This window comes from Xyrauchen texanus, chromosome 49 (genome assembly GCF_025860055.1).
Source record: "Xyrauchen texanus isolate HMW12.3.18 chromosome 49, RBS_HiC_50CHRs, whole genome shotgun sequence".
Taxonomy (NCBI): domain Eukaryota; kingdom Metazoa; phylum Chordata; class Actinopteri; order Cypriniformes; family Catostomidae; genus Xyrauchen; species Xyrauchen texanus.
The window spans coordinates 19322529-19466707 of NC_068324.1; the positions used below are offsets into that span (position 1 = coordinate 19322529).

At 39.5% G+C, this 144179-nt stretch overlaps 6 protein-coding genes and 1 pseudogene across 7 annotated transcripts; 3 read left to right on the forward strand and 4 right to left on the reverse strand.

Annotated features, from left to right (window-relative positions):
* Positions 1–13681: 13681 nt before the first annotated feature.
* Positions 13682–16325, forward strand: LOC127640295 (ferritin light chain-like; annotated as a pseudogene).
* A 2163-nt stretch (positions 16326–18488) lies between these two features.
* Positions 18489–21324, forward strand: myod1 (myogenic differentiation 1). The gene is made up of 3 exons (XM_052122600.1): positions 18489–19201; positions 20018–20096; positions 20213–21324. Exons 1-3 carry the CDS (start codon positions 18692–18694, stop codon positions 20449–20451), a joined length of 828 nt encoding a protein of 275 aa, XP_051978560.1. The 5' UTR covers positions 18489–18691; the 3' UTR covers positions 20452–21324.
* Positions 21325–22227: 903 nt separating this feature from the next.
* tnnt3a (troponin T type 3a (skeletal, fast)) lies at positions 22228–26407 on the reverse strand (the record flags this gene model as incomplete). The annotated part of the gene is made up of 9 exons (XM_052122742.1): positions 22228–22521; positions 23978–24018; positions 24249–24339; positions 24433–24545; positions 24629–24742; positions 25233–25310; positions 25488–25604; positions 26127–26172; positions 26307–26407. Coding segments are annotated over 9 exons (738 nt in total), but the record flags the coding sequence as incomplete, so codon positions are not given.
* Positions 26408–26740: 333 nt separating this feature from the next.
* Positions 26741–94165, reverse strand: lsp1a (lymphocyte specific protein 1 a). 2 transcript variants are annotated; one of them, XM_052122590.1, is made up of 14 exons: positions 93955–94165; positions 83641–83787; positions 77623–78004; positions 77399–77538; positions 68269–68527; positions 61463–61603; positions 58267–58310; positions 57418–57499; positions 56862–56993; positions 55435–55533; positions 53866–53958; positions 53663–53759; positions 27326–27365; positions 26741–27178 (listed from the first exon to the last, which is right to left on the reverse strand). In XM_052122590.1, the coding sequence occupies exons 1-14, from the start codon at positions 94011–94013 to the stop codon at positions 27085–27087; spliced, it is 1809 nt and encodes a 602-aa protein (XP_051978550.1). In that variant the 5' UTR covers positions 94014–94165; the 3' UTR covers positions 26741–27084. The 2 variants fall into 2 exon arrangements, with proteins under 2 accessions (XP_051978550.1, XP_051978551.1); XM_052122591.1 differs by lacking the exons at positions 26741–27178; positions 27326–27365 and adding an exon at positions 42614–43748.
* Positions 41367–47218, forward strand: prr33 (proline rich 33). The gene is made up of 3 exons (XM_052122588.1): positions 41367–41477; positions 41816–41866; positions 43911–47218. The coding sequence occupies exon 3, from the start codon at positions 43926–43928 to the stop codon at positions 46950–46952; it is 3027 nt and encodes a 1008-aa protein (XP_051978548.1). The 5' UTR covers positions 41367–41477; positions 41816–41866; positions 43911–43925; the 3' UTR covers positions 46953–47218.
* Positions 94166–123962: 29797 nt separating the features above from the next.
* Positions 123963–128220, reverse strand: tnni2a.4 (troponin I type 2a (skeletal, fast), tandem duplicate 4). Its single transcript, XM_052122612.1, has 7 exons — positions 127631–128220; positions 126918–126950; positions 126621–126657; positions 126345–126473; positions 126014–126103; positions 125074–125250; positions 123963–124907 (listed from the first exon to the last, which is right to left on the reverse strand). Exons 2-7 carry the CDS (start codon positions 126923–126925, stop codon positions 124818–124820), a joined length of 531 nt encoding a protein of 176 aa, XP_051978572.1. The 5' UTR covers positions 126926–126950; positions 127631–128220; the 3' UTR covers positions 123963–124817.
* Positions 128221–128372: 152 nt separating this feature from the next.
* LOC127640182 (troponin I, fast skeletal muscle-like) lies at positions 128373–136285 on the reverse strand. The gene is made up of 7 exons (XM_052122613.1): positions 136189–136285; positions 133006–133038; positions 132854–132890; positions 130667–130795; positions 129871–129960; positions 129579–129755; positions 128373–128618 (listed from the first exon to the last, which is right to left on the reverse strand). Exons 2-7 carry the CDS (start codon positions 133011–133013, stop codon positions 128535–128537), a joined length of 525 nt encoding a protein of 174 aa, XP_051978573.1. The 5' UTR covers positions 133014–133038; positions 136189–136285; the 3' UTR covers positions 128373–128534.
* Positions 136286–144179: the final 7894 nt, after the last annotated feature.

Below are 144179 nucleotides of genomic sequence, written 5' to 3' on the forward strand. Positions count from 1 at the left end.
ATCTGATAACCTCAACTCTCTAAGTGATTCCACATCATCGTCACCATTTATCATGCCCCATTTCATGACACATAACACAGAGGATTTCATTACACACACTGAAATGTGCTACTCTATATTTGTCTCTTTAATGAGGGTCCAGCATTCCAGGGAGCTTTCTGTCTAATCATTGTGTCTAGAACAACTATGCCCGGACACCCCCTCACGTACACACATTTCATATTCCTTTAATGTACGATGGTCGTCAACAAGACGGCACACATCTGACTCACAACTCTTTTAACTACACCTTTAATAGCACTACAAAGACAGCCAAGTTTGAGACGCACTCCGAAACCCCCTTACACAACAGTAAAAGCTCCCATAACAGAGTCTTTCCACCAGGATGACTGCAGGGACGGTGTCAAATGCCAGCTATGAAAAAGGGAGCCGATCGAAGGATAAGCTTTCAAGTGTTATGATCCACCATTGTATTTGTCTTTGCCCTTCTTTCCACCCTGTTAAGATGGCAATTAGTGAGCTGCCAGGTTGGGCTAAGTTGTGCAAGTGACATTACAGAGTATTGTTTATGGACAGCTGCTGGCCCTGATAAAACCTAAGGCACATTGATGTATTTACCAGCTGTGCATGTAACCTACAGGCTACCTCTAGCCATCGGACCTGAGGAGTGACTCCTCGTATAGCTTGTCATACATAGAGTTCACTGATCGTACATTCCCTTTGAATAATATCATTTATTTACAGAGTATGTGCCATTCAGTGTCAAGATCCACAGTTAATCTTATTTACCCTGAAATCTTTTAAAATTTGTCTATTTCAACAAGATTTTTACATTTTGGTGCCTACCAATGCAAAGCTTGTAATAAGTGTATTTACGTTAACACTTATAACTACAGAACCGTATTGGCTTTTTTCATCTGATTCCTTGTGACAATCCAAACAAAATGTATATCTCTAATTTCATTTTTGTCTATAAAATTTCAACCATTTTGTATATTCTTAAAATCCTACTTCTTCGAACTTCTCCTCCAAAATAATTCTTCATTAACTTCATTAACATAAGCCAATACATTTTTGGGTGTGGCCCATGATGACTAATTGGTCTGTATCTTGTCATCACAATGTCAGAACTTCACAAAACTTGGTGCAAATGGACCCAAAGACATTCTTAGGATGCATGCCAAGTTTAATCAATTTACAATTCTAGGGGGCGCTTTAATTTAATGTAATCTTCTTAGTGCAACTGTGATCAAGCATATTGAAATTTGTCACTAAATAAAAAATCTTTTCAAATTAGTTTATTGTGGTCATGTTCGCCAAGCATATGCATGAACTTTGATAATCGCAGATTGTGGCTATATTTAATTTTGATTTAGTTACTTTGTCTTTTAGTGTTTGTGAGAAAAACATACATATTTCCTCCTCTCTCCAAAAATGTTTTTTATAGCTGTGGCAGGGCGGAGGGCGAGGCCGGGTCATGATCCTACACACCTGGTCCCGTATTAGGCTAATCAAGCCTCCGAGAGGGATAAAGGTCGAATGCAGAGGATCGTGCGGGAGAGAGAGATCGTTTACGGACATGTCGGTCATATGTGTGTGTTTGTCTTTTGTTTAAGTTTTATATTAAACCATTATTTATATTGAAAAGCCGGTTCTCGCCTCCTCCTTTCCATTGATCCCTTTACACTGGTGCCGAAACCCGGGACCAGGTGTGTAGGATCACGACCGCCCTCCGCCCTGCCACAATAGCTTTATGTGAAATATGTTTCATATGTGAAAAATGTGCCATGTATTAAAATAGTGTACTTACCGAGTATGTGTCATTCAGTTTTAAGATCCACTTAAGTTCATCTTATTTACTTTGAAATCTCTTAAAATGAGTCTATTTCAACAAGATTTTTAAATATTCTAATTTCCAATCAAGGTGTAATTTTGCCAAATTATGAAAAATGTATTTAACTGTTTATAACATAAAATGCTATGTATAAATTAGTATTAGCAAGACAGAGAAGTTGGCCATTTTATTTAAAAAAAAATTTAAAATGCAATTTCCAGCACAGAATTCAAATAAACACAATACAGAATTTCAGGGGAAAAAAGACAAAATATTAATAAATCTCCTGTGATGCATGTGAATACAATGTAGGACTTTATTGTGGACAAATTAAATAAACTAGTGAGAGTGTGAAAATGTTTTAACAAAACTTTACTTTCTTGAAGTTCACAGTACCGGAAGTACCTGAAATCGAAGAAGCACACAGTGGAGTATTTTTTGTCTGTTGAATCTAACTATCCATCCATCCATCCATCCATCTTCTATAGCCGCTTGTCCTATGCAGGGTCACAGGTAATGCTGGAGCCAATCCCAGCTGTCTCAGGTTGAAGGTAGAGAATCACCTGGGACTGGTGGCCAGTCCATCTCAGGGCAACACACCCAGAGGAAACCCACACGAACACAGGGAGAACATGCAACATAATTGAACCAATTGAACTGGGATTTGAAGCCAGGACATTCTTGCTGAGAGGTGACAGTGCTACCCACTGAGCCACCAATGTCACTGGGTGCAGTTCCAGAACACTTCTCTCCATTTTGGGTGAAAAATAATACACCAATAAAGTCACATCAAGAGCGTTAATGTGTCTCCTCTTTTAAAAACAAGTGCCAAGGAACTGCGAGAGATTCTTGAGTCTCAGTTGAGCAGCAGTCACATCTTATATTTTGAGTCGTGTGATGAGAGACAGGCATTAAAAGCAAAAGGCCACATTCCAATGCTAATGCGGTGTTAATTTACACACACAAACCCCCTGATACTTGGGATCAACAATGGCAAAAATAGTACCACAAATGTGATGGTGCATAGACCTCTGAATAATCTAAAAAAAAAAAAGAATAGTCTTAGGTGTTTTTTTAAGAATGTATTAGAAATATGAGACAATGTCCTTTAACAAGAGTGTAATTGATAAATGGGGTCGGATTTACATAGCTGGAATAATGATCCAACTGGGGCATCCTCCCTCCAGACTTCGAAAGTGGGATACTTATGAAAGGACATCCCATAATTGCTGTGACTGGCAGGATTTGCGATACTACAAGAAAAATAGCTGTGTTAGCTGTGTTTAATAGTTTTACAGTTCAGCATTTGTTATATAGCATCTAGTCTCAGATGGCTAGCCCATGTCTAGACAAATACGTATTAAATAAACACTTGCAAGATCTAGCCAATTAAAATCTAAGGCTGCTACGCAACTTTTGGGCGTCAGGCTAATACTTTTTAGCAATCTGTCAAGATCCCTGGATTCGCAAACGTTTGCTAGGTTTATGGTATCAAATCTTTGAAAAATAAAAGGTTTTGATAAAGAAATTTAGTAGTGAACAGTGCTGGGCAGATTACTTCTGAATTGTAATGCAGTACTGATTATATGCCTACAATTGTAGTCAGTAATGTAATCTCTTGGATTAAATTTTTTAAATAATCTAATTTGAATGCTTTTGGAATACTTTTGGATTACTTCTGACCTAATTCTTTTTCTATGTTATATGAATTGGAGTTGGATAAACATATACAATTTTGACATAATGTTACTTGAATGTAAAGTTAAAAAGTGGAAAAATTGGATCGATATTTAGAATTTGTTTTACTTAAGTGTCTGTTTCTGAGTGAAATAAAAAAGACACTTAAAATGTCTTAAATCAGAAATGTTGGCATCACAATCACCATCAATGTGTGGTAACCGACCAGTTATATCTGTGGTATTCGAAGTGTTATAATTTTAGGTGAAATCAACCTAAAAATGGTTTATAGTTGACTCCGCATATTACGCTAGGATATGAGATATCATTTTAACATCAAATAATTACAGATTTTATTTTTTTTATTTCATTTTTTATATAAGAGACTGCAACACCATTATTATTATTATTATAATGAGCTACCACTTTCTGACAGGTCAATCTATTATCAATTTTATCCATTCCTAAACCTCACATTTAAAAACAAACTGTGGTTGGTCACTTTATCTGTCGTTCAAACGTGAGTGGTTCTTGGCCAGAGTAAGTTGCAAAGTGGACCAGACATGCCAAAATGTATCTGGGTCTTCAAGACTGCATCAATTTTATCTCCATGGTTAAAATTAAAAACATAATGATCACAAATGGAAGATAAATAGCATCACAAAATGATTTAGTTTACGCTAACCATATCTTCATAAGTGTTCATTAAGGACAAATCTATCACCCTCTGCTTAGACAGAAAATGATATCCCTTTTGGCTTAAACAGTAAAGCCATGCTGGCTAACGCTGCAGTGTTTGGGTAATATGAAGTGGGAGATGTCTAGCCACTATGAGCCACCCTGGACTATCAATAAGTAAAGACAATCCTGCTAGTCTTGAACAGGGTGAGACACTGCAGCTAGAGGACCATCTCTTTAAGATGACAGAGTAGAACGTAGGCAAGACAAACAGCAACCATGACTGGCTCCTGGATGACATATTCATAAATTTGTTTAGGGGCCATAATCCCTGTAATGCTGTAACACTGTCGAGCCACCATGTCCAACAAAACCCTCTGCCTCTCAATGTCCACTCGCTTTCCAATGTTTAATCCATTGGAAATGTAATCTAGAGCTAGGCCCGTCCAAGCACAGAGTTGGGGTTGTTGTAAAAGTGTCTCGTCAAGGCAGTTTACCATCTTTACAGCTAAAAGCAGGTGTGGGAAGAGTGGTTTGCCCCTTTAACAACAAGCAGTGTTTAAGGGTTTTGAATGTGAATTTATATTTAATATGTGGACATGTACATTATGTCGATATGTGGTTGTTGAAAGTAAATCGTGTTTGAAGTGACTGATACAGTTTCCTGGGTAATTCTGTTTGACCTCATAAAATAAATTAGTATAATTTATAATCTTAAAATTATAGAAATCTTAAAAACTACAATACCCTGTCTACACCATTGACCCGACTCGACACAGTGGCTTGTGGCTGTTGACACTAACATTCTAAACCATTTATTTGTGTTGTTGTGTGCAGCGCAAAATGGAATGGGACACACATTTACGGTCTTCAAGCAGCCTTGATTGTAATGGGTTTATCGCTTTTTGATGCAAAGCACAGCACTTGTTCGGCGTAGACAGGGTGTACGTCTCTATCATATTCTGGTTCCTTGATATGGCCTTCAAGTCTGTGGGATAACTTTGCCTATTTTATTGTCCATTGTATTGGTTGGATATGCAATAACACACCTCTCCTCAAAAAGCCGCATGAGTTGGCTTATCACCAACCGATGGCTAAATCATAAGAAATCATACGAGATGTACAACTTTTACTCCCATAATAGAGATATAAACAAACCAACATATGATGTTATTACGATTGGACAAATTATTACTACAAGTTGATTATGTTGGGTATCATTCATGTTCGTAGAAAAACTGGTACAAACAACACTAAAAAATATAAAATCTAAAAATGGTGTATATATTCAATAATATATATTGAATATAGCTGCAAGCAGTTATGACGGGCCCAAGCATAACAGGTCAATTTTCCCTTGGTGGCTTTCGGAAAAGGTGACATTATTACACACTTCCTGCTACCAGGTGGTGGTGCTATGACCGTGACCAAAAATAGTCAAATCTATGTGTTTTGCCCCAAGACAAAAAATGCATCTCAATTTTGATCTAAATCACACATAGCACATAGAAGATATAAGACACTTCCTGTTTCCCATTTTTCACCACTAATTTAATACCTCGCCATGGCAACACTGTTCGACATATCAAAATCTGTTTACAATTTAGCATCTTCAATGTCTTGGCATAATTTTGTCTAAATATAAATAAAGTTGTCTCGTGAATGACCTACAAGGTGTATTTAAAAGTTCAGAGACTGCAATATTAAAAAAAATGCCCATCTTTCTGTTGGGCGGACCTAATGACTATAATTATGAAAGTTGTCCGGCTTAGTGAGAACTATATGTACCAATTATGGTGACTGTAGGTGAAAATGGGGTGCTACAGAGGCCGTCTTACATAATATAGGAAGAAAGGAATAACAATCAATGCGTTTCCATGGAAACAGTATTTATGATATCAAATATCACTTTACAAATTTACATCAGCAGTGTCTTGACATTATTCTAAATAATTTTGAAACAAGTCATGTAAACATAAGAGGGCTAATTCAAAGTCTGTTAAAAGTGCCATACTTCCTGCTGCCAGTTGGTGGCACTATGACCATGACCCATAATAGCCCCATAGATTTGATCAGCCCCCATTACCAAACATACAGCTGAAAAGATACACAAAAGATATAAGGAACTTCCTGTTTTACATTTTTAGCCATAAATGTATTGCTTCGCCATGGCGACACCATTCAAAATATCAAAAATCAGTTTGGAATTTAGCATCTATAATGTCTTGCCATGATGTTGCACACATTTGGTGCAAGTCACATGAATCCCTTAGGAGGAGTATTTAAAAGTTCAGAGCTTGCGATTTTCAGAAAATCCAAAATGACTGACTTTCTCTTGGGCAGAGCTAATGATTATAATTATGAAAGTTGTTGGTGAGAACTATACATGTACCAAGTTTGGTGACTGTAGGTGAAAATGGGGGTGTTACAGAGGCTGTCTTACATGCCCATTTTAAAGGGAGCGCTACAGAGGCTACACAATTCATACTTTAAAAGTATTCTTCGTAAATATTATTATATTATGTTCCTCAATCTAGAGTTGGGGCGTAATATGTTTTGTGCATGTGGATTCCCATCCCAAACATCAGACCAAAAAGAGAACAATAACAATTGAAATATAAAAATTCAGAATGACCAAAGGCCAAATAATAAACAGAACTGCTTAAAACAAAACTTCAAAGAAAGTTACCTAACATACGACAGGCAGGTGACCCCTACTCTCCAAACTCAATAAACATATGAGTCATAAAAATCAACAGCTAAGTCAAAGAAAACAGTTTGGTCTGGCGACAAAGAAGACAACCCAAGAGCTCTCACACGCTGTTCTAGAGTTCTCGAAGATCCACTCTAGAACTCTTTTTTTGGCAGAAATAGCAATTTTGATTATCAGTTAACCAGAGTTTTAACAAATTAATGCTCTAGTATCCATATGGTTTTCATATAGTAATATTGTGGTAGCTACTGTAACTATGACTTTTGTAACAATGTTTAATTTTGTGTTACTAAGGTTTTAATACTAGGCTATGGTTAAACTATGGTTACTGCAATAAAACAAAAATGCTTAAATTCCGTAAGGGTTCATGTATTTACAGATTATAAATCAGTTATCCTGGCGGGATACAGACATTTGAGTGGCAGGAGAATTAGTGTGTGGGACAAATTTCTGGGAAAAAAATATTGAAAAGGGGGTCCAAATATTCCAAACCGATCTCGAGTCACACAAATTGGTGTCAGACTCAACCTGAATATGCAACATGCTCTCACGGAGAAATCGTACGGATTCACACAAGGTGGCTAATTCATATGAAATCGTACAAGCTTGTACTCATGAATTCATATGATTTGTTTTGCAAATCCCTGGATGTTTAATACAGAAGTAAGTGAAAGTTCAGAGTGTCAGACATTGTGTACATGGATTCTTAATGTTTAACCCAAACCCCATATCTAAACCTAAGCATAGAGTAGAGTCCCAAAGCATGATTTGAAGCAGGCTGGCTAACTGACGTGTTTTAGAAGGCGACAAGGGAGAGTCACCTGATTGTCTGTTGTAAACTCCTACAATTTCATATGATTTAGCCAACTGGTAGGAATCCATCCGATTTCTCTGTGAGTCTGACACCAATTCCCATCTTTATCTAAAAGTAATGGCAGCGTGGCATGAAAGCAGCTGATGTAAATGTTCTTATTTACATTTTATTTTCATGGGAGATGCAAACTGTAACATTGTAACCAAAAAATGCCATATTTTGAAGAAAAACATGGAATCTGAGGTATTTCATGTTCTTTCCCTTTAATGAGGGTGAATGTAATGAATAGTAAAATGATTATAAAAGTAGATTTTCCATAAATCCAAATAATTTAGTGTCAATATTCAACATTTCAGCCAAAATAATAACAGTTTTTACAGTAAACTAGTAAAACAGTGTTTTTATGCTCATAGGGCTGGTTGTACACATTCATCCACTCATATGTACAGTGTCGGAATAACTTGGCAGATTGTACGGGAAACGATTGCATGTTTTCCCCTCCCCTCATCTAAATTTATCCAGCAGCCATCAAAGTCAAAATGTGTTTTTGTCGCAATACCTTTATCTCTTGACAATGTAGCACAAAAATGTGTCTGAAGTGATTGAGCGAAAACCGCAGTAAAGACAGTTTGCTATTTGAAATTCAGACTTTGATTGGCTATAAACCCGCTATGCGCTGTCGAAGATACGTAAATTATGTTGCATGTTATTCTTCATGATTTGTCAATTCAGCTGACATCATCCTCTGCTCTGCTTTAACAGATCAGTTTTTTCCTCTTTACCATTTTTTGAGTTCTGGAGTAAACAGTTTACTTAAAAAAATCTGTTATTGGCTTTGAGAGGTTACATTCTGGAAACACCATGATAGAAAAACACCAGTTTCACACAAAACTGGATATGTAAAAACTTAAACAGATTGATTTACTCAGTTTGATGGTTTCATGCATATTGGCATTGTGAAAAAATAATTTTCTATGCCATAAAACCAATAAACATCTTATAATTCTACAAATAAGCACCTAGATGTGTCACACAAGGGTTAAATGGACCATCCTGATTTTTTTATATTTTTTACAGATCAGTTTTTGTCATTTAACCAACTTTTTGAGTTCTTGGGTCAACAGTTTACCCGAAAAATCTGTGTTGCAGGCTTTGAGGCTTTGAGGCTGTGTGCGTGCATGCGTCTCTCTCTCTCTCTCGTCCCCGGCTCCTCCTTTTATCTCTCTCCCGCTGACTGGGCAACTCAGCTCTGGGTGTGCATCCCCCATCATGAAGGTCAATTTGAGTCTAGAGTGACCCGTCTATGTGCTCAATATTTAGAGTTATAGGCCTTGTATTAAATTTATGGCTTACATCTTCATTTTTCACAATTCCAATATGCATGAAGTCATTAAAAGGACTAAAATCATTCTGAAAGTTTTCACAAATCCAGTTTTGTGTGAAACTAGTGTTTTTCCATCATAATTATCATGTGTTTCCAGAATGTAACCGCTCAAATCCTATAACACAGATTTTTCAGATAAACTGTTGACTCAAGCACTCAAACATCACAAAGAAAACATCTGATCTCTGCAAAAAAATTGAAATAAGATGGCTTATTTAAGCCTAGTGTGACCTAGTGTTTTCACGTTACTTCCTGTTGTTCTTTGTTCATAGTGTATACGTGTATGTATATCTAACTACAAATCCAGCCTACAGGTTGGTTTACGGTCATGCACAGGACAACGTTTCACCTGAGACTTTTGAGGAAGAGATTGTGAGCTGGACAGTTCCACAATTTTAGGTACATTAACATCAGTGGCTGTTGGTGGAGCCTCTGGTGTTATGAGAGCATACTCATCCGAGCATTGTGAGGTTTCTAAACTCTCTGTAATGATTGGAGAAGAATTAACCTTTGTTGCTGTTGCATCCAGAAGCTGATCAATGTGTCTGTGCCAAACCATGTTGGTACCAACTTGTACAGTGTAGGTGAGGGGTCCAGTCTTAGACAGTATTATGCCAGGTTGACACTTTTGGTGTGATTGTCTATAGTCTCTAGCAAGCACAATTTGTCCAATTATCAAGGTTCTGAGTCCTGATTGTTTTGGATTTTGGGTACATTTCTTGGTTTGCACATACTGCAAAATGAAGACTTCTTTCCATTAAAAGTGTGGCTGCAGACTGAACTGTGGTTGAGTGAGCCATGTTCCTATAGGCCAAGAGGAAGTTTGCCATCTTTTCTTGCACAGGCACTTGCTCTATCCTCCCATGGCTTTCAGGGACTGTTTCAGAGACTCAATAAAGCATTCAGCCAGGCCATTCGTTGCAGGATGGTAAGGAGCAGATGTGGTGTGGTTAATGCCATTTCCTTTAACGAATGACTGTAATTCGTCTGAGATAAACTGCATACCATTATCACTGACCAACTGTTCTGGTAAGCCTGTGCGGGAGAACAATGTGTGGAGCAGGTCAACACTCTTTGTAGATGTGGCCTTTTTGCCTGGCCATTTTTTTATATTCATCCACTACTACAAGGAACATTTTATCAAGGAAGGGTCCTGCATAGTCGATGTGGACTTGCTGACCATTCCCACACATATAGAGGTGCTGCTTGAGGCTGTCATTGAATTTGTTGACACCCAAAGCATGTTTTGGCTAGATCTTCAATTTGTCAGTCTAGTCCAGGCCACCAAATATAGCTTCTGGCAAAGCTTTTCATTTTATCCACTCCCAGATGTCCTTCATGGATTACAGAAAGGACCTTGGCTCGTAGCTTAGGTGGAACAACAACTCGGGTACCCCACATGATGCATCCCTGTGTTAAAGAGAGCTATTCACGGCAACTTGAGTAGTCAGGCAGTTGGGGATCTCTTTTAACTGGCCATCCTTTCATGATCAGGTCAAATACTTTACAAATACTGGCCATTATAGGATCTCGACTTGTCTCTCTTTGAATTTGAGCAATTGTGACTGGTAAGGGTTCCATTTGAGTGATGTGAAGCATATGCTTCCCATTCAAATACTGATTAAACATCTTAACTCCCCACACCAAGCTTAAGCCTTCCCGATCAATCTAGGCATATTTGAATTCTGCAGCAGTCAAGGACCTAGATGCAAATGCAATTGGCCTCTCAGATCCATCTGTCATTTTGTGAGATGATAAGACACCTATTTCGTATGGCGAAGCATCGCAAGCTAGACGCAAAGGGAGACCGGGGTCAAAATGTGTTAACACAGTCTCTGACATGTTTAATTGTTTGACTGTTTTGAAAGCATTGTTGCACTCTTTGGACCCCATACATTTGCTTTCAGTTGTGGTAATAAATTCAATGGATGTATCACTGTGGAAAGATTTGGCAAAAATGTATGATAATTCACAAGTACAAGAAATAGATGAAGCTAGTTTACATTTTCTGGCCTTGGTGCCTTCAAAACTGCATTGATATTGTCTGGTGATTTGTGAAGGCTGCCCTTGTCAATTTTGTTTTCACAGTATTCAATTGAATCTTTAAATAATTCACACTTACTTTTGTTTGCTCTCAGTCCATACTCAGCAAGCTTTGCAAGAACAGCATTCAAGTTTGCCAGGTGAGTGTCGTCATAATAGCCAGTGACAGTAATATCATCTAAATAGCACTGTGTGCCTGGAATACATTGCAAAGCTTGAACCATGCTCTTTGCCACACAGCTGGAGCTGATGAAACCCCGAAGACAAGTGCGTTATAGCGAAAGAGACCCTTGTGCATGTTTATCGTCAGGTACTTCTTTGAAGATTCTTCTATCTCCATTTGTAAGTATGTCTGGGCAAGATTTTTTAAAAACACTGCCCACCTGACAGTGACACAAAAATGTCCTCTATGCGAGGCAATGGATACTGATTAAGTTAACTAGGTTAATTGTGACCTTATAGTCACCACAGATTCGTACATAACCACTTTTCTTGACAATTGGTACAATAGGTGTAGCCTAGTCAGTCCAGTTTGCTTTAGACAGTATTCCTTGTTCTTCTAGTTGTTTTAGCTCAGCCTCCACTTTTGAGCGTACTGAATAGGGTACAGGGTGTGCCTTGTGAAATTTTGGCTGCACATCACTCTCAATAGAAAGCTTTGCTTTGATGTGTTGCAGTGTTCCAATGCCATCTTGGAAAACTTGTGCGGATTGCGTGAACACACGCTCTAAATTGTCCTGCACAGACGGCAAGGTTGCCTTGGGGGTAACTTGCACGGAATACTCCTAAGCCATTCACATCAGGGGTGGCTGTGGCTCAGTTGGTAGAGTGGATCGGCTGCCAATCACAGGGTTGGCGGTTCGATTCCTGGCCCACACGATTCCACATGACGAAGTGTCCTTGGGCAAGACACTGAATAAAAAGTTTTTCCCAATGGCAGGCTTGTGCCTTGCATGACAGCTTTGCAGCCATTGGTGTGTGTGTGAATGGGTGATTGGGGCACAGTGTAAAGCGCTTTGGTAACCTCTCAGGTTAAAAAAGCGTTATATAAGTGCAGACCATTCACATCCAAATAAGGGTACTCCAACCTTTTCCAGCACATAAAGGTCCTATATGCGCCTTTTATTTTCACATCTTACTCGGACCTTGAGTTTTCCCATTGGCACAATTTTCTCACCCATGTATGTCTTGAGCATTAATGAAGTATGTTTCAGTTTGAGTTTGTTGAAGTGGTCCTTGTAATCCTTGTGTGATATTATTGACAGCACTGATCCTGTGTCAATTTCCATCTATAATTTTTCCCCTTCAATGATAGGAGTCACCAAGATAATTTTGCAGCCAGTCTCTTTAAGAGAATGCAGCTCTGTATTTGACAAGCCTGCTGTATCAGAGTTTGCTGAGTCTGATTCGTTCAGTTAATTTACTCTTATATTTCTTTTTGCAAATGTCCTTCTCTTTTTCGCAGCTCTTTACATTGAAACAGCGATTTCTAATGTTCGCGTCAGAGTGAGCTCTCTCTCAGTCAGGAGCCTCTTTTGCGTGCCCTCACTGTACAGACCGCAGACAAACCTATCTCTAAGCAAGTCAGACAAACTATCTCTGAACTGGCAGTGCTCTGCGAGCCTCCGGAGCTCAGCTATGTACTCAGATACTGATTCTGTCTTTTGTTGGTTACACTTATGGAAGCGAAAGCACTCCATGATTATCAAGGGCTTTGGATTAAAATGCGTTTGCAGCACCTCCACAATTTCTTTCAATTGTTACTCCGCTGGCTTTAGTGTGCAGTTAAGCTGTGCAAGAGGTTGTATGTTTTCGCACCCATTACACTCAAGAGAATGGACACTTTTCTCTTGTCCACGATGTCTTCCACCGTACTGTCAAGAGCATCCATTTGTCCGACACACCCAGACATTTCAGTTTCCTGATTCTTCTTTTGTTTCAGGGCTGACTCTTTAGTGGTTTTGCTGCACTACAGGTTCTTTTCTCAGATCAGAGATATGCTCTAACACATCTTTGCTGCTCAATCGCCATTATTGCATTCAACACCTCAGTGCGCAAGCACAGAATACTGTTTTGCTATTGGCTCAAAATACAACAAAGGTGCAATCATATGCGACCAAATATTATTAAAGCAGGCTCTATCTAAAACAAGTAAATCTGCATGAACCCAGACTGCGTGAAAGTGAAGAGTGAAAAGTGAAGGCCGCTTATTTGTCACCTTCCCGACTCATGGACTTAAAAAGGGTTGACAGGAAGACAAATTGCTGTGAAGAAATTTGCAAATCAGACTGGTCAAGATGAGAGTGGTTTCAGTCATCTAGGTGTTAGAAAATTGCAGTTGCAGTGTGGAAATCATAAAGAATAACACGCAACATTATTTGCATGTCTACGACAGCGCATAGCGGGTTTATAACCAAAGTCTGAATTTCAAACAGCAAACTATCTTTAACGCGGTGTGTAGAATAATATTAAGGCCGATTCGACACAATTGTCTAGGAGAGTATTGACTAAGATTTCATGCACCGTTACCTCGTAAACATGTCGGAACCAAAAATCAAGAAAATAAAAAACAATCTCCCTCTCTGTGAAACACATGTTTCTGTTGTGGGGAGTCAGGCGAAGCAAAACCTTCCATCTGTTGTGGAGGAAAGTCCAACACACTCTCACGGTGAAATCATCAGAATTCGTACAACTTTTCTAAATTTGGCTAATTTGTATGATATCATGCAACTGGACTCGTTTGAACTCTTACGACTTTCACCACAGCCAATGACGCTACTGGACATCGTTGCTTCTGTCACACACAACAGCTTCCTATCATGTTTACTCTACTGATTGGTTAAGTTTAGATAAGGGGTTTGGGTAAGGGCATAATATTTATAAGTATGTCCTTAACCCCTTGTGCGCAGAACTCACGCTTACTTCGAGTTTATGTGATCAACATCATGCAAGAACATACAAAATAGCCAACCTGTAAATTATGTATGACCTTTCATTAGATTGGCTTGGAAAGTCTATTGAGTGTTTCCACCTTACTTCTGGAGGTCTCTTACAGACTGGAGGCGCTGGTAAACGAAAACTTTGCAGTAAAGATGCATGCAATGTAACGTACAGCCCCAAATCATTTATATATTTGGTAACACTTTGCAATAAAGTTGTATTCCTTGACATTAGTTTATTGCATAAGTTCATATAAAATAACAATGAACAATATTTTTCAGCAATTATTTATCTTTGTTAATGTTAATTTAAAAGCATATATATTTAAATAAGAAGTTGTATGTGTTAACATCAGTTTATGCATTATTAAACTAACATGAATGAATAATAAACAATCGTGTTTTTTATAAATAAACATTAACCAAGATGAATAATGCAGTAAAAATATATTATTCATTGTTAGTTCATATGATACCAAACACACCTTATTTTAAAGTATTAGATTGTATTACAGAGTTGCATTGCTTTTCAATGTTGCAAACATTTTGTCTGTACATATGATATATTTGTCTGTAAATATTACGTAATTATATTGATTTGTTGCTTTGATAAAAATAAAACTGATTTTCTATTTTAATTCTAACATTATAAAACTTGAAATAAATTCACAAAATGTGCAAATCATTCATACTCAATACAACTCAACCTTTTTGCTACAGGAACCATCTGAGGAAACTGTTGTTTGCAAAACCATAACTCTGTTTTCCTGTTATTAAGCTTTAAATCAGAGCTTCTTGTTGTCTTGATAGGCCAAATTGAGCATAATGATTTGGCTTTACTGAGAATGGCAGCATTTTTCCATTTGGAATCTGTGAACAAGAATGGGCAGAGGCAATGCTGCATTTCCTGTCCCAGCGTGGAGGACTGTTCTGCTGAAAGAACCTCCAGGTACAGTTACTCTGAAACCAACTTGTAAAAATAAAAATAAAGGCCACTACATATAAGACAAAGCTATATGATCAAAGTTGTTGATTATGATGTTTCTTAATGGCAACAGCCCCTACTTATGCTGCAGGGTTCAGTTACTTCTTTCAACGTTCACATGCAGACTTTCAAAACACAAAATGATTGTTATAATAAGCAGAATAATAAGACTAAAAAAATTATTTTCCTCCAGAGATTAAAGATATCACTTTTGATAAGGGCTCCTGGCTGGCTGGGGCAGCAGCTTTTGGAAATGGGGATAGAGGACAGAAAACGGAGAGATGGGGTAAACCCAAAGGGGGGGCTTTGCAGAGATCTCCACTTTAATGCCTGTCATGGTATACGTTTCCCTCGAGTTCCGGAAAATTGGGGAGATTAATGTGAAGGCAGAAGGACAGTGCATTAATTGTAGTTCCAGATGGATCGGCACTAGCATTGCTGTCACTTTACACTGCGTCCTCTCGTCTCTCTTCTATTTTTTTTACCATCCACCCATCCCTGCTTTTTATGACTTGAGTAAAACTGATCCGGTCTAGGACTGGTGAGGGTCCATCAGCAGCGATTTTGAACACCTTGTTATCCGTCCAACCGTGCTGGGTGATGGTTGTGCACACTGTGAAACAACTGCATGCTCTTTTGGTTAATTTACACAGTTTGGGCCAGCCTGATGACATGAATATTACATATATCACAAATATTTTAGCAAAACGACATTACATTAGTTATGACACATTTCGCCAAAAGTGAGTGAAATGGTGTTGTAATCAGTCAAGGTTTTAAGGTGAATGTTAGATGGAGGTTTTAATGAGTAAAACCTAACCTAAATTGTTAACTTAAACCTAACCAATAGTGATCTAAAATCAAATGAGAGGTTGACACAAAACATACATCCTTACCCTTAACCAATATCTAAACCTAACCCATAGCATCCAAAAACAAAATGCAAAATTGTGTGTGTGTGTAGTGGTCAGGCACTGAACAAGTGAGTGCTGTTCTTCCTGTCTGGAGTTCATGCATGTTATTTAAGCTGAACCAATGGAAGGACGAGCTGTCCATCATGGTGGAGCTGAGTCAATTGGCTCTTGAGTGGGGAGATCCTCATACTGCCAGTATAATCAAAGGTCAGTTCCTTCAGCCCCTCGTCCCAAAGGTCAAGCTCGTAGGTGACATCTTGACCAACGCTCTCAGAGTAGGTTGCACCAATGACAGTGCAGGTGGCTTCTGCGAGTACCTTATCGACCAGCTACAAAAAACCTGACGATCGCCTAGACTTCCTCTTTATAATCTACCTGCATTACATCCAGAGATAAGCAATCATGGCCTGAACGTGCCTTCCTAGATGGTGTACTATTGTATTTACATGATGCCATTTTTGTATAAACAAGAGGTGACTCCATTTGTTGAAAATATTATCATATTGCCACTAAAATCAAGGTATTCACAAAGAAGTCTCAAAGAGCTCAAAAGAGTTTTGAGATTACATTTCTACTTAAAATGTAATTTACAATCCATGTTTGGTGTTCAATATGAAATCTTTGACCATTGAGTATTATCCAGAACTGCCAATATTTTCTAAGTCTTTGTTGAGGCGGGGCACATTCGAGCGTTTGCCTGAGGGAGAGAGGAATTGGTAAGGTTTCCACCTGGGGTAAATTGTGGCTAAATATTTTTTACCAAATTGTAGAAGTGGCACAATCAAACCGTTCTTGCACACTTGAAGAAATCAGAATGTATTGATTTTATAACTATTTTATAAATGTATATTGACCTAGGTCTAGTTTAGGTGAGGCCAGGCTCACCGCGGCCCACCCCTGCCTACGCCACTGGTTTGACTGTTGTTGAAAAGCAGTCTTTTTGGTTGGTGTAAGCTGAAAAGCAATTTCTGTTTTATTGATAATAAAGAGTGACTCACGTGGACTGTGGAAACTCCTTTATGTCCCACAAAGTACCTTTATACAGTCTTGTTTTATTTACTGTACAAAAGTAACTCACTAAATAAAAGTAATCTTAATAATTATTATTTTGACGCCTAATTATCAGGCTAATTGTGTAATTATTGTTGTTCCTCTAAAAATAAAATATGTCTGTGTTTAAAAACTTAAAAATAAAAAGTGGGTGATCCTGGCAAAAAAGAAGGCAAACTGTGGGGACTTTTTCAGAAAATGGAGAGCTTTGAACTCTCATTTGGCTCAATAACGCCCCCTTTTGGTGAGGTGTGTGTGTGTGTGTGTGTGTGTGTGTGTGTGTGTGTGTGTGTGTGTGTGTGTGTGTGTGTGTGTGTGTGTGTGTGTGTGTGTGTGTGTGTGTGAGCGTGTATTTATCACTTTGTGGGGACCAAATGTCCCCATAAGGATAGTAAAACCCGAAATTTTTGACCTTGTGGGGACATTTTGTTGGTCCCCATGAGGAAAACAGCTTATAAATCATACTAAATGATGTTTTTTGAAAATGTAAAAATGCAGAAAGTTTTCTGTGAGGGTTAGGTTTAGGGGTAGGGTTAGGTTTAAGGGATAGAATATAAAGTTTGTACAGTATAAAAACCATTATGTCTATGGAAAGTCCCCATAAAACATGGAAACACTACATGTGTGTGTGTGTGTGTGTGTGTGTGTGTGTGTGTGTGTGTGTGTGTGTGTGTGTGTGTGTGTGTGTGTGTGTGTGTGTGTGTGTGTGTGTGTGTGTGTGTGTCCACTCAATAAAATGGGCCTCATCATAAATAGATCATGAACCAAATTAACTTTCACTGGTAGAATTTGCATTATATATATATATATATATATATATATATATATATATATATATATATATATATATATATTAGGCTATTTGTAGACTATTTGTGTGCTTTCAGTGCTGTTCTCATATGTGTGTGAGTGTTTAAAGTATTACAGACTTTATGATGGAACACTAGGAACATATAAATCTATAACATTTTGTTTTAGAGCAAAGATTAATTTTTGATTATGGACAATACCATATAGTGTATTGTCTTATCAAATAGGCCTGCAACATATCAAAACCATTGGATATTATTAATCAGAAAGAAAGTATTGGAAAGGTTCCCTGTCATATTTCTAAATTCCCCTGCATGGGAAAATTTAGGTAATTGGATTTTAACTTATGATAAGCTGACAACTGGGATTTGCTGTCAGTTCCATCTCATTGAAACTTGTATTTTAGTTGTTTACAACAGAACCAATGTGGTGAGAACAACTGTAACGATTATTTATAAACGCATTTATCATTTTAAAATTTTTATGGCACTGTGTTAGCTGTAGTCCTAGGCCTTGAATACCCCGCCCTCTTTCTCGGTGCACACGTTCATTGGTCAAACAGTCACATCCAGAACACGCCCCCGGACCGGCTAAGCTGCTATATAAACGGACCATGCTCCCTTACCAGCAACAAGTACCTGAAGGGTACAAGATAAGTAACTATTAAAGGACCTGCGAATTCTAACCGTTGTCTTGAGCATTAACTTGTTTCAAGATTGAAAGGAACTTGTCTTAATATTCCTATATCCTTAAAAACCTTTCTAGGTCTATAATACAGCTTGGGAATCGTTCAAGATTACTCCAAGTAGTCCTATTTGAGTGCATCCAATTTTCCCCCTACAAAATTTTGATGGAGTTGTCGGATATTCCGTTCCCCATCCCTTCAGCTGATGATTTCTACGATGACCCTTGCTTCAACACCAACGACATGCATTTCTTCGAAGACCTGGACCCCAGGCTCGTCCATGTGAGCCTGCTCAAGCCCGACGAGCATCACCATATCGAGGACGAGCACGTGCGAGTGCCCAGCGGGCATCACCAGGCCGGCAGGTGTCTGCTGTGGGCATGCAAAGCCTGCAAGAGAAAAACCACCAATGCTGACCGTCGCAAAGCCGCGACCATGCGGGAGAGGAGGCGACTGAGTAAAGTGAACGACGCTTTCGAGACCCTCAAGAGATGCACGTCCACCAACCCAAACCAGAGGCTGCCAAAGGTGGAGATTCTGAGAAACGCGATCAGTTACATTGAGTCTCTGCAGGCGCTGCTCAGGGGTCAAGAAGAAAACTATTACCCAGTTCTGGAACATTACAGTGGAGACTCAGACGCCTCCAGCCCGAGATCCAACTGCTCTGATGGCATGGTAAGACGTTTTATTACATGTTAATATAACAATATAGACCTATTTTATATGAAATATTAGTGATAATTTAAAAAATAATAAAAAAAAGCCTATTAGTAAGATTTCCATTTCACAACGAATTTCCATCAAATTGAATTAAAAATCCTTAGATATTTAAAGTTGTATTAATTTAATTTGGTTAAAGATTGAATACAGTAACCGAAACTAAAATAAAATAAACTATATGGCATATTATAGCCTATTTATAGGCTGCTTATTGTAGCCAATTTTTCTTTATTGCATTAAATTGTTCGCTACATTTATTTATTCATTATAATAAATAATTTATTCGTTTAATATCAGAAAAGGTATGATTGGGAATATATATATATATATATATATATATATATATATATATATATATATATATATATATATATATATACGAGTATATATATATATATATATATATATATATATATATATATATATATATATATATATATATATATATATATATATATATATATTTTTTTTTTTTTTTTTTCCCCGATATATATAAAGATTTACGCATTCAATTTCATAACAAATTACCAACACATTTGATTGAGTAATTTTCTAACGAACTGAAATTAATTAAACTGGTATATTTTAAGAATTTAAGACAAATGTTTAAAAAGGAAAATGCACTAAATAATTATCATAATATTACCATGGCATCGCGTCATGTTCAGCATTCAGGGAAATACAGCATTATAATCACGTTCATTTTTCATATTCTTTATCGGGTTTTATTTATTTAATTTTTGCTAAATATTTTTGTTTTGTGTTTTCTAGATGGATTGCATGGGTCCCGCATGTCAGTCGAGAAGAAGGAACAGTTATGACAGCTCTTACTTCAATGAGACGCCAAATGGTACGTCATATACCCGCACAAAATTCAATGTCATAATCCCAAAAATAAAAGTGTAAAGAGTAACTCAAAAGTTCAAATCCATTATTCTTTTTTATTTTTTTATTTTATTTTTACAGCTGATGCACGGAATAATAAAAACACAGTGGTGTCGAGTTTGGATTGCCTATCCAGCATCGTGGAGAGAATTTCCAAGGAGACCCCCGCGTGTCCCGTGTTGTCTTTGCCGGAGGGGCCCGACAGAAGCCCGTGTTCTCCCCAGGAAGGGTCTATCCTGAGTGAGCCCGGGGCCCCTGCACCCTCCCCGACCAACTGCCCCCAACAGCAAGCTCAGGATCCCATCTACCAAGTGCTATAAAGATTCACAACATTTCAGCAATTATAAAAAGACAATCTGAAAGAAACTTTCAGCAGAATAAAAATGGCAATTCCGATCTTAACAACTAAAGACCTTTTCGATCCACTGCTGGAAAACTAGGAACGAATGATCGATCGATCGATCGATCGATCGATCGATCGATCGATCGATCGATCTATCTATCTATCTATCTATCTATCTATCTATCTATCTATCTATCTATCTATCTATCTATCTATCTATCTATCTATCTATCTATCTATCTATCTATCTATCTTTCTTTCTTTCTTTCTTTCTTTCTTTCTTTCGCTCACACTTTTGTATTCTTTATTTTATTTATATGCTGTGGAAAACATCAAATTCCATTATGAAAATTCGTCAGTTTCGTAACTATGCTTATTTATATAATTGTATCCACGTGACCATGTGTTTCCCTTTGTGAGTATATTTTCTGTCACCATCATCTTGCATTTCCTAATTATTTACGAGAGAATCGTATTTCAGTAACGAAAAGTAGGACCATTTTTGTACATGTGTAAATAAGATCTGTTTTTTTAAAGCAACGAAAATGAACAAACAAGTTATGTATTTAATAATGCCTGCTTGAAACATTAGCTTGTTGTGTCTTGTGTTAAACTTTATATTTATACTTCTTAAACGAGTGAATGTCGGATTAATAAAAATAGAACTATTTATACTGAACAATTTATGAAGCAGTTTTGTGATTTATTCCATAATGTGATTTATTTAATGATTTTTTTTTTTAGTTAATTTAGTGGGACGATATTAAACGAATTATCCCAATTCCCAATTCCCAATTGTTAATAATAACAATATGCTAAGTTTATATTTCGTCCAGTTAGTGCTGCTAAATTCAAGGCTATTTCTCGAAATTATATATATATATATATATATAATGATACAAACACAGCTAACAATTGCCATAAACATGCCATTTAACAGTTTTTGGACACGTCGAATAAAATAGAAGTTACATGAATATTTGTATGTTATAGGCCTATATAATGTAGGCTAAATATGTTTTTTTAATGAACTTGTAGTAATGACAGCATTTCCAAAGTTTTTATAAGTTTGAATAAAAGATGTCATTTGCTTCACATTTACAGCAGATTAGTTTGCATGATTTATTGTGGGTTCTCCAATATTTCTGGAATAATTAAGGAATAATAATCCCCTCTCATGCAGTTTTGTGTGTGTATGAATTAAATGAAAATCGTGAAAAAGGGAAAACCTCGGGGCTGATGGAAACATAACAACAGCACCATCTTATGTTGCCTGAACCCTATTATTTTATTAGTTATTATTTTTTCAGTCTTGAACTGGGTTTGACCAGTGGCTTAATGCACTGTTTTCAGCAACAAATATACCCATGTACACATTTCTTATGTTTTTGTAATAATCATATTTGAATGTAGTGTTGTAACCCACACAACTTGTAACTTATGCTCAATGTGGAGTTTACACAGGAAAATTTTTTTCTTCACTGGTTTCGACAACAAAACTAATGTCAAGAGTTAGTAAGGTAGTAATCAGGTGTGAAAAAATGCTCATTTTTGAGGGACTGCACAAGGCGGGTAGATTTCTGGTTATGTTTGAATGTGAGATTGAGGTGCTCATCATGACGGGAATGCACAGACAAGGTTAGTGAGTGAATGAATGACACTAGTTTCATAGATGTAACTTGTAATAATTATTTTATATACTGTATATTTAAACATTATATGCAATGGTGAAGTTTTGAACAAAATGGTCTTGGATAACATGTCTAAAAACAAGGATTTTATTGATGTTTGTATAAGAACAGATCTACTGATCTAGGCTTTATAGTCACACTTTATTTACACGACATAAACTGGAAGCAACTAAGAGTTCAAGGCGAGAAAGAGTTCTTTGATATTTGACCTACAGCAACTACTGACTTTGGAGTGTAAGCAGCACAGATCAAAAGGGAAGGATGAATTTAACTCTTGTCCATCATCTTTGTGGTGGTCTTGGCCTGCAAGTAGATGTGTTTACTTCCTGCGACGAGAGGCGGCGCCCTTCTTGCTGCTGTAATACGAAAATGACAGTGAAAAGAAACCAGGTGAGCAAACTTACTTTCACTGTCACTGCTAAATCAATCAATCCATCCATCCATCAAACAATCTATCCATTCATCCATCCATCCATTCATCCATTTCTCCTTCTATCAATCCATGTGTCTGTCTGTCCATCCATCCATCCATCCATCATCTGTCCATTTCTCCATCCATCTATCTGTCCATCCGTCCATCCATCCATCCATCCATCCATCCATCCATCCATCCATCCATCCATCCATCCATCCATCTGTCCATTTCTCCATCCATCAATCCATGTATCTGTCCGTCCATCCATCCATCCATCTGTCCATTTCTCCATCCATCAATCCATGTGTCTGTCCATCCATCCATCTGTCCATTTCTCCATCCATCATTCCATGTGTCTGTCCGTCCGTCCATCCATCCATCCATCCATCCATCCATCCATCCAGCTGTCCATTTCTCCATCCATCCATCTGTCCATTTCTCCATCCATCAATCCATGTGTCTGTCCATCCATCCATCCATCCATCCATCCATCCATCCATCCATCCATCCATCCATCTGTCCATTTCTCCATCCATCCATCTGTCCATTTCTCCATCCATCAATCCATGTGTCTGTCCATCCATCCATCCATCCATCCATCCATCCATCCATCCATCCATTTGTCCATTTCTCCATCCATCAATCCATGTGACTTTCCATCCATCCATCCATCCACCCATCTATCCATCTGTCCATTTTTCCATCCATCAATCCATGTATCTGCCCATCCATCTGTCCATTTCTCCATCCATCAATCCATGTGTCCATCCATCCATCCATCCATCCATCTGTCCATTTCTCCATCCATCAATCCATGTGTCTGTCCATCCATCCATCCATCCATCCATCCATCCATCTGTCCATTTCTCCATCCATCCATCGAAAATGAAGGACTTAAAGTGAATTAATTCATATTTATAACACAATAATGTACATAATAGTACAAACTAGGATTTACTTAACATAATTTGATACTTTTTGAGTTTAATTGAGAATTCAACTTATAAATCTATTGTTTTTCTGTGTACAGACATCAGCCTTAATACTGGAAATTAAAAAATACCACAGTTGGGATACATGGATTCTTACATTAGTTTCTGTCCGATCAACATAAAGGTGCCATGTTCCAACAGTCACAAATGCAAATTACTTTGTTATTTTACTTTATATTTCTTTCATATAGACTAGTTATAAAAATTTTATTGAAACTGATTTTCACTCAAAATCATCCCTAAAAAATGGCCATAAATGTATCCTCATATTTACAAATCTCTTGTTAAAGTGAGAGCTGCACCACTTTTTCTCCACCTCAGGAAATCTGTAAATTAACTGAAGCAGCCACATACTAGGCATGCACAGCAGAGGGCGCCATGCATTAAAACAACAACTTGACTTACAATTTGCTCAACTCCTCCACTCTCTTGCGCAATGTGGTAACCTGAAGAAGATCAGAGTTGTGTTCAGATCTCAGCAAATCAAAGCTGTGCAATAGACAGTATTGACCAAAAAACACTTTGTAGCTCCTAACTGCAGAGACTTACCCTCGTAAAATGACTTAAAAATGGACATTACCTCAAAGGATAAAATACTGGTGAAAAAAAACTGGGATGTGCTTGTTCTGATGACTATTTTTGGTCCTCTTGTCCATTTCAGTAATTGTTTTCTCACCTCGTATTTCTGTTTCTTCAGCCTCTCCGTGTGGTCAAACTTCTCTGACTCAAGGGTCTTCATCCATTCAAACAACTCATTTGCCTTTTCTCTGAAGTCCAGGACACAAGACACAAGTAAGCGAGATCTGACTGCATGTGCACATCTGCTTTAATTTATTATGATAGAATGAGATATAACCAACCTGAGTTTGTCCTCACTGAGATGGTCAATGTTGAGTTGCTTGCGTCTCTCAGCCAGGATCTTCTTCTTCTTCTCTCTTTCTGTCTGTTTTTTGCCACCTCTCTTGGAGTCAGCCTGAAGAGCAACAGAGCCAAAACATTTCAGCCACATTCATATCAATCATTCATTCTCCCTTTCAGCCACTAAGACCTAATGACCTTCTGAAGATAGCTGCTGTAGTTGGAGCCCATTCCTGACAGAGCTGACTTTTTCTTGGCATCATCATCTGCCTTCTTCTTAGCATCTGCCTCCTCTTTCCTCAGCCTCTCCTCCTGTTGCCGTACACATGGATAATAGAAGATGTGAGTGTTTTACTAGAGGATGGACACAATACAGGTAGGATGTCTTTGAGAAGGTCAGTGATACACACTAGAGGTCGACTCATAGTGGATGTTGCGATAGCGATAACTAAGGTGGTGTTAAAGGCCAAAAACTGATTAATTGGCCAATAGTTTTTCTAATTGATTTCTAGAATGTCAAAAAATTTCTTATTCTTTCCTTACTGCGACAGGCACAAAAATTCCAAAATGAACAGAATCCCAGATGCAGTTTATTGTTCAACCAAAATGCCAAAAATAACCAGAACGATTTGGTGCATAACACAGGACTTGTAAGTATAACCAAGGCCTAAACACACCAGGGACTCTTATTATGAAATGATGAAAAACAATTGGCAACTATCGCAATAGATGTTTGCCGATTACAATAGTTCCAATAAGCAACTTTAGACTATAGATATATCGGTCTACCTCTAATACACACCTCACGTCTCGCCTGGCGCTCCTTATCTTTTTCAGTCCGGATCCTCTGCTGCTCTGCCCTCTCAGATCTGCGCTTCTCCTGTTGGAGGACCACCAAAAACACATCCACATTTTACTTTCACAAGTCCTTATTCCCACATTCTTTCACCATTTGGAAACATTTGCTACCAGGGCTTGTGTGGCCAAGGCAAAATACTACAGAAATACTTCTCAAAAAGTTCATAACAATTTTACTTCTAGGGTGACAATCACTCACAATTCTGTCTTTGAGGGCGATGAGCTCCTCCTCTTCCTTCTTCCTGTCCTCGAAGTGAGCATCGATGAGGGACTGCAGCTCAACCAGATCCTTGTTCTGACGTTTCTTCTGGATGTCCTGTGTTCAGACAACATGGTGAGATTCCGTAAGTACATAATATAAAATACGGTCATTGTCCATGTACCGTCATTTTGGTTAATCCATGAGTGAAGGTCCAATAACATGTTGGTAACTGAGATTAAGCAAGTAGTATTCAGCTGGTCATGTGATTTCGGCATGGCAGCCTCCATGAGGAGACCCTCTCAATGTAGAATAAAACAGCTATTAGTCTCATCTCATGTGATTGCTCATAATTCTAGACATATATTTCAATATCACAATTAATTTCTTTAGGAGTAACATTTTTTTAATAAGGTAAAAATCACTGAGTGCACCTTAAACAGCTGTTGATTTATCATTGCAATAATCGCTTGAATAGTCAATAAATTGTTCTCAACCTTGTTAGATGAATTGATTATCAATATTTTATTGCAGCCTTAGTTGCGAATTCAAAGACGTGAATAGCTCTGAGTTAAATCTCCAAGTCATCTCGTAATTCGTACAGAAATTCAGACAGAATGTTAATGCAACAATACTTACATCAAAGTCCACTTTCTCACCATCTGGGATCTTGGGTCCTGATGGCCTTTATAAAAGAATTAAAATGAGCTATCACTATAAAATCATTCCATATTATAAAATTAACAATTTCCATCAATTTGCAGTCATGTGTATATGCATAGTTCCCAATGATGTCTCTGTGAGAAAATGACTACTTACTTGAACTTTGGCTTCTCGTCTGTTTTAAGAATGAAGAAGGGACAAGTACATGTTATTGGGTTATTGGGAAATCCACACCAGGCAGTACAAATGGCAACATATTACATGACAATATTCAAACTTAAAATGTGTAATGTTGTGTCTAAAAGATTAGAAGGAAAATAAATATAATTGATTCATAGATTTATAATGAATTCAATTAAATTACATCAGTAGTCAACATACCTTCCTCTTAAAAGACATGTGCATGCAGCAAGCATTGAACAAAATCAGAAAGCAAGAGCAGAATAGAACATTTTCAATAAGATATATGGTTACTCTGGTTATATCAGGTAAAAAGTGGAGGTTGAGTGTGACCCTTGGCTACAGTGTAACATATGAGTACAATTTCTCAGTGCTAACCGACCAATAAGAAGGTGGAGTGCACTGTTAAATGGTTGGGGCCTAAGGATGAGAGAATTGTTTACGCCATGTACCTACTACAGGCTCATGTTCTGGCTCAGGATCAGTCTCTGATTCTGGGGCAGCCTCAGGTGCCACCTCAACCTCCACCTCTATAGCTATTGCATGCAGGGGGTGAGGGAATTTGCATGGGGTTCATTTAGGAGGGGTTAACCGATAGAGGATGACTTATAGGGGAGTTAATAACTTTCAGAGCCCTTTTGTAAAGCAAGTCAGTTCACTCAGATGCCATCTTGCTTTTACTACAATATGAATGTTGCACCCAAGCAATAGTAATTTTAGGAATGATACAAATGCATTCCAGAATACTCCTGCACTATTTTTCTCTTGTGAAAAGAGATGAACAATAACAACAGAAATAAAATACTTGAAGAAAACATCTAAAAATATACTCACCCTCGACTTGATCACTGTGAAAGCCAAAAACAATGATAAACAAAATCCTGATTATGGCCTGTTAATACAGTTCATTCAAATTCAGTGGATTGTGGGTAGATTGGTTTGCAATTCTCTCAGAACTGTTTTTAAAATGAAATGCTGAAGTTTCTTATACTTACACATCCTCTGTGTCAGATATGATGACAATGGACTCTGAGACTGAGAGGAAATGAAAAAATAATGGACAAATTAGAACCTCTAGACCAGACAAGAGTCTAGTGAACACTTGCAAATTCAAGCACTAAATTTATGGAGAGACCTCCTTGGAATGGTGATTCATAAAACTGTCATGAAATTGCCTCCTCCCCTTCCAAGTTGACCCATTTACCCTACCCCAATGCTGTTGGATGTCTTGCTAAATGAAAAACAGTAATCAAGACTGTCAACCATAGTATGCAAATACTCCAGAATTATCCAATTTAATCCTTAAACGAGTTTTTTAGGATATGTAAGAATTCTGACTAACTTTAAGGTTCACAAAATGTCTGAGAGTGTAAGAGGTTTCAAAATGAATTACGTTTAAGGCAACAACACTATTTGGTATAATAGTCTGGTACTTTTTTATGACAGTTCCAAAGTTTTGATATGAGCTAAGCATCTTTTAGCTAAGCATTGACCGAAATGTTTTATTATAAGCTTTAAATCAGCTGAAATATAAGCTGACTGAAGAACTGGCTGACACAGGATAAGTGAGATGTCCCCTTACCCATACATAGATTTATGTGAATGTTTGCTTTCACTCTGTGTGAAAGATTCATGAGCTTGTCAAGACTGTAAATGTCAATGAAATTATCAAAAGGCACTTTCCTTCAGATCACTTTCTTGAATGGATGAAAACATTTTAAAAATTCTTAGAAAATACTGAGAATCTTGGTTTCTTAATCATTTTAATGGAAAAATTAAAGGGTTTGATGACCTACGGTATAAATTAAGACAATGAACTGTTACTCTCAGGGGTTTTATAAACATTTTTGATCAATCAAACATTTTGATGTGTGCCATCTCAGGCCTAAGAATTTGACTTGGACAGCTGCTTATAACAGGCACAAACATTGTTCCGGATCCAGTTTCCAAGTTCCAGCTCAAGTTCTTTCTCTTGAAATAGTATCTATAATGTACATTTACCTTCCATATCTGGGCATAGATCCTAAAGACTTTGTATAGATTTAGATTGGATAGATTATTTCTTATCATTCAGATTTCTAAGATATTACTGCTTTGATGAACATTGGGGATTTTGACCATTAAACTGCCCTGAAAAAGCACAGTAACTGCACTTTCTTTTGATATACGAATTTGGGTCTTTTAGCCATAGCATATAGCAGTCATATAACAGATGGGGTTGGCTCAGCTAAACTCAGATTCAGAGAAATCAGAGTGAGATAATCCACATTTGATTGGACACCCTGTTGGAGCCATTTTTAACTAGGTTTCAGTGTTGATGTATTTACTGTAGGCCTATTTTGGCTTTGTAGTGCAGAATGCTTAAAATGAATATTCTGAGTTAAATGCAAATTAAGCTGCTTAGACAGCATCTGTAAAATGTTGTTGATTAGAGCAAAAAATAATTTTACTAGTACTTAAAAATATTGTGTTGACAGTTGTGCACTTTCAATATAGTGTGGGGCTATCATTACCTAATAGACCACCATTTAAAGTGTAAATTAAAATGTTTTTGAATTTCTATGTTCTGTGATAATCAACTGCATGCTTCTGTCATTGTCTAAGCTTTTTATGTTTGTGGCATCAGAGCACACAATATTCTGAGTATCTGTTTAGAGATCTCAATGGGCAGTGGCAGTCAGATCTGGTGACATTGTGAACAGATCAGTCTACCTCAAACCACAGGTTTATCTGTGTTTTTCCCTCTTACATCATGCATTCACTGTCTTACAAATGTTGCGCTTTCACTCCACTCTATCTTATTCTCAAGGTGACTTCAAAAGTCTATAACTGTCCTTTCCACAGCAACACGACGCAGCACCAAAGAATATAGGAAGTAAAAAAAATAGGAAGTACAAATTACAGGCACATTTACTATTGGCCAACTGATACCTACAAGCAGCCTTGTGCATTGGATAAAACATGAAGAATAGTGCAGCCTTCAAAGTCTAGACTTCTACATCTATGTGTTTTATTTTCCACTCAAAAGTAATTCCATATATTCAGGACCTCAGTTAAAACATGGACCTCATTCCATTTTACAACTTACATTTTCTTAAAGTTTTTTGCGATGCTTTTTTTGCACATGTCTAATCTACTGGTCCTCAGATGAGGTGGGGGGTCTCTAACTTCACCCTCTCAACTCTTTCCTGCCCTCGCTATTCCCTCACCCGCTTGCTCTCATGCCCTCTCACCCTTACCTCAGAAAAGCTGAAAGAAGTGAGCTCCCTGCTGGCGGAGACCGGCTGTAAAGTCCTGCAAATATCTAGGCCTGAATAAGTCGTTCTGTTATAGTGACACCTGATACATGGATATCTCCTATTGGTGCAGATGGCATAGTGGGAAGAGTTAAGGAGGGAAGGTCCAGAACTTGGTTCCGTGCACTGAATAAGGAGATGAATATGGGTTTAAGGGAGTGTGACAGAGGCATATGTTTCTTAAGAACCAGTCAAGACACTGTTGCTATATTTGCTGTTGAACTACGCAAGCAAAATTAACCCTTTTTTATGAATGGGTTGAATTTGAGAGTGACAAGTTTGGCATTTGGAGTTAATGGATGGATGTTTTGGCTGTTGAGGTGTCCCTCAAGTACTCATGTGATGTGTAAGTGTAACAAACTCCATGGTGACATGAACTGTTTGACAGTTGATATGAGTTTAACTAAAATAACTAATAAATAAGTATTTCACACAGATTTGGTTGTTTTCGTTTCATTGTGAATGTTTAGAAGTCCCTAATGCATTAATAAATGGCTATAAATTAATTGCATTCTGTAGTTGGCACAAAAATATTGTGTAATTCAGTAGTTCTCAGTAGGCCTAGGTGATATGGCCAAAAACATTTTCACGATATTCTTTTTTATATCGTTCGATATCTATATTTAACAAGATATACATTAACATTTGCACATTGAAATTTTTTTTTTATCCTAAACAGTCAAAATAGTTTCCCGGTCGAGTCTATCGATCGAGTGCAGTTGGATATAAATGTTAAAAGATCATCTGTTCGTTTTGAAGCATAATGATGGCATTACCGTATTTGTTTGAATATTTTTACATTCGGATTATATATTTTTATATTTCTTTACATTCAGACGCACAAGTATGGGGGCCTATTGGAAGCCCTTGTGACTGAATGATATTGTATGTGGGTTCAGGGGTATCCCCTGAGAGAAAATGTAACATGTGGCGGAGGACACGCAATCCACCACAGCATCTACGCACAATTCACCACGCACCCCACCGAGAGTGAACCACATTATAGCAATCACGAGGAGGTTACCCCATGTGACTCTACCCTCCCTAGCAACCAGGCCAATTTGGTGGCTGGAGTCATTCAGCATGCGTTGGGATTCAAACTCACGAACGTCAGTGGTGGTAGCCAGGGTCTTTACCACTGAGCTACCCAGGCCCCTGTTTGTTTATTATTAAAGGGTCATAATATGCCGACTAATAAAGCTAACCACATTGACTTATGTAGCACCTCATGTCTACTCACATGTGGGAAAAAGAGGCAACGTATATGGCCTGGTTAGGGCATAAATGAAGCGTGTTCGTGATAAAGAAAAATATTCATACAGTGCAAAAGGATCAGAGCTGGTGTACACAGCACAATTGTTTTGTCACACCGCTCACTAGAGACGATGAGAGGGAATGGAATCAATCCAGGATACGGACATGGAACACAGTGACTGGCATAGCCTAATCTAGCATGGCAGCTAACTTCAGCAACTTCACACATTCTGAAAAGCCGAACTGCTTTTGTTTTTAGTGACACAGACTTGATCTATATAGACAGATATAGAACATAGCCTAAATGTCGAAAATTACTCAAAAGCTTGGATTTTTTTATTGCAATAAATATTTATAAATTTTTAAATGGAAAGTCGTGTTGAAAATAAGTGCATTTCAGTTCCTCTTCTGTCACTCACTCGACGGTGTGTCGATGTAGTGACACTAGGGGTCTCTCTTGAGAGCCTCGGTTACCTCTTATCTTTGAGAAAAGGCCAATGAGAATTAGCAAACAGAATGTGCATGCCCCTCCCCCGGACATATGGGTATAAAAGGAGGGAAGCTTGCTTCTGTTCAGCGCCGAGCGGTTGTGTTTCAGCAAGCTGAGTAAACCCACTGCTGTTCCATTTACCTCCATAGAGCATACGCTGTTGGAGATACGGTGCATTTTCAGCAGCTTTTCTCTTCTTATGCATGCCAGTGCAGACTACGCCCCTGGGCGTTTCGACAGCCCTTCTAAAAGAGTATATCAATCTGAAAGAGTACACACATTGATGTTAAACATCTTTTTAAAGATGCTTCTTACTCAAGATGCCCCCTCTGTCTTTGTGTCATTCCACATGTGCCCCCGTCCTGTTCTGAGATGAGACTGGCTCGCCTAGTGGCCAGTCTGATGTCTCTTTCGAAGCCCCCAAGCTGGATGAGAGTTTGCCGCTGCATCGGAGAGCATCTTGGTGGACTCCGATGCTGAATACTCAACTGGTCTAGCGCATTCAGGTGTGCCGGCCCAGTCTGAGGCCGACACTGAGCTGTCCGCTATGCTTGCCTCCCAGTCGGGCACACCGCTACTGGCTCCTGGACAAGATTCCTGCCACTGATCTGTAGCAAGCACATATTGATCCACTCAGACAACACAGCAACTGTAGCATATATAAATCGCCAAAGCGGCGTTCACTCTCGTCGCATGTCGCAACTCACCCACCATCTCCTCCTTTGGAGTCAGCAGCGGCTGAGGTCACTGCACGCCACTCATGACTTGGGCAACCTCAATGCCACAGCGGACGCGCTGTCACAGAAGGTAATGCTCAGCGGATAGTGGAGCTCCACCCTCAGGTAGTCCAACTGATTTGGGGTGGATTCGGCAGAGCACAGGTAGATCTGTTTGCCTCCCAAGAATCCACCCACAACCCACTCTGGTACTCTCTGACAGATGCCCCCCTCGGGCATCAGACACAATCTCATGCTCTTTGCAACAGCACCTCCCTGGCGGATTCCCCTGAGGAAGGCCTACTTTATCAGGGACGGTTCACCCTCTGGAATTTCCACGTCTGGCCATTGGATGGGATGTGGAAGATCTAACCACCAGCTGTCGTAGACACAATCACTCAAGCCAGAGCTCCCACTACCAGGCAGCTTTATGCCCTAAAGTGGCGCTTATTTGCAAATTGGTGTTCTTCCCGATCTAAAGACCCACTGAGGTGCACAGTAAGGTCAGTGCTCCTCCACAGTAAAGGTTTATGTAGCCGCCATAGCGGCTCACCATGACAAATTGGACGGTAAGTTGTTAGGGAAGCACAACCTAATCATCAGATTCCTTGGAGGTGCCCAGAAGCTAAACCCTCCTAGGCTATGCCTGTTCCCCTCATGGGATCTCTCCATGGTCCTCTCGGGCCTTTGGAGAGCCCCATTTGAACTGCTAGATTCGGTCCAACTAAAGACCCTCTCCTTGAAGCTGGCCCTCCTGATTGCGCTCGCTTCCAATAAGTGGGTTGGGGACCTGCAAGCATTCTCTGTAAGCGACACTTGCCTGGACTTTGGTCCGGCAAATTCTCACATCATCCTGAGACCCCGACCGGGCTACATGCCCAAGGATCCTACGACCCCTTTCAGGGATCAGGTAGTGAACCTGCAAACGCTGCCCCGGGAGGAGGCAGACCCAGCCTTAGCATTGCTGTGTCCAGTGCGTGCTTTGTGCACCTATTTGGATTGCACGCAGAGTTTTAGATGCTCTGAGCAGCTCTTTGTCTGCTTTGGTGGACAGCGGAAAGGGAACACTGTCTCCAAATAGAGGCTTGCTCACTGGATCGTGGACGCCACTGTGTTTGCCTACCAGACCTATGCCGTGCCTGCACCCTTGCAGGTTTGAGCACACTCTACGATGAGTGTGGCATCCTGGTGGGCACTGGCCAATGGCACCTCTCTAGCAGACATCTGCAGAGTGGCAGTCTGGGCAACACCCAATACCTTCGCAAGATTTTACGATCTCTGGGTTGAGCCGATCTCATCCTGTGTTTGGTCGGGTCCGAACACGTAGAATTCTGTAATGCGGAACAGCTGGCCAGGTGTATCCCTTGCGCATAGCGCCTTTCCCCTCTCCTGAGGCGAAGACGTGCGCTCTACTCCCCCAGTCAAGTTTATAAGTCATAGACCCTGGATGTCCTTCCTCCCTAGCCATTTGGGTCCGAATTCAGCGGAGGAGTTTGCAGCCAGACCCACTGCAGGCACCGGGTCGCCTGCATTGGAAAAATTGCTCTACAGGTACTGATTACACTGGTAAGCCCCTGTGATGTATTTTCTGCAATACAGTCCCCCTGTCGGCAGACCCGCGTCTCCCTTGGGTAGAGTTCCCTCTGTCCCCCGGCCGCTGTGTTTGTAGAGCTCCTCCCCGTAGAGGCAGCCTACCACCGCGCCACTTCCATATGTGGCTGGTAAGCCTATGTAACGTATTTACCACAAGTTAATCTCCCCTGTTTGGCAAGATGTGGTCTCCGCGGGGTCTTTTCCTCCCGAAAGAATAGGATAGGAAAAGAACACCTTCTCCGATGCGTGTTATAGCGTTAGATGGCCCCAGTCGCATTTAAGACTCATTGGAGAGAAAACATAGAGATAGAAAAGGCAGCGGCTGGCGCAGCCTGCTCCCGTGCTATTTTCCCTTCCTCAGGGATGTGGGGAACTACACATGAAAGTTGCGTGCAGTCTGATGGACCTGCTATTTTTGCACGCAGCAGCTTGCTTGCACCTGCATCAACAGTCCCCATAACACGGTTCAGTGTTGTGCCATTTTTAGATAGGGATCCCTAGTGTCACTACATCGATAAAACATCAAGAGTGACAGAATGAACGTCTTGGTTACTGTCATAACCTCTGTTCCCTGATGGAGGGAACGAGACGTTGTGTCCCTCTTGTAACATCACTGTATCGCTGAAATGGCCGGGACCTTACTCTTGGCTCCTCAGCTCAAAACTGTCTGAACAGACGCAAGCTTCCCTTCTTTTATACACGTATGTCCGGAGGAGGGGCATGAAAATTCTGTCCGCCAATCCTCATTGGCCTTTTCTCAAAGATAAGAGGTAACCGCAGCTCTCAAGAGAGACCCCTAGTGTCACTACATCAACACAACATCTCTTTCCCTCCATCAGGGAACAGAAGTTATGACTGTAACCAAGACATTTATTTTGATATTGTTGATGTTTCTAATATATTTTTCCTCTTGTAACTGTCAATGGTAATATATTTAATTTACAGTGAGTATATACAGTACAAAAGAACAGGAAATAAACTCAACAAAAAAAAGAAACATCCCGTTCTCAGGTATTTTAAAGATAATTTTGTAAAAATCGAAAAGACTTTACAGATCTTTATTTTAAAGGGTTTAAACAATGTTTTCCATGCTTGTTTATTGAACCATAAACTATTAATGAACATGCACCTGTGGATCGGTCATTAAGACAGCTTACAGACAGTAGACAATTAAGGTCACAGTTATAAAAACGTTAAGACACTAAAGAGACCTTTCTACTGACTCTGAAAAACACCAAAATAAAGATGCCCAGGATCCTTACTCATCTGCGTGAACGTGCCTTAGGCATGCTGCATGGAGGCATGAGGACTGCAGATGTGGCCAGGGCAATAAATTGCAATGTCTGTACTGTGAGACGCCTAAGACAGCACTACAGGGAGAAAGGAAGGATAGCTGATTATCCTCACAGTGGCAGACCACGTGTAACAACACTTGCACAGGATCGGTACATCCGAATATCACACCAGCGGGACAGGTACACGATGGCAACAACAACTGCCCGAGTTACACCAGGAACTCACAATCCCTCCATCAGTGCTCAGACTGTCCACAATAGGCTGAAAAAGGCTGGAGTGAGAGCTTGTAGGCCTGTTGTAAGGCAGGTCCATACCAGACATCACCAGCAACAACGTTGCCAATGAGCACAAAGCCACCTTCACTGGACCAGACAGGAATGGCAAAAAGTGCTCTTCTATGACGAGTCATGGTTTTGTTTCACTCTTGATTATCGTTGAAGGAATGAGCGTTACACCGAGGCCTGTACTCTGGAACGGGATCGATTTGGAGGTGGAGGGTCCGTCATGGTCTGGCGCGGTATGTCACAGCATCATCGGACTGAGCTTGTTGTCATTGCAGGCAATCTCAATGCTGTGTGTTACAGGGAAGACATCCTCCATGTGGTACCCTTCCTGAAGGCTCATCCTGACATGACCCTCCAGCATGACAATGCCACCAGACATACTGCATGTTCTGTGCATGATTTCCTGCAAGACAGGAATGTCATTGTTCTGCCATCGCCAGCAAAGAGCCCGGATCTCAATCCCATTGAGCACGTCTGGGACCTGTTGGATCGGAGGGTGAGGGCTAGGGCCATTCCCCCCCAGAAATGTCTGGGAACTTGCAAGTGCCTTGGTGGAACATGTCACAGCAAGAACTGTTATATCTGGTGCAGTCCATGAGTAGGTTTCTCCTGCAGATTCGGGGCAAGCACGTCTTGATCCGTTCAGACAGCAGCACGATGGTTGCGTACATAAATCGCAAAGGTGCCGTGCGCTCTTGTCATATGTCACAACTCGCCTGCCATCTCCTCCTGTGGAGCCAGCAATGGCTCAGGTCGCTGCGCGCCACTCACATCCCGGTCAACCTCAACACGGCAGTGAATGCGCTGTCATGACAAGGTAAGCCCAGCAGATAGTGCAGGCCCCACCCCCAGGCGGTCCAGCTGATTTGGGATGGGTTCGGCAAAGCCAATAGACCTGTTCGCTTCCCAAGAGACCTCCCATTGCCCGCTCTGGTACTCCCTAACGGAGGCTTCCCTCGGGACAAATGCGCTGGCACACAGCTGGCCCCGGGGGCTGCGCAAGTACGCATTCCCCCTAGTGAGCCTAATTGCAAGGTCAGGGAGGATGAGGAACAAGTCACTCTGGTTGCCCCCTACTGGCGCACACGGACTTGGTTCACGGATCTCGCGCTCCTTGCGACAGCCCCTCCCTGGCAAATTCCCATGAAGAAGGACCTTCTTTCTCAGGGACGGGGCAACCTCTGGCATGCACCCCCAGACCTCTGGATCCTCCACGTCTGGCCCCAGGACAGGATGTGAAAGATCTAAATGGCCTACCACCTGCTGTCGTAGACACGGTCAACCAAGCCAGAGCTCCCTCTACCAGGCAACTTTATGCCCTAAAATGGTGCTTGTTCACAAATTGGTATTCAGGAGGGGCTGGAGGGGAGGCTCTGCCCTCCACCTTGAAGGTGTATGTAGCCACCCCGACGCATTGGATGGCAAGTCCTTGGGTAAGCACAAATTTATTATCAGGTTCATTAGAGGCGCCCAGAGGTTGAACCCTCACCGGCCAAACCTGTTCCTCTCCAGGGATCTCTCAGTGGTCCTCTTGGGCCTACAGAGAACCCCCTTCAAGCCGCTAGAATCAGTTGAGCTCAAAGCCCTCTCCTTGAAGACGGCCCTCCGGGAGGAGGCAGACCCAGCCTTTTCGTTGCTCTGTCCGGTGCATGCTTTGCGTACCTATGTGGACCGCACACTGAGCATTAGATGTTCTGAGCCGCTCTTTGTCTGCTTTGGTGGACAGCAGAAAGGGAACGCTGTCTCCAAACAGAGGCTTTCCCACTGGGTTGTTGATGCCATCGCATTGGCCTATCACACACAGGCCGTGCTCGCCCCCTTGTGGGTTCAAGCACACTCGACAAGAAGTGTGGCATCCTCATGGGCACTCGCCAACAGCACCTCCCTAGCAGACATATACAGAGCAGCAGACAGGGCAACACCCAATATCTTCACAAGATTTTAGAGTCTCAGGGTTGAGCCGATGTGTTTTCTCCGGTCCGAGCCAGTAGAACTCGGTAACATGGAACAACTGACCGGGTGTACCTCTTGCACCTAGCGCCTTTCCCCTCCACTGAGGCGATCATGTGCGCTCTTATCCCAGGAGATCCCACTAACACAGCTCCCTGGATGACTCGTCCCTAGCCCTATGGTCCACAAATTCAGCGGAGGAATTCCCCAACCAGACCCACTACTGGTACTTAAACTACTCTGTACTGGAATAGGTGCTCCACAGGATGGGCCCTTGTGTGGATTAATCCCCCTGTGTGTATTTTCTGCAGTACGGTCCCCTTACGGGCGGACCCGGATCTCCCTTGGGCAGTCCCCGCTGTCCCCAGTCACCGTGTTTGTAGCAACTCCTCCCTCACAGCAGGTAGGATTTACCACCGCGCCATTCCCACACGTGACCCACATGTGACATATTTGCCACTCTTATCCCAGGAGATCCCATGCCTCCCTTGGCAGGTGGTGGTCTCCACAGGGTCTTTTCCCCCTGAAAGAATAGGAGTTGGAAAAGAACGCCTTCCCCGATGTGTGTGATAGCATTAAGTTTGCCCCAGCTGCTTTGACTCTATGCGAGAAACAAAGAGAGAAAAGGCACGGCTGGCATGTCCTGCTCCCATGCTTGGCACGTCGCTTTGTTCCCCCCTTCGGGGTGCCAGGAACCTAAATTTTTTATAATGATTTTATGGGGTGTTGGGGAACGGTACATGCAGTCTGACGCAGCCTGTCACTTTGGCACGCAACTGCCTGCCCGCACCTGCGTCAGCAGCGCACGTAAATACAGAAAATAATAAAGTAAAAAAGTTATACAATAATAAATTCAGGAATAAATGTAATTAAAAACTAATTATATTTGTTTTATCAAGACATATATTCGTTTATTTATTTTCTTATTATTAAATGTATTTATTTATTATTTTTGCAGGTTTGGGCCTCCATATTTTACATGCACATGTTACCAGACACGTCATATTTTTTATCAAGAAAATTCACGTTGGATCATAGTTTCTTTTTCTAGCAAGACCTTTGATATTAGGGCAAAAATCATATTCTTGATAATAATTTTTGTATTATTTTCCTGTAAAAATATCTAAAAATCCTTAAAACAAGATCAATTTGATTCATCTTGTTTTAGAAACAACACTGCATAAGATATTTTGGTTTTTCAGAGAATGTATTTTTAACATGTGTATTTTGAGTTTTTGTAGTCAAAACAAGTGAAAAAATCTACCAGTGCTGAAGAAGTAATCAAAAGTATTTACAATATGTTACTGACCTTGAGCAATCTAACAGAATACGTTACAAATTACATTTTACCGCATGTATTCTGTAATCTGTAGTGGAATACATTTCAAAAGTAACCCTCCCAACCCTGTCAGTAGAGCCACAAGGAAAGATAAGACACACTTGAAATTGTGCAAAAATTATTTAAGGGGATGCCACTTGTCAGTAATTTGGCCAAATGGGATCGATTTCAGGGTACATGAAAATTCCGCAGCAACCTGTCAATTTTATTTATGTTGATGTTGGTAAATGTTAACATCATATGTCTAAAAGATGAAAGCCTGCCACATAAATCATGAGTTCATTAATGTCAGAGGTTTCCAAAAATGAAACTGTTGCTTATCTGCATGGGGTGCTATGCACACCCTCAGTTACAAAATATGGGGGGACCACCAGGCACCTGGGGCACCTGGATCCTACCTGCTTTGCTGATGGTTCCCTCCAACAGGGGTGTAAAGTAACAAATTACAAATTGTTCCCTTTAAAATGTCATACTTTTACTTGAGTACATTTTAGTGCTGGAACTACTTTTACTGCACTATTTTCCCACTGTCCATGTTCGGTAGTTCCCTGTCCTGATTTTATTTTAATCCATCAACATGATTGGCTAGGGAGAGTCTCGAGACTCCTGTCAAGTCAAATCAAATCACATGTAAAAAACTTGAACGGCAGCTGCAGATTTGGCACCAACTGTTTTAGATGTGGAGGATGCCTCAAGCACAGTTCAACACCTGGAAGGGATTTTCGCAGTGAAAAAGGCCAATTGCTTGATTGTGTCATGTGAGTTTAACTTGCTCAAGCCAGATATCAGCATTAATCCTGCCTCTAATTTGAAAGAACATATCGAGATAAATGTAATATTTCTGCTTACTAGATTCTGTGTGTCTACATCGTAGCCTGTAATTTAACTCTCTATCACTGAGATTATTGGGCTGCTGTGAGAGATTTCGGCGATGTTATCAACAGGGCTGGGCGATAAATCAATCTTGATGTTTATCTGGAAAGAAAAAAGAGAGAGATGTCCGCGATATTGATGATAAACTTGATGAGTAATTTTCTATACTTAGCCTATTTTCTACATCTAGACCAGGGGTGTTCATTACATGATTCGCGATAGCAAGAGCACCACTGGTTGGATGATCTAGATAAAATCTAAAAGATTGACTTTTTATTTCCTGACGTCTGTCACTGCGTGCTGTTTGATTGACAGGCGCTAATGTTTGAGCGCTATTGCAGGTGCGCCTAGATGATCAAATACACTTTATAATTCCGCCAATGCCCGTCTTAATGAGGCATTAATGTTAACGCAGTCGGTTTGGTTGAAAGTGAACGTATGTTGTTGGACATATCAAATGTTGGACTGGAAGTGTACATGTTACCGAATTGAGCACTGTCTAGTAATCTATGTCATATAAAGGCTATTAATCAAACAACAATAACAAGGAAACAAGAAAACCACTCACTACTTTTGGCTGAATAACTTTAGTAGCTTTAAAAGTATTTTATAAATAAATAAATGTAATAATAATATGTTTAACAATATTGTTTTTTTATATATAATACCGACCCCTGATGTAGTGATTGTGTTCATTTGTATAATAAATTACCAGGAAAGTAAAGATGATCAAATAGTTATAATTATGCTTAGCCTTTATCATGTTTCTTCTAATGCCTGATAGAAAAGTATCAATCTTTGTAGAGCAATACTTCAGGCAGAACATTCCACCAGTCACAAACTTCAGAACATTGTGCATCATGCATGAGAATGAGAACACAAATACTTCTTGGCTTAAAAGATACAAGAACTAAATCAATGTTGAACATTGTATCTAAAAAGGAGGACAATGTGGCCCCCCATGTGCTACTTAAAGAAATAGTTTACTCAAAAATGAAAATTCTCTCATCATTTACTCACCCTCATGTCACCTGTCTATGATTTTCTTTCTTGGCCAAATGGATAAGACTACTTTTATGCTGATTTATGTTCATTTTGGAGCTTCAAAAGTTTGCCACCCATTCACTTACATTGTAAAGACCAAAAGAGCTGAAATATTTTTCTAAGATGGTATAAGGATGACTAAATAATGAGAGAATTAAATTTTTTTGTGTGAATTATTCCTTTAAAGCCCAATGTGGCCCCTGTACCAAACAACTGCTCTACCTCCTCTATTGTGCGGGACATGACGCGTCAAGTGACCCTGCTTTTTTAGTGAGTTTTTTCATTCCTTGAATTGTTTTGAACATGTTTTATGCACAACAATATCTCTCTCAGTCGGCATTAAGGGAAATTTATACCCTACATATAAACTGATTTTAATGTAATTGATTCATACATTATGATATTGAAAATAACTTCTTCATCTTTTCATTTCTGTTATCATGTTGTGCTTTTATTTTATTTTTTTAATCAGATTCATGTAGTGTTTACATTATCATAGATAAGAGTTGTATTTTAAAAGTTGGCAGTCACAAACACCTGTAAAATATCTATATTTTATTATTTCTGGCAAACAGTCATAAAAGGGAATGTAAATTACAGTATGTGTGCTACATTTCTAAATTGCTGCATAGAGTTTTTATTATAAAGGGGCATAGCTTTTGCAACTCAGTACTCAATACTCATTACTCATACTTTTAAATGAGCAACTATTTTACTCTTACTTGAGTAGTTTTAAGTTACTTTTACTCTACTCAAACTACATTTTTTAAGAAGTAACAGTACTTTTGCTTGAGTATTATTTTTCAGTACTCTTTCCACCCCTGCCCTCCACACCGTCACCATTCAACATGCATTCTGAGTAACAGACTCTGGGTTTTATTTTTGGACTGCTATGGAGCCTGTGCCTTCCATTTGAAGAAAGGGGGAATAGTTGAACATGAGTCTCCCGTTCTGACAGTCCAGGCTGGGACAAGCAGGCAGCCACCAGACAGCCTAAACAACAGACACGCAGGTACAAAATAACAGCAAAACCTTCAAATTGTATATATTTTGTTAACATGTAAATGTCTCTTGTGTTGTGCAGTCTTGAGTAAGTGTCACGTCTGTCCTTTGGAAAAAGACTTTAGTAGTATTGTAGAAAGCTAACTTGACTGTTGTTGAAGGTTGCTGCAAGTAGGGAGTGCAGTCACACTAGGATTGTTACTATAAATGTAGCAAGTGCTCCAACGTAACCATGACTGCTATTGTTTTGTCTTATAGATGTCAAGTATTTTATAATGTATTTGCATATTTTCAAAGGTATACATTATTAAATGTTCTGCCTCACTTCAGGCATGTTTATATTTTTAGGGGGCCTTGCCTGAAGTGTCTTTAACCATCTTCTGTTAAAGTCAAATCTTGGTAAGTCATCTTTTACAAGCAGTGTGTGTGTGTGTGTGTGTGTGTGTGTGTGTGTGTGTGTGTGTGTGTGTGTGTGTGTGTGTGTGTGTGTGTGTGTGTGTGTGTGTGTGAGTGTGTGTCATATAAGTATCCACACATATCTTTACATGTACAAGTTTTTTTCATTTTTTTCACCATAGGTGGTTGCTAAGAATTAATTATGCAGTGCATGGTTTTACTGCTTGGCTATTCTTGCTCTTTCCTCTTTTGAAATTCTATCTTAGAAGTTCTCCAAACTGCCCAGCTTACCAAAGCCTTAAAAGGAGGTCCTCCTCTCTCATATGGTTCTGTATGTTACTCTGTGGGCAAAAGGCTTCTTTTACATTCTCTTACAGGTGGCCTGCATTTGGTAAAAAAAAATTAAAAAAGTTAATCTGTTTGATAAATGTTTGAAATTAGAGTTGAATTATGTACACAGTTATTTATATTTGGAACAACTGCTGTACAACCCATTGGTTCAGATTAGAATGTATATAATTGTTCTCTATACCTGTGCATAAATTAGCCAAAATAGGTGTTTCACAAATCTGTGGTTAAAATAGAAACAATTATCTACATATAAATGTTTTATAGGTAGATAATTGCTGAACTGAACAGCAGCTCTATGATATATGACCTCAGTTTGTGCATCAACAGACACCATTGAATCTGATTGGTAGTAAAGTTGCAGTGATTTATTATGTCATTTAATGTAGCTGCCCCTCCTGTGACTGCCCCAGATCACTTGGCATTAGTTTACAGCGAGGCACCACTCTCTGTGACATGGAGCAGATGACTTGCTCATTTGCTTTCAGCCTAAAATTAGGCCAAGACGACATTCTAAATTAGTTGTGTAGGTTCACTGTGTCATAAACTGAAAAGTCCAACTAAACATTTTACTTGCAAATACATTGAATAAGAAGCCAAAATTAAGAGTCAAACAAAATATCACTTTTATTTGTTAACGGATTACAAGTCACATTCCCATTTAAACCACCCTGTTCAGTATACCAATGGGTCACCAAATGCTCGCAACTAAACAAACATGTTTATATTAATATCATAAATATGATAAATTGACAAAATCCAGTGTTTTCCTGAAAACCAAAGAGAGTGTAGTCATTATGCAGAACTACAAAAACATGACAAGAGAGGTAACAAAATGAAATATTTGTAATACAATATAACATACACAAAGGAAGTAAAATCGAAAGATTGGTTATTACTCAAAAGTCATACAAATTAGCTTAATTAATTTCCTCTCTATTAGAAGTAGTTCTGGAAATTAAAGAAGGCCTTACTCTTAAATTTATTTCAATTTAATCTTAATGGTGGTAAGAAAGTTGTATTATTATTATTTTAAGTTATTTAAAATAAATGTAACAATGTTTCAGAATATAAAAAAATCCAGCTTCGATAATCAACATTAAAATTTAGGTAGCAAACATCTACGACTATCTTTGGCATTCACATTCAGTTCATTATTATTCTTTTATAACTGTTAAAAGAGGGCATAACATCAACATTAATACTGAGGAAAAAAGAAGAGTTTAAAATGTATGGCAATTAATTGGTCACATTTCTGAGAATTTGTTTGCTTTAAACATTGCATATGTAACAAACTGAGTTTTTTATTAGGAAGAAAACTGAACAGTCAAAAATAGAACAATGATCAAAATTTAAGACAGTAAAGTACATAAAATGTAATGTTATTTGTTACTTCTTTAAGTTGTTTGATGTACTGTGGTGTTTATAGGTCATTTAATGCCAAAAATAAACAAAGAGATCATCGTGAATCACCCCAATCATGGATATAATTTGCTGCTAAATTAAAGTCCTCACAAGTCATCGTTAGAAAATTCACCTGAAAAAGAAAGCAATATTATTAATGAACAATAAAGATGCCTGTTTTTGTCAGCTTTTAGAATAGTTTATTCTAAAAACAATAATATCAACATTAATAATATCAGAAACAATAATTTTTGTCTTTTAACATATGTCAATATCTGTTCTTTATCTGTTTTAGGGGGCTTTATATTTCATGGCTGTCAATATCAGCAATGCTGCCCAGGCAGGCCTGCTTTCCCAGCAGTACCCACCTCCTCTGTTCCCCAAACCTGGGAAAGAAAATGTCCGGCTCCAGAAACTACTCAAGAAAACAGCAAAGAAAAAGGCTGCTGCTCAGACATCACAAACATCCGGCCCCTTCCGATCAAGCCTCTCCCCAGTCAATGAAGCAAGCCCTGATCTGGAATACAGTGATCACTCAACTCCCGCCAAGACTCCAGAAACATCTATTTACATTGGTGTGGTACACCCACGTTTTAATGTTCGACCACTGTATCAGCATGTATCATCCCCTTACCCTCATCACAGAGAATTCACTTACGGCAAGACAGCAAGGTTTTCACCCCAACCATATGTGTCTCCAAGCCACGCTTTCCCCCAACACACACCTCCAGCATTTCCATACATACCCTCACCAGCTCCAGGACTTGGCACACATGCCATGGTTCCAATCAGGATTATAGTGACTGAAGAAACCACATACTCAGCTATGAAACCTGATTCCATGGAAACTACTCTACAAACATCACAAAAAGTTCCAAGCACTCATCTAACCATTTTTAATGTCTCCAGAACAGCAAAGCCATTGTTTGAAGTTCCTCAAATTACCAATTACACTGCAAAGTCAGCAGGTTTAAGAACATCTCATTCACCAACAAGGAGTAGAACACCTACTGCAGAGTTAATGAGAGGCCCAACACCAACATTTGAGGTTAGAAAAATTATAACTTCTGAAATAAGAAGAGATAGAACACCCACCAGAGAAATCAGAAGGGATACAACACCAACATTTGAAATCAAGAGGGTTAAAACGCCGACTTCTGAAATGAAGAAAACCATTACTCCAACTGCCAAAATCAAGAAAGAGACAATGCCATCTTCTGTGGTCAAGAGTGTCAGTGCTCCAGCCACAGAGATTAAACAAGATGTAACTCCAACACTTGAGACAAAAAAAGTTACAACTTCATTACTTGAGACAAAAGGGGCTACAACACCAACGAGAGCAAGGACACCAACAAATTACATTACCTTATCAAAAACACCAACAGGACGGCCCAAGACACCCTCAGATCATGTGTCACGTGCTAGAGTACCTGTGATTGAGATTTCAAGACCAAATCCACTTTTATTTGCTGTATCTCCTGTGCACATGGATGGCAGAAGATCAAAAACGCCAACCTCAAGCTTGGCTGGTCCACATGATGTAATTCAGGTGAATGACACCAGTCTTCAAAATGGTGACATATATGTCAAATCAACTGAACCCTTTAAAGTAGATAAAACCACTTCTGAAATCATTTCAAAACTTGAACCACCAAAGACTGAACCTCAAATACAGGACAATCAAACCCCTGAAATCTCAAAGGTTACTGCAAATGATCATCCAAAAGCTGACGCTCTATCAACACCAATCAAAGAAATTGCACAGACTGTTTTATCTACAGTTGGGCATCCAAGAACTATATCTAGAGTCTCTCCATTTGCTGGTCAAAGACCTAAAACACCAACATCCAAATCCACATATTATGGATTGACCCCTGCTGAATATGTTGCCCATGGAGGAATACAAAGTTACTCACCCTCGTTTAGCATTTCTACACCAGCTGTAGAGGCATCTCTAATTCCAAAACAGGAACCAGTAGTACTTCAACCTGATGTGACAGTAAAAGTGGATGCAAATCCTGAGGTAAAACCCAAAGAACTACCTGAAATCAAATCATCTCAGATTGATGTTAAAGATGAAACCACTGCTATTGTTACTGCTCCAGTTTCTGAGGTTCCAAAGGCAACAGCTGAGACAAAAGGTAAGTCTGTGAGGGACATTCCCAAGGCATCTGTGCCAGAGGAAACCAAATCAAAAGCAAAAATTCCTGGATTACCTTATGTTAAAATTCCAACCATTGTGGTGTCTGAAGCTGACATACTACCACCAGAAGCAACAAAAGCAAAGGCAGCAAAAACTGTGACACCAAGAGTCAGAACTCCAACCTGCAGATCTCCTAGGGTCACTGAAATTGCAACAATCCCTCAAATTGTGAATGAAACTGTGAAACCTGAAAGTAAGGATGTGTCATTATCTGACCAAGATGTGGGAAAGCCAGCACTGCCAAAGTTGTCAGAAGGTCAGATAAATGGCCAACCAACAAAGGTGCCAGAGATGCCAACAGAGACTAAAATTTCTTTGTTGGAGAGAATTAAAAAGCAGAATCTTGCATCTGCTTCTTCCAAAAAAGCTCCTGAAAAACACAGAGATGAAAAGGCTGGGGATATGCCTCTGGCTAAACCAAAAGAAGACCAAAAGGACCTTGAAACAAAGGACGATGAACCTGAAAAAATAGACAGAGCGGACACAAAAGTGAAAACCCAAAAGGAAATCAAGCCTACAGAGGATAAAGAGGAGGGAGACAGCTCCTCACTTTCTGCAGAGCCTCTCTTGAAGGTGATCCAGAAACCAAAAGGCATGAAGTCAAAGCTTAGTGGCTGGTCTCGCCTCAAGAAACATATGGTGGTTGAAGTAGAGGAGCCCAAGTTTCCAGAGACTGAGCCTGAGTCAAAAAAAGAAGTGCCTGCTAGTGCTGATCAAAACGCAAGTGAAACACAAAATAAGTCTGAAGGTGAAGCTAAGGTTAGTAAGAGCCAGGAAGACAAAGACTCCCCTAGGGCAGCCAAAATGTGGGATGCTGTTCTCTTCCAAATGTTCTCCACCAAGGAGAGCATAATGCAACAAATTGAAGCCAATAAAACTGAAGAGCAGAAGAAAATGGAGGCAGAACAGAAGACACCAAAAGAAATTCCTTCATTCGCACATCGCTTGCCAGTTCTCCTTTACAGCCCTCGATTCGATGCCAGACGACTAAGAGAAGCAGTTTCACGACCAGCGACAAAGATTGCAACAGTTTTCGAAATGGGGCTCATAGGCCGCAAAAATAAAGATGAAGAGCCAAAAGACTTTAATAGAACAGCCAAAGGTTTCAATGCTTCTAAAACCACTGACGTGTAACTGGACAATTTATAATTGATGGGCAAGGATTTTGTAAGCTTTTATTATGATGGTAGAGTTCTGAAACCATCCAATCTAATTTGATTTATAATTGTATAACTTCAAAACAGATAAATTGTCAAGGACATTAAATAGATATTTTCTTTCAAATGCACATCAACAAATTTGTAGCAATTGCAATTGGAATTAGCCATTTAACTTTTTCTAATCAGAAAAACATGTGGTTTTATAACAGACATCACTTTTAGATTAAAGAGTTTACTGAAGAGATTTCCAAAGCTCATCCTTCAATGGCATTATTTTTGTAAGCATGATACATTTTTATATTTTGATAATCATTACATCAAAGTCAAAAAAACATCTTAGTCAAACAACTATAATTAATTGACATAATTTAATAAAAAGGAACATGCATTCAAGTCACACGAAAACTAAGCAAATCAAGAGGACACCAGATTAGACAAAAATGAGGTATATAATGGTTCAATACATGCAGCATTTAAGAATATTCAGTTTACACTCATGACACTTTTCCTTACATTTCTTTGTCTGTAACACTACAATCAAATACACACATCTTTATCTCAGCTAGAATTTTCTACCTCAAGAAAAAAAAGTTTAATTAATAAACTAATTTTAATAATTTTGCTTTTAAAGATGACATGGTAATAAGGGTGTTGATGGACAAAGCCCTAAATGTATGATTTCAAAGTGCAGGAACAATTGAGTGAGAGTTTTAGGAGTGTGTGCAAGTGGAACTGGGTAACCACGGAAGCAAGAATCAGAAATTGTATATGAAAGGAATGTAAACAGTAAGTATGCTTAGTATTGGAACTTGTGCTAAGCCTCATAAGTAGGCTACTGAACGCAGGGCTTGACATACTCTGCAGACCAGAGCATGCCTGTGGGGAACGGTGTACTTAGTGCTCAGAGTTGACAAATAGCTTTCACTGATGAAGCCCTAAAATTGGCTTGACCAAACCACAAATAAAAATGTTCAGGTGAATACTGACTGTCAACTCACGCATGTTCTTGTTTCAGGCTTAAATAATGGAAAAATGCAGGCTTGGCCTTTTCTTGCATGTTTGTCTTATGCTGCAAAAACCATCACACTGAGAATATTGTTTTTCTGTTCTGATGGTGATGTGTAAAATGCTTTGCATTCTAAGGTGCACTGTTCTAGATTGAATGTTATTTTATATATTTTTGTAATAAAATACCATATTTTGAGAGAGGGTATCATTATTATTATTATTATGAAGAAAACACATGAAAGCTGTTGAATGAAAAAGTCTGCATCGTGTTGGCAGCTTGTTGTGAATTGATTGAATTATATTATGAGAATTTCATATATTTTATCAAAGATTTACAAGACCTGTAATGAAATGATTTAACATAATAAATTAACAACACTAGATATAATTTGGTCTTTTCCAGAGATGTCCTTGCATTTTCCAGCAGGAAAATTTCAAACCACATACTGCCTGGACTTTATATGCATGGCTGTGTAAGCAGAGAGTGTGGGTACTAGACTGGCCTGCCTGCAGTCCTGACCATTATTGTGAATGAGTGGTGCATTATGAGGCACACAATATGGCAAGGAAGACCCCGCACAATTGTGCAGCTAAAGACCTGCATAATGGATGAATGGGGGAAATTCCTCGGGTAGGAGAAACCGAATGTCAAACGAATAACGAGTCAGCAACTTATGGAGATAAGATAGAAGTTTCAGAGTTAGTTTCGCATTGGACCTGCCACCCCCAGTTTCGATTCTACTTAATGTGGATTATACATGCTGGTGCAAATGTAAGTGTAATTTAAGTTACTTTTATAGCACAATTTTCCACATTATTATCATGAAACACGATTTTCTGCCTTAATGAATGCACCTGAGCTCAACTCATTATAGACCACTCTTATTTGGCAAGCATTCATTATAAATATTTTTTGTATGTGTATATGTCAGGTTTTCATTTCTGGAACAACATACAGTACACATGTATTCTAAATAACATGAGATATGTTTTCCCACTGTCTTTAATTTAATGTTTTGCACTGTACAATGCAGAAGCAAGACAAATGTAGTTCAACAAGTTTGGCAAAACAAACTATGAAGAGACTCTGGAAACTGGAACAGATGTAAAGAAACAGGTATGAACAAACAGCAGTGAGCTTTATACAGGGCCACACTGCACCTGCAATGACAAATTTATTATGAATATGCAATACATATTAAAACATAAAATTGGAACCCTTATAAACCACCCCACTAAAGCCCAAATAAATGCCTTACATTCAGTGAGAAAGGCTCTTATACCTGTACACTAAGCTCACCACATCAACGCACTTCAACCTTGTAGGCTCCCCTTATTAAGTCAAGTCAAGTGGTTTTTATTGTCGATTCAACCATATACAGTTAGTACAGTACACAGCGAAACAAGACAACGTTCCTCCAGGACCATGGTGCTACATAAAAACAACATAGTACAAACACAGAACCACATGAGACTACACAACTAAATAAAATACCTATATATATACCTATATAAAGTGCACGTGCAAACATGTGCAAAAAGTACAGGACAGTACAATACATTTCTGACAATGAACAGAACAATAGACACAGTGACAGACAGTGCAGCGCCGACCAGTACACAGTAGTGCAAATAGATGACAGTTTCTAAAAACGTAAACGTAACATACTATGAGATAGTGTTCTATGCACATAGCAGTTATTGAGGTAGCAGACAGTTATAAAGTGACAGTAATTAAAGTGCAACTCAGGACACACACGTGTGTGTGTGTGTGTGTGTGTGTGTGTGTGTGTGTGTGTGTGTGTGTGTGTGTGTGTCAAACCAGTCTCTGAGTATTGAAGAGTCTGATGGCTTGGGGGAAGAAGCTGTTATACAGTCTGGCTGTGAGGGCCCGAATGCTTCGGTACCGCTTGCCAGACGGCAGGAGGGTAAAGGGTTTGTGTGAGGGGTGTATGGGTTCGTCCACAATGCTGGTTGCTTTGCGGATACAGTGTTTTTTGTAAATGTCTTGGATGGAGGGAAGAGAGACCCCGATGATCTTCTCAGCTGTCCTCACTATCCTCAGCATGGCTTTGCGGTCCGAAACGGTGCAAGTCCCAAACCAGGCAGTGATGCAGCTGCTCAGGATGCTCTCAATAGTCCCTCTATAGAATGTAGTGAGGATGGGGGGTGGGCGTACCTCCGCAGTCATCCACGGCTTCTGGTTGGAGCATGTGGTGATTGTCTTGGAGAAAGTGACATCATCAATGCACTTGCTAATGTAGCTGGTCACTGATGCTGTGTATTCCTCCAAGTTGGTAGAATCGCCATATGTTGCAGCCTCCCTGAACATGTGCCAGTCAGTACACTCAAAACAGTCCTGAAGAGCAGAGATGGCTCCTGCTGGCCAGGTTTTCACCTGCTTCTGAAGCGGTTTTATGCGTCTGACGAGCGGTCTGTATGCTGGAATTAACATAACAGAGATGTGGTCTGAGTAGCCGAGGTGGGGGCAGGGCTCCGCCCGATACGCGCCTGGGATGTTTGTGTATACAAGTTCAAGCGCGTTCGCCCCTCTCGTTGCAAAGTCCACATACTGATGGAATTTAGGGAGCACTGTCTTGAGATTCGCATGGTTGAAATCTCCGGCAACAATAAACAGTCCGTCGGGGTGAGCGTTCTGCAGTTCACTCATAGCCCCATACAGTTCACAGAGCGCTTCCTTAGCATTAGCGCTTGGGGGAATGTAAACTCTGGTTATAATAACAGTGGTGAAATCCCGTGGTAAATAAAAAGGTCTGCATCTAACAGTCACAAGCTCCACCAGCGATGAGCAGTAACTAGAGACTAGCATAAGTCTAAAAGAGTTCTGGTAAGACATCCACTCGACCTACATACGTATTGACCTCAGAACGTGCGTACGTACGTTTGTAAAAGTAAAAGTAAAAGTTTGTAAAAAACAGAATGTCTGAGTGTGATATCCTGCTAGAAAGTTTGGCCCACAGCAAAGAACTTTCAACAAAGGCAAGTAGGAACAGTTTTTGGTTGGAGTATTCCGTTTCAGAGGACAAATTGTTTTGCTTTGAATAAAGGCATTTTTTTAAACATGCATACCACTGTGAACCAGCACTAACCTTCATTGGCTTTCATAATTGGCGGAAAGCTACAAAGACACTAAAATCTCAGGGTGAAACTGCAGAACATAAGAACACGATCGTGGCATGGAGCGAATTCAAACAGACCAAAGAATCTGGCTCAAAGATAGCAAACTTGCAGGATAAGGGACATTCAGCAAAGGTACAACAGAACAGGCAGTACATGAAGGCAGTTATTTAGAGCTTACGCTACACTACATGCCAAGGAATTGCACAGCGAGAACATAGGGAGAAAAAGGAGGGTGATGAAAAGTCAATCTGTGGCCATTTTATTGAGTTGCTTCATGTTATAAGCTAGTTTCATGAAATTCGTAATTTTTTTACGAATTGGCCATTTCCTATGATTTCATACGAGTTCATAAAATGTATACAAGTTCATCACGTGCAAATGCCCAGATGTGTAATGCGGAAGTAAGAGCAAGTTTCGCGCACTAGGAGTTAACGACGTGCTTATTAATATTATGCCCTTACTAGAGTGTGTAAACATGATAGGAAGCTGTTGTGTGTGACAGAAGCAAGTAATTGTTACGTATTAGGTGGAAACGATGTCCAGCGATATCATTGGCTGTAGGGAAAGTTGCACAAATTCATGAGTGCAGTCATATAATATCACATGAATTTAGTGTATAACTTCTTTTCTAGATAAGTCATTCACAACATTTTTATAAAAAAACAGAAAGAACTAACACCGACAGTAAAGCCTGTTGAGCTTAAGAAAAGACACTCGCTAGGCATGTCAGTATTCTGCATTTTGGACCATAAAGAAAGAGCCCCCAGCCATATGTGCTACACTACTTGATGTAATCAGCCAGGAAAACCCACGCAGGAAACTTGAGGCAAGGTCTCTAAATGAACTCATTGATACACAGTTTATCTTGCACCTGGCATTCTTTGAGGATCTTTTTAAAGTGACCAAGTTCATGTCAAATCACCTACAGTCACCCGACCTTGAACTTTCATCAACAGGAGATGTTGCTCAGTCTGTTATCACTACTATTTATGAGAAACGTTCAGAAAGTTAATGGGAAGAAATAAAATAACTTGCTCAAGATATACTGTATGCACAAATATGAGAATCACTGCAGTTAACCCTTGGTATGAGAAGAGATGGCCTCAGGTACCATGTCACTTACAGGACTTTGTTGTGGAAGCAAATACATAAAGGATGCAAGAAACCAATGACTTGGATAACGCACGAAAACACACATTTTATCCCGTTATTGACAGACTGCTGAACAAAACTAAAATAGTTTTTCAACAGAGGCTAATGATATGCTGACTGGTGCCTCAACACTAAATTCTAAACACAAGACATTTCTGGACAAGCAGTGTTTATTGCCAATGGCCTGCTATTGTGGGATAAGTGAGAAGAAGATGCACAGTTGCACCAGGTTCGACAGCTTTTTAAAAGAAAAGAATAGCAAGGACACACCATTAGCAGAACTCTTGACATTCTCATGCTCATAAGGGCATACAAAGTTGCCTTTATGGATCTGTATAAACTGTTATGCATGTCAGTCATGTTGAAGGCATGTTTATGATGTAATGATGCATATGGTCTTGGTTGTTTAGCGACCGTGAAACGCGTTGTCATGTTTAGTTGTGTCTGAAAATTAGCACTCCCTCTTAAGAGCGATACACCCTCATAGCGCCTGCTACCAAAATTCTCTGGCACCTCCCCTGAGTTCACAGGGAAGATAACAATCACAAGGTCCTCTTTATGAACACCATTTATCAATCAAATACTTAACGCCCAGTGCACCAATCACAAAGGAGAGGCACACATGTGCTAAACAATGGAAAACTGAGCTTAATATTAGCAACAGCATTCTCTAATAAGAGGCGCACACCAAGCGCACTCAGTAAGGAATGTGCATAGGCACTGACAGACATAATGATAAGAAATATATTTTTTTGGTCACTTATAATTACGATGCGTGCAACTTTTTAAAACTCAGTAATTGATTTAGATACATGCATTTACCATTCACTTGTTAAACTGGACCATTTAAAATGTACTAGTGAAATCTTAGAAGAATTTGAAAAGAAATGGTAACCATTTACAAGACCTGTACGTATAGTATATATAGTATAGCTTACTGATTAAATTGTAACCTAAAATCTTGAAATGCATTAATTTCAACCAAGAATGTTATTGCATTAGTCATTCTCAAGAACATCATGGCAACATGGCTGAAAATTAGTGGGGAAAAAACAGAAATGTTAGGGTGTATTGACTAATGGAAATGAGCCTGTTAGTTCTACTCAAATTCTAAATTCTAAATTCTACTAAAATTTGGTGAATCTTTGGTGGACAGGGGGCATTTAAGGTATAATACAGTTGTCCTCCTAGAAAAAAGTTTATTTATTTTTTTGCTAAGGCGACCTTTACTCAAAGAACCCTACTGTTGAGCTCTATAATCATGTAGTACACTCCTTCAACAGTATGTTTTGAAGTGGACAAAATGCTTCACACATAATTAATTTGAAAAGTATTGAAATTAGTGATCATGTATGATATAAAAACATGTCTCACATAATTTACCATTTGGGTAGACACTGTAATCATCATCAGTTGAAATCTTCTTGTATTTGCCATGGCCTGTCACAACAAACTTGTACCGTTTACCCATAAAGGAGCCCTGAAAATATCAAAGTGAGTAGGAGTTAGAGAGAGATGTTATAAGTGAGGGATTCATTCTCAATCAGTTCGAGGTTTAGCATTAGTGTTCTTATCAGAATATTTACCTTTCCTCTGAGCCCTGACCTCTCAGCTGCAGAACCCTCTCCAATGATTTCCCACATGTTCTTCTTCTGCAGAACATCTCCAGGTTTAACATCCTGAGAATTAGTTTTAGAAATCAGCATTAAGATTACCTTTATACTCTTAAACATGCTGTTTGTCTCCCATCACCCCTTGGAACATAAACCAGGAATTGTCAAAATGCTAAATCTCAGAGTAGCACAAGGTTCAACCAGGTATTTGGATCCCATGCTGAGGGACGGCAAACATGTAAGATAGTTAAAAGTATACGGATACCAAATAATGAATACAGCAATTAAAAGGTTCAGTTAAGCCAACAGATCACCATTTGTCAGCTATTTCTACTGTGTGTGTGTGATACAATATCATCCCCACAATTATACAATTGATGGGTTTGCCAAGATGAATCCACAGCAATGGATAAGCAACTTGAGATAGCCTGATAGACTTAATATCCTCATAGACATATCTAGCCACTAGAAGAAGAAAAAACCCAGTCATGGTAAACTTAGAAGGACATTGCATGATCTTACATTGCATTATTGTGGCAGACAAGTAAAGCATAGATAAGACCATGAAAAAGTGGTTTTAGAAGGCAATATATAGTTTTTTCCCCCCTCCATATTATTGAACATAAGCATATTATTGGCCTACAGTTCACAGCAATCTATTTAGCTATTACATTGGTCAATCTATACACGAGTATATGTACACATGCAGAAAGACATTTGGTAGCATATCACTTTGGTTGCGTCATGTCATAAACAGTGTTTTAGATCGCTGTGGCAAGTTAAATGCAGTTTAAAACTTAAATAATAATAATAATAATAAAAACATATCTTGAGATCCCTGCATTCAGAATCGCGATCCATCCAGCTGGAGTTTCGCTTGCTGCCCCCTGCTGAAAATAATTAATCGCACTGAACTGACATGTTAAATCACCCTAATTAAAAGCCTGATTATGCAATTGTGTAGCCTTAAGTTATGTTTGATGTTCTTTAAATATTTGATTTAATGACCTGAATATTATTTTCTTTAGGCCATTACCAACATTATAAAACACATACCCACATCAAAGAAAAGTTTTTACAACTTGATGATTGATAAACTGGATTTTGTGAAAAATGTTGAAGAAGTGTAGCTAATTCTCCAACAAGAGGGCACTATGAATGTATAATGTTATGATTTGACTGTATATTTCACTGTTTAATTTAATTTACGTCTGTTCAAACACCTGCCATAGTCTGTCAAAGAATGTATAACCTGTTTTTTATGGCAATGTAGCAATGTAACTCCAAGTCATTGTTTTGCTCGAACCCATTTTAATAGAATTCGCATTGTTATTCAACCATGGTATATATAAATACATTTTAAATAAAATGTAAACAAGAAACCTTTAATGGACGAAATGAAAAAAAGGACAGAAATTAAGAACAGAGGTGAAAAGACATGTCCTAAGTTATTGTTTTGTTAGCTATATGTTTACTTTCAGGCAAAACTTTGCCCACTACATAAGACACTAAGGGCATTGAACAGGTTCATAATACACTTACAGATGGTGTGGAGGGGGAGTGTCTGTTCCCGCCCTCTGGACTTCCTTTCACCCAATGATTGATCAGGTTTGCCACTCCCGCTTTCACACAGTCTGTATCCTAAATGTATAAAAGTGCATAAAGTTACACTTAGTTTCTTTTGAAATGGAAAAGTATAAAGTTGTATTGTGGAAGTGGCATCTGTGTATAAGGTCAACGGGAATTTAACTGTAAATTTCAAGGGTTTGCACGAACGATTAGATCTTTCTTAGCCTTGTAGCACTGAATGTTCATTGTGTACCCTTTCAAACACTCTACATTATGGCAATTGTCAGGCCAGTTTCATGTGAGGTGTGAGTCTTCTTCAAATATTGAAATATTCAACATCGTTTCAAATTCTCCCACAGTGTTATTATTTCCTTCACTCAAGGCTATTTTTGACAGATTAACTTGAGTTGGCTCCAAACCAAGTGAAATGACTAGCTTATTTAGGCGTCATAGTAAAAATCAGTGTCATATTGTAGCTAATGAAATTTTAAATAGCAAATTTTGGCCACCATACAGTATATGCAACATTGCATATATCCTTTGTGAATTAGGCAATCCCATGATGCACTGAAACAAGTTCCGAGACATTTTCATCCAAAGTGGTGGACATGAAATATCAATATTGTAAGTATATTCTTGTTCAGTACTGAAACATTGGTAGCATGTCCTTTTGTACTTGTTAGCTTAGCTATGTTAACTTCATAAACTAGCTGTGAGTGTGTGTAATCGAGACTAGAAGTGGCTCATGAGGATTGCAATGCGCATAGCGCATGAAATAACATCTTTGTTAAAGTTGTTGTTTAATTTCAGATAGAACTTAGGTTTATGTAAACAGCTGCCCATTTAGGCACTAGACAGTGAGTCACAACAATGATTTTCAGACACATGCGGGTATTAATTACATGAATATACTCCTAACCCAAACCCTAAACCTAACAATAACCATAACGGTCCTAAGAACAAAACAGCTTTCTTGTTTGGAATTCAGCACATTGGGTCTGAATATTGGTGGCTACACACTTGAAATGAACACACAGTTTTCCTGTGTGAGTATGTTTTGAAAGATATCCATTATGTCCTTATCATACAGTTAGTGGCAGCTAAATGTGATTCATTCAGCTAATGTTTCCCAAAAATTCCAGTGTTGCTGGATGTTGATGTTCCAACTGTGTCAAGCTCTGACACCCAGTAGGTGTGAGTGTATTTAATTGTGAAAATGTATAGAACAGATGTTGTTCCATGCTACATGACTACATTGACATACTCGAAAGTTTCCATCATGCAGACCAAATATTACTTGCTATTTATTTGAATTAAAGAGGTAAGAAATGAGAACCAATCATCTTTTTGTCAAGTTAGTTTGGCTGTGAGTCAATAAATGAGTGTCTCTGATCTCTGACCTTTGAAGGTGTGACTTTTGGGGTAGTTTGAATCCAGGTCTCTCCGGATTCAAACAAGTTCTTTTTAGAGGCCACTGGTGCAGAGACGTAGGGCACGTCCACCACCACTGACTTTGGTTCTTTGGAGGAGCTCTGAAACATACAGTAAAGGCAGTAGCTAGTGGGGTGAAAGGTGGTAACGATTCTAGGTGCCCACAGGTCCAGGGGGCTCCACAACAAATTTTACTTTTTATTTTTGAATAGGAAAGGGGCCCTGACCAACATACAGTCAGGGGGCCAAGAATACCTCGCTACGATCCTACATACAGTATTCTGGCGATTTGTCTCTTAAAGTAAATCAGAGCAATACATTGCTTCAACGAAAGTGTAACAACAGATGTAACCATAAACTTTTTCAAGGGGAGGAAATGAAAGAGATCCCATTTAATCTAATATCAACTAATGTTGCTAATAACAACGATTTGATCCATTAGTTTACATTTTCTAGAGAAAGTCATTTTAGAGCCTGCCCCCTAAGCCAGGCATGACAACACGCTTTAAATAATGTGAAATTCACCTCTATTGCATGTGTGTATTGCTCCAGTTTGTCATCAATCTTGGGCAGCAGTACAGGTTTCTGAGTTTTCTTAAAGCTGTTACTGTTTTAAAAACAAAGATTCTTGGTTGGTGCATATGATGCATTCAGTTAAAAATCACACTCAAAACCCGTAAAATAATTTACGCGTACTGCACTTTACAAATGGGAAGCACATTTAGCACTTAAAAAGTGCTTTTGGGATAAAGCACTGAATGGCTTATGGCCACACACTCTTCATTAAAGTTTACCAGTGCTTGTATCAGTTCTACTGGGGCCCCATGAATCAATATGCAACTGTCCAAGAAAATCTTTATTAGAAAAAACGATTAAACTGTACCAGTCATCATGACTAAATTGGTGTTAAAATGGAGGAAGTGTTGCAGTTCCTTTATACTACAGTATTAGTTGCAGTGTTGCACCCTTGTCCTAAACTTTAAGGCCTTTATTAACACAGTGTCCTTAATTATCTGTTTATTTGCTGATAGTGTCTTGTTGGTCTTGTTTTAATTCTTTATAAAATGTAACCAGCCATCAGAAAAAAAGAAAAAGAAAAAGAAAAACGCAAACTTCACATCTGGTTAAAGGTAGCAACCCATAAATCATCGCTGACAAGGCGATGGACTTACAAAGTATCGGGATGACCTATGCCACCTATGTCAATATTTACTTTAAGACAGCAGCCATTTTTTCCAACATACTTGTAAATTTTTTCACTCAAGAATCTACCATTTCTAGCACATAGTCAATGAGCTTAGAGGCCAAGAATGTCCAGTAAAATGTCCAGTAAAATGTGTCCCATGAAGATTTTATGTTGCTGAATGAACTCACCTTTTCTTTAAAGATCGATTCAAAGACTCTGTCCTCTCTGTGATCTGGAATCAAATTGTTTAGAAGAGTTTAAGAACAATCAAACAGTTGGGTAGATGTGAGAAGGTGAAATATTTTCATTATTATGTGTAGTGTGTCATTTCTGCACCAATGTCACTAAACCTAATTGCAAAAAATATTAATATTTTCTAGCAAGTTTCCTGAACACTCCTCCTGAATTCCATTGGTTGGACAAATAGTATAGTGGTTAGTGGTAATATTTAATGGATGTATGAAGTCAATTCCCCTCAGGGTCACAAAGGTGTCCTACCAGAGGAACCACAGGTGTAGTTCATCACATGTTCCACTAACATTGTCTAACGTGTCGAAATACTGTACTTTAAAATTTGTCTTAATTTTGCACAGAATATCTATAGCTTAATTTATATACATACTAATATATATATATATATATATATATATATATATATATATATATATATATATATATATATTTGCATTTCACACTGTCTTATAGAACTTTCCATAAATGTTCAAAAATATTCAGACCTAGAGAGGCTATAAAAGATGTTTGACTTTGTCTTGGTTTTCTATTAAATAAGTCTTGCATTTTTTTAACAGTGCTTTAGGTTTTTTATTATTTTGGGATATGGGGACATAGCATGGAAGCTATGTCCATGGGAGCAGCCCAGAAAGCACACATACATCACTGAGATGTCTGTTTAAGAGCGATTCATCTGGAAAGCATCACATTCTAATGAACACCTGCTGAACATCTTAAAAAGATCAGATTTACAAAAATGTTTAATCATAAACATCTCAAAGACGGATGTATTGCATAACTTATTGACATCCGAGAGGTGACCACTTATAGACGTTTTGCAGAAGAGCAAACAACTTAAAAAAGATGTCTTCCAAACACACATCAAATACACATCTGGGTGATGTATGTGTGCTATCAGGGATAATTAGAGAGCCACATTTCTACCATAGGAAATGTAAACCTGTTGAAGGAAGCAGGTTCAATATGGCTCAATTTGACATATTACTTGTTTTCCATTCACCAGGGATACAAGTTTAGTGCTTCACACCATGTTATGCATCTTTGTGTGTTGACCAAGGGTACAAGTGAATAAAAACTAACCCAGCTATAAATCCCAACTTTGTTAAGCTCATGACCTAAAATTTATGTTTAGACTGGCTCACTGAGGGCTTGAGTCATTTTCCTCTTCCTGTAGGTTGGATTTAAATGTTTAGACTGGTCCCCTTGACACACTAATGAGTTTGTAGATTTCAGTATTTCAGACATGAATTCAGAGAAAGATTATTTGGTCTCTTTAGAACTATGCTAGTTAAGTAATGTTGCTTTGAAAACTCACATATAGAAGGGTTAATTGTCAGACCTTTTTCACAGACATCGCAAACTGCTGGGCAAATCAAACAAAGTGGCTTTCATGCTACATTTGTAACTAGATTTAGCATTTTCTGAAGAAAATGTGAGTTGTTCATCCCTTTGCAAAACTTGCCGGAACTATGCTATACTAACGTGTTTTTTTAGCATGTTGCTGTGCGATTGATATAGTATTCTGGGTGGTTGCTTGTGGATTTCTTGGTGGTTGCTAAGTGAACGCTTACTGAGGCAAGTCAAAAGAGCCCGTCCAAAGTCTTTATTGTATTCTAGTCCCTAGACAGGGCTAAAGTTCCATTTTCAGGTCTTAGATACAAGGACAAAATAGTAAGTCAAATCATTTATAAAAGTAATAACACACCTTTCCTCAACAAGCCTTAAAATCAGGGGTTAGTTCAAATCCCCTTCAAATCCTCATGTACCCAAAGTATGTCCTAGCAAGTGCCACTAATTATGACTTAGTTGCCTCAAGTTAAACTACCTTCATTTTTGATGCTTCCACTTTTTTGTCTACCTACTGTATGATTGAAACTGTATTTAAAAATCAAAGCAAGTCCAGTAGTTGATATGTTTATGAAGATACTCATGCAGGTCATCACAGTCCATCTTGCAAAATATTCTCTGGAGCCATCTGGAAGTGTTTCTTCATTCATCAAAGGTGCCTCTTCAGTTGTGTCAGAACCAATGAAGTCACCCAAATGTGACAAAACATCTTTAATAAATGAAAATTATTTGTAAAAGCCCATCATTTCCAACCAAAAGTTGCAATTAAACTATTCAAACAGATTTAGAGCTTGGTGCATGTGGACTAGGGCTGTTTTCACACTTTTTTGAATTGCTTGGTCCAAACCCGAGTTTGATTCTATCCCCCTCCCCCTGTCCCCAGTCATTTCACATTAATATTATTTGGCTCTGAAGCTTGCTACATTGTGCTATCAATCCGAGTACCACCGTGAGTACAGGCTGCAGCTGTTTAACACTGTAACTAAGTAACGACTCAGGAAGAGATAGTGCCAAAAATAGAAAGGCATTGTTCACTTTGCTTTTTCCAATTTTTTTGTCTCTTTGGTTTTACTACTGAAACTTGACATGCACAGAGTCGCACTTGCGTCCCTCTTAAGCAAATTAATTGCAAGAAATGCAAAGTATGCCATTTCTGTGGAGTCAGGTTACAATGAGAAATCCATGATACTATAACAGATAAGATATACGTCATCAATAAAGTTTCTGCATGAAAGATTTAGCAAATTAGTCAAAATTTTTCTCATGTAGAGTAAATTGTGAACAGTACTACAGTCTAAGAGTATAAGTGAACCATACACTAGACCTCCATTTTTAACAGACATCCTTAGTGGGCACCCGAGTTCGGAAAATTGCTTCGATACCAAACAACCAAACCAAAATTGTCAAATGGACTTGGGTTTGCACCAAAAGCTCAAGTGTTACAATGAAGCTGAAAACAACAACAACAACAACAACAACAACAACAACACAAATGGCTAAAATAAACTAAAACCATTAAATCTTTAAAACCAAAGGTCAAGGCCTGTCTGTCACTTGAGTGAAAAAACTATTCAAACAGTTATATACAATACAAACTTGTGTTTATGATCACTGCAAATCAAAGCAAAAGCAACTTACTCAATAAAATGGAAATCTATAAAAAGAATACGTTTATTTATTATCATGACTATTATGTTCACTTACTGGGATACTTTTGGTTGTGGCGGTTACAAAAAGAGATCTAGATTGAGCAGACTTTGCAACATTAAAAATATGTATATTTACTTTGAAAGTTGGATTCATGGGGTTTAGAGTGTTAAATGGGTCATCGCCATCTGTGGAAGAAGTGTTGAGATTCTTCATTCTCTTCTCTGTCGCCTCCATCCTCCTCCTCTCGATCTCCTCCTTCATCTGTCTCTTCTCCCCCTGTACAACATGCCACAGAGTTTTGCATTATGAACAGTTCCAACTGGGCATTTATAATCTAATAATAGCACATTTATCTTGGCACTCCAGTACTGCAGTATAAAGCAGAACTATTTGTCAGGAAAAAGGTTGTGTAAATATTAGGAACAAACATTCTTTAAATAATGTCAATGGAATATCCTTATTATTATTTGATCAAAGGAGTATTTGATCAAACTTATGAGTAAAACTTGAAAATGTTTCAACATCCTTTAAACATTTCATTTTTGAGTATAAAACGTCTCGGGTTACATGTGTAACCCTTGTTCCCTGAAAAAAGCAGAACGAGATGCTGTGCTTTTGCTAAGCGCTTTTGGGAACAATCCTGCATTGTGACCAGCTGTGAATATGTGTGTAACACATCAATGAACATTGACCGGAATTTATAGCCTCGGCTGGTGAGATCATTTGATGCACCTGTGGCCAGGCTATAAATAGAGGCGTCACCAGCATATCGTCAGATATCTTTTTCTGAAGAGCAGTCCTGGGATGTCCCAGTGCGACAAAGAAGCACACGCTGCCGCTCTGGGGCTGTCCGGATCCCTACGGTTGTGAAGTGTGCTCACAAGAACGCGAGAGGTCTCAGACATGAGCTTGAGATGTCACATCAAGGACGTAAGAGTCCGGAGTAGCAGAAACATCTAACCCATAAAGTTCGATGAACGTGTGCGGAGAGGACCAGCCTGCCGCATCACAAACTTGTTCAGGCATGAGCTTGAGATGTCGACTCAAGGACGTAAGAGTCCGGAGTAGCAAAAACATCTAACCCATAAAGTTTGATGAACGTGTGCGGTGAGGACCAGCCTGCTGCATCACGAACTTGTTAAGGCATGAGCCTGCCATAAAATCTGATGAATGTGCGTGGAGAGGACCAGCCTGCCGCGTCACAAACTTGTTCAGGCATGAGCTTGAGATGTCGACTCAAGGACGTAAGAGCCCGGAGTAGCATGAACATCCAAACTATAAAATCTGATGAATGTGTGCGGAGAGGACCAGCCTGCCGCATCACAAACCTGCTGCCGAGGGACCCCTAGCCAAGGCTTTAGAGGAGGCGACCCCTCTGGTGGAGTGAGCCCTGACACCTACTGGCGAAGCTTGACCGCGTGCCTCATAGGCCAGGGCAATAGCATCCCTCACCCAATGTGACATAGTCTACTTGGTAGCGGCCGCCCCCCTGTTGCGGCCCCCATAGCAGACAAATAATTGCCCAGACTTACGCCACTGGCTAGTGCGGTGGACATAAGTCTGAAGGGCACGGACTGGGCAGAGTCCGTGGAGTCTTTCCTGCTCCGGCGTTAAAAACGGCGGGGAGCAGAAGGCTTCCAGAGTGACAAGATGTAGTCAGGATGAGGATGCAGATTAGCTTTGGCCATACCTGGGGCAAATTCTAAACAGGCCAGCAAAACAGACAGAGCCTGTAGATCCCCAATTCTCTTAAGAGAGGTAATCGCCATAAGAAAGACCATCTTGAGAGTCAGAAGTCTGTCAGACGCTGACACTATAGGTTCAAAAGGGGGTCTCAACCAGACCCTCCAGGACTATTGCTAAGTCCAATGAAGGAGTTCTGGTCCTAACAGGAGGCCTGAGTCGCATGGCTCCACGAATGAAGCGAGCGAGTAGAGGATGCTTCCCCAAAGGCACCCTGTCCATCAAGGCATGGCAAGGCAAAATGGTGGCCACATAAACCCTGAGAGTAGCGGGGCATATGCCTGTTGACATTTTTTCTGCAGAAAGTCCAGAACTGAAACAATTTGGCAGTTAACTGTATCTGCACCATGTGAACTGCACCACTTTTCGAAGACACCCGATTTATTGGTGTAGATTCTTCTGGTAGAGGGAGCCCTAGCACTAAGAATGGTCTTGATAACCTCAGGTGACAGCCCTGGGTCCCTCAGTTGGTGCCCTTCAGGGGCCAAACATGAAGTTTCCACAATTCAGGCTGGGGATGAAATATCGTCCCCTGCGCCTGAGACAGAAGGTCCCTCCTGTCCAGAATTGCCCAAGGCGAGCCGTCGAGGAGAGATATTAGCTCCGAGAACCATACCCTGTCCAGCACGCGCGCTATCAGTAAGAGGCAAGACCCTTGCTGGCGAACTCTGGCTAAGACTCCCGGGAGCAGAGAATCCGGGGAAAAACGCATACAGACGCATTCAGGGTCATGTATGCGCCATCACGTCCAGACCCAGGGGGGGCTGGGTGACTCAGGGAGAAGTAGAGGAGATATTGCGCTGTTCATAGAGGTGAAGATGTCCTCTTCTACCCAGTAAAATCTCACCCAGATTTGTTCCACTACCTAGGGGTGGAGTTTCCACTCACCCATCGGTATTTTATGTCTGGACAGTAAATCTGCTCCCACATATGGGCATCCAGGGATATAAACTGCCCTGAGTGACAGGGGCTTGCCCTGGGCCCCAAGGAGAATCCGACGTGCCAGAAATTTAGCTGACGTGAACGTGGACCTCCTTGATGGTTTATGTAAGAGACTACCGCTGTATTGCCCACCCGCACCAAGACATGGTAGCCTTTGGAGGAAGTATTTCAGGACCAGAAATACCACCATCAACTCGAGACAGTTACTGTGACAACCGAGCTGACGACCCTCCCATCCCCTTGAGCTGGACGACCACTTAAGACCGCTACCCAGCCCGTCAGGGAGGCGTCTGTCATTAGCAGCCTGCGACGACGAGACGCACCTAGAGTGGGACTCAAGGTAAGAAACCAGGGTCTGAACCACATAGCAAGGGAACGAAGCATGCGGCGCGTAACCCTTATTAGCCCTAGGGGACTGGCCCTTGGATGAAATCCCCTGGCTTTTAGCCACAGCTGAAATGGTCTCATATGGAGCAGGCCCAAAGGGATCACTGTGGGCCATGAGCGCCATGAGACCTAGTATTTGTTGATACTGGTGAACAGTGCAACCTAGCCTGAGTTTGCTCAGGGTGTTCTGAATGGACGTGATACGAGCGGGAGAAAACTGTGCCCGCATCGTGATCGAATTCCATATAACCCCCAGATAGGTGATTCCCCAGGTGGGAGAGAGAACGCTCTTTGACGTTGAGTCTCAGACCTGGAGAAACCAGATGAGCTAAGACAATATCCCTGTGCTGAACTTCCAGTTCTTGGAGCTGTGCTAAGATCAGCCAGTCGTCTATGTAATTCAGAATGCGGATGCCCCAGAGTCGCGAACAAGCCAGTGCTGCATCCATGCATTTCGTGAATGTGCGGGGTGATAGGGCAAGGCCGAATGGAAGAACCCGATACTGGAAGGCTTCGTCCCTGAAAGCGAACCTCAGGAACTTCCTGTGCTGTGGCAGAATTCCAATTTGGAAATATGCGTCCATGAGATCGATCGTGATCAGCCAATCGTAATGTTGGATCTGAGACACGACCGTCTTGACAGTTAGCATCTTGAACTTGAACACCCTGACCGAGCAGTTCAGGCCTCAAAGATCTAAAATCGGACGCACCCCCTTCTTGGGGACCAGGAAGTATCTGCTGTAATAGCCTGACTCTTTCTCTGTAAGGGGAACACGTTCATGGCCCCTTTGACCAAGAGATTTTGCAGCTCTTTCCACAGTAGACGTGTCTGCTCCGGTTTCACGGTAGTGGGAACCACGCTGTTGAAACGCGGAGGGCGGTGAGCGAATTGAATTCTGTAGCCTCTTTCTACTGTGTTCAGAACCCACATAGAAATGCCTGGCAGAAGTTTCCACGCTGCAAGGTTCTCTGAGATGGGTATCAATTTCGACACTTCCTGTTGAGTGGATGTCGAGTGTTTCTGCGTCCTGGATGAGTGAGCCTCTGTCATCCAAAACACCAAAGGTGGCGGGAGTGAAGAGGCCGAAGTGGATGGTACACGCACCCTGTCCCGAGAGGAACCACCCCCACAAGGCTGGGTACAAGACCGTCAGGGTTTCTTTCTTTTAGAAGTCATGACCCTGAGGTCCTGCTCCGGGGCTGCTGAGGGCGACGAGCCTGTCCCCAGTCTTTATGAGGGGGAGCACGACTTGCCACGCTCTGCCTAGCAGAGTTGGGGCGGGACTGGGTGACTGACGGCCCCGCCCCCCTGAGTGCGGCAAGGAAAAAACTGCCCGAAGGCTTCCTCGTGGCTTTTTGCCTCCTGGAATCTGGAGATAACCATATTTCTGTGGCCCGACAAAGTTCAGAAAAGGCTTCTTTGTCGAGCGTCGCACCCTCACTCAGATCTTTCAGTAGGTCTGACCTGCCGCTTGATAAGCCCTCCCCACTAGCATGGAGGTAGTCCTGCATGGCTTAGTGGGGAGAGCGGGTTTCTTGAGTGATGATGCCGAACCCGGTGAGAGATAGCCCGCAAGCGTTTCTTCGACCGGCAGCATCATTGAATACCCCCGTGTCTCAGCACCCACGGCGAGTATAAAGATGTCGAGGGTTCGTGAACACGGGAAGTATATGGGTTCCTCCATGAGTGAGAAATCTCGACATGGAGGTCATCAAATAAAAGGAAGGGACTAATATAGTGTTCCCTTTTTTTTTTTTTTTTTATTATTATATATATTTATTTATTTATTTTATTTTTATTTATTTATTTATTTATTTATTTATTTATTTATTTATTTTTTTTTTTTGGCCACCAGACAGAAATCTGTCTTATAGTTTGGAGACAGAAATCTGTCTTATAGTTTGGAGCGGGGGTGCTCTTGTTCACATGGCCAGTCTAGCTTCAGATTATGAGAAGGATCAGCTGGATCTAATAATAATAATAATAATAATAATTTATTGCCATGTCAACAAGTTGATAGGAATTTGTCTTGGTACAACTCTCAGACATAAATGACCTAAAAGACAGACATCAAAAGTACACCAACAATGTACACCAACAGTCCCCAACAACAATAAGACATTAGACCAGATCCCTGCAGACGTTCAAAAGATAAAAAACCCCACGGCCCAGAAAGTGCACAGTGCCTGCACTTAGTAAGGTGCTGCTAGCAGTCAGTGCAAATTCAGATGTCTAATAGCCAGAGGGAAGGTGCTGTCTCTGAAGCGTGATGTGGAAGTCTTAATGCTCCTATATCTTCTTCCTGATGGGAGGAGATTAAAGAGATGGTGAGCAGGTTGAAAGTGGTCCGCTATGATGTTCTTAGCCTTTCTGATTATTCTAGTGGAGAACAGTGAAGAAAGTGAAGGGAGGCTACAGCCTATGATTTTTGAAGCCCTGCGTACTACTCTTTCCATCCTAGTTTTGTCCTGAGCGGTTGTATGACCGAACCAGACAAGCATGGAAAAAGTGAGGATGCTTTCAATAGTTGACCTATAAAAGTGGGTCATGGCAACTCGGCTGACACCAAACTTTTTGAGCTGCCGCAAGAAGTGGAGTCGCTGATGTGCTTTACTGATCTTAATATTAGTGTTGAGCTCCCATGATAGGGATTCCTGGATTGTAGTCCCAAGGAACTGGAAGGAAGTGACCCTCTCAACCTCCACCCCATTTATGGAGAGCGTAGGGAGGAGACTAGAGGTCTTTCTAAAATCCACTACCAGTTCCTTTGTTTTTAAGATGTTAAGTGACAAGTTAAAACTTTCACACCATTTCACCAGCCCCTCCACTTCTCGGCGGTAGTCAGACTCATCTCCATTAGTAATAAGACCAACTACAGAAGTGTCGTCAGCAAACTTAAATAACAAAACTGAACTACTGTGTGATTGACAGAATTGTGTGTATAAAGAGTACAGAAGTGGAGATAGGACGCAGCCCTGTGGGGCGCCAATGTTCAGAAATTTTGACTGCGAGACGTAGTCACCCATTTTATCCACCTGCTTCCTATCACATAAAAAGTTAAAAATACATTTGCAAAGTGATGTTCTAACACCTAGCTCCTGTAAAGTGTTAATCAGCTTCACAGGAACGATGGTGTTGAACGCAGAACTAAAGTCCACAAAGAGGACACGTGCATATGTAGATTTGAACTCCAGATGTTGAAGAATAGAGTGCAAACATAGTGAAACTGTGTCATCAACACTCCTATTTGCTCTATAAGCAAATTGGTGGGGGTCAAGTGAAATACTGGACAGGTGTTTACATATCAGGCGCTCAAACACTTTCATAATGACAGAAGTTAAAGCCACAGGCCTATAATCATTCAGACACGAGATTCTATCCTTCTTTGGAACTGGGATGATCACAGCAGATTTAAAACAAGCAGGCACAATACCAATTTGAAGAGACCAGTTGAAGATAAAAGTGAGGACAGATGTTAATTGATCAGCACAGTGTCTTAAAGTAGCAGTCATTACGCCGTCAGGCCCCGCCGCCTTCCTGATGTTCTGCTGACGGAGCAAGATTCTAACATCATGCTCAGAGATAGTGGGTGGAGAGTCCCCCTGCTCTCTATAGCAGGGTGGGGGCAGGTGACTTCCACTGTCAAAACGACAGTAGAAGTAATTTAGCCTCCCAGGAAGAGAGGGGTCACTGACAGGAACATGATGTTTGATCTTATAATCAGTAATGTCCTGCAGCCCACGCCAAACACCTTTGATGTCATTTGCATGTAGCTTGAAAATAAATTACATGCAAATGACATCAAAGGTGTCCAACAAACAATGGAACAACATTTTTGTGTTTTGTGCAAATTTCCATGCACAGCCACCTCTTCTTTGGCCTGTTTCTGTTGTTCCTCTTCCTCTTTTCTCCGCTCCTCCTCTTCACAGGCTTTGTGGCATTCTTCTCGCTTCTTCTTCAGTTCCTCAAGCTCCAGTTCAGCCTCGGCATGATGTTGCCGAAGGTGCTCCAGCTCCTGACTCTCATTCTCCTGGTGGCTACGACAAATCTTCTCGAGCTTCAGCTTTGCCTCCAGATCTGTGTCCATCTCTTTCTTTGTCTCACGGGCTCGATCTGTACCTACGATCCTGCAGGAGAGGAGAAGATAGAAAATAGCAGTTTGAACATTCTGCTAACATCATCTTTTGAGATCCACAGAAGATAGAAAGTCATGTGGGTTTACAATGACAAAAGTATATGTAAATAATTTTTTGGTGAACTATCCCTTTAACCGAAAGAGTTACATAGTAACTAACTCTCTTTATAGCCTTTCTATAAATTCTCTAACATCGCATTTTTGGCATCAAATTTGTTCCCCGAAGTCCACTTAAAATGTTTGTCAAGGTTTCTTGTACCAAAAACAGTCATAATTTAGTTTTCCATTTGTCAACCCCCCATTATGATCCTTAGAATTAAACAGGTTGTTTTTGCTACTGTACCTCTAAAGGCAACGGGATGTCCACACTAATACTTTTTTGTTTGAAAAAGCAGTAATTTCACCACATATATGCCTCTCATCCACACTAGAACAGCGTATTCCTCCACCAAAAATGGGGCATTTTGAAAATCCTCTCCATTACACATACATTGGAAAATTATGACTAAACTGAAAATTGATTTTTAAAACTTAAATGGATTAGTGTGGATGTGTTTCTATATGTTAATGACCTCTGTTATGATTTGCTAACCTTTTCGCACGTAAAATAAGTTGCAATAGCCTTGAGCTTCAATGTCTTTTATTTCAAAAGTGCCAAGAAATACAACCTGGACATGTTCAGATTTAATTTATATTCCTTTTCTTTTTTTGAGGGACATTTTTGATAAAAAAGGAAATTTTATAGAAAAAAGGGTGCACTAAGTGACTCCAGCCAGGTCTCCTAAGCAACCAAATTGACCTGGTTGCTAGGGAGGGTAGAGTCACATAGGGTAACCTCCTCGTGGTAATGATTAGGGGTTCTCGCTCTCAATGGGGCATGTGGTAAGTTGTGTGTGGATCGCAGAGAGTAGCATGTGGCTCCACACGCTGTGAGTCTCCGCGGTGTCATGCACAACGAGTCACATGATAAGATGCGTGGGTTGATGGTTTCAGAAGCGGAGATAACTAAGACTTGTCCTCCGCCACCTGGATTGGGGTGAGTAACCGCACCACCACGAGAACCTACTAAGTAATGGGAATTGGGCATTCCGAATTGGTAGAAAAGGGGGGTAAAAAAAAAAATCATAAATAAAAAAGAATCTTGTTCTCATTCCTGAAACTTGCTTAGACTTGTAATATATTGTCTACATCCTGGTATTGTTAGTTGTAATACCACCTATATTCTGATTTACATGAAGAATTATGCATTAAAGGGATAGTTCAGCCAAATATTTTAATTCTCTTCTGCTGAACACAAATAAAGATTTTTAGAAGAATATTTCAGCTCTGTTGGTCCATACAATGCAAGTGAATGGTGATCATTCCTTTGTAGCTCCAGTTATCACATAAAGGAAACATAAAAGTAATCTATATAGCCACTGTTTATATCCATATCTTCAGAAGTGATAAAATAGGTGTCGGTGAGAAGGAGAATTGAAGTCGTTTTTACTCAAAATCTCCTCTTTCATGTGGTGCATGTTTAGTTTCAATCTCACATCTGAAAGTTAAAGGGGAAATGTAGAGGGAAAAAATTACATTTCTGTTGTTTATTATTCTGTTTCTCACCCACACAATTCTACATCTGAAGATACGGATTTAAGTCTTATAGATTACTTTTGGTTTTCTTTATGGGATTTTTGGAGCTACAAAGGACTGATCACCATTCACTTGCATTGTAAGGACCTACAGAGCTGAAATATTCTTCTAAAAATCTTTATTTGTGTTCAGCAGAAGCAAAAAAGTAATACACATCTGGGATGTCATGAGGGTGAGTCAATTATGAGATCATTATCATTTTTGGGTAAACAATCCCTTTAATGGCAATTGGCATTAAGAATAATGAGAATTAAATAATATTAAAAGTAAATGTTTAGATGCATTACAGTCTGAGATTGATTGATTGATTGATTGATTGATTGATTGATTGATTGATTGATTGATTGATTGATTGATTGATTGATTTTGGCGTTGAGAAAGCAGGCTTTTTCAGTTTCCCGCATCTCGACCCATAGATAGAAAAATATTTTTTTAAGTGAAATGTGACCTGGACCTGGTTTTGTGAGATTCATCCAAAGAGTGGTGAAAATGTGTGTAGAAACTAGAATTGTCGATATTAATGCATCAACGCTTGCAATTATTTTAACAGGTTAGATTAAAAAAAAAAAATGTCAGCTCTGTGTGAGTTCTGAACACTGGTTGGAATAGGGCGAACCCTTTGCAAGGTGTCAAGGGGCATTAGACTGGCATACACCACAAGCACACAAAACAGCAATTCTGTGTGGTTTATCAACAGTGATCAAATGATGGAGAAAAGAACCTCTGAACTATAATTTTATGTGCATTTCTGTCTTTATACTGTGGAATGCTTTGTTTGAAAAAAATGTATAAAGCATTATTGTTACATATTTTTGGTTGTTTTCTTTTCTAAAAAGGAAATAAATGCATTTTGACAGGAAAAGATGTATGTATGAAGTCCAGTTCTCTTACGAGAGGTTCTCTCGTATTGCGTAAGCTAGCTTATGCTATGGGAAAGATTCATCTTTTCTGAGATATTGAAGCCAAAAAATTATCCTTAATTTTGTATCATTTGTCAACGCAGTGCAGCAACTGCAGACCTTGAGCGGGCTAGCTAGCGAGCTCATTGGTTGCTCTGCGGCAACTGCTGCAGCCTACAGACGAACTTGGGCGAACTCGCGTCCAATGAGAGGTGTCCGCGCGCTTACTGCATCAAAGCCCGCCAAAATGGCCGTGGCTAGAGTGCATATAAGCGTAGTTCGTAGGCTGGAACCCTGATTTTCATCTCTTCAGCGAAGCTCTTCGCATCTCTGAACTGGAAGCCGCGTCGCCGTTCGAGGGGCATCTAGCAAGCTTGGACAGCTCGAAGAAGCCGGCCGTCTCCGCCACCTTCAGCCATCCTGCGAGCTATGCCATCGGCGCATCCTTTTAGAGCAAGCTAGTTCTTAACGAACTTCACAAAAGAGTAACGAGCGTCTTTTTAAGATGCCTCGCACCACTTGGCGCTTCATGCCGCGCCCTCTCAGCGCCGGAGACCGCCACATCATCTGCGCTCTCTGCCTGGGACTGGGGATGCAGAGCTCGCCCTCGCTGAAGGCGGATGCGACCTCTGCGAGGAGCTTCGATGTCGACCCTGCGGGCTCGACTCGGCGCTCAGAACCGAAGCCGCCGCGCGCCTTCCGTTCCGCCAGCGCAGGAAAAGCGCCGCTCCCAAAGGCTGCCAGAACCGGTGATAGAAGTGACTGCCTCGCCGAGCCTCTCCCTCGAGCATCGCTCTCACCCTCCCCGGGACGCGCAGTTGCCGCCCAGCGGCCGCACTGCGGCCATCTCGGAGGACAAGGCGGAGGATAAGGGCTGTTCCATCATGGCTTCGGACAGCGAGAGTGGTCAGGCTCCCACGCCTCCTCCTCGGCCCAGGAATCCAGCAGGACCAGCGCCCGAGTCGAAGGGGAACTAACACGCCTCCTCACACAGGCTGTCGACCGCCTCGGGCTCGAGTGGTCACCGCCCCTGAGCAGGCTCCCAACAGACTCGGCGGCTACTTTCTTCAGAGCCGTCGCCGCGCAACACCAGCGGCCCGGGCCGCTCCCTTCCTGCCGGAACTCCACACTGAGCTTGCAAAGTCGTGGAGCAGCGCCTTCTCGGCCAGGATCCGTTCCCACATCTCCACCCCTCTCGCCCGGTGGATGGCGCCACCGAGAAGGGCTACTCCTCCATCCCCGGTCGAGGATTCGGTAGCAGCACACCTTTGCCCGCCCTCCGCGAGATGGCGGTCTAAGCCAGTGCTCCCGTCTAAGGCCTGCAGAGCGACTTCCGCCTATGTTGGCGCGCCTATTCCGCCGCCGGCCAAGCGCATCTGCTCTGCACTCCATGGCCGTCTTACAGATCCTCCAAGCGGACCTTCTTCGGAGTGGGATGAGAAAGGCAGGCACCCAGAGGCTGTTACAGATCTAAGAAGCGCAACGGACCTCGCTCAGGCCACCAAAGCTGCAGCCCAAGCTCTAGGGAAGTGCATGGCCTGCTGACTGTGACCGAGACACCTGTGGCTAACACTAGCCGACATGGGAGAAGCAGAGCGCTCCACGTTCCTCAACGCACCGCTCTCTCCGACCGGTCTCTTCGGCTCCGCAGTAAGTGGCATTGTTGACCGCTTTTCAGAAGTCCAGAAAGCCACCCAAGCCATGTACCTCTTCCTGCAGCGTCGCGCTAGCTCCTCTGCAGGCCGCCCACGTGACCAGCCTCCTGCACGAGCCTCTTCACAGCGCCCAGCTCAACAAAGTCAGACTTCTCAGCGTCGACAGGGTGGCCGCCCTCGATCGCACTCAGACAGCCGCCGCAGACCGCCGCCCCCCCGCGGGCCTCGGTCTAAGGTTGCGCTGAAACCTGAGCAACGGAAGTCCTCCTAGCCTTGTTGAAAAAACGGCGGCTCAGTCCCGCCGTGGCGGACCACCGTCAAAGCTTACGCCCCTGTCAGTCCCCTCTCTCAGGCTACTACAGTGGTGGATTCAGCAGCCAACAAGCCGGTGATACTGCCCGCTTGCCTGCACTCAAACGCCGTTTTCACGGTGACCCAAAGAAATCTTGTAAAAAGCAAACATGCCTTATGTGTAGAAAATGTGCCCACAATCCAGTGTTCACCCCTACACACAAGCATTACACTTCCGTGTTCCTATCAGAGCCCACTCACATAAAGCGGACACAGCCCGCTCGAGTGTTAGAGTCAATAAACGCCCCACGAATCCGTCGCGCGCCCTTCTCTGGCCGCTCTGTCACATGACCAGCCTTATGTGTAGAAAATGTGCCCACAATCCAGTGTTCACCTCTACACACAAGCATTACACTTCCCATGTCCCGATCAGAGCCCACTCAAATAAAGCGGACACAGCCCGCTCGAGTGTTAGAGTCAATAAACGCGCTCACGAATACGTGCACGCGCCCATTCCCTGCCTGCTCTGTCACACGGCCAGCAAACACTTCTCTGTATGTAAGTCCCGTGCCCATGACTATGCTCGCGCATCACTTAACAGATGTGACTCTTTCCCCATTCACCTCAATCGGGAAGTCACTCACAGAACAGCCTGTCCCTGCTGTCTGCGAGCAGTCATGCATAAGCACGGTAAGCGCGCTCACACATTCTGTTCAGCGCGCTGTGTGCAGCAATCAGGGCGATTTGGCCATTCACCCTCTAGCGTTATGCTTCAAAGCGTGGGAAGCTATCCCAGGGATATCCAAATGGGTGTTAAGCACAATAAAACAGGGCTATTTGCTACAGTTCGATCGCCGCCCTCCCGCTTCAGAGCTGGCTCGAAACTATTGTGAACACGGAAGCAGCCTGCATGCTTCGTTCAGAAATAGCAAACCTTCTGTGCAAAAGGGCCATAGAGAAGTGCCGCCGCTGAGCTGAGTCGGGGTTTTACAGCCGTTATTTTCTTGTTCCTAAGAAAGACGTCGGCCTCAGACCAATATTAGATCTCAAGGGTTTGAACAAGGTGCTTGCAAAAGACAGTTCAAAATGCTTACAATCAGGAAACTCCTCGCGCATACGCGCCAGGGGACTGGTTTATCTCTCTCGATCTGAAAGATGCCTACTTTCAGATTCAGATAAATCCCGTCACAGGCCATTCTTGAGATTCGCCGACGGCCAGGTTTATCAATACACCGTCCTTCCGTTCCGCCTGTCTTTAGCACCCGTACTTTCACGAAGTGCATGGATGCGGCGCTCGCACCCCTGCGGAGTCAGGGCTTGCGAATTCTGAACTATTTGGACGACTGGCTGATTATGGCACAGTCACATACGGAGCTGCTGTCTCACAGAACAGTTCTCCTCAGCCATCTGAACAGTTTGGGTCTTGCAGTCAATTGGACCAAGAGCTCACTACAGCCCAGTCAGGCAATTTCCTTCCTTGGAATAGAACTAGACTCAGTGGCAATGACGGCTCAGCTTATCTACACAGCGGCGTCGCCGTGTTCAGCGACTAGCCGCGTCCTTTCAGATGAACAGCCTCACACCTCTGAAAAAATTTCAGAGAGTGCTAGGTTACATGGCCTCAGCTGCAGCAGTACTTCAGCTGGGTTTACTGCGCATCGCCCGCTTCAGCATTGGCTAAACACCCAGCGTCTCGCCGGGCTTGGGCCACAGGCTGCCAGCTGATCAAGGTGACTCAGACCTGTATTTCAGCTCTGCAGCCATGGACAGTGGCCGAATGGTATCAGCGGGGAGTGACGATGGGAGCTGTATCTCGCCGAAAAGTCATCTCGACAGACGGCGTCCAACACGGGTTGGGGCGCGGTCTCGCGAGGGCTCTCGGTTTTTGGCCTATGGTCAGTTCAGGAAAAGCTCCTTCACATAAATTGTCTGGAAATGATAGCGGTCAAGTACGCGCATGCGCTTTCTCCCGGTCATTCAGGGTCACCACGTCCTGGTCCGTTCGGACAACAGATCTGTGGTATCCTACCTAAACCGTCAGGGCGGTGTCAGATCCAGGAACCTCTTCCATCTGACGAAACGCATACTGAGTTGGTCCCAGTGCCACCTGCGCTCGCTGAGGGCGATGCACGTGCCAGGCCACCTGAACGACGGCCCAGACAGACTGTCCAGAGACAATATTCCTCCAGGGGAATGGTCGCTGCACGCTCAAACAGTCCAGAAGTTATGGCACATATTCGGCAGAGCAGAGATAGACCTCTTTGCGTCAGAAGAGAACTCTCACTGCCCAATATTTTTCTCGAAAAGCGAGGATGCGCTGGCCCAGGACTGGCCCAACAGCCCGCATTACGCCTTCCCTCCCGTCTCGCTATTGCCACAGGTAATGCAGAGGATCAGGGAAACGCGTCACTCGGTGCTCCTCATAGCCACGCGTTGGGAGAATCAGACATGGTTCCCGGAGCTTACGCAGCTGTCACTGACAGCGCCGTGGCCCATCCCAGTGAGAGCAGATCTCCTCTCGCAAGCTCGGGGCACGATCTGGCATCCCCACCCAGAGCGCTTGGCGCTGCACGCGTGGGTGATCAACGACTACCCGTCGCTCTGCCAGAAGGGGTAATAAACACCATCATACACGCTAGAGCCCCTTCCACGAGAAGACTCTATGCGTCAAAATGGTCTGTGTTTTCAAAATGGTGCACCGACAGAGACCTGGACCCACGGACATGTGGGGTGTCGTCACTGCTCGTGTTTTTACAAGAGCTGCTGGATAAGGGCAGATCCCCATCCACGCTCAAAGTGTTTGTGGCGGCCGTCGCGGCGTTCGCCGAACCCCTGCACGGCCAGTCACTGGGAAAAAGCGAGCTGGTCATCCGGCTTCCTCAAGGGAGCTAGAAGGATGAACCCCAGCGCCTCCATCGGTTCCTATCTGGGATCTTTCTATAGTTCTCGAAACTATGAAAGCCCCCTTTCGAACCGCTTCAATCCGTGGATTTGAAATACCTTTCACTCAAAACCGCTTTTCTGACTGCCCTGTCATCAGTCAAACGTGTGGGAGACCTTCACGCGCTGTCTGTCAGCCTGCGTGTCTTGAGTTCGGACCAAGTGACTCCAAGGTCATTTTAAAGCCTAGACACGGCTATGTTCCCAAGGTGATCGGTACTCCTTTCAGAGCACAGGTAATTTCCCTATCGGCGCTGCCAGCATCCGATAGCTGACGCGACGTCAATCTCCTTTGCCCAGTCAGAGCACTGAGATTGTATACTGCGCGCTCCGCCTCTTTCAGACGCTCTGAGCAGCTTTTCGTTTCGTTCGAGGGCGCACCAAAGGTCTCGCCACCTCGAAACAGACACTGTCTAGATGGATAGTGGACGCTATTGCTGCCGCATATGCGTCAAAAGACCTGCCATGCCCGTTGGGCATTAGGGCTCACTCCACTAGAGGCATGGCCTCATCGTGGGCATGGTCCAGCGGGATTTCCATTCACGACATATGTGTGGCAGCGGGCTGGGCTTCCCCTCCACCTTTGTCAGATTTTACAATCTGGAAGTGCCCGCCCTGCAGGCAAAACTACTAGCGGTTTAATACGCTACAGCTCCCTGGTGAGCTGCACTGATGGGACTCATTCCACACAGACCGGCACCGCCGCTCTGTCGCTCCCTTCCCACTATGTGCTTATGTATTACACACACACTGGCCCGCACTCTTGCCTGCCAAATATTATTTCCCCACTCACAAGGGCTCCCCTGGGTCCCCCACCCCGGGGCTCATGCAGTGGATGCTTGGCGCGACGGCGTTGACAATGGGTTCCGTAGCGTAAGCTAGCTTACGCAATACAGAGAACCTCTCGTAAGAGAACGAATCGGTTACCTAACGTAACCTCGGTTCTCTCTAGATGAGGGAACGAGTATTGCGTAGCCGGCTGTGCTTCGCGCCACGAGCTGACTTTCGCTTCATTCAATGAAAACCAGGGTTCCAGCCTCACGAACTACACTTATATGCACTCTAGCCACGCCCATTTTGGTGGGCTTTGATGCAGTAGCGCGCGGACGCCTCTCATTGGACGCGAGTTCGCTCAAGTTCGATCTATAGGCTGCAGCAGTTGCCGCAGAGCAACCAATGAGCTCGCTAGCTAGCCCGCTCAAGGTCTGCAGTTGCTGCACTGCGTTGACAAATGATACAAAATTAAGGATAATTTTTTGGCTTCAATATCTCAGAAAAGATTAATCTTTCCCGTAGCGTAAGCTAGCTTACGCAATACTCGTTCCCTCATCTAGAGAGAACCGAGGTTATGTTAGGTAACCGATTCGTTTTATGACTTTCGAAATATGCAATGAATTGCAATACCCAATTAATATGTAAATGAATACAGTATAAGCACATTACCTTGGAGATCTTTTGGTTTTAACCAAATGTGATGTCACTTCCTCAACAGCTGCTACTCCATTACCATTAGCCAGACTGTCCTGCTGTAGGAAGACTTTAGAAGTGTATGACACCTTCACCTCCTTTCTCTCCTCTTTCATCTGTGAATGAAGGTTTTGATTTAGACACAATAATAAAAGACAACATGTACAATACTTCTAATATAATGACACTTCTCATGGTACCTTGTTCACCGTTGGTGGCTTTGTTTCCTGTTGTGTTCTTTTGATGTTTCTGATGTCTTCATGCCATTCCTCTGGACTATGTCTGTTCACGCTCTCATTGCTTTTCCTCACTAGTCGTTGTCCCTCTACCTCTACCTCATCCTCTTGGTTTGTGTTTTGAGTTTGGTGATGCTGCATTGAGGTGGTGAAACTGGTCTTCTCCTTTTGTCTAGATCTTGCATTCGCTCTTTTATCCTCCTCATGTAGCGTTTCCTCAGGACCGTTCTTTTCTGGTCTAGGACGTGTTCCTCTTTCCAGCCTTTGGGTCCAGTCACTGAAGCCTTCATCCTCATCCAGAGTCATTGGGCTGCTGGGTTTGAAGGTGCTGAGGTCACCTTCATAGCTGTATAAAAATAAAAAACAGCTTAAAGTGAACAGAATATTTTTGGGGTGTTGTCTATTGTTTAGTGCATGTGCTTTGGTGCTCATGTGGGAGATGTTGGTTTGAATTCAGCTTGCGTCAGGCCCTAGCCTCATTTTCCCTCTCTCTCTTTAATATTTTTGACCAGTGACTGTTAAGATCTAAGGCAGTAAAGCAACAAAAGAGTTCCATAAAAGGGGTCCATTCATTTTGTGTGCTTTTTTCCAGCTTAACCCTTGCAAAATATCTTGAGTTCTGGCAAACTTGTTGCAAATTCACCACTCATTTTCACATTCAAATAAGCTTGCTATTCAATGCAAATATTTGGCAAACATTTACAGCTATTCACTGGTAGTGGTGAACCAGCAGCGAAAATTTGGTGACAATGAAGAATTTGCCGCAAAGCTAATTTGCATGGGAAATAATGAGTGGCGAATTTTGAGGCAACATTTAAGCAATTCTACATTTTGTGTAAGAGCATTTAAGTCATTATTTGATAAAAACTATTTTCTCACCAATGTTTTACCCCAATGAGTTCAATAACGCATCATGATAATTCTGAAAAACCAATGGAGTTTGATGTCATTCAAGTGAAATCTGGTGGGACACGAATTGAAGCAGCAAGTTTAAATTGGCACAAGTGCAAATTAAATTTTAAGTAAAATTAAGTTGAATTAGATTATTAGTGAGCAATAACTTACATGTTGGTCTTTTCCTTATGCAAAGCTATCACATGGAAACATAACACACAGGTTGTATGGTTGTGAGTGGGAGACTCTTGCATCCAATACAATTAGAACACCCATTTATTGAAGGAAATCGAAGATTAATTGAAGAAAAACCTTTCCCTACTAAGTACAGAGATTAATCCAAATAATTTAACAGAGCAAAGTAGGTTAAGTACAATTGATCATCCTGTCACAAAATTAACAAAAACACTGAACTTTTCATTCTTCTTTAGGGCATCCTAGACTCATTATTTTGGGGTGAGGCTCTGGACCCTTTTACAAGAATGAGAGACAGACCTATTTAAATCACATTTATCAGGGGTCTGGGCAATTTAACATTCACTCAGGCATGAACAGCTCCAGTCAGTGAAAGCAGCTCATGGCCTACACACCTGTACTGGTGTTACTTTGACGAGAGAAACTATGCGCTGAAGTCACCGTGCCAAGCCATTAACATGAAAGACCAACTTTAAACACGTTCCTTCAAAAACAGATGTTTGAGGTGCTTGTGAGGATTTTGAAAGGTACTGTTTGTTGTTTTCTTTCATTTGCTAGGGGCAACCAGACGATGGTAGCCTACTTCACACAGAGATGAAATGAGTGAAATCAAGATAAAATGAAGAGATATGGGCTATGTTCATACATACTGTAACTTACTCCACTTCATAAAGTCTAAAAAACAAATACAAAATTGAAAATGATATTTTTTGATACATATCTGAATAGTCAGAGTTACTGTTACAATAAAACATGATATTAGCCACCGATGCCATTAAATTAAAAAAACGTATACAAATGGCAAAGATTTTGAACACTTTCAAAAATACTGTAGTTAGATGGAGCAAAATGGATTGGAACTGAATGCAAAGGTCTTGAAGCGCATTTTTAATGTTGAATTATTTTTAACTTCACATGGCACCTTAATAATGAATGCTTGCGGTGCGAGGTGCTGGAAGAATGAGATCTGTCTGATGCGAATATGTGCTTGAAGAGTATGTTCGAAATAGCATTTAACAAAATTACTAACATACAACGTTTGCAGATTCTGCAGTATATATACTATACTTGCATAGTATGCAAATTTTACATATGTTTGGAATACCAAGTTAGACACTTACATTTGCCAATGGATGGGAGCACATTTAATTGAAAAGTATACCTAAAGAGTGACTGTCACTATTCCCTTGTTGTCTGCCCTGTGTTTCACTAGTCTTTGTTAAAAAAAACTCCAATTCCCATGATTCCCGGCCCTCATCACTCTGTCATTGTTCGCACCTGATTGTCGTTTGTGATCATCCTGTGTCTGTGTATTTAAACCCTGTTGGTTTCTCCATTCCTTTGTCGATCGTTGAATGTTTCAGATGTGTTTGTGTTCTGATGTTTGCGCTGTTGCCTGTCTTGCCGTTGTCATCCTGTCGTGTTATCCAGTTCCGTGTACCTCCGATGTTTTCGTGTTTTAGTTTCAGTTTCTCCCCCGTGGATGTTTCTTTTGTTCCTGTTTGTTTGTTTTCACTTTGGTTAAATAAAGAACCCGCAGTTAGATCCCCACTCCTCGTCTGCATTCATAACAGTGACAAATTAAGTAATCCTTAATTTTGTTTTATGTTTTATTTGACTCATTATTTCTTGACTGCCAAGAGTTGAAATGTTTTTTGCTGCATTCTGTTTCACAAAATAATCTGAATAAAAAAATACAGTGTGCACTGCACAGTAAGCATTAAGTTAGCACTGTGTTCTGAACATTGCCAAAGTTGCTTTCAAGGCAAGCCAGTCCACTCGGCGGCCACCTTGGGAATACTCCAGAGCAGCTGTTTTCTATTGAAACAAGCAGCAAGTACAGTTTGTATGTACAGATACAAGAATCATAAATTGTGCTTCTTTAGCTCAGATCATGTTAAAAAAAAGTTTTCAGGCTGGTCCAACTAATACACATCCACATTCTCGAGTTATCTGACATACAATGTCTCTATGAAAGGATGATTGGCTCTTTTATCTGTATGGAGGGATTTTACTAGACCCGCCGTTTTGAGAGTTCCAGCTTCTCTGTATAGTGCAACAGTCTGGTTCCAGAAGTAAAAATACCATTGTATTTTTCCATAGACTAATTGATTTTCAACAGAAACATATAAATATTTTAGACCTACCTTGAGCTCTGAGATTGTTTATCAATGGTAAATGCTTCTGTTGAAGCCTTCGTCTGTGTTATTTCGACTTCATTGATGAAAAATCAAATTTGCTAGTGGAATTAATGGTAATCATCTACATTATCCATGGTACAGTAGAGAACAGTTTATCAGTCAGAGAACTGCGGCCAACCAAGCCCACAAGCAACCACGCACTCCCATGATGCACTGTGAGTGACGAAATCAAGTCGGTCTCCCTTTACCCTTAAACAACTTATCTAATTATACACATCCGAATATTTTGCAATAAACATATGTAGTTTATATACTTAAAATCAACAACCTAAAATCAATAGTTTGATATATTCCTGACGTTTTATTTTTTTATTACATCTTTCGCAATGATTCATGGGATTGTAATTTGTACCCTTGTGCAAGACGTTAAGTACATATCCTTGTACCTTTGTCCTTTTGTCTGGTTTTCAAGTACGTTTTTGCCTCAAAACTAATTTTGTGATGTTGTGATTCACCTCGGAGCTGGTTGGTTTGGTTAATGTCTTATAACTCTTTTATGGAGGATTTTATGAAAAGCCTGTTGCACTCTATTAAAAAATTGCGTAATCTAAATGCAAGAATGAACCTCAAGTACAGGATGTGCCCCTCTAGGTCTATTTAAAGAAAATCCCACATTATTATGTTCTGGTTTTACTGCAGGAACAATAATTGTATTAGCTATGAGGTTTTTGGTGGAAACTATTGTTACCATGGTAAATCATTTTAAGGGATTACTCAAAGGGTTCACAAAGCGTTTAAAATACACACACACACCTGCACCTTTAAAACTCAAAATAGGGATAACAAAGGATCAAGCTATTTTTAATGCAACCAGCTGCACTGTCACTGTTTACTATTCAATGAAAAGCCCTGATTTAAAGTCTATTTCATCTTTCCAGTAGCTGCTTGAAAGGAATGCAGAGCACATTCCACAAGATTATTAAGCAGAATTTCAGGAAAGCATAATGACTTAACCTCAACAATAAGTCAATTCAAAATTATCCAGATAAATGTGAACGATTTTTTGTAAGTATAGGTGTAATTGTGTGAGACCAGTTTGAAAACTCTTGCCCCTGCAATATAATAAACCTTTTTCTATGTCAGAAAGATCTAACAAGTTCTTAAAATGATTCACATGTCTCCAAGCCAAGAGTGAAACTTTCTATAGTCTTTTTATAATTAAGGATAATTACAGAGTGGTACTAGACAACCTATTTCTATAGTAAACAAGTTCAATCACAGAGCTCAGAGAGATTTGTTTAATTCTACTCCTATAAAAATATGAGGTACAGACATTCCATAATGTTGCTTTGATTAAAAGCAAAGCCCTATGGTGTGGGATATGACATAAACCCTTTTCTAAAGGCCTGCTCAGCTGAAAATTCTTCAGAGATTAGGTAATGATGTGAGGGCAGCTGTACCCCTGTGTATGTGTGTGTGGTTAAGGGAAAAGGAGACAGAAATAAAACTAAACCGACCCTTTGCTAAGCCCTGCCTAATAAACGTTACTGACCAATCCTCTGAAAATATGGTAAAACATTGTTACCAGGGCACATACTGAAGTATATTTTCCCCTTTTTCCAAATCTTTTCTGATTCATGGTCTCTAAAGTCTTTAATCATGTAACTCATTAATAGCCATTTCCTCATGGAAGAATAGGAAATTAAATGCTTTGCCATGTCAATTGCAATGGGCATTTCCAGCCCATGTAAGGATAATATCCATTCAATTTGATCACATTATAAGCACTAGATTAAATGAGCAACAGTAACTGAGGAATGCAGTGTTTTGCTAAGGGTCAATAGAACAGGGTCAGGAAGTTTCAACTGGTTAGCATCGACAGTTAGCCCCTGCTGGTAGATGCCGTGACTACACCATTATGTGGGCAAAAAGCATCTTTTGTAGCCACATATACTAACAAATATGACATTTGTAAAGCAACATACTATAAATCTAAAACATGTCATTATTTTTAAATACTTCACTCGTGACGTCTTGAAACTTTTTGAGTTCCATCAGCAAATCAGCATTGTCAAGACATCATTATGATCTTTAAGTGACAGCTGTGGGTGGCTTCGGCGTTCTGTCTAAATGCTTGATTTTTACTGTTTTGTTAGCATTAACGTTAGCGATACAAGAGATGATGTGTGGTGAGCACATTAAGTAGCCTGAACATCCTCCTCAAAACTCATATGTTGATTTGAAGCACCGCTATGTGGTGCAATAACCACAGAAGTTCATAGTTAATTGCAGTCATCAACACTGATAGGCGAATATTGTTCAAAGTGTAAATCTAGGTTTTCTTGGCTATGGACTTTTACTCGTTGTAGCCATCCTGTTCGCATCTGTTGCTTGAAGTCCCCTTTTTCCAGTGACTCCAGAGTTAATAGTCACATGGCATAAACAGATCAGGTGATTGGCTCAAAAAATGTGCCCCGAACTGACCAAGAGTTAAATTTGCATGCACCAGCCAAACAACTACCATTGAGATAAATGGCTGTGATAAGTTGCTAGCAGAAAGCTCTCTCCAGGTATTACTCTATATACCTCCTCCTTGTTTAATAGCAAGCAGACTTAAGTCAGACATAATGCTTCCTAGCATGAAAGGCTACATTGTTCTATGTATTTTAGATGGAAATCTGCAATAGAACAAGCCAAACAAAAACCAGGTGTAGTGTGAATGATTGAAACATGAAGCTTGTTTCACACTTACAGGCTAGCCCCATGTGGGCTCGCACTATCCTGAGGAGACCCTGCAGATCCAGACAGGCTGTGTTGATTTCGGAAGGTCTCCCGGATCCTACGCCGTCTCTCTCTCTCAATCTCTTCTGCATCTTCGATACTCCGCTGGGCTGTCACTCTGCAGAAATAGAAATGAGAACGACCCCTCACTACAACTGATGACAACCATTTGACTTTGTTGACCAATATGATGAATGACCTATAGCCCAGAAGAGCATTATTGACTATGATATATGGACTTCTTAAAAGATGGCTGAGATTAGGAGCCAGTGGAACATCTGCTTTGGCTTTCACCACCACCGATGGTTGAGTGATGGAGAATGGAGTCCCATGCAAAATCACACTCAAGACGTTGAGGAATCTTTATTTTTTGTAGCCTATAAACAAACGCAAACAATAACATGGATGCATACACAAGTATGCCATCTTCAAGTCTGTGCTTGAGTGAAGATGCATGTGTAAACTTTCTACGCTCGGCCAGAGAATCTGTGCTCACACCAAACCTGAAAAGCAAGCAAAACAAACTGATTTCATTAGCGCAAGACGATCCATTTGCTAGTGCTTAGTCCTGCTAATGTCTTACAAATGTAAAAGGCAGGAGGCAGTAACTTGCCTTGTCCTAGAGCATAATGGATATTTAGTCAGGGCTTAAAGTCTTAGCCTGGCTTCTGCATCAATTAAGGGTGCTCACAGGTCACTAATGACCATCAAAGAATTACCATTGAGGTCACAGACTGCTAAAATGCTTTACAACTAGCCATAAAAGCACATGTTGACAGATCAACAGTGCTTCATCAACACTCTAAAAAATGTTAAGGTTTTATAGCCTGAAGCCATAGGATAACCTTTTTAAATTCCACAGAGATCTTTTTATGCTGTAGTTCTTTAGAAAACCATTAATGTACTGGTACATACACTGATCTGAAGATCTTTTTAATTGCTAAAAAAAACATGTAGCTGACTCAAGAACCTTATATATGAAAAATAGCTCTTTGAAGAGGGTTTTTAGTTTGATTACATGAATAGACTTTAACAAAGATTTTAGCCCCTATTTGCAATCGAGACGAGTCTGTGCTTGTCTTCTCCATTCTACAGATATTGGACCAATCTGAGTTGACTGATTTTACAGAATATCACGTAGTATATGATGGGTACTGACTGTGATTTCTTAGGCTAGAAACAAACTTTAAGCAAGTACGCATATGCAGTTGCGAGCAACACTATACACTACTGGCCAATGCATTACCAACGTGCAGTCTGGTTGAACATACTCACGCATGTTCTGTGTTACTGTGGTGGTAACAAACCTCAGTACTTAAGAGGGGCAATCTTACCCCAAAGGTCTAACTTTAACTTGTCAGATCAAAATTAAAACAATATTTTTTACTTCAAAAATCTAAATACTTTACTATGTCCACAGATCTCCCATTAACAAATAGGCATTAAAAACTTTTAATATCCAGCATAATAGAATGTCAGAGATCACTATTTTCCCATGACAAAATATTTGATCATTTAACCTAAAATTTTTTGGATGGAATACTTCTCACAAATGTTGATATTCAGATCTTTTTCAGATCATCTTACCCTGGGGGGCGTCTTCCCCCACCTTACCCTACTATGGAAGCCACTTTGATCCAATTTCACAACTTACAAAATGACTAAATATCAGCCCCAAATATAAGATCTGAAAAACAAATCAAAATTGGCCGCAGTGTGATAATAGCCAAGGACTTCTCCTTCATTCCAGTTACCTCTTTAATTTTACTTTATTTCATTTCTTCTGTAGTCACCTTTATTAAAATCTAGTGATAGCTGGGAGGATTTAGACAAAGGAAAGTCCAGTTTCAACTAATGTAGAGCAAACCACATATTGAAACTACCGGTGCACTTTCACAAAGGGCTTACGGCAGGATCTGATGTGTCACACACATTTCCAGTGCCTCTGATATTTATATGCTGTTAATCACTCAACAGGGATTCCTTCCTTTGGCAAGAGTAATTTGAATGATGTCAGTACTGCCAATGATGTCATTCAACATCTGATTTATTTACCACTATCATCCTGCCTATTTTTCTTTTTCCTTCATCTTGTCTGGAAATACCGTCTTCCAGAATTCATGAAAGTGAAAACAGATTTTCCGTCATTCTAAATGTATGTCAAACAGAGATTGACAAAATGTATCTCAGAGCTATTTCTGAATAAAATAGGAAATATAAAGTGAGAGAGAAAGAGGGTGAAAGAGAAAGGGAAAAGAAAACAAGACCCTGGCATGCATTCGGCATGTATCACCTCCTTTGACACTGTGTGATTAAACTTCCACAGACTAGAGCTCAGAGCAGGAAGAATTTGGAGGGGTTGACAGATTGGGTAATGTTTTTCGCCATTGTTGCCAGACCTAATTTACCCCTGCCAAGACTGGTCTTGCAGTGGACAGGCTGAACTAGATGGGTCAGTCACAAATGTTTAAGCTGATGTGTGTCATTTTGTCAAAGTTAAACACTACTATCCCATTTTAAAATGCATAGACAACTATAAGTAAGCCATTTGTAATTTGATTTCCTCGAAAAGTGTAAACAATTTGGCTCTCAAATAGTAAAATCTGCCAATTCACCAAACAAAGACAGGACTAGGTACTGCATTACTTCTACTACACGTGAATGGGTGATTCTCAGATTACAGGAATATTCGTGTCCCTGGGATGTATTTCTAGGAAAAGCAAATTTCACACAAATTTGTTACACTTACTACGTGTCAACACCAAACAAGCGATATTTATGTTAACTTAAATTATTTTGATTACTTTTTCCTTCTTTACTATTTAATTTACTATACTTTCCATGTAGCTATCCAACTAGACTTGCTAGTCATCCATGAGGCAATTTATTTATTTATTTTGCAAAGATGTCATCACAAGCACAGTCATCACCAGCACGTCACAGCTTGTGATAGTGATTACGGGTCATAATGGCAATGATGAGCATTGAGATCTGAGTGATGAATGCTAGTATTTCTTCCTCTGGCCTTTTGTATCTGCAGTGAAGGGCAGCTGGGAGGTTTATTGACCCTCTGAGTCAGATGATGTCATCATAGCGAGACAGATTTATGGAGTAAAAGCAAGTTATTGACAAACTTTAGTATCTTCCTCTCGACAGTGTGTGGCCACAACTTCACATTCATGTTTCCAAAAGTATCCAGAAATTAAGGAATTTCAAATGAGTCATCTAAGGCATGGGAAGTGTTGAATCATGAAGACTGTGACATCTGTAATAATGTAATTCAGAGAGCGCTAGAATAGATTTATTTATTAACATAATTAAAGAGAGAATATATCCCTCAGTTACTACACAAAAATGTAAATACAAAGAGCTGATGTTTTTGTACAGTATTTACTCATGTAATCTTATTAATATATGATTGGGACATATTTACACACATTTCAATCCATTACTCTGCAACAGCTAGTCACCATATGATATCTGAGTATCTGAAACCTTATTAATTCCAAATGGAACACAACCTATTTCTAAAAGCCTTAATGTGTGCTGCTTGCTTAATGACATGGGGGGGCACAGTGTCACGGGGATGGTAAAGTTCATTCCCCCTTTCAGTCAAACAGCTAAGCCCTCGGCATTCCTGCAGCTCTTATCAGAGTATTGTAAACAGAAGAGTAGTTTGCGTAAAGTTCCCGGATCAGGGGGTCACGGCTTTGACCACAATAAGAGAGACGTTTCATGCTGGTTAAAACCAACATCTTTTCCCCCCTACATTAACATATATTACATTTTATTTTGATAGAGGGACTGATACAACTACCAAATACGGTTTTGATTCCAGGTTTTGAGTACTGAAACTTTAAAAGATTTGTTTCTTTCAAGAATGAGGACTTTCTTTGAGAAGGCAAAGTCAATCACCTTTACAGCTCTACCAGCAATAATGGTGTACAGCCATTTAAATTGGATATTTTAATCTCCTGATATGCGAGCCTGACTACTGTTTGCCATTTGTATTCCCTTTTTTAGCTCCTAAGAAACATGCAAAAAAAAAAGAACATTATTCAGACCAAAATGTTTTCCATAAAATGTATGTCCACATATGTGGACAGCGGGATGAAGTTAAGTCCCGCTGTTAAATAAATAATAAATAATACCAAGCTATAGAAAGTCAGATAATGTGTATCAAATTGTTTATTCTGTTCCCAGGAGTGTTGATTATTCATGTTTTTGAGACATTACTGATGTTACAGCTGATTTTCTGTAAAACGGGTTTGGATGAATGTCTATTCGGAAAAGCACAAATCAAAAAATTTACTTTTATGTTACAACAAAAATGGTTGTTTGGCAACAAAATCTCAATGTTCTCTCTTTTCACAGTCAAACCAATAAGTGATAGCCAGTGCTGAAGCATTTTACCAATCAGAATTTAACATAATTCATTCTAATTCAAAGTAATGGTCAGCATTGTCCAAATCACTGCCAACCATGTTAAAGAATTGAACCCATGTACTGATTATCCAAGTCTGCCAACCATGTTGATTTGTGCAAACATCATCTGCAGCGTGAAACATCAGATGTTAGAATTGAATGCACTTGGCTGCATTGGAAAGCTATAGGATGCTCCCTTGCTCCCTAATTAGTGAATGACTTAACCTCCAGTGTGCTGTCTGTATTTACTGGTCTCAGAATAGTTTAAAATGCATCTTATTTTCCTCCTAACTCTGTATACAGTTGCTGTGGAAGCAACAATTTCCAGCTTTTGGATGCATCTATTGATTCTCAATGTGATAATGCACAGTGAATATGGGATTTTTATGGAAAGATAGTCCTATTGTCCATGCACGTGGACATTGTTTAACAGCATGCAGTTTCGCAATAAATAATGCAATTTTTAAAATGGGGTAACACTTTAAAATAAGGGTATATGAATAATCATGAATTAATATCTGAATTAATACTTACTTTAGCATTAATTAATGATAAGTTAAGGCATGGACTAATCAAGAACTAATGAAGAACTAACTTTAAATACGACGGATGTAATATTGTTTCATGCATGTTTGATAGTAAATGCATTACTTAACATTTGACAGTAAACTCCCAAAATGTTACATCAAATGTTTGTTACATTACATATTAAATCAAACAGGCTTTATTAGAATGAATATGAAGTACTTCAAACTTGAATTAAATAAATATTAATATTTATTTCATTATTTAATATTTCATACATTTACTAACTTTTGCTTTTTGCAGTTTCGCTACTAACGCCATTAGATGACACATGATTATTATTTTATAGATCGTCCTCATCAAACACAGAAAAACATTAATTGCCGATAATCTCAACCCATTTTGCGTGAATCCCTTTTCCTTCATATTTACCTTATTTCATATTTACCACTTAGTTCACTCGTCATCCAGACCATATGGTAAAGAGTGCTGTTATTACTGGATCAATATTTGGTTTTTATTACGTGTCATTATTTTTCATGATTAATTGGTAAGTTTCATCAAAAATGTAAATGATGTTGATGATGATGTGGACATTTATGAATGTAACTCTACTGATATTGATACTATAATTGATACTTATTGATATAATTGATATTATTATTTATATTATTGATTATTGATACTGGTATAGTAGTTGGTGTAGGTGTTTGCTGTGCTTCTCTGTAATGCTGGCATTTTTAATCTGAAAATATTGGTTGTTTTATTAGACCAATTTAACAACAAATGTAAGGCCTTGTTCAGACTGCCACAAAAAAATCTGATTTTTTGCATATTCAGATTGTATCCAGATGAGTTTTTGATAGTCTGGACAGCAAAAACCACATAGGAGGTGGTCCGGACACTCTGACTGCTCAATTCAGATTTCAAATGGTCTTTTGCTTCACTCTTAACACAACACACAACCATGACGTTAAACATCGGTGACTGCAGCACCGAACATCACAATATTTGCCAGTCTCCTCCGTCACTGCTATTTCTTGTGCGACGGTGGTTATGTCTGAATGCGCAAATCTGCTTTGTTCACTTGCAATTAATAGTGCGAATCCAATTTGCCTGCAGTCTGAACATAGAGTCACACACATCATGTTATGTGCAATATTTAAATGTATTTTGTTATTTGAATGTATGTACTTATATTAGCATATTACCATTGACATCCAGTGAGATGGGGAGAGACGAAACACGCAACATAAATAATTTAATACTGTATATACTGTATGCTTGGGGTTTCCTTTGAATGTGTATATGTTTAAAATGAGACTTAATTCAATATAGTTTACTTGCATTTCATATTTAAAGATTTTATTTTATTAAATGTAGTTCACAGAATATTTAATTTTTGTTTTTTTATGTTTAATATAACATTATAATTTACTAATAAGAAATTGAAATTAAAAATAAAATTCTACTTTTAGATGGGAAAATATGTAATGGCCTATTTATTTTCTTGAACCTATATTCTGTCTGCATACATTAAATATATTTTTAATCATAGAAAAGCATGGCTGATGCACATATGGTCATTCATTGAAAAAGCCTTAAATATGTCTTCACAGAATTGTTCCTGGGAAATATAAAAGAACAGATCTCTATTCCTGGTGTCTGTCATTCATTCATCATTAAAGTTCCATCAAAAACATCTGGAGTCTAACTGCAACACTTCCTGGCCCCATTCTTGCATGGAAAACATTGACAAGTACATTCTTCAGTAAATTTCTCCTTTTGTGTTCCACAGAAGCAAGAAAGTATAAATATATGTTTGGAATGATATATCAAAAATGTTCACTTGTGAAGCATTTCAAAACACTCTTGTCTTTAGTATTGTTTTATCACATTAAAAGTGTTTCTAAAAAAGTATTTTTAACTGTTTTAATCACTTTTAACTCTTTCTTAATGCATGTATTAAATTTTTTTTAATGTAACAATGTCATTACTGACACATCATTATTTACTAATTATTAATTACTCATATAATTATAATGAATATATGATTAGTTAATGAAGTATCATGTCATGACTTTACGTGAAGGGTGGTTTGTCATTGAGGTGTAGTCATAGCATGCATGTATATGGTGAGTAAAATGATCCAACACCAACAGTGGTAGGGTGAGGGAATGGGATGGGCCCAGATTTCTAATACGGAAGTGCGAGTTTCGCACATTAGGCATTAAGGATATACTTATTAATATTATGCCTATACCCAAACCCCTTGTCTAATCCTAACTGATCACTAGAGTGTGTAAACATAATAGGAAACTATTGTGTGTGACAGAAGCAGGTAATTTTCACATATGAGTTGGGAATTATGTCCAGCGACGTCACTGGCTGTAGTGAAAGTCGGACGAATTAATGCAAGTGCAGTTGCACGATATCATAGGAATTAGCCAAATTTAGAAAAGTCTGGGAAAAGTATGAATCCTTACGATTTCACTCTGAGAGTGTGTAGTTTAATGAGAAAACGTAACCTGCTTTCTTACCAGATGTAGTTATGTTGTGTTCTCTCCCAAAGACAAACTCAGCTGAGATTGGCACCAAGTTGTTTTGTCACTTGAATCAGTGAACTGAACGTTTAACCCTTTAATGACAGCCTAGAGTCTCCTGAACTGAGATCGGTTGGTTTTAAAAGAAATGCAATTAAGCATAGCTTATTGCGAAGCCAAATCTTAATGTCCACACATGAGGATGCAGGGGTAATGACACACCTACTAGACTCCATTTTCATATATCTCCATTTTAAATATGCAATGGTAAATACCATTAAATAACCAACTTCCACTGAGTTATAATGACTCCAAAGTTAAATGTTGAAGTTTAAATGTTAAAATCTTGAAGTGTACGGTAAAATCTTACACTCTCAACTGGTGGGCAACAGCTGCAGGTTGCAGGTCTGTTCTGATAAGGTCGCAGAAAACAGGGAATCATTGCAAAATTCAAGTAATATAAAGCAACTACCCATATAAGTGTGCATATTTAACTAAATAAATAGACCTATCCACTTTTAAAGGGTAACTAAACCCTAAACCAACTTTTTTTAGTTAATGATCTGTAAGCATGGGGCTTTATTAGTACTGGTCATTGATTCAAGTAATTTTTTTGACATTTGTGTATAAAGTGTTTTAATTCTACAATATATGGTGTAAAAAACGTCTGAGTGCTGCCCTCTTCAGGTTGAACGGTGGCTACTGCAGTTGCATTTTCCTATTGGCTGTTTGCGGTACTTCGTGACGTAAGCGGTGACAGCTGACGTAAGCAGGTTCCAGCTCACCATGCCAGATTCATGTACATGTCGTCTTGCGACCGTGTGAGGAATAATAATAACATAGAGTCTGACAGCAGCTGTCAATTAATCCGTCACTACGAGTCTCAGGTGCCCCCCTGCTCAGCACCGCACTCGGTTCGTTCCCTCTATCCCCGCCGGGGTCTGCCCACTTTTCCAGCATTTTCAAATATTTCTAGTGGGTGGAGTCAGACTCTGAGCAGGTGTTTAGTTACCCTTTAAAAGGGAAAATAAAATGTTTCCGTTGTCTTTTGTTGGTGGTGGCAAAGGCTGTGCATTTAAATTAGCCTTTAGAAAACTGTATATTATGTTTTCTGTTGTAAGTATCACTGTGACAGTGTCAATGGTTTTAATGGTTTTCAAAATGCATTGATGAGTTGTATACACAGGGTTGTAATAGACATATCCGATACATGTCTCTGCAAACCACATAACAGTTCTGAGTATGAATGCAGGCCATTAATAGTGTGAGAAAAGGCTGTTCTTGGCAGCTATGAAAAGTCTTGAGAAATAAATCCACCCTGTCTGCATTAATGCAACCTTTTTGGGGAGTATTTGACAAAGTATACCTGATCCACCTGAATTACTGTCTGTAATAAATACAGTGATTGTGTATACTTTTGTTTGATTTCCGATTGTATACACAGTGTTCACACTATTCATTTTGTCTTTTTTATATGTATTAAGGGAGTGGTTCATGTATTGGTTTACATATCATTGAATAGATGATGGACACATTCAGGAAGAATGCTGAATGGACACATTTATGTTTATGGAGAACACCTATTTTGACTCTCAAATAGTTGGGTGGTTGGCAATTGTCTGTATTTGAACTAGTACATTGTGAAATAATGCCTAATTTTTGATAAACAAAACTGTAGTTTACTAATTAATAGTTGGTTTACATCAGATTTATAGACATTTAAAGCCAGTCATATCAATGTATGTCACTCCTAATTCAGGTCAGCGGGTCGGATACCCCATTTAATTATGGAACTCACAAACGTCCTGTTGATAAAAGCCTCAATAAACTACATGACACACTTCTCTATAAAGACAACAAGATGTGAAGGTGTAATAAATGTTTGGCTGTTGTGGAAACATAAAAGCTACAATCATAAAATATAGTCCTAATTCTATTTAATCTGTATTGAGACTGTAATCTGAAATTTGAAATTAATCAAATGAAAATTTGTCCCCCCAGTATCCATAGAAGAAAACGAGAAATTTGCATAGAGAAAATAAATGTAATTTTCACAACAATTTTCCACCAAATTCTTATTACTGTAATTTTTGTGGACTTTTTATTTTGTGTTCTTTCACTCACTTGTGTGTAATACTGAGTATACTTGAGTATTTTCATTTTCCTACTGTATATTACTGAAAATAAATTCATATATTAAAGGTAGTACAACAAATGCAAACATAATGTATAAATTCTTAATCTAATATATTTTTTTTTGGTGAAATGTGCTTAATTGTGCTTAAAAATTATGTTATAATGCCAAAAATCTTAATGGTCCCAAAATGGCCATTAAGTTGCTTTAAGCACATTATAATGACTCATTTTTTTCTTTTGATTTTAGGCTAAAATAAGACCCGAACATGTTCTTCGCAGGCTTTATGAGATTCACAGTAATTGTACTTTATGTGGTTTTGTCTTAGGTCTCCACCTCTATTTGACTATATAACTAATCATAACAAACACAATGTATTGTCCTGTAATTTGCTTTGTTGAGAAAGCCTCTGCCAAAACCATAAAAGTTAAGATATATGTAAACATAGATAAAAAGTTATAAGCTGTAATATCAAATAAGCTTTCATTTCAAACATAAATAACCCATATTAATCATCATTTGTCTGAATGAAGACCCTAAAAATGACTAGAAAATAAGGACAAAGGTAAAACAAACTATACCAATCATCACACCAGAGAGCTTTAAACCTGAAATTCCTCGATACAAAAGTAGGCTGGTATACAAAATCATTCCTCACCTTAGAAGATTTTGCAAACCCTGTTTGCTGGAGCTTCGTCTCATGATTGCACTTGACATTGTTCCTTCTTTTCTTTTCAGGCTTTTTGTTGTGGAATTCTGGGAAGTTTTGAATTCTGTTGAATCTGACTAACAAAGACTCCCACACAAATCCTCACACTATTTCTTGAACGCACAACATTTGAGGAGAGATCCACGAGGCACTCACTCCTGTCTCAGAGACGGGGCTTTTGTCACACACTCTCCCCTCCTCCTCTTCTCCTCCTCCCTCTGTTTTTTTCCTTTCCTGCATGTGGTTCTCATTGAGAGAGCCCAGTCCATCACCTAACATCTTTTCTAACATCTTTTGTGGCTGTACCAGGGGAAAATGTAAGTTGATAACCCACCTCATGCTATGAATACAGCCCCCCATAACTCCCCTGTCCCGAACCCAGAACACAGGCTTTCTTTTACTCTGCTTACATGGACAACAAAGCTCACAGACACAAGCTCACAAACAAACATTCATCAAGAATATTATTTTTATTCACTTAAATATTATTCAGTTGTGTGTGAAAAAGTTGTGTGTGAAAATCCCAGGAGATCAGCAGTTACAGAAATACTCAAAACAGCCTGCCAAACAATCATGCCACGGTCGAAATCACTGCAATCACATTTTTCCCCATTCTGGTGGTTGATGTGAACATTATCTGAAGCTCCTGGCCGTATCTGCATGATTTTATACATTGCGCTGCTGCCACATGATTGGCTGATAATCACATGCATATATATATATATATATATTATATATATATATATATATATATATATATATTGATTAGGAGGCCAGGGAGGAGCCTATGGATGATCAGCAGTCCAGGGAGGTGGCCACAGGGCAGGGACTGGGTCAGGAGGCCTGGGAGGCGGCCACAGGGCCAGGACAGGGTCAGGAAGCCTGGGAGGAGGCCACAAGGTAGGAACAGGTTCAGGGGGTGGAGCCACAGTTGGTAAAGGCATTTGAGTCTCCGGAGGCAGAGCCAAAGGTGAACCGGGTGGAGCCGCAGGGGAATAAGGGAATTGAGGCTCAAGAGGAGGAGCCGTAGGTGGAGAAGGGATTGGAATGAAATCTTTTAGAAGAGATTATTTATCAAAATAAATCGAAAGTTTGTTCCGTCGATGTTTTGGACCTCTGTAAGATCGGATAGTTATTATCTGTATGAATGATGAGGTTGGCTTTGAATCGAGGCCTTCTCTGAACTGTAGAGATTGAGAGGCTTCCTGGGGACTTCGACTTCGGGGACATTCATATGGCATGGATCTAGTTCCTAAGAGATCCAGAGAAGACCACATGGGAAGAGCCAGAGTAGAGAGTGCAGAAGGGTAGAGACAAGAGTGTGTTCTTCCTGTTTGGAAACATTTTAACTGAAATTGGCCGCATCCCCAAAAGTTGTCCTGCGACAATCAGAAGTGACATTTCAGAGTCACGTGGTCGACTGGGCTGTCCTTTCCGACAGCTGATTTTATGGTCCTTTGTTTCAGAAATTTCCCACTCAAAAATAGTGCATGTTTTAAACATTAACGTTTATATCATGCAAATGATGCAAGAGGCATGATATTCGTTGTCATCAGCTTTCTCTATGTAACCAAGCAAACTGTTGCATACCAAATTTGACGTTCTTAGGTCAAAACGTATAGGTAACAAAACATGAAAATCCCTGGTTAGAAATCATGCTGTTTAATTCCTTGGCTATACAACATGGATAAAACATCACACACATTTTTAAGAGGTACATCAGTCTATAATCATTAATTTGTCAGTTATACAAGAAAATTTCAGAATTACCTAGCAAGACTAGGTCTTGTATAAATCGTAGATTTAAATAAATTCTGTACATTTTAGAAGGTTAAATCGGTAAAGAACTGTGACTTTGTGTAAAATGTTCCTGGATTAAGATGAAATGTTTTAGTATTGGAGTCCTACAAATCTGATGGTCTTTTGGAAACCTTTCAAAGAAAAGTCTGCTTTAACTCTGTGTGGAAGTTCAGAAGGTCATGCTGAGGGGGCTTTCTGACCAATAACCCTTTAAACCTTTAATTTGCTTTAAATTAGGTAGTTTAGAGTGTCTTGACCAATTTATTGTTCAAAAGACAGACCGTCAGTAGGACTGTTTATGCTTGGTCCGTTAATTCATGATGTTGAGGAATTCCAGGATTAAAAAGGTTGGGTTTTTCCTAGATTCATATCATGTCATTTCAATTCTTCTGCATTTATAATACCACAAAAAGATGAAGAAAAAAAACACTTGAGATAACGAAATCAAACATAACAGCAGTAGGCTGGAGAAATAACATAACTTGTAACTCTCTACATACAAATATAAGGATGATGATGACGACAAAGGGTTTCACACTGTGACACAGGCAAAATTCAAGTGCATTACAACCATAATACAAAAGCATAGACATTATAACCTTAACAAGAGAATTAAGCTATGAAATGATAAAGTTTTCAAAATCCATACATTTAGCACCCTTTATTATTTTTCACACAAATAGGCAAACACACACACACAAACAATATGCTGCCCTGGCATATCAAAAAGCCAAATAATGTATGTATTGAATTTTGCTGTGGTTGAAGTTATGCTTTTGCCATTCAATATTTTATTTTATGAACTAATATGTAAAATAAAGATTTTATATAATCTGCCTGTGACGAGGCAGGCAAAGAATGGGGATCTAAGTGCGGTCTTAATAAAAACAAAAGATACACATGGTAACTCAGAATATAACAAAAACACAGGAAACCAGGCCCAGAACATAACAACACATGCAAGAACTGACAAACTAACTGAGGGAAACAAGGGCTTAAATATACAAGGGAATAAACAAGGAAACGAGGAACACCTGTGGAAACAATCAGGGGAAACCAATCATAAAATGAAACTACAAAGGACTACAAAAAAAGGAAACAGGGACTAAACAAGAATTTCCAAATAAAAGCACAAAAAGACAACAGGGAATATGTGACACTGCCCTGCCTTTTTACACTGCAATGGCTCATTTAAAACTCCAACTTGAACATAACTGTAAATCATTGTACAGTCAGTTGAACTGGCAAATACACAGAGTCAAAGTTTCCAGACAGCTGTGAGGAATGAACACAGTAATGTTCATCCATTCTGTGTTCAGGCCTGTGTGCACATCCATGATAGGAGCGGCAAATTCACTCATGAAAATGCTCTTTCCACATGATTATTAAAAGACTGAGTGATGTGATCACCATGTGCTAAAATATCAAAATAACCTGCAGTGTACGCATCAAGCATAATTTAACTTCTAGCAAAAAGGCATCAATTAACAGGTGCAATTTCTCCATTGGGTTGTAGTAATGTCAAATGGGCATGAGAAAAACTCCACAGATAAGTCCTGGCATCAATCACAAATTAAGATTGGCTATTTCCCCCATTTTCACAACTTTGTCCTTTGCCAAACTTCTATCACTAAAATCCATGAGCAACACCTGCAGACTGCACGCACGTTTAGAACATGCTTGTGGGTGTTGCAAATGTAGCTCCTCTGAACAGGATTGAACACATTTTTGAGCGTTGTTAAAAGTTAAACTCCACTTGAGTGCTTGTTCGCCATCTCTGTTTCTTGAAATTCGTGGCTTTGTGCACTCTATTTTCATTGGCTGCTCACCATGTAACTTTAAATATAACTCATGTGGCATCATACACTACAATATTTCCTCTGTAGTCGTGGATAGTCGGCTCAAAAATATCAAAAATGTTTCATGTCCTCAGACAAGTTGGAGTCGTAGTCTCAGGATACAAAATCAGAGTCTGTTCCCAACTCCGACTGGAGCCAACAAGTTCCGACAAACACGAACTCGGCCCGACTGAAAATCAGGTATAATTGTCAATTTCAGCAACTGAACCCAAACAGCTTTTTCCATTTGTTTAAAGCAGATTCACTCAGATTTCCATATCAACATGGTGACACCCTCCCAGATCTTATTTAACAACCTAATTCACCACACACAGAAACATTCACACACAAACACATGGCTCTCATGGTCTCAATTTAGTGAAGCAACGGCATTGTTAACTCTGTTACTATGGTAAGCTACACACCATCCAGGCCTGCAGAGCTGTTAAAGTCTTCCTCCAGACAATATGGGCACTCAGCTCTTGCAGTCTTCAGCATTTTAGTGGGCCTTGTTTAACACTTCTGTCCCTCACTTGAACACAACGTCCAACACAGAGAAAGGGGAATTTGTAGACAACAAGAAGAATCAAAGTCCTTCAGCGATGTTTGCTAATGTTTCTGTTTGAGTTTCTATTCAAGATGTACAGTCGCTTGGTTGGGTCTTGTTGATATCTTAAATCCAGTTCATGAAGATTCCAGCAAATCCTTGTTTCAGAGGTGACATTATTAGTCTATGCTTGACAGTTGAGTGAATCATATGATACTGTGTGAGTTTGTGAGTTAGTCAAATCGCATAAGAAAACCATCACTTCCACTACTGGCAGATCTCCATTAGTGCTCCAAACATTTCATTGTTTCACAAAAATTCCTTTTTGTCCACAATATGAACAGGTCTATATGAGATTTGTAACACTCCATGCACTATAAAAAGTGGTAAGCTGCAATTGTTACCATAAGGAGCTGTTGGTGCAGATTTTGTAAACCACGTCAAAACCGTGCCATTGACTGTTCAACTAACAGACTCATAAATAATGACTCAAATTATGTGAAGTATGAATTTATTCTTTGATGAAAAAAACTCAACAGTAAATTGGTGAGGGCAAATAAGGACACTTGCAGGACTCCAGAGTACATGTGAGTTGAGATTCTGTAGCAATTATGCATTAGTACCACAGTGTGTAGTGAAGTAACCTACTGGTATAAATACAAACAATATGGAAACACAATATGTGAAAGAAGGTTCACTTTAAAATCGCTAAATTACGTTTTTAGGCAAGAAATGGCATTGTAGTTACGCTACATTGATGGCCAAATAGCAATGTGTGTCAGCTATAAAAGTGATGTTTAAGAGCAACGCAGTGACTAACAGTTCTAAAGAGGCCAAAGTACCAGTGCCATCTGATTTTTAGAATTTAGTATGACATAATTTTGTTGACCAACCTATATGGCAAATTTATGGGTTCCCTGAGGAATTTCCAAAGTATTGTAGAATAGTGATTTTTGATTTGTGAGTAAAATAAAATAACAATAATAATAGTTTAACATTACGTGGCGACTTTCCTGTTCTCTTTCGGTCAACTTGTTTGACATCTCACTATGAGACATGCCTCTTGCGTAGTTATCAAGGACATCAAGCCAAGTTAAACAAGAGTTGAACTAAAGAAATCAGAAAACGCTTTATCAAGCATATACATTTAAAATTTCACGTTATGTGTCCAGCGTGTCTTGACCTAGAGCACACCCGGGCAGCATTAAGGACACCGGTCTCCTGCATATAGTGTAGCAAGCTCTCACCTGTAGTGCTGCGCAGGAGAGCGATGTTCATGTAGGATGTGTATCATGATCCCATACATGGAGGGTACATGATGGCGTCCACCAAAGCGACAGAAACCTCACCTCCGATGTTGAGTTGGGCTGATCAACTTACTCCATTGGATGAGCTTGGGGAGTCGGTTGGCTTCAAGATCGAAGCATTCCCGAAAGTCCTACTGGACGATGATGCAGTTTCCATCACCACTTCGGGAGGGCTGTCAAAGCTGGCGAGGAGGATCCATTTGTTTTCCGAGCGGATCCACCTGGATGTCTTACAGTGTCGGAAGAACAACCATCTCTGCATGATGCTTGCAGACAGACAGCGATTAGTCTGGGCATCGACTAGCCAATGGCTCTCCCCAACACATCTCCCATCTTTCCAGGACTGCATGGAGGATCTGATGAAGTATTGGGAGAGACCACTTTCATCTAGAGTCCCGTTGTATGGCTCCTCCTGGCTGGTCTCATATGCCGCCAATGGAAGCACCTTTGGTGGGTCATCTTCATCCTCAATCAGTGTTCGGTTTTTCCACAATCACTCCCAAGCTGCCTCAGAAGCCTGAGAGCCTGATGTACTAAAATATTTGATGCCATGAGTGTACCTTCATTCTCTATTACATATTTTGAGTGACCATGGAAAATGAAGCAATGTGATAACAGTTTTACCTGGTCGCAAAAAGTAGTCCATTAATTTACCTGATGAACTTTCACCTTTTGCTGACCCTTTGTGCTTTGCAGAGCTAATGTATGATTCTAAATCACTTGCACCTTTATTGGCAATTGACACATTAGTGCCAGCTTTATTTGTCATACATTCTGCTACCCATGGATCTCGACCTTGAGAAAGCATGGGAATTTTTTGTCCAAGTAATTTCTGTAATTTGCACTTTTGTTTGGGCATTGTTTCCACAGATGGACATCATAATGCAATTAAAGCCGAAGCCGAGGACCTGTCCAGGAAAAAGAGGATGTATGTTCACCCTACCTCCAAGCATCTGCCCCGAACTCTTAGATACACCTCCACAGAAAAGAGTATTCAGAGCGAGCCTGTCTAGACCACAAAACCTCTAACTGGGAAAAGATAGAGATTCACCTCTTCATTACATTACACTAATAAGAAACTGGAAACTGACTTTGCATGCATTCACTTTGTATTGGGGTATGGTGATGTAGTGGTTAAAACTCAGGGTAGGTAACAGAAAGTTAGTCCTCTTTAATCCTTGTAAGGAGCGATCCATTGTTCCCTTGAGCAAGACACTGAGATAGGGACATGCAACCCTACACATTATCAAAACTGACCATTTGACTAGTCAAAAAATCTCATGGGAATGTTCCAGTACATTGACACTGACCCCATTCCGACCAGTTACTGACAAGCGCCATCTCCCAAAAGACATATTTTAAATCAATTTAAATATGTCTACTTTTTCCTTTGGTGCAACTTAAAGCATGGTGTATGAGCATCCTCAGAAACATGGGTTCTTGTCCCAAAGAAACAAGGAAGTAATCATGTTCAACTAATCAATGATGAGTGGAATTTGTAGGTTGGATTTTCCCTCTAAGATTACATTTTTACTCCACTGATGTTTAGGTTTAAGGTTGGGGTTTGGGTTAGGGGGTGTGGTTAATACAATATGCATTCCTGTTGACTGTATTACATAATTTATGACTAAAAACAACTTGCTCTAGAACTTATGTATTTAAGTGACTCTGTTACCATTTCACCGGGATACTGGAGCTCACACATGCCCATACAATTTCAACAATACTTCCAGTTTCAACCACTCAGGGCAGTAGTTAGAATTTAGATAAGCACAGGGCGATTTCAGCTAAAGAACTTTCAACCTACTGCCCTATACAATTAGGGTGGTTTAGAGTCATGTCCCACCATTTTACAAACGTTAAAAGTGGGAACATGAAAATGTCAATTTTTCTTAAAAGAACATTATTTAAAGGTTAGCATGAAAACTGAAATCTGCCAACTTCTGTATGCCAACTATGGCTGCCAACTTAGTTTACACCATCAGAAAAGACAAAGTAAGAAATCAATTTTAAAGGATGTACAAACAATGTTATTCTGCGAATCTTTATGAAATACTAATAACATCTTATGGATGTTCCAATACCATTATTTTAACAATGTTTGCTCCCTAAACTTTACATAATGTTAGCCAAAGTTGATGAAACATTCCCTGTCAGGCAGTATGTCCCCCAGAAACCAAACAGATTAATTTATTAGTCATATGCAGTATGTATGTTAAATGCAGTCCTGACAAATATTTTACAAATAAATTGTCTAAATACCCTACTATTGCACAAAACTATCATAGTTCTCACAAAAACCAGAGACCTATGGATTAGGCACAACATTGTTTTATCATTATTATATCATAATCTCAATATCAGCCAATTTGAAGTCTAATGGTAACTAAAATGCAGTCTTTATTTTTTAGAAACGGTGCTTTATTTTAAAGGAATTTATTTAGAAATGCATCTGCTCAGAGCAGGTTTAACCATGCTGACAGGGTAATGGTTACTGTGTGACTGTTAGCACGCTTTTAGATGAATAACAGACTACTTTCTTTCTAAAATAAAGGATATAGCATGTCAGCGTCGATCTTCAAATATGCAGTCTTTACAAACTGGTCTTAATGTGAACTGAAGCAATTTTGACATACTCTCATCTTCAGTATGGACATATTAACTACTATTCTGTCCTGCAAAGGCAAAATGCAGTAACTCAATTTTTTTGTCCAAATTGCATTATGAATGAAATCTGGTCTCTTAGATTATGGTATACCCATTGACAGACAGGTTTGGCACAACTATGGTCAGATTCAGAGAAAACAGAGTAAAACTATTTTATAATCCACATTTGGATTATGCAAACACAAGAGGTGCTATTTAATACAGTGTAATCTCTCACATTATTCAAAGGATTAGAGGGTTGTTATGGAACAGTTGTTTTGTTCTAGTTGTGCTGTGGGCTTCTCTGAGCATTAGGGCAAGTGTTGACCCTGTATCTTTCTCTCAGTCTGCCTCTATGTGCTTGTCTCAGCTCACAGATGAAAGGGAACTGCTGATGATCACAGTAAAATAGGCCCTGTCATCCCACAAGACAACATATTGACCTATGACTCACCATAGGAATGCACAGTCCTGCACTCCCTCAGATACACACACAAACGCACATAAACAGCAAGAGTTCCAAGCCACTACCCAAACTCACAGACAACTAGCAACCAGATAGTGGTTAGAATGGGGTAAAATGCTGTATGTAAGTTATGTTCCCAATTACATATGGAGGGATTCAGACAAATATTGTTGAGTACTAAGATAGGAGAACTTGCAAGAAGAACAACCACCTCAGCAGGACATCATCAATCAGGTCTTTATAGCTGAGAGCCTGGATGGAAGTTACTGCTTTTTTAAAGGCTATTGACAAACCCCCTGCAGTTTGACAAATGAGCTTTATAGGACCATAAGAGTAAAAACATTTATATTAAACATGTCCACTCACTATCTGCTAGCACACTTTCTGCTAAAAGGGCAGTGGAAAGTAATAAAACAATTTGTGCATTTCTGCAACTGGGTTAAAAGAAATGAGAAAATAGTGGAACACACACTGACACACACACTAAGTTTTATATGTTATAAAATACTCAGAAGTCATGAATATTAGTAAACATGTTCCAATATCTTAAATGGAAAACACAACCTATTATTAATTTTGCTATCGGTAATCACAGTGGGTCCTTCTTTAAGAGTGATAGCCCTAAGCACAGCCCAATGCCAGAAATCATAAGCGCAAAGTCAGTGGGCATGGACATGAAGTTCTGTTTTTTTTGCGCAAGCATGTGCTGCCGAAATCGCCCACACAATACGCTAATGGACTGGGTAAAGTGCAATTTAATTCTGAGGTTCTTCTCCGGTTATTGCACTGTCTGCATCATTTTATATAGTCCACTCCCTCAAGCACTAGCAATATAAAGAAAGACAGCACATTCATAAGAAGTTGGTAGTGTAAATGGACTGTATGCAATGAATTAGAATAATGGAAATATGTACACGCTCCTTTTATATGCTAAGAACATTTTATTCTCGTAAGTATGACACTCTTAAATGATAAATGATATGGAATGTAAGTATTATTAAGTATTTTGAACAATTCAATAAATTTATTGAAACAAAAAAAAATCAACATTTTTTTTATTATTTCAATTTACACTTCAAATGAAATGAAAATATAATAAAAATAACTAAATGCTAAAAAAAAAAAAAAAAAAAAAACACTGGCCTTTAAGTGCAGCTTCCGTGCATTTGAAAGGCAGCTAAGGCAATGAATAAATGGAAGACTTAAATATAACGGCTCTTATAAGTGTCTGAATTGTATTGGTAGATGTAATGATCAGCTGAGAATCAGCGAGTTTACAAGCTTAACTAACATGACCTGCCTTAACTGATACTACAGATGATTTATTTATGGATAGGCATAATGGACCTTCATCTGGTTTCTTTTAGGACAGGTTGCAGTCTTTTACACTTTCAGACACAAACAGAAATTACATCATCAGAACACAATGTTTCTGAAAAACACTAAATGTGCACATCACGATTGCAGTTCTGCAAAGAAACAAAAAAACAAGATAAATTGAACAAAAACACAGTTATTAATACAGAAGTTCAATTACTGGATTAATAACTATAACTTTTCTTTTAGATCAAATAGATTAAAAACAGATTTAAAGCATTGCAGCTGTTAATATTATTTGCAACAAACGTGACTGTAAAAGGAATTGTAAAGCAGGCCTAGTTACCTGGATAATTGTGGCTCCTTCATAAAACATAAAAATAAACTAAATTAGAATACAGTTACATTCCAAAAGTATTTTGATTACTGAAGAGATTACTTTGCATTTTATTGTCATTTGTGTAATTTAATATTTAGTGCTTTCAGATGGAAAACATTTATACATATAAATTATGTGATCCAAAGTGCATTTGAACAGCGGTGAAACACTTTCTTATGATGTGTTACATTCATACGAGCAGACAGAGAAGAACGTTTGAAGTAAGTTTGTAGAAGAAGAAATAGAAATAAACCTTGTGTAAATTGTTAGCATTACGCTAAGCTAAAATGCTATTTCTAGTCATTTTACATGCACATGTTACCAGACACGATCATATTTTTTTAACAAGAAAATTCACGTTGGATCCTAATTTCTTTTTTTTTTCTAGTAAGATCTTTGATATTAGGGCAAAAATCATATTCTTGATAATAATTGTTGTATTGTCCTTAAAACAAGACCAATTTGATTTATCTTGTTTTAGAAACAACATTGCATAAGATATTTCGGTTTTTCAGAGAATGTATTTAACATGTGTATTTTCAGATTTTATATTCAAAACAAGTGAAAAAATCTACCAGTGCTGAAGAAGTAATCCAAAGTATTTCAAATTTGTTTATGTTAAGCTGACATCACCGTACACAAAGCAGCAGAAACAAAGTTGTAGCTCTCCCAGACGACACGCAGCATGAGACTGAGTAAGACACTCATAAGTAACAAAAACAAGCTTATTAAAAAATTTGACAATGTAAGACACCCGTGATTATATGAGATTTATTATTCTCTGTTTTTATTGTAGAAATGTAATCAGGTATGAGTACAACACTTGCGCATATGTTATAAGTCGGTAATAATGGCATTTAAGTTGACATACAATGTGAAACCAGGGAATAGTCCAAAATAAATTATGTGTTCTGATTTTTTGCTCAAGATGCTAAATAATATTGAAATATGTACATTGTAAACAGTATATCGTAAAACCAGAGGACAGGTTCCTCTCGTTTTTTTTCTTGTTTTTTTCACCACTAAATAACATTGAAAGAAGTTGTTTCCTTGCTAGACACTTTAGCTTGCTCTCTATGGGCTTTAAGACGTTAAGTCATGATTTTCTATAAACTGCTTTGAAAATTATGTGTATTGTGAAAGTGTTATAGAAATATAAAAGATTTGTGTTTAGAGCCCCCCTCCACCTCCATTGTTATATTTTTACTCCTGCATTTGGGTCCTACTTATATCACGACAATAACGTGTGAAATGTGTGTATTGTTACATGCCTAATATGGATAGATCCTGCATTGTTCGAAATTTCTTTCCTAAAATTTGCTTGCATTGTCTACTGACTTCATGGGCTCCAGGTTCTTCGAGAGCCAGTTTCATCATCATTTTCATACAACTGTAGAACTTCAACTGTCCTTTTTCCATTCATTTCAGATTGTTTGGTCAGAGATGCAGAAAAACTTTACAGTCTTTTAAAATGGAGTAAAAACTTCAGATGCAATATCATCAAAGACTCCAAGCATAGCACAAATTTGTGTCAAAGCCGAACTGTCAACATAAAGACTTATACTTCACACAGTGCATGTAAAGTTACAGGGGAAAGAAAATTTTGTTTCATTTCACTGTAATCTCAAGGTACCACTTTCAATGTAATCTCTGAATACAACAGTCACAGTAACTTTAGGATTTCATACTTTAATGTGGAGGTACAACACTCGCTATAAAGTCAGGGTAAAACACTCACTGTAATCTCAGAGTAACACTCACTGTAATATACCTATAATAGCAATCAATGTAAACTCAGGAAATAACATTCACTGTAATTTAGCGTAAATCTCAGGCTTCCACACTCTCTATAATCTCAGGGTTAAACACTCACTGTAATCTCAGAGTAAAACACTCACTGTAATCTCAGGGTTCTACACTTGCTATAATCTCAGGGTAAAACACTGACTGTAATCTCTGGGTACTACACTCACTGTAATTTCAGGGTTCTACACTTGCTATAATCTCAGGGTAAAACACTGACTGTAATCTCTGGGTACTACACTCACTGTAATTTCAGGGTTCTACACTTGCTATAATCTCAGGGTAAAACACTGACTGTAATCTCTGGGTACTACACTCACTGTAATTTCAGGGTTCTACACTTGCTATAATCTCAGGGTAAAACACTCACTGTAATCTCAGGGTTCTACACTTGCTATAATCTCAGGGTTCTACACTTGCTATAATCACAGGGTTAAACACTCACTGTAATCTCAGGGTAAAACACTCACTGTAATCTCAGGGTTCAAACTTTCTATAATCTCAGGATAGAAACTCACTGTAATCTCAGGTTAAAACACTCACTGTAATCCTAGGGTATAACACTTACTGTAATCTCAGGGTAAAACACTCACTGTAATCCCAGGGTATAACACTCACTGTAATCTCAGGGTAAAACACTCACTGTAATCTCAGGGTATAACACTCACTGTAATCTCAGGGTAAAACACTCACTGTAATCTCAGGGTATAACACGCACTGTAATCTCAGGGTATAACACTCAATGTAATCCCATGGTAAAACTCACTGTAATCTCAGGGTAAACCACTCACTGTAATCTCAGGGTAAAACACCCACTGTAATCTCAGGGTAAACCACTCACTGTAATCTCAGGGTAAAACACTCACTGTAATCGCAGGCTTTGCTACATGCAACACATAAATACAATTAATTTAAACCAACTGAATACTGTTCACAACAATCTAGACTCTCATTTAATGGTTACACTTCTGGCACACCGAGTCCTGCTTGGGAGGCTATAATATCAGGGTATAATCCTCATCGAATCCCAGGGCAGTGCCAGAGCAAGAGGGGTATCCGAGGAGGCACTGGACACCTCTGACATACGATTGGCCACCCCGAGTGCCACCCCAATATTTTATTCACTACTGGCAGTTGCTGATTGACATCTCATTTAGCCTCTTGCCAAAAGAAGAGTTGTTGTTTTTTTTTTAACATTCGCCAGCAGCGCATGACTGCACGCAGTTTTCAAATGGACGACGAGCCGAGGATGAGAGAATATGGTTGCAAGATACAGAAGAATTCTGAATTCATATATGAAGTACGTTTTTAATGTTTAGCATCATGTTTATTTGTTGAGTACATTTTATGAGACACTGTCTGAGTAAATAAGGCTCCAATACGCTACCAGTTAATCAGATTAGAGAGACCGTTTCACAATTTAGCATAACAATCCTTACGCTTACATCTGTGCTAGTAATACACGCATATATCGTGCAGTGTGTAAGTTAAAGTATACAAATGTTTAGGTAATGTGGGGAAGTAGGCTACATCTTCAGCGAGTTAACATTTAGCAGTTTGAAATCGATTAGTTAGTTTGGCTACTTCAATTCGGAGAAGGGTTAGCAATGATCAAACTGGTAACTTAGACTGTTAGTTGATTTTAATGTACAGTTATGAAAATTAGGATTTGTAGTTAAGATAAAAATGTTGGTAATTGAATGATTAGCCGCACTTGCATCACCACTGGACCCCAGAGCAGCTCCCTAGCTGAGGCTAGTCAGAGTCAGTGTGGTCAGACTTCAGGGCCACCAACAGGTCAGAGCATCTACCAGACACAGGCAGTCAGTCACATGCCAAGTTCAGGAATTTAAGTTGAGATGATTTTGTCATATTAAAAGGATAGTACACCCAAAAATGAAAATTCAGTCATCATTTAATCACCCTAATGTCATTCCAAACCTGTATGACCTTCTTCTGCAGACATAAAAGAAGATATTTTGAAGCATGTTGGTAACCAAATTGTTGTGGGTTCCTGTCGACTTCCATTGTATTTTTTTATCTACACTATGGAAGTTGATGGGAACCAAAACTGTTTGGTTACCAACATGCTTCAAAATAGTTCTGCAGAAGAAAGTCAGTTATACAGGTTTGGACCTTTAAAATGTTGGTTCATGTGTGTTCTTGTTGTTGATGGCTGTCGCATTTATATTGTGATTATACACTAATGGTTTGTGTGTTATAAATATATGTATCAATGTATCACAGTGATTTCTGGTTCTGAGCAAGACAGTGAGCCATTTGGGAGATGTCATTGAGCCCCTCCCAACTGAATCAAGCACCAGATTTGCTGATCCAAAAGGACCCAGTGGTAGGCCAGACCTATACTTTAAACTACACAGTTTAGTTAGAAGCTGTTAACATCTAATCTTGTGGATCCATTAATTATACATTTCCATAGAGATAAGACACATTATTTAACATTATATTATTATAATATTATTTATTTGCATTTCAGACACCTCTAGATCCAGAGAAGAGTGTCCTGAACAGCCATGTTTGAAAACATTTCCCAGAACTCAGCGTGGTACTCGGAAAAGGGCTTTCAACAGCTCCTGGTATAAAGACAATTCATGGCTTGAATATTCTTTAAGTCAAGATTCAGCTTATTGTTTTGCCTGTAGGTATTTTTCTCTGCCCAATACACCTGAATCTGCCTTCACATCCCAGTCAGGATTGTGTTACTGGAAAAAAGCGCTTTTCAAAGATTCTGGGTTTAAGCTCCATTCAAAGGCAGAGCATCATATCAATGTTAAGTATGCCTGGAATCAGCATAAAACAGCTATTGACAGCAACTCATCGATGTTAGATCTCATAAATGAGGACAGGAAAAATAAAGTGGAGGAAAACTGAACTTACAATAAATTGATTGCTGATGTGCTACTATTAACTGCCACTCAAAATATAACACAGAGAGGTCATCGAGAGTCTTATGACTCTGACAACAAGGGCAATTATTTGACAATCTTAGAAGAAATAGCAAAGTATGACCCTCTCATTAAGAAAAGGATGAATGCATGTGGCAATGCTAAGTACACAAGCCACCAAATCCAGAACAAAGTTCTTGAGGGCTTAGCTGAGATGGTGCAAAGTGAAATAATCAGAGAAGAAAGGAAAGATTTTAGTATAATGTTAGATGAAAACCAAATATTTAAAGAAAAAAGAACAGATCTGTTTTGTTGTTAGGAACTATTACAACGGGGCCACCCATGCTTAGATGCAGCAGGCCTCACAAAAATGATAATAGATCGCCTTGAAAAACATGGCCTGGACTACAGATATAATCTTGTGGGGCAAGGCTAAAGCCCGCCAAGGCTAAATCAAGGCTTTCCGTCATGAGCGGAAAGCATTCTGGTGTGTTTACACGGATTAAAAACAGTGCAAGATGCACTGTAATGCACATTGTTTGAATTTGGTTCTTGTCGATGCTGTAAAATCAGTGCCTGAGGCAGTTAACTTTTTTGCTCTCCTGCAGAAGCTTTATAACTTTGTATCAGGCTCGTACGTTCATCTCAAGTGGCTTGCTGTTCAGAAGGAGCTGTATCCACATCAGCAGCCCAGGGAATTACAGAGACTTACGGCTGTAAGGTGGGCATGCAGATACATGGCATGCCGTAATCTGAGGGAAAGGCTTCCAGCAGTTCTGAAAGTGCTACGGGATAGAGCACTTGAAAATAGTGGTGATAGATCAGTGGAGGCAAGGGGCATTCTTTCTCAGATAGATGTACATTTAATTGGGCTTTTGGTTACCTTCTGTAAAGTTCTTGGTGATACCAAATATCTTTCTGACATGCTCCAATCAAGCTCTCTTGGGGTTGTTAGCAAGGGTTGTTGAACAAGTAGGTACCCTTACAGTCAAATTACAGAACTACAGAAATGAAGGTTTCTTTGGAGAACTATGGAAAGAGACAACCTAAAAGAAGCTTAAGATTTTGTGACTCATTGATGATGAGAAACTGTAGGACAGAAAAATAGTGACCAAAGTGATGGCGAGAGCTTCCAAAGAGCTATATTTTATGAGGTACTTGACAGTCTCACAGCTGGACTGCAGAGGCTTTTTTTCAAAGAAGAATTGTGAGATAATGCAAGGGGTCCAGACTCTCAACCCAAAAAGTACTTCATTCTTGAATGAGGAGCCTCTGTTTGCCTTTGCTCAGATACTTGACTCAGATTTAGAGGACCTTAAACATGACGTTCGTCAAACCAAGTGTTTCTTGATACGATCCGCTTTATTTCAATGTATAACACTGACTGTAAAATCTGTGATACTAGGTGAATTTGAGCACAAATGCAGACAAACTTGAGAAACAAATCATATTTATTGAGTTCCAGAGACATCAAAGCTACGCCTAGACAAAGGCAGACGGGGACAACTTTGATAAGTGCCTCAAAAAGGTAAGTATTAGGTAAGTAACAGTCTTTTCAAAAAGAAAAACAAAGTTTGTGAAAATATTTAGTTTGTGCGCAAAAAGAGCAAGTCCACAAAACAAAATTTCCACTTGAGACAAATGGTAATTCCTCAACAGATTATAAATGGTTAAAGCCAAACTTTTTAGCAAAGTAATCCACAAGGAATAAATCCAAGCTGAAGATAAATGTTAGAACTCTCAAGACTGAGCAAGGAAGCCAAAGCAGAATGCTGCTTAAATAGCCCCAGCAGATCACCTGTAATAGGTTGCAGGTGAGCTTTGCACTTATTACAATGTACTGAAGAGTTCTAGAGGTGAGGGAGCAAGGAGGCCCTCTAGTGGGGTCTGCTGATTCCTTCACCACGTGTGACAATCTGACTATGACACTCACTGAAATCTCATAGCACTACACTTTCTGTAATCAAAGGGTACCACACTCATTGTAATCTCAGGGTATTACACCTACTGTAATCTTAGGACATAACACTCACTGTGATCTCAGGTTATCACACTCACTATAATTTTAGTGTAAATACTAATTTTAATCTAAGGGTATACCACTTACTGTAATCTAAGATAATAACACTCACTGTAATTTTAGGGTATAACACGCACTGTAAACTCAGGGTATAACACTGACTGTAATCTCAGGGTATAACACTAGCTGTAATCTCAGGGCATAAAACTGACTATAATCTCAGGGTATAACACTAACTGTAATCTCAGGGTATAACGCTCACTGTAATCTCAGGGTATAACACTAACTGTAATTGCAGGGTACAACAATGAATGTAATCTCAGGGTATAACACTGACTGTAATTTTAGGGTATAACACTAACTGTAATCTCAGGGTAAAATACTCACTGTAAGCTCAGGGTATAACACTAAAATGCAATCTCAGGGTATAACACTGACTGTAATCTCAGGGTATAACACTAACTGTAATCTCAGGGTATAACACTGACTGTAATCTCAGGGTATAACACTAACTGTAATCTCAGGGTATAACACTGAACTGTAATCTCAGGGTATAACACTAACTGTAATCTCAGGGTATAACACTAATCTCAGGGTATAACACTGACTGTAATCTCAGGGTATAACACTAACTCTAATCTCAGGGTATAACACTGACTGTAATCTCAGGGTATAACACTAACTGTAATCTCAGGGTATAACACTGACTGTAATCTCAGGGTATAACACTGACTGTAATCTCAGGGTATAACACTAACTCTAATCTCAGGGTATAACACTCACTGTAATCTCAGGGTATAACACTAACTTTAATATCAGGGTATAACACTGACTGTAATCTCAGGGTATAACACTAACTCTAATCTCAGGGTATAACACTGACTGTAATCTCAGGGTATAACACTCACTGTAATCTCAGGGTATAACACTAACTCTAATCTCAGGGTATAACACTGACTGTAATCTCAGGGTATAACACTAACTCTAATCTCAGGGTATAACACTCACTGTAATATCAGGGTATAACTCTAACTTTAAAATCAGGGTATACACTGTAAAACTCGTCTTCAAGGAGGGAAGGATGACACAGGAAACAGGGCTTCGAAAACAGAGGTAAGGCTTTAATTGCTGTTTTCTCTTTGTCAGTAAATATAACACAATGATTCATAAGCGCATTGAGTTGGCTTGTCAGACTCTCTCTCTCAACTGGAGGCTCTGTGGTTGCTTTTATGCTGCTCACTGAAATTAGAGACAGGTGTTAGACATAATGTAGCTCAGGTGCAAGTGCTCTTACCGCTTTCTCTCCCGGACGGGCACTTGACCACGCCCCTGCTGCCACAAACACTAACTGTAATCTCAGGGTAAAACACTCACTGTAGATTCAGTGTATAGCACTCACTGTAATCTCAGGGTAAAACACTTTAATCTCAGGATCTCACACTTATATTATTTTGAAAGAGAGAACACATTTTTAATCAGTAGACAAAAAATTGTTTAATGAGCATTTCTACATTATAAGATTATTTCCTTATTTCTACTGCCTCAACATAAAGCTCTACAGCACGAAGGCAGGGTGTCATGTACTGACGGTGTAATAATCTGTCCCCACTGTGAGGAATGCTCTTCTCCAGAGGTTGTAAACCCTGCTGTTTTGGGAATTGAAACAGCATGCAGGGACATTCCAATATGCTGAGATAACAGAGCAGAGGTGATTTTGTTTTCTAATAGGGCAATCAAATGCCATGTGGCTCACTTATGTGGTTGAGTGGGTGCAAATGGGGTTTACACTATCGGATGTTTTCAAGAAGTTTTTATATGTTTGCTTATCAAGGTCAAGACCAAACCTGTGTAAAAAAATTGGGCACACCAATTATCAAACAACACCATATCTGGATTCATTGAGCACATTCTAAGAGGGTAAAATAGCATGTAAGAGTTTTCATGGGGAAAAATGCTTGTTTTAGTTCTTGAATTAGCAAAGTAGCAAGTTTGGATGTGGGTTATGTGCTTAAAACAAGCTTAACTGATTGAGAAAATTGTATATAAAAATGTGATTTTAGGAGGACAGAGAAGAAAGCCAAAATATGTTAAACTTATTTATTTATTACCTTAATAAATCCTTTTTTTTCTTATAAATAAGCATGTAATTAGCCCATTGAATTTAAAATTTATAGTTTTGATATTTTTATTTAAACTCTAAGATGGAAAATGCTATTTGTCCAACTGTTGTTCTCATGATTAAACATAATCCAGCCAAAGAAAACTACCTCTTTAATCGTATATTTTAGGAGACATAAGCCCATTAGATGATGAAATACAATTTGGCCTGCAATCACGATTGATTGTTATTATTATACAATTGTGGTTAAAAAATTAGTGCAGTTGGAAATTTATTGAGGCCATCCATTTTAGGCAAGGAAATGTTGAATTCCAATTCTATAAATTTAATTCCCACCACAAGACCAAAAAACTGTGGAAATTCCAAAGAGAGTCTCCCATGAAATCTTACTACTATCCTGCATTACTAAGAATGTCCTCAAGTGTTTGTCTTTCTTTGATGCCCCTGTTTAAACCCCAACATACATATATTTTTAGTCTGAGATTCAGTTTGAAGAAACAAAAATTATTTGTTAGCTTATCCAGAAATACATTTTATATTGAAGTTGTCTAAACTTTACTTAATGAAAGACAGATTACTTAATCAAGGACAGGTATGCCGATTAGACTTCAGATCAGATAATAATGTCTCTAAAATGAATCACAGGAGGCAAATTTTGGCCGTGTATATGATGTATTTTATATGATATATCTTCTGAAACAATGCATGCTCACATACTTTTTTGTTTTACTTATTTATACTAATCTCATATGTGGTAAAGAAAATATAAGTGATGTGGGTCAATCTGCCTTCTATTGGCCAAATACACAAACACAAGACAAGATCCAGTCACATTCCTACTGCGCTGATGTAATCATTTTCTTTTTCCATGGGAACAGAATATCCTTTATATTTTACTCCCAGCAAGAACAGTGTACACAAGCAAGACATAAGGCGACATTCTCATGGCCTGTACCCACAAAAATATTAAGTCTCTGTTGTCGATAAAGATTTCATAGATATTCTGATTTGGGAAACTGCATCTGTTATCTGTTATAAATTGATTTTATAATCAATTTAATTTCTGTTGAGTGCAGAACATCTGACATGTAGTGCTGTAAATTGGATGATATGATGTCTTGAGTTATGAAAAAGTAGATGGTGGTAGAGTTGACCAGTTCACAGGATAGAGACTCAATTTGACCGGCAGCAGTCCAGGGGGAGCTCTCATTAAAACCTTGAGCTAAAACCAACACCAATATCTCATCTGGAACTTTATGTATGGCAATGAGCGGGTACTAAAAACTTCTCGTAATCCTGAATAACTCACTTTGACTGAATTGGCACCTCTCATAAAAACACAAGACAAATACAATTTTAGCATTATGAAAAGGTTAATAATATAATGCAAACACTAGATTTTATATCCACTGTGCAATGCCAGGGTATTGTAAATGGTTGCCAGGGTGTTGCAACAGAAGTGGTTGTTAAGGTGTTCAGGATGGTTGCTTACTGGCTCTGGTCAAATAATTCCAAGTCTTTATGATATACATGTTGCTTCCAAAAGCCATCCCTCATCATACATTTTTGCATAATTTCAAAGTGGGGATAATTCCTTTTGGCATAACTGATAGAGCACTGCAAGCAGCCTCCATGAGCCTCAATAGGAACTAGGAAGTAATCGTGTTCAAATAAACAATAATGAGTGCAAGTTTTTGTTCTAAAATTATATTTTTACTCCACTAATGGATAGATGTAGGGTTGGGGGCATATGGTTAATAACATTTCCATTTATGTTGACTGTATTTAAGCAATATCATATGAGCAAGAGTGCAATGTGGCACTACATCAGCACTGCTGTGATTCCGCTGCTGCGGACTTGTGCCATTGGTAATCCCAGCTGTGCTGATTTAGGGACATATAGCACGATTGCAAGTGTGATATTGCTTATATACAACAGTTCAATGAGCAAGTCAATTTAAAAAAAATTATTAAAAAGTGAGTATGGTCATAAAAATGCATTTATGCATGGAACTACTTTATTACATGACCGATCAAAATCTGCCGTTGCTGGTTCAAAACAAATTATGTGTCCAAGCCTCCGTTAGTAATTCAAAACACGGTATGTGTCTCTACTCTGCTTTATGGGGCAGAGTCATGGACCCCATACCGCCAGCACATCATCAACCTAGGGGCCTTCCATATCCGCTGCCTACAGAAGATCCTCAGTTTGTCCTGGGAAGATCGAATTCCCCATACAGTCATCCTCAGCAACACTCAATCTGTATGGAAGCAGCTGTGGCCAAAAAACATCTGCGCTGGATAGGGCACACCATATGCATGCCTGAACACCGCCTGCCCCGCCAAGTCCTCTACAGTCAACTAATGGGCGTAAATCGGTCTGCTGGAGGGCAAAAGCTGACTACACCAGGGATATCCTAAAGCGAGCGAACATCCCCCTCACACAGCTTGAATCACTGGCACTCGACAGATCTGCCTGGCAGGTCACCTGTGCCACAGCAGTCTCTCAAATACACCAAACCAACCAAGACCAACGATCCGAGAGGCGCATCAAGAGACACCAGTGGGCGGCTGGTACCCCCCCTGGCATCTGGTTTCCCCTGCTCCATCTGCGGACGAGTGTGCGGCTCAAGGATCGGACTCCACGCCGAAGTGGCACCAGTGGCAAGGTTGCTATGACCTCCTGTCACAGGTGTTGGCTAAAGTGGCCCCTCGGGATAGAATCATCATATTGGGTGATTTCAATGCCCGAGTTGGTCATGATGCTAGCACCTGGTCAGGAGTGATTGGAAGACATGGGCCTGATCAGCTCAATAACAACGGCAGGAGGCTGCTAGATTTTTGTGCAGCCCATGGGCTTGTAATTACCAACACACTGTTCCAGCATCGGCGCATCCACACAACATCATGGATGCATGCCGTGTCCAAGCAAGAACATCTGCTGGACTACATAGTGACTGAACAGCGGATGCGGGCCCATGTCCTTGACACCAGGACCTACCGTGGAGCTGATCTGCCCACTGACCATCGACTTGTCATCTGTAAGATGCGCCTGCCATTCTTCCACTCCGGTGGTGGATGTAAACCCAGGACCCCTTTCAAACCCATAGTGGCCTGGTCTAGGCTAGCTGATGAAAGTTGCAAGAGAGAATTTCAGCATCACTTGCAGCTGGGGTTGACATCATCCCCCACTCCTCTGGATGTCGAAGGGAAATGGGCGAGGTTTAGGACTGTGGCTCATGTAACTGGAATGGCAGTTTTGGGCACACGGTCCAGACCTCCTCAGAAACCCTGGCTGATGGAGGAGGTGTTCAGGCTGGCTGAGAAAAAGCGACAGGCCCACTTTCATCGTTTACAGCATCCCACGTCAGAGAATGAGGAGGCTTACCGCTGCCTTCGCTTGGAGGTTCGGAGCACCGTGAGGTGCTGCAAGGATGGTTGGTGGTCGCGGGTTAATTTACTTGCAGCGCCACACCTATTACCATCATTAGGGGAAAGAATGGTGATCCAATCTCTGACCCCCAGAAACAGGTTTGCAGATTTGCTGAGCATTTCTGTGAGGTCCTGTGGGAGGGGAAGTCCCTGAGCCTGGAAAACATTGTGGGACAAAGTGGGGATGACCCTGCTAGGGCTGCAGTGCCACAAATATTGGAGGAAGAAGTCGCTCCCTGTGGGTGGGTGGCTGGCTGAAGTGCCAACTTTGGAGGAAGTACTGAAGGTGATCCAGAGCCTGAGACCAGGAAAGGCACCGGGCAGAGTTGATCTCCCCAGTGAAATGCTGAGGGAGGGTGGTGTTTGTGCACAGACTGCCCAACATGACATTATAACAACAGTCTGGACCACTGGGCGGGTTCCGCTGGATTGGAAGGATGCCCTGGTGGTCCCTCTCTTTAAAAAGGGGGACCGCTCAGATTGTAATAACTATAGGGGCATCTCACTCCTCAGTGTGCCAGGAAAGGTCCTGGCAAGGATTATTCAACATCGCCTTGCCAGGCACGCTGAGGAGAGACTTGCGGAGCCCCAGTGTGGTTTCAGGAAGGGGCGGTCTTGCACAGATGCCATTTTCTCTGTCAGTCTGCTACAGCAGAGGTGTAGGGAATTCCAGCAAGACCTACATCTCTGCTTTATTGACCTGGTCAAGGCCTATGATACCATCAGTAGGCATGGGCTCTGGGTTGTTCTTCGTGCTTTCGGAGTCCCAGACCCGCAACTCGCGATCATTAAGGACCTTCATGATGGCGAGCGGGCCCGGGTAAAACTACGTGGTCGGGAGTCGGATCCATTCCCTGTTCACCTTGGAGTGCGACAGGGATGTCCGCTGGCTCCGACATTATTTAATATCTATTTCGACCACGTGGTTCATGAAGCCTTCGATGGCTGTACTGGAGGAATTTCCATTTGGTACAGATATAATGAGAGGTTGATCGATGCACGGGTGCGGTCAAGGGATTGCTCCCTATTGGTCAACCACATTATGTATGCTGATGATCTGGTGATTGCTGCTCATTCAGAGGAGGAATTGGGGGCGCTGCTGATGAACCTGGAGCTTGCCACCAAGAGATGGGGCTTTACCATCAGCCCAACCAAAACTAAGCACCTTCCTGGGTATTATGTACTCCACCCCCACAGCTCCAGAGAGTGGAGTGTTTTCCATACCTGGGAAGTGTGCTTATAACCAGCTCCGGTTTGACAGCAGAGGTTTCACTCCGAATCAGTCGAGCGGCATTATCTTTTCATCGGTTGCGTAACGCTGTGTGGAAGCTTGTGTGAGGAGCTCACATATCTTTGACAGATGTGGACAAAGTCCCATCAGTGAGCTCCTACGGCAGGCAAGGTTGCGTTGGCTGGGTCATGTAGCCCGCATGCCTGGCCACCGCATGCCTAAACAGTTTTTGTTTGGCCGGATAGAGGGGGCTAAGCAGGCGCAGCACGGGCTGGAGAAGAGATGGAGTGATGTGGTACAAGAGGATGTGGAGCTGAGTGGACTTACCGATGACTGGTACCAGCAGTGTCAAGATCGGCCTCTTTGGAGGAGGCTTGTGAAGGATGCTGCTTGCCAGTTGGAGGCAGTCGCCCTCCAACAACAACGGAGCGCAGAGGAGCGACGCTCACAACAACAAGCAGAGAGCAGGGTGGCTAAAGCACAGCAAGTTGGCACAATAGGGGGCACAGGTGGTGCATCGGCCAGTCATCTCAGTCATTCACCCGTGTCACCTGTTGGATCTGTCCCGTGACCTCCTGCCAGCGGGTGTTCGACACTTCACGTGGCCTTAACGTGCACATAGCCTGGCACAAGCGTCGTGGTGACATCACCGCCACTTAGTGGCGAATGGCGGTTGTTGTTGTTGTGTGTGAGAGAGAGAGGGAGAGGGAGAGAGAGAGAGAGATGGAGCATGTGCAATCACATGATGCCACTCCCAAGCAGAGATGCTGTCAGCTTTCTGAAGTTCAGCTTTCTCAGTGGAAAGACTGCATCCAAGCGGGGGTATTTTTCCCTATTTCATTGTAGCCGGTGCTCAAGAGTTGATCACTATAGAAACCGCAATGTCCGCTGCCATTTTAAACAGCACCCATTGAGTAATTAATCAGTCTGTTGTGTCTCTCAGCTGTGATGAGCCGTAATGCCGTAAAGCCATAAGCCGTAAAAAGTTGTTCATTTAAAGACGTTTAAAGCTATGTCCTAGCTTTAGTACTGTAGTAGTAATAAAAGCGATCACGAAGAGCTGTTGTATATAAACAGTGGCTGACGTGGATTCACTTCACATCACCTAATTGGCTCATATTACACACAAAAATTTTCTTTTGCCACCACCTGCTGGCTAACATATGTAATGTAAAAAAAAAAAGACAAACAGTAGCTCTTAACACATATGCACTGCTATTGCATTTTGGTTTAGAACAGCATGAACACAAGCGGAGTGATACACACAGTGAAGCGTTGGAGTGCTGATGGTGTCAGACCATCAGTGCTCATGGAACGTCGCTCATCCAATGAGATTCAAGGACTGGAACTAACTGTTGTATATTACATGATATACAACTAAAGGCTCTGATACACTCACAGTGTCTTCTATGTTTGTTGAAACAGCTAAGCAACTATACTATTTGTGAACATTCGGACACCACCCAAGTGTTTAGAGGAGCATTTAAATAAGAGATGCTGTCCTGAAAACATACTACATGTAAATCAATGTGACATTAAAATGTGTTCTCAGTGACCACATGACACATTCTATGGATAAAATTCACATGAGGTCAGTAAAAGATGCTGTTTAACCACTCAATGATGATTTTGAGTTATATTTATATGCAGTAGATCAATGTGTCATTTGTTGTGTACATGTTTATATACTGCATTCATGGCGCTAATGCTAATGTTAGTATACTATGTATGCTCATAACATACTCTGTTTACCCTCAGTTACTGTGTTTCATGATGATGTTTGTGAAAAAAAAATACACGTAAGAGTGGAAAATTATTATTATTATTTATTAATGATACTACTGAAAAGATGGGTGTATTAAAGGATAGCAACTTCAGTGTGTTCATGTCAGCTGAGCTCAGCTAAGTGAAGATATTACCTATAGTCACTATATGGACATTTCACCCTGAAACTGAAGCTCACACATGCTGGTTTAGAACAGCATGAACACAAGTGGAGTGATACACACAGTGAAGCGTTTAACAACACTTCCAGCTTCGGCCACTGGGAGCAGTGGTTCAAATTTCGGTAAACACAGACTGATTTCTACTGGAAACCTTTCAACCTACTGTTGTCATATTAACGGTGATCTCAGTCTGGATGTTCTGGTACATAGATGTGGCTGAAGTCCACCCAACAAAAATATTTTTTTCTACCATTTCATCGTCCGCCAGGCAGAAATCGTTGTAATGAAGAAGTAGCACACCTTTCCTCAACAAGTTATGTCAGAGTTTAATACATAATAATAAATAATAATTTAATACTTAACAATAATAATACCTAACCAAGTAATTACATTTGACATCAATACCTAACCACTAATAACATCTGCATTTTGAATCATAAAAGTTTTTATTTTTCGACTCTACAGATAAATTAATAATCAAGCCTATAAACTAATGTCAATTGCCTTGTAAGGGTTGTAAGAATTAGCAACATTTTGTCTATATCACAATCAAACTATCTGAGTAAAACTTCTATGTAATGTTTAGCTGTTTAGGACCTGTGTTAAAACTGTGGGTTGTATATATATGCTGTATGTGTATATGTGCCATGCTGAGATAAAGACAGCTGTTTCTCAGAAGTTCATGTGACTGAAAAAGGCCGGAGACCACAGATGGGTCATGACATTACTAACATAGCAATATAGCAGTTTTTCAAAGGCAACCCAGGAAACCAGACCCAGCCAATGCAAACTCTTACCATTCGCACCTATACACTATATGCATATGCATATAGAAAACAAGACCTTTTGCTCTTGATCGTGCACTACAATTGTGCCTTAGTTTTTCTTACACCATTGGCAAATAGTTCTGTCTTGTTTAAAGCATAAACCTTCTTACATTTTGTAAGATTTCACTGACAACAAGACTCAATATCTTATATAATTTTGCTTCTCAATTCAATTTATATTGTTTTAAGGATGTTCAGATATTTTTATTTGAAAACAGGACTTAAACCTTTGTTGTTGTTTGTTTGTTCGTTTGTTTGTTTGTTTTTGCTGTCTTGTGGATGACAATGCTAAAACATATAAAACTGTTGTTCTTAAATTGAAATTAAATTCACCTAGTGGTCCCAATGGAGACCCATGGTGGCCATTTTCCAAATGTTGTAACCCTTGTTTTAGGTTTCAGGGTGTCAAAGTGTCTTTAGTAATGACGTGCCCTCAACATAGTTTGGAATCTTCTTGCATTCAGAACAGCGGGGTCAGAAGACATACTTAGCAAGTTGAACATTTGAGCTCCTTGGAGAAACCTAAGAGGGACTCTGAACAAGGAAGGACCACACAGGCTATTAGATACAGACATCCCCGACCATACATGTAGGCCATGGATACCCTGGAACCAGAAAAATTTGATTGCTGGGTGTGAAAGTGCTAGCCCGAAATTGTTTGAGTGTCGTAGTGAGAGTGTAGGAGGATCCTGGACAGAAAATGAAGAAATGTTTCAGGTTAGGGGGTGTGTTGTCTTTGGGGAAAAGGAAATGTTTTGGCCAAGATGTTATATACATGGATGGCTTAGGAGATTAAGATAATGACAATGGAGTTAACATTTTAAAACCTAAATATTAACTCAAAATGTTCCACAATAGTGGTTGGTTATACTAATGCCACCTGAAAAATAGCATTCCCAATATAAATACACCCAACTACAACAAAGCAAACATATAAACAGGGTGTTTGTGCAATAAACACAAATAAAGGTTGTGCTTGTTGATTTGTATCTGGAAGTAAATACATACAAGCAAGTTATTTTTTTCTGTATCGCAATATTGTAATGCATTGTAATATTATAATGTATTATTAAGAAGTTTAAGTGTGAATTGACTATCTCATCATTAAAAATAAGGTTATAAGAATGGCCAATAATGATTTTCAATAGAATGAAGATCCAAATCTCTCAAACTTTTACAATATATTTATTTGTTTATAATATAAAAAATTAGACATGTTGCTTTTAGTGCATTTTTTTATATCCTTGGAACCCTGTACACTTTTAATATGTTAATAATTTAGATATAGGCCTACTATGATTCCATTTCTGAATTGTAACAAGGTTTATAGTGCAGGTTTAAACTATGATAATCAGTTTTTGCATCACTAACAAAAATTACCATGGAATTAACCTGTTTTGTTTTGTTACTGTTTTCATGTTACCATGGCAATTTCAAGTTTTTCAGACATGTGCCATAATAAAATTATTGCGTTCGTAAATATACTTTGTAGTAGTTCCTTGGCGTATCATGTAAATTCCATGGTATTTGAATATGGTATACCATTCGATACCATTAAAGTGATCAAATATAGCAGTGCTTTTTGTAATATGCATATTAGTAAATTGCTTTCTCAGCCATCAATGTTTCCATAAATGTTTAGTCCCTGATTAGAGAGCGATTATGATTTACTTTGCTAATGTAACTTAGAAATCTCAAATATACAAAAAACCTCAAAGGAATGTCCATTTTGTTTGCCCAGTTCATACTCATTAAGCACAGGTCTATCCTAAACTTTAGTTTAGTTAGATTCAAAGGTGAATCTAACAATCTAAAAAAGTATATTATCAAAGTCACTTTCAAAGCAAGTCCGTCCACTCGGTCGGCCATCTTGGGAACGCTCTTGGGCAGCTATATGTATGGATACAAGCGACATATAATTTGACATGACTCCTATCTACTTGAATGGGGAAAAACTGAAATCTCTTATACGGTTGGTCAAGATTATGATAAAATAACATATTTCAAATCAGCAGAAAAATCTTATAACAGTAATATTATAAATGGTGTTTCTTAGCTCAGATCACGCTAAGACTTTTTCAGTTTTGTCTAGCTAATATGCATGCACGTTCGAGATAACTGTTAACTCACAGGCAACATCTGTATCTAAAATGTGACTGGCTCCTTTACCTGTAAGCAACACTTTCTCGCTACAGCCGCCATATTGTGTGTTCCAATTTCTACTATTCATTTTAATCTAATGGATCTTTTCCACTGCAAGGTACTACTCGACTTTGCTTGCTTTTTGGTGGTTTTCCACTGTGGATTGTACCTGGTACTTTTTTTAGTACCACCTCGGTCGAGGTTCCAAGCGATAGTAAATGTGACGTCAAAACCCTACAGATGATTGATTGGTCAGAGAGAATAGTCACTACCAGCGTCACTAGATTTCCAAAAGGGGACATCAACCCGCTAGTTTTTAAGTTAGCTACAGTGATAGCAGTGTCATCTGTTCATACGACTTTTGAATAGTAAAAAGAAATGGCTGTGTGCAAAACCATGCCATGGTCAATAACCAAGGTGCAGACTGTCATCTCGTTAGCGACGAATGAAACGAAAAGTCTTTCAGGAAGTGTCTCAGCTGTTGGCCACACACTGCTACCACCAGACCTACCAACAGTGTAGGGAAAAGTAAAAAAAAACTTAAAATGACTGCAGAAACATCAAGGAAAAGTGGAAGTGGTTCGACCAAATGGATGCTATCTAAACCAGTGAGCAATGGGAGGGAGAGTGCCCTGGATGCAGCCACAGCTGGAGTCCACGGTGGAGGATGGTACGTTAACTCTATACTCTGCTTGAAAGCTTGACTTTATTTAGTTGACCAGCTACTGGAAGCTTGCTTCTAAAACAACCAGTCCAATTGAACTGATACACTTGTGTAAAATCACCATGCAACAACTGCTTTATGCAGCACAATGAGCTAGTAGCTAACAGCTAGTGGTCATGTTATTGTTTGTTGTTTGTGTTGTGTTTACGATGATGTCACGGTAGTGGAGGCGGCACATCTATGACGATCAGCCTATAGTCCCACCCACGTTGATGCGGCACTAAACAGCAGTGGAAAGCAAGCTCAGAAAAATAAAGTGAGTAGAGTCGAGTCAAACCATAACGTGCAGTGGAAAAGTGCCATAAGTGCTCCATCTTGGGCTAAAAAGTCTCTGGTGTTGTCACTAATGTTTATAGTAATACAGACTGAAAAGTAGAAAAACACGGACATGCTGTTCAATCGTATTTTTATAAGTATCTTGAAATACCATGTAAACATTAATGAAAATATTCAGTACATCACTGTAAAACAAAAACCTGGTAGCTCTGGTTGCCAGAATAAGTATGTAAAAAAATACAGTAAAAATGTAAACAACTTTACAGAACAACCTGTAAATGTTACAGTTTAAAACTGTTGTTTTTAAGGTATATTTTATGGTGCAGTGCTGTCGCTTATATCATTAAATGATATAAACTTAATATATTAACCTACTGGAACTGCGAAAATCTGTTTTTCACTTTATAATGCATTGTACGTCATCATAGAAATTATAGAAGTGCACATGATGACATAAAGACATAAGGTGACCCTATCAGAAGAAATGACCAATACAAAATGTAGAGACAGTGCTCAGTTGCACTCACACAAACACTAAACACCATCAGGGTAACACATATGAAACTAAAATTATGCAATAAACATTAATTATGTATATTTTAAGGTAACTGCTCGTTAGCCAATTTAAGTTTTTTACTGTAGCATTTTTACAGTCTTTTACCATTGAAATTATGGCCATTTTTGAATGGTATTTATCACTGTACCATGGATCCAGAGAGTTCTTTTTAAAAGGGTGTTTAATACAATAATGTAGTAAGATGCTTTGATAATTCATGATCTTTCATCAAACATAAACAAATACGGCTGAAAAATGCTATTTTATACCATATTAAACTCCTTTTATTGAAGCATGCTTACATGCTAATGCTATCGCTAAGCTGTTCAGAACTTCTGAACTCTAATTGTTGTGAGTAAAATCACAAAGGCACATATAACGTACACATTTATCTTTAATGCCATGCAACACTGTGAATGACCATGTAAAAATTGTCCAAGAAAATTGTTTATTAGAACTGGAGTTTCACAGGATAAAAGATGTTTACCAGAGACAATTTAAGACATATGAGAGAATAAACACAACATATTTTAAGCCTCAGACTCAAACATCTTCTTTCTGCCATCCATACCAGCCTTATCCTCAATGTTCTTACGCCAGTCGCCGACTTGTTCTGCAGACTGTGGAACACAAAAACAAACATGAGATATTAATATAATGTGCTTAAAATGAGATCAAAGGTCTCAAAATGCAATTACAATGCATCTGCCTTCCAAATCTTTCAAGAAAGTTTTTTTCAAGAAAGATAAAGCAAAGAGATGGAATATGTATTAATCTGAAACTCACCTCTTCTTTGACCTCCTTCTTGACTTGTTTCAGGTTGGCTCTCAGATCCAGTGACACCTTGTGTTTGGAGCCGAGCAGAGCTTGAAGCATCTGATCGGCAGACATTCTGACTTTCTTCAAAGCGGGTTTCTTGAACTTGCCCTTCAGGTCGACCACCTTAATCTTCAGATCATCAATCTGATTGGGGAAGTAAATGGATAGATAAATCATTGAACAGATGGTGTCAGTGATGGAGCGTGAAGGACGTAAACCATGTGCAAACAAACATTTTATGTTACGCCACTTTTAAAAATTTTGTTGCCATGAATTTAAGTGCAACACTGCTGTTACGTCAAAGGAAGGTGTCTTGTATTATCTTGATAATAACACTAATGACTAGTGGTGGATCATTATGGATTTTTCAATTGGCAACGCCAATACATATCTAGAAAGCAGGGAGGCCGATGACTGATATGTAATGCAGATATATACAGTACATAATACAATTTAATGTTAGCAAATGCACTAATTAGCTCAAATTACACTCCTTTTATGCAATATTTAGTATTGTACGATTTTACAATAAAAAAAATTAAGTACATTTTGGCAAAAGGAAACTACCGCTTCAACTTAAAAAGCCAAGTAGACACGGCTATCGGTCCATTGCAAAAATGTCAAAATGGTTGATATATCAGTCTATGAATATAAATGAGTTCTGAAGTGACTTTCTACCATCGAGCCAAACTTTTCTGAGCAAGGAGAGTCACACTTCCACTTGAACATGGTTTGGTATTGTATGATTACAAACCGTTCCTGGCCCGAATTTCTCAGTATGGTTAGCTAACCAGACTCTGAACAGTGAACTGTTCCAGTAGAAGGCTTTAGTGATTGGCGACTCATGATTGGTCACTTGCGAGAACCATTTTGTCCCTGATGGTGGGAAAACCATTGTGGTCTTTACCTCCTTGTTTGCTTTGGCAACCTTGGCCTCCATGTCATATCTCTCCTCATCAACCTTGTCGATCTGTTGGTGCAGCTTCTTGCACAGTTCCTGGGAGGGAAAAATAAGACTGTTAATACAATAAACCTACATTAAATGCAAAACGTAAAACAACTTATCAATACAGGCGTCATTAGGAAGCCACTACTTAATGACATTCTGATTCCATAGGGCAGGTAAAAACCAAAACTATGTCCAGATATGCAGTGGATATATTTATATAGTGTATAATAAAGAATTGCATGCGTTTATGTTTTAATATAATAGCTCCTGATTTGTATTGCATTCAGACCTGCAGGTCTTGCATGGATCCAGGCAGATCCAGAGATGAGCAGTTCTCGCTCATGTAAGTCTCCTTATCGGTCACCAGCTGTTTGGCTTCAGCCTCCAGCAGCTCCAAGGCAATGGAGAGCACCAGGCTCTAAGAACACAGAGAGATACACTAGTGGAAGTGCAATAAGCAATACAATTTCAACATATTGCACTTGAGGCTACATTGTGGTACAAAATGTATGATTTATCAAAATTCATTTTTACATTTCTGTAGATGTTAATCGTTTTATCTCACCTTCAGATGATGCCTACGGCTAGAGGTCATCTTTTTTCTATTATGAATAAAAAAATGCATCCAACATGAGATGAATTCTATACACTAATACACTTTAGATACAAGTCATATGGATAACTCATAAAACACGACAATGCTTGACCATAACTACTATCTAGAAACGAACATTTGAATCAAACTGAGTTTCAAGGAATTGAATCTACACCACTATAATGGCATGTGCAGCCTATAGACTTTTACATAAACCAATAAAAGACCCATTACAACCTCACATGAATCAGAATAGGGCCTACTTACTCTGACATCTTGGCGGTTTGTTGTGTTTTCACCCTGCACAGGATAGAAATCAGTTCAATAAAAAAGTTCAATCAAATGTAAAATGATCATGACAGCAGATATGCTGAATTCAGAGGCCATTAGACAAATTAATTTGACAGTTATCTTATTTACATATTATGGCAACTTTACACTTATCTGACCCATTATTGGAGCTAGCATTATGGTATTAGCATTGAGATAAACTCTATTGAGTCTTTAGTCAAATACAATGCTATTTATGCAGTGTACACTGGCATGTTCAAATTTAAATATTATATTTAGTCTAAAAAAGCTAACAAAAGTCAACAACAGAAAACTAATAAAATCAAAAACCTCAATTAAAAAAAATAAAATGAATCAAAACTTTACCAAGAAATTCATAACTGTTGAAAAGAACACTTAACTGAAATCTAGAAGTATAAAATCTGCTCAGTATTATATCTGCTCATGAATATACAACAATAAACAATATGTGCATGCAGTTAGAGCAACAATCACAATCAATGGTCTCCATGTGTAGCCTGTGTGCTGTTAAAATGATCTCTACCTAGAAATGAATTAACCTTTTGTGGTCTTTTACTTTTTCTTTTTGGCATTGCTTTTGTACTTCTACTTAATCCTTTCATGCATGTTTACATTTATATGCATGCCTTTGTCTTGTACATACAGATAGACAGTGCACTGAAGCTCACCTATGAGAGGAGAAGAGGGCAGGACACACTTGGAAGAAGAACTGGAAAGAATGGCGAGTCCCAGAGAGAAACAAATTATATAGGATATATATGTTGTGTTCTGATGGCTCAGCAGGTTTTAGGAGTCCTGTTTATGGAAGTGGATTCAACCCCAGACCAATAGGCCTGCGAGATCCTGAAATATCCGAGCCCATCCTCGGCAAGACTCGTAAATTTCCCTTCCTTCAAGACAACTCTTATCTGTGTGCTGTGAACAGAAGCAATGCTGAATACACTAATACATATTACAATCAATTATGAAAAACAACAACAACATTCATGTATATATGATCAAAGAAACAACAGTTTGGAAAAAGATCAGAGAGAGTTATACTGTCTTTAAGTAAGATAACATGAAAGATATGTGTAGGTTACTCACCATGCAGCAAAAGAAGAGGCCTTCATAAAGATTAGATGATTAGATCTACGTGTTGTGTACCGACAATATATTGATAACATTGGTAAGCTGTTACCGCTTTAAATTTAAATAAGAAAGAAAAAAAGAAAGAAAAAGAAAGAAAGGAATGTCTGTTGTAAAGATAGCACCCCTTTGTGGTCATATAGAGACACTACTGTCTTTAAACATTTGCTTTCTTAACAAACATAAAAAGTAGCTGTTCACACACTCTTAGAACCAGTAATCTTAGAGCAGAGGCAAGTTAAAGACTAACTTTAGTTGGGGGGAATAACAAACATGAAAGAGTTCTTTCTCAAAGCATTTATTTAATGGTAGTGGCTCTGCAATAATACATTACTCTTTCAGGACATATATACTGCTAAAAACAAATGCTGGTTGGAGGCACTGATACCAGAACAAACATACAACTACTGCAAAAAGATGAAAGACTGCACAGTTTCCATGACGTTAGGCCTCGCCCTCAAACATCTTTTTTCTGCCGTCCATACCGGCCTTGTCCTCAATGTTCTTACGCCAGTCGACTTCTTGAACCTGCATTACGACAGAGAGAGATTGAGTGTGAAGGACAAATAGTCTAATAGACCATGTTTTGTCCATGTTAATTGCATATATTAATATATGTATATATGTAAATGACAAGTGAAATTAAAACATTTTCCTTGCAAGTTGGAAACATGTGTATGCAATTGAATCATTAATTTAAAAAAATTTCATACATATTTTTAAAAAGTTAAAAATATTTTTTTACAAATATAATGAATTTTTGTGTCACAAATATCAAGATGTTTTCTTTGGGTTACTTCATTTAACAGGAACAAACGGTGCCTTTTCATACAAATTTTAAAATATCTGATTTAGATTTTTTTTTAATCGGATACTAAAAAATGTTAAAAAATTCTAATAAATAAAATAAAATTTTAAATATCAATAATATTTTAAAACAAAAGTGTTTCACTGGTTCTTTTTTATTATTATTTTAATTTTTTTTAAGAAATAACAATTAAAGAATATTTATTTATTTCTCCGCAAAGGTACACCACTTAGAAATTTTTGACTTTAAGAAAAAAATCAAACAGTTTTTTAACAACAGAAATTGAAAACATGTTACTCATAGTAGTGGTGCATTCAAGTACGGTAATTGTTTTCTGTGAATTGCATTTTTATGTGTTTCAGAGATTATATAAAAGATTCTGATATTTGTGCTGTTATTCAGTACAACAGCACTATAATCACAAAGTTTAGTAACTAACATTTCAGACAGATATTTTGTTATATTTTTGCTCCGCCGATGAAAAGAATTCCATAGTGTTGGAATACAACGTTGCCGACCTAGACAAGTGGAGTGATACAAACACCGAAACATGTCTGTACAGTTATACGAAATATCAGCACTCTTGGAACGCCGCTTGCCCAATCAGATTAGTGGACTGGAACTAACTGTTGGATACTTTAAGTACAAAAACGATAGATACAAAGTTGTATTTCACCCACCTCTTCTTTGACCTCCTTCTTGACTTGTTTCAGGTTGGCTCTCAGATCCAGTGACACCTTGTGTTTGGAGCCGAGCAGAGCCTGAAGCATCTGATCAGCAGACATTCTGACTTTCCTCAGGGCGGGTTTCTTGAACTTGCCTACCAGGTCGACCACCTTAATCTTCAGATCATCAACCTATTCACACATTAAACTGGGATTAAAACTGAGCTCAGACAACCCACTAAACCCAATATATAGACTCAATCTAAATAAACTACAATATAGTTTATGTTTTCTTAAGTTATTATACCTCTTTTGTTGCCTTCTGCACTTTGGACTCCATGTCATATCTCTCTTCATCTATTTGGTCGATTTGCTGGTGCAGCTTCCTGCAGAGCTCCTAAATGGAGATTTATAAAGATTAAACCTCTAATCATCTTTTGCAATGTAACGTCAAAATCATCTGTATGAACCAGTGTTTCCCAACCTTCATTTTTCTGTTTTATTAACCACTGGTCTAAACAATTGCAGTAAGTACACATATTTCACCGAGATGTCTGTGAAATGTCATATTTGGCTACAAACAGCTGAAGAGCATCTTTAAAAAGGCAGATCATACAATTCTCATAAACATCTGCTGAATGTCGTTTTAACGACAGGGTACTTTTCAGGAACCACTTACAAAGTGCCAAAACGTGCGTTTTTCTGGACATATACCATGGACATATAGGAGTGGTGGTGGCGTAGTGGCTAAAACGTAGGGCTGTTAATCAGATAGTCGTTGGTTCTAACCCCACGGCCACCACCATTGTGTCCTTGAGCAAGGCACTTAACTCCAGGTTGTTCCAGGGGGATTGTCCCTATAATAATTGCACTATAAGTCGCTTTGGATAAAAGCGTCTGCCAAATGCATAAATGTAAATATACCATGTTATTACCATGGTAACCTCTGAAAATGACATTGTATCTATCACTGTTTGTCATCTTCCTGATTGAAATTTTTAGATGAAAATTCACACATTAAATAGACGTCTTGGCAACATATGTGCTGTGTTTCCTGAGACTTTTTGAACATGTATAATAGTATGTTGATGCAGGCGGTAGACCTGCAAATCCTGTGTAGATCCGGGCAAGGACAGAGGGTGGCAGTGTTCTGTCAGGTAATTCTCCTTGTCCTTAATGATTTGAATGGCTTCTTTCTCCAGAAGAGTCTTGGCAATGGCAAGCAACAAACTCTATGGGTGCAAAATACTTCACTTAGATCCTGAATTTCTTACCATTGTTGTGATTCAGTAACAGTACTGTGCTTAGTAGGGATGGGCGAATTGATTTTGAAGCATCAATACTACCAGTCCGTAGGATCAGTCTCCACTTTATAATATAAACACTAATGGGCGAATTCACTAAACAGTTGCACCACTTTTGCATGTGGTATTTCAGCGGAAAAACGTGCATCTTATTTACTTATGCAATCTACAATAAGCAGGTGCAATTAGCGCTGAAATAGCGCTGCATCTTGAAGTTAAATTAAAGGAATAGTTCACCCAAAACTGAGATTGTGCTGATAATTTAAAATTTGATGATTTTGAGGACAGTATACCAGGTTTTTAGCTTCATCCAATGCAAGTGAATGGACACCAATTTTGACGGTCAAAATGAACACTTAGTCAGCATCAAAGTAATCCACACGACTCCAGCTGATCACGTAATGTCTTCTGAAGTGAATCGATATGTTTGTGTAAAAAATAATCGCTAATTAAAACTTTAACTTTAAAAAATCTCTTCCTGTAAACACTCAATGCCTCATGTCACGTGACGTCATCATGTTGGGGCGTTCACGCAAGAATTCAGAAGTTACGCTCTGTTAACCAAAGAACAACATACATCACGTGAGAGTTTGTGTGCAATTCAAACAGCTACAGAGTGCTGAAAAAAAAAAAGAAAAAATTAGCAATGATTTGTTTTTCACACAAGAGTATCGATTAACTTCAGAAGACATTACTTAATCGACTGGAGTCGTGTGGATTATTTTAATGCTGCCTAAATGTGCTATTTGGACCGTCAAAAATATGTGTAAATTAATAATAGTGCATTGGATGAAGCTAAAAACCTGGGATATTTTCCTAAAAATCTTAAATCCTGTTCTGACGAAGAAAGAAGGTCATATACATCTTCAGCAAATTTTCATTTTTGGGCGAACGATTTCTTTAAGTCTTTGTCATTTCTTGCCGCACAAACTAGGCCCTCACCAAGCAATCTTATTTTTGTGTTTCCTTGTTCGAGTATATAGGAGCTGTACTTTTATGTCACTTATATCCATAGAAAATACAGTTGCTGTCCATACTAGGCTCATTATAGATTGTGCTTCATTCCAAAACTGTTCTATTTGCCCGGCACAATAAACATCATGCTATAACCGCCCGAGGAAAGCAGGCAGTAAACTGAATAAAACAAGTTTTGTTAAAAAGAGACCTTTGTGTCCAATTTCTATTAATGATGGCAGCAGTAATTCAATAAATACTGATCAAATGATGGAGAAGAGTGTTATAACCTGGGACATATCTAGATGTGCAGTCAAGTCAAGTCCACTTTTGTCATGTTAAAGATAATCCTCCATAACCTAGCAATTAATCCAGCCCACATCATCAGAGATGCGCCATGCAAATTGTGTTCAGCAAAGAATTTGTTTGCATTGTTCTCCATGAATCCTTCAGTGAATCAGCAGACACCATGTGCAAATAAACAGTGCTTTACCGAGAACAATTTTCTTAGTGAGTAACTGTCAAAGTGTATTTAAAATAGGGATTTCATTATTGATTTAGTGTGATTTATATTTTTGCCATTTTTCACAGGTCTAAAGCTCTGACAAATTTTGTGTAAAATGTGAATAATAAGCTTGAAAGTGATATAAGGAGCATCACCAGGAATGATTTCACTCCACTAAGTAACAACAATGGTAAATGTGAATTTTTTATATAGATAAAGTTTATTTTGTGCAATTCTTATGACTTTGTAAATTAAAATTGTTTAAATTATAGGTTTTGTTCTGCAATTGTTGTTACTAAATGCTAAATAAAAATAGAGGTCTGACAAAATTGTAAATTAGAAGAATCACTATTGGAATCAATAATAGCCTAGATTGTACCTTGGTATTGTATCAGAAAGAAAATATGTGATATCGCCCATCCCTAGTGCTTAAACTATACTCATTAAAAACACAGACAAAAATGCAAAGAGTCAGAGATAAGACACCAACTTGAACAAAATTTTAATCCTTCCTTCATCAATTTTACCTTGAGAGTGAGCCGGCGGCTCGATGTCATCTTTTTTCTGTAATGAGACAATGGAAGAATTACAATTAAACAAAACAGGAAGAGATACATATTGTTAATACCAAATATAAAAAAAGACATTTGACAAGACAAAGAGACATTGATATACTCACTCAGACATCTTGGCCACCAGTTGTTTTCCCCTCCTGCAAAGACCGTAAAAAAAAATTAAGAACTTCTGTATGAGCACATTTTGGAGACAGACCCATTTTTTATTTGACTATTAAAACAATTATATATACTGTATATATACACTGCCATTCAAAAGTTTGGGGTCGCTTGACTGAAATGTTTCTCATGATTTTTAAAAAAAACTATTTCAGAACTTCTTAAACTACTCCAAAGCTGTCAGTTTGTCCAGATACTCGGGAGACATTTCATACCACACTTCCTGTAGCAATTGACATAGATGTGACTGTCTTGTCGGGCACTTCTCACACACCTTACAGTCTAGCTGATCCCACAAAAGCTCAAAGGGGGTTAAGATCCATAACACTCTTTTCCAATTATCTGTTGTCCAATGTCTGTGTTTCTTTGCCCACTCTAACCTTTTCTTTTTGTTTTACTGATTCAAAAGTGTATTTTTCTTTGCAATTATTCCCATAAGGCCTCCTGAGTCTTCTCTTTACTGTTGTACATGAAACTGGTGTTGAGCGGGTAGAATTCAATGAAGCTGTCAGCTGAGGACATGTGAGGTGTCTATTTCTCAAACTAGAGACTCTGATGTACTTATCCTCTTGTTTAGTTTTACATCTGATCTTCCACATCTCTTTCTCTCCTTGTTAGAGCCAGTTGCCCTTTGTCTTTGAAGACTGTACTGTACACCTTTGTATGAAATCTTCAGTTTAGCCTTCATTCGTCAAAAAAAGTATTGACTGATACATTTCTAGAGAAAGCTGTTTCTTTGCCATTTTTTACCTAATATTGACCTTAAGACATGCCAGTCTATTGCATACTGTGGCAACTCAAACACAAAGACAATGTTAAGCTTCATTTAACAAATCAAATAGCTTTCAACTGTGTAAGATATAATGGCAAGTGATTTTCTAGTACCAATTTAGATATTTAGCATGATTACTCAAGGGTAAGTTGCTGGAGTGATGGCTGCTGGAAATGGGGCCTGTCTAAATTTGATCAAAAATTATTTTTTCAAATAGCGATGGTGTTTTTTTTACATCATTAATGTCCTGACTATACTTTGTGATCAGTAGAATGCCACTTTGGTGAATTAAAGTACCAATTTCCTTCTGAAACAGCAAAATCTGTTCATTATTCCAAATATTTGGACACCAGTGTCTATGAGAGAGAGAGCATTAGAGAGACTGAGAATCATACACTGCCTGGCCAAAAAATTATAATAATTTCACCATTTGGATTTAAATAAGCAGATACTTAAGAGCCTATGATTGGATAATTAATTTAATGATTAATGTTTCAACTGGCTTCTTAATACTGTGTTTAAGAAGGGGCAAATTATTGGCCTGCATCAAGCAAAAAAAACAACTAAGGAGATTGCTGAAATCACTGGAATTGGATTAAGAACTGTCCAATGCATTATTAAAACCTGGAAGGATAGTGGTGAACTGTTGGCTTCGGTGAAGAAATGTGGTCGGAAAAAAATCGATCATAAAAGAATTTGGTGAAGTCACATCGACAAAAATCGAGAGTAGAACTCACATCTATGTTTATTAATGAAAGTAAGAGCATTTCCACATGCACAATATGACAAGAACTTCAGGATTGGAACTAAACAGCTGTGTGGACAAAAGAAAGCCACTTGTTGGTGAGGCTAATCTGAAAAAACTACTTCAATTTGCTATGGAGCATAAAGATTGGACTGTTGAGCAATAGAAAAAGGTCATGTGGTCTGATAAGTCCAGATTTACCCTATACCAAATCTATGGGTGCGTCAGGTTAAGAAGGGAAGCGCATGAAGCGATGCACCCATCATGCATTTTGCCCACTGTACAAATTGCTGGAGGCAGTGTTATGATCTAAAATTAAGTCAGCTGACTACCCTTATGTACTGAATGACCAGGTTATCCCATCAATGGATTTTGTCTTCCCTAATGGCCCAGGAATATTCCAGGATGACAATGCCAAGATTCATCAGGCTCAAATTGTGAAAGAGTGGTTCAGGGAGCATGAGGAATCATTTTCTCACATGAATTGTCCACCAGAGAGTCCTGACCTTAACCCCAGTTAAAGTTATTGGGATGTGTTGGAGAAGACTTTACGTAGTGGTTCGACTCTTCCATCGTCAATTCAAGATCTCGGCCAAAAATGAATGCAACTCTGGACGCAAATAAATGTTGCGCAAGTTTGTCAAAACAATGCCACAATGAATGCCTGCCGTAATCAATTCTAAAGGCGGTCCAACGGAGTATGCAACTGTTTCTTTTTGACCAGGCAGTGTATATAGTGTTGGCTATATTTTCTGCCTTTCTAATTCGAGACCAGTGCTTGGAACAAAACTGGAAGTGTCATTGTAAGCATGCCCACTGCAAGCCTGCGGCAGGGGTGTGAATTTCACTCTCTGATATCCAGTATCTTATCCTCCCAGCTTGTGGAAATATCTATGCAGGTACATACAATATAGACCTTAAAAAAATGTCTGCAGACAGCTGTTTAAATCACTGCTATGTGAATCTGCTGTATATTGATGCCTTTGGTTCTAAACACGCATTTCAAAAAGCTGCAAATCCTTTCGCAAATCAACAGAGATATTTACAGTAGGGTTCAAATTTGATGAATCTAGGGTGTTTCTAAGATGTTTTTGGCATGTACATTTATGCTATAAAAACTAAACTTATTAGTTATTTGGTAGAAATATAATTCTGCCACCACAAGGATTTTTAGCAAACATTCATGCCAGTACAATGTAAAATATTTACTTTTTGTGCCATTACCAGCCTAACATGCATCGCAGAGTATGCCATATGTCATAATTAAGCAGCAAGAAAATAAAATGCATGGGAATATAACAACAAAACATACATATATATATGTAAAATCAAAAATTACTGTTTTTCTTTAAATATTAATTATGAAATAATCTTTTGACAAAAATGGTTTAAAATCATCCAGAAAGCTGTAAAATCCTTACAGAAAAATGTATAGGGGAAATCGCCTATTGGGGGGAAAAAAGAAGATTAAAATCCAAAGTAGGAGTTTTGTTGCAATAATATTCCAGGAAATTATGCCCCAATAAACAGTCAGTCAACCAAAAATGCACCTTGCGATGAGAATCCAAAACAAATATGAAATAAATGTACAAATGAGATGGTTCTCCTCACCTATATTAGAAAATACGACAGTGGTGAAGACCTGGAGATTGTCTGAAGGAGGCAGACCTCTCACGGTGGGACTGCGCTTAAGTACGATATTTAAGCCTGGCATCATCATACGTCTCCCCCTCTTTATGGTAAGGCACTAAACACAGTTGGGCTTGCAAGCCACTGGAAATATCCACTTCCAATCTCTGCCAATTACTCTGCTTAAAATAGATTAATGAGAATGACAAAATTCCAGATGTCTGTAAAAATAAAACTAAGCAGGAGAATTAGGGCAAGCAGTTATTAGATATGATCAGGAACAGACATCTAGGAGTCATTTGTCCTCCAAATGTATTGTTTAACACACAGGGCATTGTTGTTGTAATGAGTGTGCTATGAGGTTTGTTGCTTTTTTGGTTAGTTTCAAGAAAAGACATTCTTCCCTGTAACGATCGAGTTTACACAAATTCAATTAATAGAAACAACTTTGACCTAACATGATCCTCAGCAAAGCTGCAAAGTCAGCAGCGCTGACTTATAAATGTAAGATCATTTACAAATACACAGTTGTTAAGATGGTGGTGTACTATTTAAAGAAAGCTCATATGAGTGGATGGGACACTAAGTTAGTTATTGTGATGATATAGAGATGATTTAGCCTCCAAATATAGGACATGATATATATCAACATGTATATTAATCACAAGGTGTTATCGTTTCCTTGGGAAGTGGAATTGCAGCTACCATCAATGTGCAATTGATGGTAGCATGTTGAACTGAATTCTATTGCCTAGATTATTTGCTCTGTATCTAACCTCCGTTCCCTGATGGAGGGAACGAGACGTTGTGTCGAAGAAGCGACACTAGGGGTCCATATTTAATCGCCCCATGTGCTGAACCATGTACGTGTGCTGCTGACGCATATATATGTTTAATTGTAGTGCTTTCAATATAGCAAAGGGTGAAAATAATTTACAAATCACTCGTTTTTTATTAGCATTATTCATACTGTCCCAACATTTTTGGAATTGGGGTTGTAGCATTTTACTTTTAAAGGATCACTAAGGATCATTATGTTACTTCTAAAGTCTAGCACATATTACACAATTTAAGGTTGTCGCCTTTGATGATCTGAAGTCTCAGATTGCAGCGAGTGCCCATCGCTGATGGTCATGTAGTGTGCACACTTCTGCAACTCAAGGCATAATTCTGCAACCGACGATTCACAGACGCTATGACAAATTTTTTACCTGTTTGAAATCTGGCTGATGAATCGTCAGGTGTGTGTTCTAGTGAAACTAATACTAGTGAAAGACCGGTGATAAGCAAAACTCAATGAAATGTACTGATAGAGCGCAAGAGGACAGCATTGCATTGGATGACTCAAGTCTTAATTTGTGGGCTTGGCTTTATAAAAAGTAACATTGCGTAACATTGATATTTCTATGAAAAGTAACATGTAAGATACATTCAAAAGTGTCTGTGTATATTATTGTCTAATAAAATAAAAAAATCTCTCATCATTTACTCACCCTGATGTCATACCAGATGTGTATAACTTTCTTTCTTCTGCAAGAACACAAATGAAGATTTTTAGAAGAATATTTCAGTAGTTCCATGCAACACACGTGAATTGTGACCAAAACGTTGATGCTCCTGCCCCTTTCGTTCACAAATCTAAAGGTGCCCTTTTGGTCATCCACTAAAAGGGGAGACATTTTAATAATTAAATAAAAATTGTTATATAAAACAAAAATGTAAACAGTAATAATGTGTAAATCATAGGTGTATTAAAGAAAATAAAGCTACAGCAGATCAGGGTCCACATTCCAATTGCAAGTGATACTCACTATGCCCTATACTCACTCCTAAGTGCAGGGCACTTGAAATGTGTCCTCTGAAAGAAACATGACATTACTCTATAAATGTACCCTTCGCTAACAGTCTTACGGAAGGGCCCTTCGAGAAAATATATATTTTTTTTACTTTCGTTTTGAACAAGCTTTCGAGAGGCATCCCCTCCGCAGTAGTGCCCTTCAATGAAAAAAAATATGCAGTTTTGAATTCACCCTGGAGCATCGAAATGCTGTTACCTCAGATGAGTAGTATGTCAGATAAAAAGTCCACTCCATGTATTGTGTTGTAAGTTCATAAAAGAAATTATACTGGAGTCACATGACGCCATGCAAGGTTCGGACATGTGAATGTTATAAACTGGTGAGATTCTGTTCTAGGAGGACAATATGTCAAAGAATTCAAAATCCTTGGGCCCTGGAGACATTAAAGACACTTATGTGCTCAAGCTGGCACCTCCATGGAGGCCCTAAGCCCGGGAGTCGATTTTGTCGGCAAGAAATGTTGAACACGTTGGCAATACTGATGAAGGTCATTGCTGACTCGGAGACTAAATTTACTGAGGTAGTTACAAGGGTGGGGGATGTCGAGCAATGGACCGATTATCTGAAGTCATCGGAGAGGGAATTAGCTGCTAATCCGCTAGCGACCAAGGTGGCTTTGAAGCATGTCTGGGAGAAGTTGGATGACATGGAGAACCGTAGCTGGCAGAATAACGTCCGTATTGTTGGAATTCCTGAGGCCGACGAGGGTCAGGATCTGGTGAAATTCATGGACGGGTTCTTTCCGAGACTGCTTGATATACCAGGCTATAATCTGGAAATTGAGCGAGCTCACAGGGTTCCATCTCAGCGATCCACAGAGGGAGACATGCCCCTATAATTCTGGCCAAATTTCGGCGATCATCCGATAAAGATCTAGTGTTATCCCTGGAAACATTAGCAGCCGCAATAAGAAAGGAGGAGGATTTTCCAGGGGTGGTGGCAGGAGTAATGGCACATAAGCTTTTTCTTTATGCAGAAAATATTTTATTATTCATCTCTGACCCAACTAGATCTTTGATCTTTTGACCCCTTAATAAAAAGTTTTTCAAGCGATGTGGGCAGGTGGGCTTCATTACATTTATCTATGATTGGGAAGGTTAATGTTATCAAAATTCATTGTATATCAAAATTCAACTACCTGTAACAATCTCTCTCTATAGATGTCCCACTCTCTTACTTCAAGCAATTGGAAGTGCCAGATTACATTTAAATAATTTACACAGGACAATTGATTAAGGTGGGCTAGGCCTACCCAAGATTTTGTTTTATTATTATGCATTGATCTCAGACATTTGTCTCACTGGTCACTTCCACCTGACAGAGCCTCTCCCTGGTTTTGTATTGAACAGGAAGTTCTTGCCCCTATTTTGCCATTGCAAAGCATTTCTATTAAACTAACCAGAGAAGTGAAGTTACTCCATGTTATCCCGCATTTGCACTCGGTATAAACAAAAGAGTCCAGAGTGTTTAATTCAGACATTCATTTAAATGTTGCCTCGAAATAGCATATGGCTGAACCCAAATTATGTATTAATAAGTCCCCTTTCTGCTGGTCAGAGTGGATTGTGAGGGGGGTTTCTACACTCTGTGACCTATATGAGAGTGGAGTGTTGAGATCCTTTGAAAATGGTTCAACATATTAGGATTCCCAGATCTCAGTTCTTTAGGTATTTACAGCTGCGCCACCTGCTCCAGTGGCACGCACACCCCTAAAGCATCAGATACTCTGCTTCTCTCAAGAGATTATGGGAGAAAGATTTAAACGTTTAATTGGAGGAGGGCGTGTGGGCTAGGATTCTAAAAAACATCAAGTCTACATCTAGAGATGCAAGGGTGCACCTTATGCAATTAAAGATTTTTCATTTATTCTATTGGTCCCTCTCTATATTGTATAGGCTTGGTTTTAAAAACTCAACCACCTGGTGGTGATGCCAATCAGAAAATGGGGACACAAGTTTTTTTTTGGGGGGGGGGCTTAATGTGTATAATTTGATTCCGTATTTCTGTTTATATCATTTGTGAATGGAATCAATAAAAATTGTTAATAACAAAAAAGAAATGAAGGGAAAGTTATATAAGTGTCAGTTAAATAAAGGTGATGACAAGGTTAGAGTGGAAGCAGCAGCCATGGTAGGATGAATTGAGGGAGCAGAGATGAAAGTGAAAAAGAGTGATGGGACAAGAAAAACAGAGCCCAATAACAAAAAAGATGCCATCATACTGAATGATTGATCATGTTCAAACTTCATGATGCTGTCATGTACTCTAAGGTACTTTAAAAAATACCATGGTTTTAATATGACACGTATTAAAAACATGGGGTAATCATAGACCATGCCTGAGAATAAATAAATAACTAAATAAGTGTAATATGTGCTTTTTGTGAGGAATATAACAGAATAGGTTATTATTTGTGTCACAAATCAGCAGAGGACCCAAACGCAGAGTGAAAAAACAAAAGGCTTTATTAATACAAAAAATAAAACATGCATTGCCCCGAAGGGGGAAAAAAACACAGTCCAATGCTCAAGACTTAATACCGACATGGACACAAAACAAGACGAACTGGCACTGGACAGCACACATGAGGAGACTAAAATTGGGAAGGAAATCAATCAGGTTTACAGACAGGGCAGGTGAACTAATGAACTAATAATAGGCAAATAAGGAGGCGTGTATGATGCAAGACTGGGAGACACGTGGCAATCTTCCTCCTGGCAATCAGTACCGGGCTCCACCACCTCCTTGCGATCCGCAATGAGCGTCCTCCACCTATGATGACGTGAAGCCCGAGAAGTGCCCGAGGGGGAACAGGGCACGGGCTGAGAGGGGTCGATGGATCTGGCATTCCACCTCTGCATGGTAAGCCAGATCCCAAAAAGGCCAAAAAAAAAATAATCCCACCCAGCTCCTCAAGACTGTGCAGTCTGTCCTGACCCGACAGTACAAGATGTTTGAGACGGGTCTCATCATAGCACCACCTGTGGGGCTCCCATACCAACTCCTCAACATAGATACCAAAGCCGCATCCATTTTGGGAAATCTTACCCAAGGTGGTACCACGAGAGTCCTGCTCCTTCTGGCCGGGAGCTGGGTAGAGAAGAATTCCCATACCCACTCTGCTAGGTCCAAAATGGCCAGGACATGCAGCACATCCGTGGTCGTGAGAGACAGACAGAAACATTTGACATGAGTGTATGCTGCCAAGATGACATAATCGCAATGCACTCACACAAATAACAGACAGAACATAGAGCATGCGTGTCCGGATCCTGAAATCAAACCAGACAGGGAAGTCAGGATACAGATACCATGCTCTGAACATGAAACATGAGACCAACCGAGGAGTGCACTGCAGGGAAATCCCAACCGAAGCTGTGCGCTCACACAAAGACAGAAAACGAAACATAAGACAGACATAGATCAATGATGTCACGGTCCTGCCACACAAAAACCCGGACTGAAAGAGTGGCAGGAGCGTTCAGTCACTCTCTGCTCTCTACAAATAGTTTAAGGATTAATTTGCTTTATTTGTTTAATTTATTTTACAATTTAGGTGAATATTTAGGCTTGCAAAAAAAAAGCATAAGATATTTAAAAGATAACTAAATTATAAAAATGTGGTTCAAATACAACAAATACAGTGGTCTGGCTGAGGGGGCACATTAATTAAAAAAGAATTACTATTATTAAGAAATATAAAACTAGTATTTTTGATCGCTATCACACTATCTCTCACTTATAGTTCTTATAGGCTATACATTTATGTTTCTTATTAAGATCATCTATTTAAAACCTTATTTTTCAGGACACTGTATTTTAAAGATAATTTTGTAAAAATCCAAATAACTTTACAGATCTTTATTGTAAAGGGTTTAAACAATGTTTCCCACGCTTGTTCAATGAAACATAAACAATTAATGAACATGCACCTGTGGAACGGTCATTAAAACACTAACAGCTTACAGACAGTAGGCAATTAAGGTCACAGTTAGGAAAACTTAGGACACTAAAGAGACCTTTCTACTGACTCTGAAAAACTCTAAAAGAAAGATGCCAAGGGTCCCGGCTCATCTGCGTGAACGTGCCTTAGGCACGCTACATGGAGACATGAGGACTGCAGATGTGGCCAGGGCAATAAATTGCAATGTCCATGCCATGTGACGCCTAAGACAGCACTACAGGAAGGACAGCTGATCGTCCTCGCAGTGGCAAACCATGTGTAACAACACCTGCACAGGATCGATACATCCGAATATCACACCTGCGGGACAGGTACAGGATGGCAACAACAACTGCCCGAGTTACAAAAGGAACACACAATCCCTCCATCAGTGACAAGACTGTCCGCAATAGGCTGAGAGATGCTGGACTGAGGGCTTGTCGGCCTGTTGTAAGGCAGGTCCTTACCAGACATCACCGGCAACAACGTCGCCTATGGGGACAAACCCACCTTCGCTGGACCAGACAGGACTGGTAAAAGTGCTCTTCGCTGATGAGTCGCAGTTTTGTCTCACCAGGGGTGATGGTCGGACTCACGTTTATCATCAAAGGCCACACCAGATACTGTCAATTTTCAGGTGCACATATTTCCATTTATGTTAGTCACATGTCTGTGAAACTTGTTCAGTTTATGACTTAGTTGTTGAATCTTTTTATGTTTATAAAAATATGTACATGTTTGATGAAAATAAAAGCAGTTGAAAGTGAGAGGACACTTTTTTTTTTGCTGAGTTTATTCTTTGTTAGTTCTTAGTAATATGCAACACACAGTCATGTCTGTGGATGGGTGTTAACTAATTTAGGTGCAAATGTGAAACTTCACTGATACGGAAGAAGAGCATGCAGAATCACCTGCAGTTCCATCGATGACCAGAAGACTTCTTCACTCTCGGCTGCACTGTACAGTAACTCCCAACATAAAAGCATCAAGCATGAACATCAGAAACTTCCCAAACCAAATGCGTCCAAATTAATGTTCATGTGGCATGTGGTAATATGGTGGTTTCCTTTGACATACACTTTCAAACAGCTTCATTTCAAGATTCGAGTAGTTTACAGCTTGACAAAAACAGCTTTTAGCTCACATTTTAAGTAAAACTCATTATAATTAAATTTGCTTTCGAAAAACAAATGTAGAAAAGTAGTGTGGCAGGGCGGAGGGCGGGCCGGGTCGTGATCATACACACCCGGTCCCTTATCAGGCAAATTAAGCCTCCAAGAGGGATAAAGGCCGATGACAGACGGTGGTGCAACGAGAGAGAGATAGTTTACGGACATGTCCGTCATGTGTGTTTGTGTCCTTGTTTTAAGTTTCTCATTAAAATATTATTTATATCGTCAAGCCGGTTCTCGCCTCCTCCTTTCCATTGAATACGTTACAAGTTGGTTTTCGGACAAAATTTCCTTAATCAACCCTGCCTCAAACTCACACGATTGGTTGAGGTTGGCAGAGAGCCGCCTCCAAGTTATCAGGCTATCTCATTGGCTAACATTCGTAGTTCCTCTCTTTCTTTTGCTGTTTAAAGAGCCCAGTTGTGTCACGTGATTCCTCAGCACAACTATTTCAGTGATATTTGTCAGGTACAAGGGACATTTAGGCATGGTATTTAAAAAACAGCTGCTTTTAACAATACACAGAATACACATTAGACGTGATTAGTGATATGATGATCAGTGCATGTTACATTTTAATTTACAAACAGATTAGCTCAGAGGATTGTAAAGATGGCTTTTTTCCATTAACAAAAGGTACAGTGATGGTACCAAGATGTTATCAGATGGTAATATCATGGAACTGAATGATTTTCATAATCATATTATGTGGTATTACATGGAATTACAAATAATACCATAGCTTTATCACTGTATATATCCACAAAAATTTCATTTTAGCAAATTAAAGTTTTGGCAAGTCTTTTAGGACATTGTGGCAGGGCGGAGGGCGGGGCCGGGTCGTGATTGTACACACCCGGTCCCGTATTAAGCTAATCAAGCCTCCCGAGAGGGATAAAGGTCGACTGCAGAGGATTGTGTGGGGGAGAGAGAATTACGGGCATGTCCGTCATGTATGTGTGTTTATGTTTGTGTGTTTTGGTTTAAGTTTTCATTCAA

What these genes read in the sequence shown, in the direction of transcription:
- myod1 (XM_052122600.1), top strand. Translation starts at nt 18,692, where the DNA reads ATGGAGTTGTCGGATATTCCGTTCCCCATCCCTTCAGCTGATGATTTC. An exon ending in CCAACTGCTCTGATGGCATG is followed by an intron (nt 19,202 to 20,017) that starts GTAAGACGTTTT and finishes TGTGTTTTCTAG; the next exon opens with ATGGATTGCATGGGTCCCGC. An exon ending in CTTCAATGAGACGCCAAATG is followed by an intron (nt 20,097 to 20,212) that starts GTACGTCATATA and finishes TTATTTTTACAG; the next exon opens with CTGATGCACGGAATAATAAA.
- prr33 (XM_052122588.1), top strand. Translation starts at nt 43,926, where the DNA reads ATGGCTGTCAATATCAGCAATGCTGCCCAGGCAGGCCTGCTTTCCCAG.
- lsp1a (XM_052122590.1), bottom strand. Translation starts at nt 94,013, where the DNA reads ATGTCAAGTGCAATCATGAGACGAAGCTCCAGCAAACAGGGTTTGCAA. An exon ending in AGCCACCAACGGTGAACAAG is followed by an intron (nt 77,539 to 77,622) that starts GTACCATGAGAA and finishes CTTCATTCACAG; the next exon opens with ATGAAAGAGGAGAGAAAGGA. An exon ending in AATCGATCTTTAAAGAAAAG is followed by an intron (nt 57,500 to 58,266) that starts GTGAGTTCATTC and finishes TTTTTAAAACAG; the next exon opens with TAACAGCTTTAAGAAAACTC.
- tnni2a.4 (XM_052122612.1), bottom strand. An exon ending in GCCGTAGGCATCATCTGAAG is followed by an intron (nt 126,474 to 126,620) that starts GTGAGATAAAAC and finishes CTGTGTTCTTAG; the next exon opens with AGCCTGGTGCTCTCCATTGC. An exon ending in GATCCATGCAAGACCTGCAG is followed by an intron (nt 126,104 to 126,344) that starts GTCTGAATGCAA and finishes TTTCCCTCCCAG; the next exon opens with GAACTGTGCAAGAAGCTGCA.
- LOC127640182 (XM_052122613.1), bottom strand. An exon ending in GCCGCCGGCTCACTCTCAAG is followed by an intron (nt 130,796 to 132,853) that starts GTAAAATTGATG and finishes TTGCACCCATAG; the next exon opens with AGTTTGTTGCTTGCCATTGC. An exon ending in TGCAGAAGGCAACAAAAGAG is followed by an intron (nt 129,756 to 129,870) that starts GTATAATAACTT and finishes ATGTGTGAATAG; the next exon opens with GTTGATGATCTGAAGATTAA.